This window comes from Glandiceps talaboti, chromosome 4 (genome assembly GCF_964340395.1).
Source record: "Glandiceps talaboti chromosome 4, keGlaTala1.1, whole genome shotgun sequence".
NCBI lineage: Eukaryota > Metazoa > Hemichordata > Enteropneusta > Spengelidae > Glandiceps > Glandiceps talaboti.
The window spans coordinates 16,749,815-16,867,438 of NC_135552.1; the positions used below are offsets into that span (position 1 = coordinate 16,749,815).

The 117,624-nt window shown below is 35.6% G+C and overlaps 2 protein-coding genes across 2 annotated transcripts; both read right to left on the reverse strand.

Moving 5' to 3' along the window:
• Positions 1–28,799: 28,799 nt before the first annotated feature.
• On the reverse strand, positions 28,800–40,180 carry LOC144434243 (E3 ubiquitin-protein ligase rfwd3.L-like). The gene is made up of 13 exons (XM_078122696.1): positions 40,169–40,180; positions 35,209–35,877; positions 34,704–34,829; positions 34,336–34,421; positions 33,555–33,839; positions 32,945–33,038; positions 32,185–32,286; positions 31,152–31,312; positions 30,321–30,524; positions 29,993–30,087; positions 29,542–29,633; positions 29,200–29,388; positions 28,800–28,946 (listed from the first exon to the last, which is right to left on the reverse strand). The coding sequence occupies exons 1-13, from the start codon at positions 40,178–40,180 to the stop codon at positions 28,800–28,802; spliced, it is 2,262 nt and encodes a 753-aa protein (XP_077978822.1).
• A 12,890-nt stretch (positions 40,181–53,070) lies between these two features.
• Positions 53,071–114,429, reverse strand: LOC144434568 (catenin delta-2-like). The gene is made up of 25 exons (XM_078123037.1): positions 114,320–114,429; positions 110,942–111,039; positions 83,951–84,141; positions 81,305–81,417; positions 80,648–80,761; positions 79,560–79,624; positions 78,687–78,734; positions 76,098–76,253; positions 75,206–75,312; positions 72,795–73,284; positions 70,137–70,277; positions 69,088–69,207; positions 68,167–68,169; positions 66,534–66,669; positions 65,472–65,709; positions 65,116–65,270; positions 63,953–64,070; positions 60,626–60,813; positions 59,636–59,816; positions 59,080–59,230; positions 58,509–58,741; positions 57,740–58,022; positions 57,449–57,454; positions 56,887–57,044; positions 53,071–55,503 (listed from the first exon to the last, which is right to left on the reverse strand). Exons 3-25 carry the CDS (start codon positions 84,068–84,070, stop codon positions 55,345–55,347), a joined length of 3,483 nt encoding a protein of 1,160 aa, XP_077979163.1. The 5' UTR covers positions 84,071–84,141; positions 110,942–111,039; positions 114,320–114,429; the 3' UTR covers positions 53,071–55,344.
• Between the last annotated feature and the right edge of the window lie 3,195 nt (positions 114,430–117,624).

Consider the following 117,624-nt stretch of genomic DNA (forward strand, 5'->3'; position numbering starts at 1 on the left):
ATTTAAGTGAGTGTGTAATTATTGAATGACGAAAATAAAATGAATAGTCACAACAAAACATAACATTCTGATGATTGCTAAAATTTCGTCCTGTTGACAATGCACCGTTAGGTTAATTTGCAACATTGTTCTAATGTTATATTTTTAATGTTGTGTTTTTGACGAATCTATATAGGGTATATCTAACTCCAAAACATCTTACATTTCCTTGATAGTACTAGTGCGGAAGAATCGTGGCAGCTACACATAGTCAAGAGTTGTCTACCTCCCGATATGATGAAGTCGGGGTTTGAAATGTTATTCCCCTCCGACCAGGGTACGAGTAGTGATTCCTCACATTTTTCATGTTTATACCACATAGTAAGTATACCAACCTATCTAAAGTGGCCATAGCTTTCCTTTTATAGCAACCTGTGCTGTCTCCAGTCTATAAACTATATATTGGGGATGCCAGAACTGCATAAAGCATATATATGAATGCTGTAAAACCAACAACCACCTTTAAAATTGAATAACAGTTAAAATTCAAACAATAGTAGTCAAACAAGGGGCATTGAAAATTCTTTCTGAGTAGAAAAATTATTGATTCTCTTCAATAAAATGCAGGGACTGGCGCTCCTTCAAGAATCGACACCAGCGACATGCATCACTGAGCGATAACCGTTTCCATTCCGAATTAATAAACCTGACAAAGTTGAAATCAATTTCACACATGAACACCAGTGCAACCGAAACTTTTAAACACATTTGAAAATTGTACTCATATAATTCCCCCCATTCTCTTCTCAGATAACTGAAACTTGTGCAAAAGGTGGTCGTCTCGTATGTGTGGAACTATCAAGACCAAGCCCTGTACCGACAGTACAAGGAGGGGGTCGAGGTTGTATAAATATTTACGGTTTCGTTCAGTTTAGTTAAAGCAACTTCTTCTTTTTTAAAAAAAAAACAAACTCTCACTTGCGAAAAACTAGTCGAAGATTTATTTCGTCGTCGACGGTTGTACAATGATATTCTGTGCAACTATTATTATTATTATTGACTTCTTGATGCAAGCTCATTTGTGTAGGTTATTTTGTCAGCATAGAACTTAACCTATTGAAGCACTACACACATTTGATAATTAGTGAAAACAAAAACTGAAGCTTTCGTTCATACCTATGGACTTCTTCACTATTACTTCCATTCCCCATTAACCCCAAGACATGGTCTACCCAAGGCACTATATTCCAGTACTCTCTAATAGTAATATCGTACATTAAGCTTACTATAGCTATGATCTCATCATCTTGGTAATATTTCGGTATTCCATCAAAAGTCACCTAAGTTTTTCCTCAGGTCAAAGTCAACCATAAAGCAACTCTCTTGATTTTAACATTCAGTAATGGTAATGGACTTATTCTTTAACATGGCAAAACATGAAAACCCGAGTAGTTACTCCTACCAGGCCATCCACGTACCAATCGACGTGATATATACACTCGGTATGACGCCAGAAAATACAACGGTTCAGCTAGATATAGATTGGCATGCTCAGCTACAGGAACACTTATCAAAGGGATGGAAACTGGTTGATATCTTCTTTGATGGTGGATCAAGTACAGAAAGTAAGGTTTTATTAACATTACAATATACCAATCAAACGTCAAGTCAAGTCAAGTCAAGTCAAGTCAAACAAGTAATGAAAAGTAACGTAAAAGTTCAGTAGCACTAACAGCAGAAATAAGCTTGTCTGCCAGCTCTTTCTTTAGTTTAGACGAGTTTAGACAGTCAAAGTCAGTTTAATTCAGTTCTTATCAACTTAGTGCAGTTTAGATTAATTCGTTCAGTAGTACCAGGTAGTAGTTTGTTTAATTTAGTCAACAATCTAACTTGAAGTTAATCTGTGAATTGTGCACATTAAGTCCATCATTTACTCACTCCATATTTTTATCTGGTTATTTCTAGAGGCTTTTCCAGAGCCTAGGGGTTTCATATCATCATCTGGTAGTCTCAACTCAGTGTGGTTCTTTGAAAAGGACAGTTCTAAATTAGAGGACAATACACCCCTGTATGAGGGCGCTGTTGTGGAATACTGGCAGAAGATAACTGTTAAAGTACATATAATTATTGAACTACACGTGTGTGTGTATGTGTGCGTGCACGTGTGCATGGATCTGTGTGTACTGTATATGTATGTTATGTATGTATGTATGTATGTATGTATGTATGTATGTATGTGTGTATGTGTGTGTGTGTGTGTGTGTGTGTGTGTGTATGTATGTATGTATGTATGTATGTATGTATGTATGTATGTATGTATGTATGTGTGTGTATGCATGTGTGTGTATGCATGGATGTGTGTGTATGCCTGCATGGATGTATTTGTGTGTGTCTATGTGTATATGTGTGTTTGTGCATCTGACAAAGAATACTAGTCATGTATGTTTTCCTTCACTGTACAGATGACAATGACTGGTACCACCACTCCCCATGGTACGTGGAATGAATGCATCCTCACTATGGGTCAACGGGGTTGGGAATTGGCATCCATTGTAATGACGCCAGAGTCCAAAGAACAAGGCAACACTGTACATGTCAAGGTAGTGCTTCTCTTCCAGCGGAGAATCATAACCCAATCAGCTACAGATACAGAAAATCCAGGAGAGAGCACAGCCAATGAGGAAACACCAGCTGCATAGTGGAAAACCAATAAACTGTTTAGTAATGTAGGCTATATGATAAAATTATTGGTGTAAATACAAGAACTTTAATCCTGTTAAAAGTGTTATACTGTAACTTACTGATAATCTTATTCAAACAACATGTGAGGTCTTAATCCAGAGATCTTGTACCTGTCCATCTTATAATATTGGTCATAGTGGGGCAAAAGAACCATTGAAAGAACGAGAGCGTTTATTGTACGGGGAGATGAACATTTTCTTGTCATCAGGTAAACCCATTATTCAATGCAGATCATAAATTCAAGAGTTTGTATAATTTGTAATTGCAGCTGTGAGGTCCCAGAGCATTGACCTTTTTACTACGTCAGATATGTTCTATCTACTATAACATTATATACTTCTTTGGCCTAAAAAAATTTGCTTGAATCTGGTTACCCAACCTACCTAGTTTTTTACACCGATCCTACATATTTGAGAAAAAAAATAAGAAAATCAAGAAAATTGTGAAGTCTCGCAAGAAATAGTGGACGCGGAAACTGACATCAACTGAAAAAGACAATATAAAACTGTTCTTCTAATCTGTAATGGTGTACATCTGATGAGAAGAAACCAATTACACAACGACCATATAAATAGCATGTGTGACACAAAACTCCGATCCTCAGCCCACAAGTGTACGCGTCTAATCCTTTACTCAGCGTCGAAACAGTTATGGTTCTATTCCGAGCTACGCAATGCCTCAGACCGCCTTGTTTGGTGGTCTGAAACAAGGCCAATGTCATAACAAGACATTTAAAGCTAAAGAAAATAACATACATTCGTATGGTTTTATCACAGCTGAAAACCTAACACAACTTTAGGTATAAGTTCTTAAGATCAGAAAGTGTTGTGTTAATAAAAGGCAGGGAAAATTAGGTCACATAAGGCCTAATAAAAGCAATTGTGTGGTTTCGATTATGCTCAATTTTTAGAATAGGTTGGGTAGGTAGATTTTTTTATTTTATTGTATTATATATTTTTTCATGTGTGAATGTCTAGTTCAGTAGTTATGTTTTCCATTGTTTTCCAAGTGGTCTCTTATTTTTATTTTAGGGTGCGGACTCAAAATCAATGTGATTGTATTTATTGTATAACATTATGCGTTCAGGTACACAAATGTATGTTTATATTTACCCACAGGTGATTCAATACAGTTCATGAAAGTGTACGATATTTACGGATAAGTTATTAGCGCTAACAAAAATATCACATGAATCAAGGAAAACCAGGAGTGTATTTGAGTTGCATAATCGTGATTGTCATTACTAGTCACACGAAATCATGCATGATTGTGATTTTAAATCATGATTTATGATTTTGCAAACCGAACACACTGATAGTGCTGTGGAGGAAGTAAAAGGTAAAAATCAGTTTGTACCACAGGTGTGTTAACTTTACATTTAAACACTTGTTTCCGATTTCAACAATAGGTGGTAAATCACCTAAATGTAGACGTGAGAGACGGTTTGTTTGTTTGTTTGTTTGTTTGTTTGTTTGTTTGTTTGTTGTTATTGTTATTTTTGTGAATACCAAGATCGTACGTCACCTATACAAACAATTTTACACTTACATATATATATTTACTGTCATTCTTATATATATTTATCAGTTAAAAATGATCCAGTGAGTATAAATTTGCATTTGAAACTATTAACACACAAAGTTCATGAATATTCATTCTCGCAGGGAAAAACTTCTTTTAAATGTCCAATCTGATAGATTTCTTTTGTATTACTTAATAATGGTCTTTTTGGAAAACGAATTATTATGTTCAAATAGTTTCATTCTGTGTGTAGAATTCTCAAAAATACTCAATTTCATCAATCGAAAATCAACAGTGCAACAAATTATCAACTTCATTCCCAGATGAAGATGGCTGTTAGTCGTCGAGATATTTAAACACTCTGTTGTATTAAGTGTTTGTTCAGCATACTATTGTGTGCTTTTCTCCAGTGAAACAGAGCAGTTGTCAGATTAGAGGTGTTTATTGGAGAATTCATAGACTTGTAGCATATCACCTCGAGAGTAATATTTGATAGTTTGTCTTTGTACTGTATGTCCTGACATTCAGTCATTCAGTGACCCGCCTTTAACAGGTTCGTTGTCATGTATCTGTAACCATGGTGACCATGCTGCGAGGCATATTCAAGATGTGGTCTGACAAATTCCAAGTATAATATGTCAGTTTCCGCATCCACTGTTTCTGGCAAGACTTCACACAATGTTCGCGATTTTATTATGTTTTTCTCGAATATGAAAAAAAAGTTTTGTGTTGGTAGTGAAAACAAAACTAGGCGGGGTCGGGTAAAAGGAACCAAATATTTTTTTTTCTTTCGTGTAAAGGAACCAAATATTTTTTTTTCTTAATTAAGGACTCATATAAATACCTGAAAGTACAAGCATTGACATCAAGAGTTAATGATTGTCATAACGTTGGGTGACTGAATAGTCTATTTGGGCTGGGATATTTGCAGATCAAAAGGACATTTCAGTTTAGGATGTATATGACTTGCTCAAGTCTCTGGGCTATTTTCATTATTTATTGGACTAAAATATATATATTTTTAACACATGGGGTGTGTTGAACTTCTTTGATGTTAAATAACAACCTGAAAGTGCTTGCAAAACAGTGGTTTAATTGCACATAGCCCTTTGAGAGTAACTGGAATTTTTAAATTAAAGACATTTTCTTTTACAAAATTAGAAATTAATAACACAAATTAATTTAAAATATTTGAAGATCATGAGATATAAAAATCTCCTAAGGACTGGTGCCAGTCAACTGAAGATGTCGTAAATCCCATCTTTGAAAGACACAACTAATATTTATTTTTTTGTTTATGCATTAATGTTTTGTTAGTTGTTTTTAGATACATTGCCCTCTAGAAATAGTAAGTTGAAGTAGCGTCCCGTTACCATGGCTGCGTGTCAACAGTTGTAATCAATAAAGAATGCAAACACAAGAGCTTCGCAAAGTATTCGTTTTGATAGTGAAAACTATATATCCACCGATTGTAATGTATATTTTCAATGTGGCCCTTATTCCTTACCACACTCGGTAACATCAAGCTGGTAAACTGCTATAATATTTAACGGATGGATTATCCCAGTATTCCGCAAGATCCATTTCTCTTCGACTAGGACAATTAACTGGATATTGTATCCAAGTATTTGATAAGTCAGGTATGGGTTGTGGAAGTTCAAGTTCAGGGAAGTCCAACAAAAATTACTCTGCCCTACCTGAAGATGCAGTACCTTACCCAGGTCTTGCTTTGGACGTACGTCTGATTAACGTCCCTGTTAAAATGAAGACTGAAGGTATGTTATCATGGTTATATACACCAATTTAGCTGCTCAATTCCGAGACTGATAAACACACACACACACACACACACACACACACACACACACACACACACATACATACATACATACATACACACACACGCGCATACATACATACATACATACATACATACATACATACATACATACATACATACATACATACATACATACATACATACATACATACAAATAAGTGAAAATCAGAAACTATAGGCAGAATAGCTATGTCTGTGGTCTATCGAGTTTTATTATATCGACTTAAACTAATTAGATTAGTCTCGCAGATTGTCTGATAACTACAATGTTGTCTTTGAACTATCGATTTAAGGAATTCTTTATAAATGTTGACATGCCACTGCCAATAATCTTTATTTATGGAATATTGCTATATTTATGGAGTATTGCTATCACATTTATAGTACATTAAAATGAACGAACTTTCTAGACGAATACTGAACTATAAATGTCAGCATGTATTGGCTATCCGAATGTAATCATCATCACATTTATGTGATTTTACTATTTTTTGGTCGACAGCTTCATTGTTTTGTACCTCCGCAACCACTGATATCGATGCGTATTATCCAGTTATTGTGGCTCAGTATGCTGAAGACTTCACCTTGTCACAGTTTGCCCCCATACCAGGAGCTTTCCAGAGGAGTAGTAAGTCCTCCACGAGAAGTACCTTGAAATGCCAGGCTATTCTGTCGAAACAGACCAGGTAAGTTGGATTTTATAACGCCCAACAAGGTTACACATCTGTTTACAAACATATTTACATCAGATATGAAAAATGTGTATATGTCGAGTCTTTAAATTACCAAGGAAATGACAAGCACTCAAGTCTGTAGTTTGAGTTTATTAAGAAAGAGATGATCTGCCTGACAGTTTGTAACGTTTTCCATCAAATCTCGGTGAACGTTTACTTCGAATTCCATTGTACCGCAAAAATAGACCATCTGTTAATCGTAAGGACTCGTCCACAATTATGTAGACCTATACAACAGGTCCTCATTTTTACTAAAATGTTGTTAACTTCATGTTCCTGTCCTTTGTAGAAATGTCTATCATTCAAATGAGTTTACACAACACACAATCAACAGCACACAGAAAGTGAAGTTTTGAATGTGTAATTTTGACGAAAATAAAATGAATACTCACAGCAAACATTAACATTCTGACGACTGCTTAAATTTCGTCCTGTTTACAAAGCATCGTTAGTTTAATTTGCAACATTGTTCAAATGTTATATCCGGGGTTATATCACATGTTGTGTTTGCCCAAACTTTTGACGAATCTATGGAGCGTATATCTAACTCTAAAATCATCTTACATTTCCTTGACAGTGCGGAAGAATCGTGGCAGCTACACATAGTCAAGAGTTATCGTGCTCCCAATATGATGAAGCCAGGGTTTAAAATGTTATTCCCCTCCAACCAGGGTACTAGTAGTGATTCCTCACATTTATACCAAACAGTAAGTATACCAATCTATCTAAAGTGACAATAGCTTTCGGTTTATAGCAACCTGTGCTGTCTCCAGTCTAATGCAACTATATATTGGGGAGACCCGAATTGTATTAAGCATATGAATACTGTAATATCAACAACCACCTTAAAAATTGAATAACAGTTAAAACCCAAACAATAGCGAATCGAGACCAGAAGCATGCACCAGCGATGGTTTCCATCCCGAATTACTAAAACATGTCTACGTACATATAGTTGAAATCTATTACACATATGGGTACCAGTTCTACCGAAACTGAGAAACACATTTGAAAATTTTATTCATAACATTCTCCAATCCTCTTCTCAGATAGCTGAAACTTGTGCAGAAGGTGGACGTCTCGTATGTATAGAATTATCAAGACCAAGCACTGCACAGACAGTACAAGGAATGGGTCTAGGTAGGGAGCACATCTCAGCAATGTTAACACGGTTCTATAAATATCTACTGTTCCATTCAGTTTAGTTAGTGCAAACTTCTTGAAAAAACTCTCACTTGCGAACAAACTAGTCGAAGATTTAAGCCGTCGTTTACGGCTGGTATTAAAGATGTTATGTACAACTATTATTATTTACGTCTTGATGCAAGCTTATTTGTGTGGGTTATTTTATCAGCATAGAACTTATCCTAATAAAGCACTATACACATTTGATAATTAATGAAAACAAAAACTGAAGTTTTCGTTCATACATGTGGACCTCTTCACTATTTCTTCCATCCCACATTCCCACCGTCATCCTGGAGCACATGCTATCTCCCGCACACGACATTCCTCAGACTATGATATCTAGGTATATTCTAATCTTCTGCATACAAGACCTTGGACTACACTTCGAGATGTTGAGGAACACAACCGAAAGAATACAGAACATCTCTGGTCGCCGAATAACCTGAGGACTACTTATTGAATAATCTCTCCACAGAGAGAGTCCAAAATGGTCTACCCAAGGCACCATATTCTAGCACTTATCCTTACTGTATAGTTATGATCTCACCAAATTTGTAATACAAGTAATTCGATATTCCATCAAAAGTCACGTAAGTAGACCAAGTTTTTCCTCAGGTCAAAGTCAGTCATAAAGCAACTCTCTTGATTTTAACATTTCAGTAATGGGAATGGACTTATTCTTTAACATGGCAAAACATCCAAACCCGACTACTTACTCCTACCAGGCCATCCACGTACCAATCAACTTTAAAATGCAGGCTGGTATGACGTCAGCAAGTACAAAGATTGACTTTAATTGGTATGCTAAGCTACAGGAATACTTATCACAAGGATGGAAACTGGTCGATATCTTTCTTGATGGATCAAGTATAGAAAGTAAGGTTTTATCAGCATTAGAATATACCAATTAAACGTCACGTCAAGTCAAGTATGTAATGTAAAATTTCGATAGAAGTAAAGTAAAGTAAAGTAAAGGTGATGTAAATTTAAGTAAATCTTAAGAAAAGTAAACGTAACGTAAACGTACAGAAGTAAAATAAAGTAAATTAGATTAAGTCAAAGCTAGTGTTGGTGGTGTACTTTCTTTAGTTCATAGTATTTTTTCCGGTCTAGTCTAGTGATCTTTGACCAAATATCCTCTGATTGTAATAAATGTAATGTCATCACCAGACATTTTCCCATGAACCCTTGCAGGAAATCCCTAATATTCTCACACACATGTCAAATGCAGGAGGTCTTCTTTCCATTGAAGATTTCAAAGTTGAATATTGTACTAACAGCAGAAATAAGCCTGTCTGCCAGGTCTTTATGTAGGTTAGACTAAGTTTAGTCAGTCAAAGTCAGTTTAATTCAGTTCATGACAATTTAGTGTAGCTTATTTTAAAGTTGAATTGGCTTTATTTTGTTTTTTAGTTCGTTCAGTAGTACCTGGTAGTAGTTTTCTTCGATTTAGCCAATAATCTAAATTGAAGTTAAACTGTGAATTGCGCACGTTAAATTCATTATTTACTCACTCCAAATTTGTATCTGGTACATTATTTTCAGAGTGTTTCATGTCATCATCTGGTAGTCTCAACTCAGTGTGGTTCTTTGAAAAGGATGATTCTAAATTAGAGGACAATACACCCCTGTATGAGGGCGCTGTTGTTGAATACTGGCAGAAGATAACTGTTAATATAGTAAGTATAATTGTTGAACTACATGTGTTTGTTTGTTTGTTTGTCTGTTTGTTTGTTTGTTTGTTTGTTTGTGTGTGTGTGTGTGTGTGTGTGTGTGTGTGTGTGTGTGTGTGTGTGTGTGTGTGTGTGTGTGTGCATCTGATAAGGAATACTACTCATGTATGTTTTCCTTCACTGTACAGATGACAATGACTGGTACAACCACTCCCCGTGGTACGTGGAATGAATGCATCCTCACCATGGGGCAACGAGGTTGGGAGTTGGCATCCATTGTAATGACGCCAGAATCCGAAGAACAAGGCAGAACTGTACATTTGAAGGTAGTGCTTCTTTTCCAGCGGAAAATCATGGCCCAATCAGCTGCAGGTACAGAAAATCCAGTAGAGAGCACAGCCAATGAGGAAACACCAGCTGAATAATGGAAAACCAATAAACTGTTTAGTAATGTAGGCTATATGATAAAATTATTAGAAGTGTAAATACAAGAACTGTAATCCTGTTAAAAAGTGTTATACAGTATTGTAACTTATACTGATAATCTTATTCAACAACATGTGGGGTCTTAATCCAGATACCGTGTACCTATCCATCTTATAAAATTGGTCATAGTGGGGCAAAAGAACCATTGAAAGAACGAGATCGTTTATTGTACGGTACACCCCTGAACATTTTGTTGTCATCAGGTAAACCCGTTATTTGCAGATCATAAATTCAAAAGTTTGTATAGAACATTTACATGTAATTGCAGCAGTGAGGTCCCAGAGCCTTGACCTTGTTACTACGTCAGATATATTCTATCTACTATAACATTATATACTTCTTTGACCTAAAGAGATTAGTTCCGGTTACTCGACCCCACCAAGTTTTTCACTGCCGACCCTAAACTTGTTTACGTATTCGAAAGAAAAAAAGACAATCACGAAAATTGTGAAGTCTGTAAGGAAATAGTGGATGCGGAAACTGACATCAACTTAAAAAGTCAATATCAAATTGTTCTTCCAATCTGTAATGTGTACATCTGATGGGAAGAAACCAATAACACAGAGACCATATGGAAAACAACAGAAAAGTTAACATAACTACCTGAACTAGACACTCCCACATGAAGAAACCTATTTTAAAAAATGAAATAAAAATCCACCTACCTCTATGGCAAGCCGTTCAGGCCAAAAGTATTATTCTTATTCTGGCTGTAGTATTTTGCATTTTTCGCAGTTACAAATTTTAAAACTAATTTTAATTGTTTATGTGTAGCTTTTCGATGGAATGCACACTTTTATTCCATGTTAACATTATTAAATTCTCTGACAAGTTTTCATTTATTTGAAATTATTGTTCATTTACTTGGTATATATATACTATATACTATATATATGTATATATATATGTATATATATATGTATGTATATATATATATATATATATATATATATATATATATATATATATATATATATAGTTCTATACAAACTTTTGAATTTATGATCTGCAAATAACGGGTTTACCCAAAACTATTACGCTCTGCCACTGCGGTATAGAGCACTGTCTTAGCAGATTGATACTCACCGAGTTATATATATATATATATATATATATATATATATATATATATATATATATATATATATATATATAGTATATATATATTGAATTTAATTATATATCATCCTTTAAATACCCAAAATTTCAATCCTTACTTGGACGTAAATAGACAATACAAATACTGTCTCTGCTTATAAGTCAACAAGAGGCGTATCGACGTTTTCATTCTACAGACTCTCAACTTCAATGGACGCACCCCAGTATAAAACTTGGCAAAATGAAACAAAAGTTACTAGTAACATATACGACGTGGTAAGCTGTAAAAGCGTATTATTTGAGAAATAAATGTATACTTCAAATGTCGCATGTTGTTATGCATGTTTTATTCATTTAGAGGATGAGCAAGGGAGTTCACCAATACAATTTACGGTAAAGTGTTCAATTACAAATTACGAAGGTAAATTCAATTTTTGTTAACATTATGTAAGGGACAGGACCAGGGGGCGGGGGGTGTTGAGGAGGGTCACACATTTTCAGGCCTGTGGTTGGGGGAGGGTCAAGATTTTTTGAGCCAGTATAAATGGGGAGGGTCACAGTTATTTGGACTGGTAGTCTGTTTAGCAACATATTTTTTTTAAATGTTTGTGAAGAGAAAATACTTAACTGATGTTAATGATTAGCTATACAAAGTCTCTTTTTCCATGAAAACTTTTTTATTGAATCTACTGTCATGAACACAACTATATTTCATGTACAGTGTACATCTTTAATGTAACTACCACCATTTCTACCATCACTAACATCATCAACACCGCACCACCACCACCACCACCACCACCACTACTCCTGTCACATTTATTGTTCTGTTCGTCATCATCGTTTTGATTGTCAATCTTGTTGTCATCATCATCATCATCGTCGTCGTCGTCGTCATCATCATCGTCATCATCATCATCATCATCATCATCATCATCATCATCATCATCATCATCATCATCATCATCATCATCACTTTTGTCATCGTTGTCCCCATCATCATCATTATAAGTGTTACTGAAATGATCAAGTATTTTGATTTGATGTTTCTATTACTCCGTTTATACTTGTAGCAGGATCTTATCCATAAAGAGGGCTCTCTTGGTGGTTGGACTGAGGTATCCGGTAAAGCTACCGATAGGGGTCGCTTTTCTTGTGATTTATAAATGTCAAAAAGTATTTATAAAATGGCGCTCTCTACAACAAACCAAGAAAAGCGTGAAAAGTAAAAGCTGCTGGTACTCGGGTACCCAGTAACGATCGCTGGCCCGGCGAAGCTCGTAGATCTGTAACATACATTGTTGACTTCACAGGCCATTAATCAAGAAAGTTGCAGTTCAATTTTTATGAAACTTCGAATACAGACTTAAAAATACCAAGTGAATCTATGTATGAAAACAATTTAGCGTGGCGGAATCAAAATTCGTCAAATTAGGTCAAACATTTTAGAACTAAATCTGTGAAAATTTCGTCGAGCGTTGCATGTAAATGTATTTGGCGTACACCAGGAACTGTGACCTAGACACATTCAGAACAGCATACTCTATGTTATAAGTGAATGTCTCATTAATTCGATGTAAAACTATGAAAATGGTCCATTATTGAGTCTAAATTTTGTCATTTTTCAAAAAGTACCCCTTTTTTACGATTCCACGGACCTAGATGGCCGACGAGAAACACCCCCTTTCCGTGAAATTTCTAACAGGCATGCGTACCCGCTTCGTCTGGGACTGCCATCACAGGGGTGAAGGTAAAGCAGACAAAGAATTTATCTCTTTGTAGAGGAAGTTGACATGAAAATATACCGTATATCTTTGGAATGATATCAAATGAGGTGACGTAAATACATTAATCTTTAAATGGCCCATTGTTTGATACAACAGGAGTGTCACTAGCCTGAGATACAACCAGGGGATTGGTATTTTCTGTTGGCAAGTGTCCAAATGATATGTTCTCTATACCATTATGTGCGATACTAGTCCAGTATGTAGATAACGATAGATAAATGGATACATCAATTCATTTGTAGAGGCTTGTAAATAGGACAGTGTTGTATTACATGTGTACACACTATTTAATCACGTGACACAAATTTTGTCCTGATGTCACCTGGCAACATCGTTGCCAAAAACTTCAATCCTTACTACTTCATTTTAATCATCTCGTACCAGTGTAGGTGCAGTACGTCGTCGTCCATCTGAAATATTCGTCTGAGTTGGCAAAAGAATAAATCCCTCATTCTTGAAGGTAAGTTACGTTAAGCTCCTTACATGCAGACAAAATATCACTACAATCACAAAGAACTATATATGGACATGTATTTGGAACTATAGGAACAATCAAAACTTTACATGGTAGCAAGAATACAATTGAGTTTGGCGAAGGTAATTGGATACAGTTTAGTATCTCCCATTTAGGGCTTGCGCAAGTCTCTGGACTCTTTTATTATTTATTTAAATTTGACTAAAATATTTTTTAACACATGGGTGTTCTTTTATGTGAAATAATTACCTGAGAGTGGTTGCGAAATAGTGGTGTGATTGCGCATGGCCCTTTGGAGACGGTACTTACGATTTGAGTTACAGTGAAAATTTGCTTTATGTCTTCTCTTCTTGGAGATTATCACACCAGACAAACAGTCCGTCATGCACAAAGTAGTATCACATATCTTTTATACTAGTGTGTATACGAGTGATTGTTTGTCTGGCGTGATAATCTCCAAGAAGATAACACATAAAGCAAATTTTCGCGGTAACTGGTCCATGCTAACCATGAGATTAGGGTTGTTTTGATTTAAATGAGAGGAGAAGGATGGACAATTAGTCAGTAAAGATTGAATCATAGCGACAAAAGTAGCCAGGGAAAGGAGAAAAAAGGTTTTATATCACCACAAAAATAAATTAGTCAATTGATCAATATCACACACAAAATAAGTTTTATTTTACCACAAAAATAATCATTCAATAATTCAATCATTCTACCAAATAATCAATCACAATCAATCAATAAATTTATCGATCGATCAATTGATCGATTAATCTATCACATGCTCGCTGCTCCCCGTGTGTTACCATGGCTGCATGTCAACAGTAGTAATCAACAGAGCATGCAAAAAGAAAAAGAGGTTCGCAAAGTATGTTTGCTTTTCGCTCTTAAAGTGAAAACTATATTTTAATGCATATATACCTGGTGATTCAATGTTATTACAACATGGTCTTTACTCCTTGACCATACTCGGTAACATCAGGTTGGTAAACTACTATATTTACTGATAGATTGTCCCTAGATCCATTTCTCGTAGACTAGGATAGTCAATTGGACATTCTATCCAAGTATTTGATAAAACAGGTATGGGTTGTGGAGGTTCAAGTGTCGAACTAATACATACTCAGTCTCAGGCTCCAGTGACGCCCAGCAAAAATTACTCTGCCCTACCCGAAGATGCAGTACCTTACCCAGGACCTGCGTTGGACGTACGTCTGATTGAAATCCCTGTTACAATGAAGACTGAAGGTATAATATACATCCAATTTAGCTCAATTCCGAGAGTGATACTGAAAAACAGGCATACACGTGCGCGCACGCACACACAGTACACACATATTACATACTACTAACACATTGTACACACACACACACACACACACACACGCACGCACGCACACACACACACACACACACACACATACATACATACATACATACATACATACATACATACATACATACATACATACATACATACATACATACATACATACATACATACATACAGACATACAGACAGACAGACAGACAGACAGGCAGACAGACAGATATGTGATAAGAAGATTAAATCACAAATCATAAATATACAATAATGACAATAGCGAGACGTGTTATAACAATATTCAATAATTTGTCGTGAAAGTTTCGAGATATCGATGCTAATTCATGAAACCTCGCGGGAGGTGAAAACTACACTAAAGTGAGTAGTATATTCATAAATCTTTTCTGAAAATTACGATGTAACTGTACTATCCGAAGAGGGTTTCACAAAATAAAAAACAGCGAAGCGTAGAAACTATAGGCAGAATAGCTACATGTATGTCTGTGGTCTATCGACTTTATTATATCGACTTACACAAATTAGATTAGTGTCGCCGATTGTCTGATAACTACTATGTGGTCTTTGAGCTATCGATTTTGGGAATTCTTTATAAATGTTGACATGTCACTGCCAATAATCTTTATTTATAGAATAAATACTGTATTGCTATCACATTTATAATACATTAAAATGAACGAACTTTCTAGACGAATACTGAGCTATAAATGTGAGCCTGTATTGGCTATCGGAATGTAATCATCATCACATTTATGTGATTTCACTATATTTTTGGTTGACAGTTTCATTGTTTGGTTTATCTGGTACCTCTACAACCACTGATGTCGATGCGTATTATCCCGTTATTGCGGCTCCCTATGCTGAAGGCTTCACCTTGTTACAGATTGCCCCCATTCCAGGATCTTTTAAGAGAAGTGGTATGTTCTCCTTGGGGGGTACCTTGAAATATCAGGCTATTCTGTCGAAGCAAAACAGGTTAGTTGGAAATAAAGAAATCTTGGTGGCCGTCGCACATCTATTTACAAGCATACACCATAGATTAGTAAATATGTACATGTGGAGTCTATAAAATTACCAAGGAAACGACAAACACTCTCAAGTCTGTGATTTTAGTTTTTCACAAACAGAGAGACAACAGCCTGATGACAGTTTAACGTTTTGCGTTATATATCCATTTGTTTCTTCCATCGCATAGCAAAATGACCACCTGTTAATCGTAACGACATGCGCACGATTGTTTAGGTCTATACAGATACTAAATTGTATGTTTTACTAAGTTCATTTTAGTTTCATTTGTAGAAATGTCTGTTATTCAAAGGAGTTTACGCAACACACAATCAACAGCACACAGAAAGTGAAGTTTTGAATGTGTAATGTGTAATTTTCAGTAACGAAAATAAAATGAATAGTCACAGCAATCCTTAACAGTCTGACGATTACTTAAATTTCGTCCTGTTTACAGAGCATCGTTAGTTTAATTTGCAACATTGTTCAAATGTTATATCACATGTTGTGTTTGCCCAAACTTTTGACGATTCTATGGAGCGTATATTCAACTCTGAAATCATCTTACATTTCCTTGACAGTGCGGAAGAATCGTGGCAGCTACACATAGTCAAGAGCTATATTGCTCAAAATATGATGAACTCGGGATTTAAGATGTTATTCCCCTATAACCAGAGTACCAGTAGTGATTCCTCACATTTACACCAAACAGTAAGTATACCAACCTATAAAATGACCATCATATTAATAGCTTTTATAGCAACCTGAGCTGCCTCCAGCAATTAATAAACTATGTATTGGGGACACCGGAATTGCAAGAAACATATAAATATATAGTTACTGTAATATCAACAACAACCTTAACAATTGAACAACAGTTAAAATTCAAACAATAGTAGTCAGTCAGCATTGAAAATTCTGAGTACAAAATTATCGATCTCTTATTCAATAAAGTGCAAGGATTGTCGTTGGTGGCGCTCCACTTCGAGAATCAACTCTGGCGACGTTCACCTGCGATAACCGTTTCATAGGGACCGGTCAGTTTCTTCGGCCGGGGGGGGGGCGGTGGATTTGTAGGGGGATCACCCTGTTTTTGAAATTGGCAGTGGGGGGGGGGGGGTTCATTCTGTTTTCAAAATTGTGGAGGGGGGGGGGGTCATTGTGTTTTGGATAGTGATGGAAGAAAAAAAATCATTTTTCTACAATGGCATATAGCCTTGTCTGAAATGTGGTACATGTAAATATTTGTTCTTATCCCTGTTTCTTACATGAATTCTTTAATTTTACTTATTAGTTCAAACATAACTATACATATACATATACATATACATATACATGTATTACCTAGCTACCACACTAGTTACAGAACATGTCGTGTAAATGCTTGGCTGTTTCACAATCAGTGCTTCACTTATATTGCACTTTGGGGCAAAAGTGAACTTGAAGGTTTCGTAATAGTAATCTTCATAGATAGTTTATAAAAGAAGTTAATCTAAAATGTTCCCTACTCGTCACAATGAACTTGTCAGAAGGGATTAGTACACTTTCAAGTTTGGATGTTACATGTTATTGACACTACAAATCACCACATCTCATCAGATTCCAGTTTCTATTATACACTAGGTATGGCCACCTAAAGTTCTCTAACATACCGGTGACTTTACTATACATGCAATATTAATGTCCCTATGCCAATGTTACGGGTCCATTTTTATGTGACATGGGAAACTCATTTAAAACTTACATTTACGTTAGCTGTTCGAAGCTGATGGATTGAAACATTACCTCAAAGGCTATGAATAACCTAAACATTGCCTTAATAGAAGCAAACCAGATTTAAACTGAATGCCTTCCGTAAGGAATTTCATGATTTATGCAAGAAATTTAGCTCTATATCTGTGATTCGTCAAGTCCCAATGAAAGTTAGTTGTCAAAAATGTTGTTGAAATGCCCGCCACGCCTCCTATTCTCAGCACAGGAAAGCTTGCCATCCCCGACTTCACTCGGCTTTCGTGATCCCCTACATACCCGGGATGTGGCATGTGTGTGTTGAACTTCCTTCTGTCCCACCACGAGTTTACAGTGTGAAGCTACCATCATATTCATATTCATCTTCACTTTCAAAAGTTGACCTCTACGATCAATGTGAATATGATGATAGCTTATACACATTCGTCATCAGATTCGAAGTACTTCCGAATGGGTACGAACATGCGTTCGGCAAATCACATATTATCCTTCATTGCATTGGCAGGTTGAAATCATGTGATTGTAATTACTTTTCACTTGATTTGCCTGGATTTGCATGCTCTCTTGTTATTTTTGCCAGAGTATCCAATTTGCACCATGAATTATTGTTGTCATGGACCATTATTTTTCACAATCGATTGCGTTGACCGATCCCGATCAAGGGAACTACACACATTGTGATAATTGTGGTCTTGACAACACTATTTTGTGTAAATTTCACCAGTGTAAGTGTTAAGTAGGGTTTCAAAGATAGCAGCACTGCGGGAAATCAAAACACACCCAGCCAGGCTGTATTTTATTACATTACTCATACAGGTTTTTTGTACACCCAAATATTGATATTTCATTTTCAAAGATATGGGAAAGGCATACTAAACATTCAAATTAGTTTTTTATATGACAACAATAATTCATGGTGCAAATTGGATACTCTGGCAAAAATAAGAAGAAAGCATGCAAATCCACGCTAATCAAGTGAAAAGTAACTACAATCACATGATTTCAACCTGTCAATGAAGGATTTGTGATTTGCCGAACGCTTGTTCGTACCCATTCGGAAGACTTCGAATCTGATGATGAACGTGTGAAGCTATCATCATATTCACATTGAGCTAGAGGTCAACTTTTGAAAGTGAAGATGAATATGAATATGATGGTAGCTTCACACTCGTCCATTCGGAAGACTTAACGTGTGAAGCTATCATCATATTCACATTGAGAGTAGAGGTCAACTTTGAAAGTGAATATGAATATGAATATGATCGTTTTACACATTCCTTCTCAAGATTTTGTTGAGTGGCGCGCCCTCACTGTACACTAATTATATAGAGGTCAATGTATAGGTCACCATTATTGATACATTGTCGCGAAATTGTCTTCGTAGGCTAGGCGAGCCTTGGTTTATTTACCATATTTTGACCACACACATTTGGGTATGAATTATAGATTAGTACACTTGATAAATATGTGAGAGTGTATTTATATCAGCTGAGATACAGAGCTAGATAAATGATTATGTACAAGCCTTGCAACAAACAGCGTTAGTTTGTTATCGAGAGAATTCGGAAAAGAACACGGTAAAAAGGAGACGGTTCGAGGTCAATATTAATACTTCCTAAACTTCTAATCGAAAATCTACAATTTCTCTTTATTCATCTGCGCATCAGTGTGTGAAATTTGAAAATGATAAGTCCATATTTGACGAAATTGAAACGATGATAAATATTTCACCTGTTTGTGAACTCTGTGCTCATTATAAACCTATTTTAAAGCCAAGAAAAAAAAATAGTTTTCTGGTGAGTGTGAATCACTTAAATACCCTGCCTCGCTCTTCTTTTTTCTCATGTTTGTGCAGCCAATGCAGAGTACATGCAGATCCAAGGGAAACACAAAATCAGGTTGGCATGAAACCCCTGAAAACAGAGTCTTTCTCAGTAGTGTAGAGCACGCTTAATATAACGTTCATAAGATAACGCTACCTGAATCTGAATCTGACGCCAACTTTATACTCGTTTGATCTATTAATTACTCAAATTGGTCATTAATATTCATCGGATTATTAGCAAAACCTAATCGGTTCTTGCCATTACCCTACGGAACATGTCTATGAAATTTCGTTTGAATTGATGTAGCCGTTTTTTTCGGAAATGGTGATACAGACACACACACACACAGACACACAGACACACACACACACACACACACACACACAGACACACACACACACACACACACACACAGACAGACACACATACTTCATCAGTATATTATAACCTTCCTTACGGAAGGTAAAAACTGCAGATCTGCCAGGGGGAAAACCCCAAGGACTCCGTCACCCCCAGAGGTCACTCATGCATTCAACCAACAATCAGATGCACCAACAACCTTTTTACTGTCATAATGGTATTAAACTTTTCTTAAATATTTTCACCCAATTCTAATTAGAGATGATATTGTCTTTTAAAGATGTGAAATGTTTGCTAAGGTGGTCTAAAATTGCCTTAAACTCCAAATCTCCCCTACCAATGATACTACCATTAGATGTGCTAACCTTATTACGACGTGTATATATAATGATGCCATTTAACTTTTTAAGAACATATTTCAACCCTATGTAAGTCATAAAGAATAGTTTCTGATACTTGATGGTGCTGTCTTGTAAAGCATGGATTGGGTTATTGCTTGAAAGGGTCTGAATAGCCTAAATATTGGCTTTAAGAGTAAAAATCCTTCAGGGCTTCTAGAGGGAGACCCCCCTGGACTTCCCACATGAGGTGGACATATCCCAGTCTCAAGCTCTTCCCCTCTTACTGTCAAGATGCTATCAAAGTATATTTCAAAAGTATTTCAACCCAATGTAGTTGCTTTTTACATGTTGGTGCTGTCTTGTAAAGCTTGGAAATTATTGTCTGAAAGGGCCTGAATAGTACTTTTCAGAGTAAAAAACTTCCAGGGATTCTAGGTGGAGACCCCCTAGGACCCCCATAAGAGATATAACGTATTCCCTGTTCAAGCTTTCCCATATCTTTCACTGTCAAGATGCTATTAAACTGGAATATATTTACCCTGTGTAGTCAATAATTATAATTAGGATAGTGCTAACCTGGGATCTTATAAAGTAGATGCAAGACAGTCAAGCAGTCCACACTGAGTCACGATCAAAAAATACCTGTCATGTGAATATTATATATATGGGGGGGGGGGGGGGGGAATCATCATGTTTTAGAATTAAGTGATAGGGGTCAGTCTGTTTTTGGTTTTACAGATAGGGGGGTCAGTGACTTTTTGTCGGCCCGATTTAAGAATCCCCCCCCCCCCGGGCTGGAGAAACTAATCTGTCCCTAAAACTTGACAAAATTGAAATCTTCAATGAATATATAAATGACTACTCTCATTGACCAGGAAATCAATATCACGCATGGAAAATGGTGTAACCGAAACTTTTAGATGCATTTGAAAATATTCATACAATTCTTCAATCCTCTTCTTAGATAACTGAAACTTGTGCACAGGGTGGTCGTCTCTTGTGTATTACACCATCAATGTCATCCAAAGGAGAGAAAGGAAAGGGTGGAGGTAAGAAGCACATCTCAGCAATATTAAACACGGTTTTATAAATATCTACTGTTCCATTCAGTTTAGTTAGTGCAAACTTCTTGAAAACAACACTCACTTGTGAAAAACTAGTCGAGGACGGTTATACAAAGATCTTCTATGCAACTATTACTTGTTAAACACCACTCCACCCATTCCCACCATCAACCCGGAGCCCTTGCTGTCTCCCGGATATGAAATTCGTTAGATTATGATATCTAGGTGTATCCTATTCTTCTGCATGCAAGACCTTTAGCTGTAGTCCGAGATATTGCCGAACACGACCGAAGGACTACAGAGTAGTAGTATCTTTGGTCGCCGAGTAACCTGAGAGCAACTAGACGAAGTTTATCATGTGTTCCTCCCTGTATTGAATAATTAGCACAATATCTCCCACAGTCCAAAAAAAGTCTACTAGGGCCCTAAACTCCAATTCTTATCCTACCTGTATAACCCCATCATCTTTGTAATATTTCGGTATACCATCAAAATGTAAGCTTAAACACAGTGAAACTAAAATAAAGTCTTTAAAGATCAAGTTTTTTATTTTAACATTTTAGTCATGGGAATGGATTTATTCTTTAACATGGCAAAACATCCAAACCCGACTATTTACACCTACAAAGCCATCCACGTACCAGTCAACTTTAAAATGCAGGTTGGTATAATGATGTCATCAAGTTCAAAGGTTGAGCTAGACTGGCATGCTAAGCTACAGGAATACTTATCACAGGGATGGAAACTGGTTGATATCTTCTTTGATGGTGGATCAAGTACAGAAAGTAAGGTTTTATTAACATTAGAATATACCAATTAAACCTCACGTCAAGTCAAGTCAAACAATGCAAGTCATGAACAGTAAAGTAGTAGTAAAGTAAAGTAACGTAATGAAAAGTAAAGTAAAGTAAAATACTGAAAAGTAGAGTAAAGTAAAGTAAAGTAGTAGTGAAGTGAAGTCACAAAGTAAAGGTGACTTAAAGTAATGTAAAAGTAAAGTAAAGTTGGAGTAAAATAAAAGTGCAGTAATAAGGTGAAAGTGAAATAAATGTAAAGTGAAATAAAGTACACGTAAAAGTAAAGTGTAAATTGTGAAGTGTAAAGTAAAACTTAAGTAAAGTGAAGTAAGGTACAGTAAAAGTAAAGTCAATTAGCTTAGATAAAAGATAGCTTGGTAGACTAAGAGTATGGGAAGCCGTTCAGGCCAAAAGTATTTTTTTATTTTAGCTATAGTATGAACATGGAATAAAAGTACATAAACGGTTAAAATTAGTTTGTAAGTACGAAAAATATAAAATACTATAGCTAAAATAAAAAAATATTTTTGGCCTGAACGGCTTCCCATACTGAACGGCTTCCCATAACCATGTACTCTTCGGAAGACTTCATATTTTGTATCTGGTTATTTCCAGCGGGTTTCATGTCAGCATCTAGCAGTCTCAACTCAGTGTGGTTCTTTGAAAAGGATGATTCTAAATTAGAGGACAATACACCCCTGTATGAGGGCGCTGTTGTGGAATACTGGGACAAGATGACTGTAAGTACTTAGAAGTATGTATGTATGTATGTATGTATGTATGTATGTATGTATGTGTGTGTGTGTGTGTGTGTGTGTGTGTGTGTGTGTGTGTGTGTATGTATGTATGTATGTATGTATGTATGTATGTATGTATGTATGTATGTATGTATGTATGAGTGTGTGTATTTAACAAAAATACTAATCATGTATATTGACAGGTGATAACGATTGGTACCACTCCACATGATACATGGAATGAAAGCATCATCACTATGGGACAACGAGGTTGGGAGTTGGCATCCATTGTAATGACGCCAGAAACCAAATTACAAGGCACCACTGTACATATGAAGGTAGTGCTTCTCTTCCAACGGAGAATCATTGCCCAATCAGCTGCAGGTACTGAAAAGCCAGTAGAGAGCACAGCCAATGAGGAAACACCAGCTGAATAGTGGAAAACCAATAAACTGTTTAGTAATCTAGGCTATATTATAAAATTATTAGAAGTGTAAATACAAGAACTTATTATACAGTGACAGAAGTAATATTTTCTTGTCATCTGATAAACCCATTATTTGCAGATCATATATTCAAGAGTTTGTATAGAACATTCACATATAATTGCAGAGTTAGGTTGCAGGGCCTTGACTTTCTTACTTGGTGAGATATATTCTATCTACTATAACATTATATACTTCTTTGGCCTAAAAAAAATTGCTTGAATCTGGTTACCCAACCCACCTAGTTTTTCACACCGATCCTCAACTTTTTTTTTTACATATTTGAGAAAAAAAATAAGAAAATGGAGAAAATTGTGAAGTCTCACAAGAAATAGTGGATGCAGAAACTGACATCAACTTAAAAAGACAATATAAAACTGTTTTTCCAATCTGTAATGTGTACATCTGATGGGAAGAAACCAATAACACAGAGACCATATGAAAAACAACAGAAAACATAACTACCTGAACTAGACATTCACACATGAAAAATATAATATATATATAAAAATAAAAAAAAATTCTACCTACCCCACCTATTCTAAAATTGAGCGTAGTCGGAACTCCACAATTTTGTTTTGTTAGACCTTATATCTTAAATTTTTTAACATCTAATTTGAAGATTTGAACACCACTATTTTTTATAATTTGTTGATGTTGATTTTGCTTAATACATACAATGAATTTTTCTCATATGTAATTGAAACCATCTAACCTGAAACACTGCATCCTCTGGCTAGACAAAAATCCTACTAACGTAGTCATATATTGTTTGGTATGATACCATTACTTTCACAGATTGTTACACTGTGAATGGCAACCAGCTGCTTAGTGGTAAGATCAATAATTCAATGTAGGACAAAGAACTAAATTATTTTACGGGGTGGGGGTGGGGTTTGAGCCATTGTTGTTCTCATCCTTCAAATCAACTTCACTTTTAATGGAATCTGTTTTGAAATACAAATAGTTCTCAAAAATGTCATCAAATTGAGAAATGGATGAATTTTCACCATAATATATGCAGGGCACTATTAAAATACAACAAAGTGTCAACAAAAGAACTATTTTTTCCTCACTACATACTGGGTTTGTATTCATAGCACTACATACTACTACATACTGGGCTTGTATTCATAGCACTACATACTACTACACAGATTTGAAACTGATTTGCTGTCCGAAACAATTGTCAATTTTGGCCAATTTAGTTAGAAGGGGTGTGGGGTTGGGGGTCTGAGACCCAAGTACAAGAATTTAGCTTTTTATCCTACATTAAACTATTGATCTCACCCCTTGGTAAGATTTTTATTGACCCAAACGATAAAATGTAGCAACGTCAGAAGATTTTGATTAGCCAGATAATGCTATTTCAGGTGAAATGGTATTCCTTCATGTTGTACATAACTTGGCAGAGCAAATTCATTGTATATACCATTTCTATTGTAACATATCATACTGGTCAAGATTTCACATATCCAGTTTTGTAGAATAACTCTCAGGAAATCTTGACAAGTTAAAGTGACAAGCTTTTTTATACTCAAGTGAAAATATTTGGCTAAACTATTCTAGTATAACCTTTATGTGGATGCTTGCCTTCTATGATGTCACAATTTGTGTTCTGGTATTGTTATACAAAAATGTAGTTGATTTTATAATAGTTGATTTCATGGTAGGATTTTTTAACACATTTTTGATCTGTATGAATAATGTCATTGGATCATTTATGAGTTATATCTTAATACCAGGTTTGAGTTCAGTCAATTACAAGTAGTGGTTAAGTATGCTTCAGTGGCTACAATAATGTGATTACCATTTATATATGCAGTAAAAGATATGTCTATAGACGTGTAAACTTAGCTTGTGCCCCTTTTAAGTATCTTTCAAAAGTATGTAACATTGAGTTTAATAATATGTACTGAGCCAATCTAACATGGAGTTATGTACAGAGCCAATGTAACATGGAGTTATGTACTGTGCCAATATCACAACATATCGCAATAAACAACAATCAATATACAACATGAAACTGAGTCATAAGTGTATGTTGATATTATAGCCGATAATGAAGACAGATGCCATGTAAGTAATTGGCCCAAAACTGACCAAGTACGGGCAGAGTTACGAGCTTGCAAGTCTCAAGTACGAGCTAGCGTTGATTTGTAACGCAGCAGCTCGGCATTGACTACGTCATTATTCACCAAGGAAAGACCGTATTTGTGGGTGATCACAATTTCACACTAAAATGTCCACAGTGTCATCAGAGCTTGTTTTAGTAAGGGCAAGCTTAAATATCTCACATTTAATATTTATTCGTCTTTTCATGCATCGATGAACGGCGTAGGAGGTTTAGTGTGTGTGGATGTCGTGTCCGATGTAGTCTTGCTGCTAGACATTCGGGCTTTCTTTTGATGCTATAAGTATAAGCGAACAAAGTTCGCATGTGAGGGCCTGCCCGAACAGTCTAGCGAATGTCATTTTCAGACCGGACATTCCATTGAGATTACGATAAGCGGTGGGTTGGGCCATATATGCATATGTATACTTTAATATATTCAATCTCTGCATGGAGATGTTGACAAACACATTTATGTCATTACTATGTCTTATCAGTTTATGGTAATTGTGTTTGATGAGTGTGTAGACGTTGTCATTCACACATTTTAGTTAACGCATTGGTGGTTATTTTTACAAGCCCCTCCTTAAGATGAATATGCATGAAAATTTAGCTATTGTCCTCTGTTTGTGCTTGTCGCTAATACGGTTCTCTGATTGGCAGTTATTTATATCCTGATGACATTCGCTAGACCTCGGATGTTCCATCCTCGATAGCGTTGTTCGGCTGTGTGTCGTATTTTATCGGAAGAACATCCGAGGGCTAGCTGATAGACTATGTCCGATGTAGCTAACGCGAGTTGTGCGGAGTTCAATCTGTAAACCGTAAAATCGCACAATACAATTTTTTTCACATCATGATAAGAGAATGTCATTATTATTACATTTAATTTACAACAACCAAATATTCGCCACGTACTCGCGGAATACGACAAGCGTGAGTCCTCTGCGTACTCATCGAAAATTAGGCCAACTGCAAGAGTATGACGTCACCCGTATATGGAAATTACGAGTTCAGACGTCACTCGTACTTGAGACTTACGAGCTCGTAACTCTGCCCGTACTTGGTCAGTTTTGGGCGAATCACATACCTCCAGATGCAGGCTCTAAACCTGCAAACTCTTAACTTTTCTGTTATTGCAGACGATTTATAGCTATTTTTATATTTATAAACAATACTCAGTAAACAGGTATTGACAAAAATATATACATCTTTTATTACTATGCTTTCTAAAATGTTACATTTGAAATAAAATGTTGAACTGCTGATATCATGTTTTTAAGAGATAATGGACATGTTTTGTTTGATTAATATTCACTTCACATGTAGATTTCGGCATAACAGTCAAGTTGTGAGTCTATTTGGAATTTGTCAAGATTTGATAGATATGGTTCAGGGATGTCCTTAGTTGATGGTTGTACCACTGCAGGTGATGAGGTCAGTGTTGCTGAACAAATTTGTGATCAAACAAAGGAATGTACTTTTTTTTACATTACATCAAATTATCGCTTTTGTGATAAAGGTTAAAGGTCAGGTGACACATCATAAAATGACTGAACATATAAATGTGGTCCACAGTAATTAGCAATAGGACCCACATATCAGGCACAACTGACCAATTTTGGAAGGAAGAGAATTTGAATTTGTTAGAAAACATCTTTAAAAAAAACCCACACACACACACTTAGCATTATACACTGAACATAAATTGTAACAGGAAGTTCTTTTTTTATGGACTAGCCTGACCAGACAAATGAACTGATATAGCCTCTGATTAATACCTTTGAAATAATACAGAAAAGAAAATTTTTCTAAAGGAAAGCAAATGTGATGTAGTTATAAATGTATGGTACACTGGTCTAATGATAAAATGTACAACAACTCATATTATAAATCATAGTCAATTTGTTATCGCAGTGACCAACTGTACAGATGAAAGGTATAGTAGTAGTAGTAGTAGTAGTAGTAGTAGTAGTAGTAGTAATAGTAGTAGAGAATACACAAATGTTGTTTGCATTTTCAACATCGCTGTTGTGCTGAAAATGTCAAGAAAATCAGGAAAATGTGGGCGAACAGATGTTGAGGGGTGACAACAAATTCATGTACAATATCCCAGACATTTTGAAATATTTTCATTGTAAACTGATTTACTCAAATCCTGTTCTACGACATGTGTCTGTATTGAAATAGAAAACATATATTCAAAACTCTCAGCCAATAAAATACTTTAAGTTTGGTTGCTATGATAGCTTTCAAAGATGGACACTGTGGTTTAAGCTAGTTTTCAATTCTTTAATGCAATGACAATTTTCATGTTGGTTTACTTTAGCACCAGTTACAAAAAACATCAAACCTAGGTAAGAATCTGAACTTCTGTTAGCATAGATAAATGGTATGGTCATTTCAGTACATTGACGAAGTTTTCTTTGGTATCAGTTGTAAAAGTGTAACACATGGCAGTATTTCATATATTTGTAGCACAAGTACAAACCATCTGGAATGTACAGTAACTTATTTTTTTGTAAACAAAACAGGTATATATACTTTCCCACTCTTGGGAACATGGTCAGCAGTGGCTTTAGGAAGCTCAGTTATTTACAAAAAGATGTCATGGCGCAAAGATGGATTTATACCATAAAACCCTATCTGTATGTTTAGAAATAATAATTTGGTACTGCAGAGCTGATAGAGTCAGTTCACAATCTAACAATAACCACAAAATTACAAACCAAGCCAACTTTTCTTAGTGTTGTCTTGGGATTCAGGTGAGGGAATCTGTCAAAATGTGAATGTTTAACAATGGTGTCACAGCTAACAAACATGGACTTCCAACATAAGTAGCTATTTTCTTGCTTCATAACCAACATCAACTATATCACTTGACAGTATCTCATCAGTTGGCAGTATCATTACTATCATCATATATCAGGATAGTTCTAATCACTCTATAAATAAAGACACATACAATTCTCATTGTGCAAGTTCAGGTATACATGTCTACATTAGGAAGACTAGTTGAAATTCAAGAAAATATCACATGACATTTACATTTTGTAAAATATATGTACAGGTCTTAGACTGGATGTCTGTAACACTGAACCAGCAGTGTGTATAGATTTGATATTCTCTTGATTCACCCTGCTATTTACACATGTTATGTTCATTGTCAAGTCTCCAGCATCTGATGAACTTGATTCACTCTGTCATGTACACTGTCACAGGTCAAGTTTGTCATCAGTCAGTCACCATCAACATCTGTCAATCTTGATTCACCCTGCTATGTACACAGGTTAAGTTCATTGTCAAGTCTCCAGCATCTGATGAACTTGATTCACTCTGTCATGTACACTGTCACAGGTCAAGTTTGTCATCAGTCAGTCTCCAGCAACGTCTGGTGAACTTGATTGACTCTGCCATGTACACAGGTAAAGTTCATTATCTGTTAGGATCACCATCAACAGCTGTGAATCTTGACTATCTTCTCTGTCATAATAGCTAGCCTGTGTTGGTTATTAAGAGTAAATGGACATACATCTAGAACCGGTGCATTAGCTGACAGCTTCTGTTGTAGGTTACCAGTACTGCCATCCCAAATATGGGCCTGGGTAAACAACAGAATGAAAAAGATTTACCATTGCAACAATGCGGCCTGAAAATTTGACTGAAACCTTACATTTACCATATAGCCCATTTGCATTTAATGTAACTGACAATTTCCCCGACAATTTCATGGTTTCGTACGAATTGCTAACCCAGGTTTATTATAATTTCAACAGAAATCTTGATCACCTATCACAGGTTCTAAGAGCGTCATATCATTCAAGCCTAGAGTACACAAACACAGATTAACTTACTGAAAGACTGGCTTCATCTCCAGCACATGCCAATATTTTACTGTGATCAGCTGGACTTGGAAAGAGTTTAGATCTGGTAAGTAGTTTCATACTTGAGCCACCATAGAATGACTGTACTTCATTACATGTACATGTTGATGTACTACCATTACCAAGACCAGGTAGTTGGGTGTACTGTAACTCGTACATCTGAAATGAGAAATTCCAACAAATTTATATAAAATGACAAGCCTGTATACATGGCTAATAAAAGTACACCTATACATCAATGGTTAATTTGTCTTATGTTAACAACACACCCACATAGACTGAAGTAGTTATAGTTTAGATAACATCACTCACCACGTGTCTTGCTGTAGGGTGGTTTCTGTTAGGTCTGAATGAAGCCAGGCAGTGTCTTGTACTCGGTTCAAATGATAGACAAGTACAGTTACCTGTAAAGAAGATAATGAAAATATCATTGTAATGAATGCTTATCAACAAACCATTCAGTTAGAGGTATATGTAGTATGTATAATTCGGATGTATATGTACATACCTTCAAATGACAGTATACATTACATAGTCTGTATTCGGCTGTATATGTACATACCTTCAAATGACAGTATACATTACACAGTCTCTATTTCATTGTATATGTACATACCTTCAAATAGCAGTATACATGGTCTGTATTTCACTTTATATGTACATACCTTCAAATAGCAGTATACATGGTCTGTATTTCACTTTATATGTACATACCTTCAAATAGCAGTATGCATGGTCTGTATTTCCCTGTATATGTACATACCTTCAAATGGCAGTATATGTGGTGTATAGTCAGCCGCATTTCTTTTCTCCCAAAACTGAGCTCCTTCCAATGTCCCTGTTAGTAAACCACTGCACCTGAATCAGAACAAGAGATGCATGATACTGCGGTATGTCATTAGTCATTATTCATAGTCAATAAAGACATAATCTTATTTAGGTTTTATATATCCTTCATTGTAATTATTGTATGCATCATTTGGATAAAGCATTGCTATTACAATGCAAACCAATTATGGTGAAAATATGGCGAAATAATTTCCCGATTGGCATATAAAATGTATAAAACTAGAAATATCTGTGTTACCTACCTAAATGTTGAGTTGATATTACTTTCTACATACTGTAAAGACACTATAGGACATCTAGACCCATCTCTGTTAAACTGAGTGACCTCAGTATTGGTATTCCTAGTATCATACATTACTACACTACCATTCTGTAGACCTGCATAGATGTAGTTTGTGTCGTCTAAGTTCCATGCACAACTCCATACAGGAACTTGACAAGTGTAGCTGAAATAGATATATGTAATTCCAAGAAATGAAATAAAGTGAACAAAATGTGTGTGCTTGTGTGCATGCAGACATGCATATGTGTGTATGTATGTATGTATGTATGTATGTATGTATGTATGTATGTATGTATGTATGTATGTATGTATGTATGTATGTATGTATGCATGCATGCATGCATGCATGCATGCATGTATGCATGGCATGCATACATGTGTGTGTGTGTGTGTGTGTGTGTGTGCATTCGTTTATGCATAATCCTGTGGACAAATATGTATGAGGTGTACTGGATGAATTGTACAGGATATAATTACCACCCTAATGTTCTGGAAACTGGTGAAGGTTTGAACATGAATTTCCAAATTTTTAACACCAACATTATGTTATTGTTATCATGATCATTACTGCAATGGCCACAACCCTTTCACAAAAACTAATATTTCATCTGGATAATGGTTAATAGTTTGGAAAGTATTTCATAGCAATTGTTTGTCCAGTATTTTTTGAGGCGTTGTTTTCTTCAAACTGTAAGGACTGTGATTTAAATTAACAAGAACTATAATAACCCACTACTACTTTATAAATGCAAATACTGCTATAAACGTTCTATTTAGGAAAGCAACTTACGTTTGTACCACAGTGTTGCTGAGTACACTGGTAATTTTCACAGTTTTATCAATGGACGTAGTCAGCAGTAGTCCATCATTGCGATTATTAAAACAGCAATCTCTCAACATTTTGTTGTGAATTGTAACATACTGACTACTCTTCATGTCAAACATACTAATCTGAAAGACATAACAAACATGTAATATCATACTTTGTATGTACACAAGTACTATAGTACATACTCAGACTGACTCTTCATGTGTTACGGTTCCTGCAAAATTGTACAAAAACTATTTTATAACAATAATGGTTGCCACCTTTTAACAAAATTTGACCAGATTATAAAATAAAGAGATATGTATTGGCTGAAACAGTATCCAGTCTGTGTGCCCAGTTTAAACAAATTGGCAAAGGTACTGCAGAAATATGGGTGTTGATAGAATCCATTATTTTTTAGAGCTTACCCAGAGTAGAATGCTGGTACACATAACAATCAGATATAATGACTTAAAGTGTTGTAGTCTCGGTTACCCAGACTCTCACTGTTTGGGGCTCTTCTATGAGACCACCCAGACGAGAATCTGGGGAAACCATGTTCCAACTACCCTGCGATAGAAGTCACACAGTACATTTCTTCCGAGCATAAAAAATGGACTTAGATGGCCTATTTGTTGTAATTGATATATATATATCAGTCACTTGTGAAGTGCTAATCTGTAGCAAAGGCACCCAAATCGTTCAGGCTGCAATGTTGGATATGAAGTACTCCCCATGATGCACTGCTCCAGAGGCTACTTCCTGCATGGGATAGTTGGAATTTCATTTCCCCAGACTCTCGTTTGGGATGGTCTCATAGGCAGCGCCCCCAGTGGCGAGAAGTTGGATAACAGAGACTAAAAGTGTTGGACATAAAAATCAAAATACAGGAACTCTTGATATTAAAGGTGAACAAAATGGCCACATCCATGTCTAACATTTGAGTGGTCACTTTCAATGATAAAATCATACATATTTTTAACACATTGACTATTTTGAGAGAAGTTCATCTCACCTTTTTGACACCGTGGCCAGGAAAGAGTTGGTTAGGTGACGGCATTGAAACTACTAATACTTGACGGGATGGATCAAATGCCATAACACGACAACCACCGTTCTAAAAAATCAAAACACACAAACCACGTCATCATTTAGTCTTGTCAGAGATGTTTACATCTTCATTTGATGCAGAGTTGTCCAGTGTAATACATTTATACTTTTGTACATTCTGTCAATCATCTGGTCAGTTGTTGTTCAGTAAGTTTTGCCGATATAAATTGTGTAATTAGTCACAGAGAAGGAAGTAATTTCATCCTTCTCTGTGAGTATATTCAGTAGTGGTTATTTCATTCAAACATTCCATAGAGATAACAGAATATAATGGCGAGATTTTCTAGTCAAAAGTTGGAAAGCCCAGCTGATCTTCAACTATACCTGGTTAAAAGGGCAATGCTATGTAGGAAATTGTCGTTATCAATGAGGTCAAAGGTCAACTGCTAGAGCACAGGATATGTATATGAACATGAAGATCTGTGTAAACATGTTTTTACTATTTTTTGTCAACAATTATACATAATTATATCATAGATGTAGGATGACTAAAGCAATATTTTTTGTTTTGCTTCACATTTTCCTTGCTATCGGTAGTGGGAAAACACAGCGATAACATAACAAGGGAACTATTGTGTAAACTGCATGCCTATAATTTCTCTTTGCCAACTACATTAAAAACCCATCTCCATTGCAGTTCCCATCTACTTAATACTGGTACTTACTGGACATATTGGAATAGTTTTTTCCAATTTGTATTGTCCCATACTGGAAGGCTGACTCCCTGAAATTGAACCATGGGCTGATGATGGCCCTGGTCTGCAAAGAAAGGTCAAAAGTAAAAACTTAATTATGAAAGTAATTCAAGATACAAAATTTCACACACTCAATGTTACCATGACTACTTCTGAATTTAACTTCAATTATTCATACTGCCTACATAATTAAAGATGATACAGTTACAAATGATGCTTTCCAATAAAAGTGGAAACCTTCTGGTGGCTTCACACCAGTCCTAATAATGAGTTGAAGTCGTCCACATTTGGGTGCAAGAATTGTGAACATACAAAGAAGGTGTTATCGTTATTAAACAGTAGTAAAAGTGAATGTCATGCATATGTAAACAAAGCTACACCGTGCATTGCGAATTTAAGTCTATAAGTGTTCTCAATCATCCAGGTATGAAGTTAATAACGAAGTAATTACAATCTATCCTACTGGAGTTAGTGTTCAAAACAACAGCAAGTCCAGTAGGATAGGATAGATTGTTTGTTATTGTGACTTTAAAGTTGAAAAGATTTGCACATCAATTCACTATCAAAATACACCACCTACCTAGCTTGCATAACCGGATATTTATCCTGTACTCTGACCTGTGCTTTCAATCTACTGCATTCTTCCAATGCTAGTTGACATTGCATCCTTAACTGTGCTGCTTCCAGTTCAACTTTCCTTCTTAATTCCTTTTCTTTTTCAAGTTCTTTGAGAGCTCTGTCTCTCTCAGTGGTATCTAGGGCTCTGACAGCCTTGGCATAGATCACTCTGATCTCCGACTTCTTGGCTTTAGCATTGCACTGTGGACACTTCCCACCATGGCCCTTCAGCCACTTCTCTATACAACTAATAGAAATTGAAAATGGAATTTGTTAGATCTTTGACTCTATATACAGCAAACTTGTGTTTACTTCTAAAGACAGGTGTCTGGACGAGTGATCAGATGTGCAATTAATATAACAATACTCAGAGAAGGGTTCTGCTTGGTGTTCATTCTAATAACAGAAAGACATTTAGCAAACTCTATTCACGGTGCTGTGTGAAAAAGTTCCAAAAGAGAATGAATGCACAATACAGTTTGATTTAAGATATTTAACAATGATTTGTGATATGGAAATAATGAAAGAGAAAGTTTTCCTGTGTTGAAGTGTGAATATTTGCAACATGTATCAAGTTTCCAAGTGTGTATGACAAGTGAAAATGCTAGGTATCTCCTAAAATGCTTTATCAAATTTGAGTGCAAACGTCACACTGCAATATATTCCCTGTATTAATTTGTTAAATACATTATACATTGGATAACAGCAACTCAACCTACTGCTTACATTTATGGAAAACTTACCTTTGACCAAAAAGATGACCACACTTGAGAGAAGCTAGTCTGTGAGCTCCTGAATTTGTCCACGAATCAAAGCATATTGAGCAACACTATAGATAAACAATACCAGACAAAATCAAAACAGTACAGGGGGGTGGGGTGGGGGGGTGTGTTCATAGGTTAACATGTAAATAGAATAGACTGCTTGCTTGACAAAAATCTGAATGGTTATTGTTTGTTGCTATGACATTGTATGACTTGTATGCATGACCAGTACATTACCTAATCTGTAAGGTACACCGTGATGGGTCGCCCTCAAACATCGGCCAACCCCTAAGTAAAACTGTACATAATATATGATTATCCTATTTGTAGAATCACATCAACCTTACCTCACTTTCATCATCTTTTTCTGGAGAAAAGATGGCCTTCTTTGGTGTTTGGAAGTTATTTGGTGATTGAATGGATGTGTTGATCAGACTAACATTAGCATGAACATTTCCAACAGCTTGCCCAGTCTGAGAAAAGAATTTGAAAAGAAGTGACACTGTTACAGGGCACAGAAATAATCCATGATTTCATTTTGGCACTGCAGCTGAAAACAATTCAGGGTTGGTATCGATGAAATGTCCCCCAAAACTATGCATTTTTTCTTGCAGTAATACTGTCTAGTGGTCAATTTACGTGACATATAAATTAAGTTGTCTTTGTAAAACTCTAATACTACAGTGCCCTTATGTTACAATGGTTCAGGTGAAAACACACTTCACTGCAGAATATGTCTATAGCATAAATAACACATCAGTCACACAAAAGAAATATGACTTTCACTTTACAAGCATACACATACTTTTCATAAAAATAAACCTACTGGTGTCACCACGGTATTAAACTTACCGATGAAGTGTCTTGTTGGCTATTTCTAGGTTGAATATTTCCTGTATTGTCTGCAATACTTTGTTCAACTCTTGACATGTGCCCTCTACTTTCATCAACACCTTGTTGCTGTGCTGTGCTTGGTTGCAATTGGTCAACTGGGTCGTCATGTGATCTAGTTCTATTCAGTGGTTGGCTATTCCTTTCTGGCAACAAAGATTGACTGTGGCTTCCACTCTGTGATTGGCTAGCACTAGTGGAAGCTGCTAAAGTGGAAGGTACAGTCTCCTGTTCTGATTGATTAACTTGTACAGTCTGCTGCACTGATTGGTCAATTTGAATCTCTTGATTTCCTGCAAAAGTCCGATGAGGAACCTGATGTGAAGTATTGCTATCGTCATCTTCATCGTCACCAAAAAGTGACTCCCCTGAATCAATTATTGTCTCGTCACTGTCTTCATCAGGCTGTTGAATTATAACCACATTTGGATAAAACCCTTGAGCTGTCAACCTTTCTGATTGGCCAGCAGCCTGATTCCTTACTCTTGATTGGCTACCTTCATTTTCAGACTCGCTTTCAGTGTCTGCTTCATCTTCCTCTGGATCATACGTGACAACAGTATCATCATTATCATGTATGTCAGGACTGGATTGATTTCTATCACCAGTATCTACTTCCATTAACTCCTCCTCAATTGGATATCTTGACATTGTACAGAAAGAGTCAAACTCAACCACTTTGAAATCATGTCTGAATAAACAAAATAATGAAGAAACTAAATCTTAGTTAGTTATATAATGTTTTCATGCATAGTATTTCGGTGTATCACTGGCTATGATGAGTTCATAGTCCACTTTCTTCCTGACATACATGTATATGTATATGGAATTCGTTTTACCTCCATAGTCAAAACAACCATGGGCTGATGAAAGGCTTTTTTTATAATCGAGATTTCATTATCGTTACCGAAACAAGAGTGTGTGCTGAATGATTGAAAGCAAGTCATATTAGAAGAGAAGTCTCGTCCATCAATGCAATGGACGAATTGTTATGAAACTCGGTTGAAAACCGAAACCGAAAATCCATTGATCGACACACATATACCCGAAACCTTCGTTTCATTTTAACATTAATGCGCTATTTACTTATTATCGTGTTGCATTTAACTTGCCTTATTTAGACACTCTTTGCCAATGCAGCAAAATCAACACGAACAATATCGCCCAGTCTTCGAAAAGGCCGCCATGTTTCACAACCAAGGGTAAAGGGTCACAATGACCTAACTTACATGAAAATATTTAGCTTTTTGAATTTATGCATTGATTCTTCCTAATTTTATTGAAAAATATAAAATATAAGTTGAAAGAAAGGTAAATCAAATGTAGTTCCAAAAGATTATGGGATAACAATGTAAAACAATGATCAAATATGATCTTATGTATATACTTTGCCCAGGAACGAGGACATACATTATCAAAATGGCTGCCAACCAGGGAACTTGGTACCAGGAATCGGCACAGGTAAATATTTACAATTTTTTGTCGTAAGCGGCAACACTGAGTCGAAATTGTTCCTCGATTAAGATACTGTATATTCAAAAATACCGATTTCGTTTTCCGTTTGTGACGTTTCCTCTCCGTCTTCACGTTCTGTAAATTTTGATGTCGTTGTCGCTGTTGACGTGGCCGACACTGTGTGCAGTGCCACTGCACTGTCAGAAAACTTTTGTGTGTAACATTTCTAGACCGCTGATCAATTGCCAGTCCCTCTATCGCGAACAATATATCCAATGGGACTTTGGAAGTAAATTAAAACAGAAGATAGCATTTAAGTTACTGGGGGAATAGCTGAATATTGATATTTGATTACCATAATATTTATAATATGATGGATAAATACTATAATCCGTAATCGATGAGTTTGTGCTTGTATTTTTGTAAATACACCATCAATAAATTCATAACATAACATAACATAACATAAGAATATCTATATCCTAAACCACTGCCACTATTAAACTAACTACCTCAAGAAGCTCACTGTGCACCCCGACATACAAGCCTGACATGCCATCAAACCTGCACTGAATGCTATTAGTCTATTACATGTAATACAATGGCTCCTTAGACTTGGTATTTTGTTTGTACACATACCAGAAAGAATCCTTGTCTGTGGTTTCTATTGCTCCACACATAAACCTAGACTATGTATTTGACAACCAGTATTGGTGCTTGTACATCAACGATACAAAATATATAACACTACATTATGTGAATATTGCAGTACATATTTCAAAAGTTATCCTAATGTAAGCATTTATTTCATTTACTGTAATTTAATTCATTGAATGAATGAACTTTTGTTAGTTATAATTTTGATTTATACATCTTACATGAGGTCTTCAATTTTCCTTATTTCTATAGTGAAAATTTTTCAGGGAAACCATGTTAGTCCATAAGGAAAGGTCCAAAACAAAGTGAAATATTTGAAGTACAATTCAAGGTATCTCTTGTGAGGAATGAATTTTGCTTTTTGAATTTATGTGACACATGTAATTCCTGACAGCTCTAATATTTGTATACAAACTACAGAGTGTGAAAATATTAGTATACCTTTAACGTGTGTGCATTATATAAGTTCTTTTTCTGTGTGTATTTTTATTAGCAGCAGGAGAAAGAATCGGCTGTGATTGAGTTAGGTACAATCGATGATGATGACTCAAGTACTGCTGACAGTGATGGCTTTAGTACTAGGAAGAAAGCCCTAGACAGCGAAACAGATGAAGAAATGGGAGAGAGCACTGGTCAATTCATAGGAACAACTGCAGCAAATTTGGTGTGTACATTATAAATTTAGCCAGGTTCTACATGTTCACTGCCAGAACTTTTCACTTTAAATCATGTTTTCATTTTTTAAAGAAAGTTTATTAACTAAAGCCAACAACAGATGTACATCCAATTACAGTCATCCAACATGTTTTATATTGAGGCTAATTGTATATGTATTCTATGTAAGACATAGATACTGGTATCAGTTGTTTGGTATCAGTTGTTTGTAACTGTGTTTAATTTATGGTACGTTATAGATGTGGCAAGCAGGCAAGCAGCAAGCACAAAAAGCATTTAATATTTATGGAAATATAGATATTCTTAGACCATACTTTGACGTGGAACCAAAAGAAGTTGTAAATAGGTAAGGTTATCCTCATCACTATCTCAGAACAAACAATGTTGGTGAATTTTTAGAATTTTTAGTTATGTTCAGTGTTCACTTTCATCATTCATTTGCATTCAGGGTTGCAAATAAACTAATACTCAATTCATTTCAAAAAATTTACTCAGAGATACAATTGTATAATTCGTTGATATTTTCCTGTTTTTTGCATGTATTTTATTCTAATATCTTGCAGTTATTGAAATAATTTGTAACCTTTTACAAGTATGATGTCGACAGGAGATTCAGAGCTAGGGATTAGGATTTTGTGTTACCCCGAGTTTTGTTTTCATAAATCTGTAGTTGAAGTTGTGTCACTACATGACAATCAGGGACCTATGCTCTGCAACTTGGATAGAATAGTATGCTAGGGACCCATTTCTTGTCAACTTTATTTCACAGTAAAACATTACCAGACTAAGTATATAAATGTATGTATTACAGTAACCAGGACCTTTTGAATTGTTAGCCATGAACTAAGGCTATAGACTGTAAGATGCATTATGTTGTGCAGCCCTATCAGGCTTCTAACCCATGTACATGTAAGAGTGGTAGTAGATAGTGTGGCATGAATGTTGTATTTTACAGACTACCAATATGGCTAGTACATGTACTTTGTTTAAACATTAGATTCATTGGCTTGTACAAGTTGTAGATCCTCTACTCTGAGATACACCTTGGACAGGTAGTATTAAAGTTTACCAACTTTAATAGTATACCCATGTTATTGTTGGTTACAGATTAATTCATGCATTTATCCCACAAAAAGTCACAACAAAACCACAGGTTAGTACAAAATGTATGTGTATTTTATAGTATCTTTGAAAGGTAATCACTTTCTGACACTAACAAGGTAATAATAATAATAATATAATAATAATAAACTTTATTGTAACCTTATCTATATTTCCAGATATCAGTACAATACAATAAAGTAAAAAGAAAAATACTTTTATTGACCGCACACAAATAAAGAGTAATTTCACATTGTGAAAATCAACACGGCATATTGCTTATACAGATAGTGATGAGCCTCTGAGGCCAGATGTAATCAGAGGGCCTGAAAAGTAGTAAATGTATTTGTCTAATGTATATCACGAGGCAGCTGGTATATTTTTGTTCAAATGATATTCTCAAATTTTGAATCCATGTTGAATAAATTTGCTTATTTCAACTAATGTATTTTTGTCTTTTACTTTAAGAATCTTTATGAGATTCTCATTATTCGTGCTTGTACCAGAATATGCTTGTTATTTCCCAATATTTATCTTAATTCAGCCAAAGAAAATACAAGTGACGTAAGGGGGACTTTGTCACTACAAATTGCTAGACAAGTGGTGACAAAACCCTTAGGTTACAAGTGTTTTCTGGCTGAATAAAGAACTATTTTTTTTATTGAACTTGGCTTCTGTATGGTATAATAATCATTATTCTTCTGTTCAATATGTTTTTCATTGACTTATAAGAACTACATAAATAGGATGGGGGCTAGAGGTACTTGGTGAACAGTAACAGTAAAACCAAGTCCAAAATTTAAAAAAAAAAAAGTAGTATGTATGAGTCTATAGGGACACACAGGAAATTTGCTTGAGTTGAAAGATATTGCATTTATTTTCAGATATGTTGAAGGTGTATATAAAGATAGCTAATTGTCAATATATGCAACTCTTATAAAGTTTACAAAATGAATGATTGTAATGTGAAATTAATTTCTCTTTGACAGAAAGTAGCTGGGGAGCTATATGGACCTCTTATGGTTGTGTTTACATTAGTTGCCATTATACTTATGGGTATGAAGTCATCGGGGCATACAGTGGTAAGTTTGGGAAATCCTTTATGTTTATATTACGATGACCTTTTTTTTATGTTTCTCATTATTTTTTCATGGCAACTATGATTCGGTCGGTCAGTCAATTTAGAAAAAAAAAGTAACAAAACCAAAAATCATCTTCTTCATGTTTATCTGCCCCTCCTTTTCCTCCTCTCTACTTTCTTTTTTATTAGATTCCTGGTAACAAGCCCTTTCCCAGCATCTCTACACAATTGGCATGTTCTCATGAGAACATGCCAATAAGCTCACAATTATAAAGGCTGAAAGAAAATCTTATATCAGTATATGTGTATTTGGTAATTGCGTTTCACACATTGCTCAGTGTAATATATGCTATATACAGCAAGTATATGAAACCATTTCTCAGTATTAGAAAAATGTAGTAATGTCACATCGGCATGTTAATGTCACATCGACATGTTATGAAAATGTTATGATGAAAACTCATCTGTGCAAGCTTTCAGTCTAAGTTCACGAATTTAACTTCGTATTGCACCGAAATTTTCAATTAGCTCACCAAAGCTTTCACCAGGAGCTAATTGAAAATTTTGGTGCAATACGAAGTTAAAGTCACAAACATTGTCATGAAGATTATTTTCTTAATTTGATGTTACAGCTATGTACATGTATATGTATAAATGTAAATGACTTTGCTATTCAGTTAACCAAGTCACAGTCACTAAATGTTCTAATATGTATTTAATATTTCTTGTGACAGAGAGAAGGTACATTGATGGGCACAGCATTTGGTATTTGTTTTGGATATTGGATTCTTGGTTCGGCTCTAATCTATACTATTGTCTATGTGTGTAATACACATATCACAATGTTACAAGTGTTATCACTTACAGTAAGTAATCACAAGTCATGCTAATTATACAATCAACAAAGTATTTGTGTTGATCAGGACTATCAATATAACAGTATTTACAAGAACAGCTGGAATGTACAGTAACATATTTTATTAGCCTCTGAAGGTGGAGGCTATTGGGATGGGCTTTGTCCATCCGTCTATCCATCTGTCCATAATACATTATTTCTCAGGTATGCAATATCTTTCAAATCTAGCACAAAGGTGACATATCACATGAGACATATGCACTTCAATGTCTTTGTTGGTATATGCAAATTTGACCGTATGACAGCCATGTTTGCAGTTACAAGTCATTATTTAATGCATAACTCAACAACTGTAATTCATAGAGACTCCATTCAAGCGTCTACCCCCATATTATCAGATGCAAGCAATGTTTTGAGGCCTTGACCTTTGAACTTGCCCTTGACCTTCAGGGCCAATTATCAAAATGAAATGTAAGACCAACACAAAGTTGGTTATAATGATGTGAAGAAGTACCCTGTCTAATGTTGCGTTAAGTAAAGTACATCACATATATCTTACCATACTCTTTTTTAGAATTACATAATGTTGAAATGTTTTGATCTCTATTTTCATTACAGGGGTATGGGTTAACAAGTCACTGTATTGTATTGCTATTAACCACAGTCCTCCATAGTACAGAATCTCATCTCTTGTTTTATTTCCTGTGGCTAAGTGTTGGTGGTATGGCGGCACTCAAAATGGTACGTTGCCATGGTTTCATCCTTCTGTTATAAGGCAAAGGATACCTAGTGAATTCACTATGTTGAATTACAAACTTGGATATTGAATGAGATAATATGCATTGGTTTCATTTCACTCATCAGTATAGAGCTGGTATTGATCAGAACTTAGTGGGAGTGATGTACATGTATAGGCCTTTCTGTTCCTAAATTCTACTGTTATTGTAATAGCATAACAATACAAGCAGTCGAGAATATGTTTGGCAGAAGTTATCTATCGAGGACTGCATGTCACTTCAGCCTTAGGTCTGATTGATGCCAGCTCTGTATCTATAAAGTTAAGTGAATAAAAATGATACATTTTATATTCTGTAACATCCAAATTTTGATTAAAAAATAGTGAATTCACACAAGGTATCCTTTCCCTGGTAAATTAACCGTATACCAAAATACACCCTTATACTGATTAGGACTGACTTTCAAGATGTAACAAAGGTATTAAATTAGATTGTCTATCTGCTTTTGATTCAGACAACAGATTTATTTTTGAAAGTTATTCGTGATTATTATCGAGATATCAGTCAATTTGGTGTACTCATCAAAGTATAGAATAATACTAAAATCTGATCAGCCAAATTTCATAGTTCAAATTTCAATTTTCATGGAATCTTCAGTTTTTGAAAAAAAAAAACAAGTTGTATTTCATTCCTATTCATTGTTCATTATTTCATTGCTTTGAGTAAGTGTAAATCACTATCTAAAAAAATATCTTTGAATTTTGAATTTTGTTTTGATCACTAACCACAATACATTGTGTTTTCAGGTGACAATCTATGTATCCAGGACACATGGTAAAAGTCAAAAGTTAGTCATAGCTGGAGTTATCGTGGCGCTTCATTTACTGTTCCTTTTGTACCTACACTTTTCTTATCATAAGATAGCTGAAAGTGAGTAGAAAATTTTGAACTTTTTCCAAATAACATGATTTTGCTTATTTTTACCCATTTGCATAATATGTAATTTATGTATACCCTGAATATGATGTAAAACAAGTCATAACTGAGCATTGGCTGTAGTGAAAAAAAGAAGACATTTTCAGACAGTTGCATGAATAATTAAGGGTATAAGCTTGTATTACAGAGTTTCAGTTTTGTGACTCAAGTGGGTCTCATGTGACCCACTACTGCTACTGATTGTATTTATACACATTTCAAAAATGCCACCCTCTCTGACTTTGTGATACTGATGACATGCAGGAAAGAAAACCAAGAACTTTGCACAAACCTACCTAAAGCATTAAGTTGGTTCTTGCTACCAGAAATGATAGTTTGTCAGGTATTTTACAAGTAAATTCACATGTTTTGGCATAACTAGCGATTTCTCACAACACATTTATTTATTGTAATCTTCCATCCTGTCAACCACACGTTTTGTTTGATTTGACCCCTCTTAATAATTTCAAAATTGTATCAGAAATAGTGCCTTCTGTGATGGGCTGGCTGGAGAAAGACTCTCGGAGTTGAAATCTATTTAGATGTCTTATCCTGTGTTGCTACATTATGTCTCATTTATACTGCATTGCTAGAGGGTGCCATTTATTGGAAATGTTCAGTCAATCCAGTGTATTATTGGTATTGATAATAAGATGGGTGCTCTATTCTCATGCTGTGTCTTAAACGTGAGGGTGCTGGTAGAATGTAAGGGGCACCCATAAAGATTGGAGCTCATGTGGATTTTAACACTAGTAATGGTAAAATCCACATTCAGAATCTGAATTGAATTGAATCCATGAAGTGTTAACTCGTATAGACAGTGAGAGAATACAGCACCAACCTTCTTGTCAGTACCAGTCCTTTACTGCATGTTTTGATGAAAGCAGAACTTTATGGTCAATATCTGCATGAATTTGCATGCTTATCCTATATAGAAACCAGGTGGATGATCTAGTGTATAGTGTATAGTGTGATGACATTACACTAAGTCGTCATGATTTTATATCTGTGTGTGTGTGTGTGTGTGTGTGTGTGTGTGTGTTGTGTGTGTGTATGTATATGTGTGTGTCCATGCCTGTTAGTCTGTGTCTGTGTTTGTCTAGTATATAGTATTAGTAGTATAGTCATATTGACTTCCTAGTTCCTACATCATTATTTTTACACTGATAACTAAAATAAATAGTACAATTACTAACCCTTCATTTCTGTCCACCTAAACTACTAATAGTCCATTCATTCTACACCTTTGTCTCTTTCCCTTGTAACTACTTTAGTATTATGTGTGTAGAAGTACCAACTGTGTGTTTTATTTTCATAACTTTACTTACATACAACCCAAACCATAGGGTCTATGTCCCAACATACTCTTGTTTTTTGTTTACTAATCATATGTAATATGTGTATATTGCAACTATTGTTGTATAAGGAGGAATACTTACAATAAGTAACACTGAAGTAAAGCACTTTCTCTGTGTGCTACATTCAATTATAGAATTCATATCAAGTGTACAAGTATATTGTTTCAAAATTGGTTTATGTACAAGCCTGGCATGTAATGTGGTCAATTAGCCAATGAAACTGTATACTTTTACACTTGATGTGAACGCTATAGTATAAACGATTGTGGTACATACAGAAAACTTTGATGTTATGGGTTGTTAAAACGCAGTGCTGAAAACACTGTTGTTTTGTACCCATATAAACAAGATGCACTTTGTATGTTGATAATAAAGGGGAAGTAAAATGTGGCCAGAACTATTATAAATAAATTTATGTTTATTTATTTATTTGTAACATATTTTGTATTATAACAGTGGAAACTTTATAATAAATGTAGGTACAGGATAAAGAAATCAACGTATACACCTTGACACACAACCATTTTAATGATATGTATAAGTTGTCATACAAAGAAACAGATTTGTATGTTTCTTTCAAAGAAATATTTTAGAGTCCAAAAGAAATTAAATAGGTAACCTTACATAATAAACTTTAAAAGTAGTCATTTTAGAATCCAATATGACCACCGATTATTGTTACATTGGACTTGATGGGAAAATAAAAGATTCACAAATTTCCTTGAAACAAAACAGTGAACCCCAGAGGACCAGGAACAAGATTTGATATGGCAAGGTTTCGGGGAAAATTGAAGAACTTTGATTTTCCAGGAAATTTATCCCTGAGGTGCATTCTAAATTGAAATGGTTAATAATTTGATAGGTGATCCAGCACAGTCTTCATGAAACTTGATGAGTTGAGTTTTGTGCAGACCAGCCATCTCTTGCTTTTTTTTGCTTTTGTTGTTGTTGGTATTTGTGTATTCTTTGTTAGTCGTGTACATATGATTGTACACATACATGTAGTATCAGAGTATTTGTGGTCATCATACTGTATGTAATGTAGTACTGCTGATAAGTTACATCACAGATCTGTTTTTGATGTAAGGATACCGATCACTATTAGTCAGTGACAAAGTCAGAAAGCGTGTTATGTTGTTTCTGTTGGCCATGATGGGTCAGTAAAGAAGAAAATCTTAGAAATAATATGTGCAGACAGAAACACAAGTTTGAAGTGTTCCATGCTTGTATTGTAGATGTTATGGTACATAGACCCCACTCTATTATACAAGTGGATCCGCCACAAATTCCTGATAGGTTGGAACGAGATACACGCGTCCAGGAAAAGGTGCAAAATGCAGCCCAGGAAGTCTTAGAGGAAGCCGTGAAAAGTGTAAATAAAGCTGCACAACGTATGTCACTCAGATTTACATCATGAAATTCCATTTAGACATAACTGTTTCATTTCATGAAACTAATAATTACCACTGGTCATGATTCTATTATCTAAAAATTATTTCACTGTTTCAAAGTAAACTGTAAATATCATATTTAACATACCTAACAATTTATGTTTCAATACATTAGTAGAGTCTGCAGTTATAATTACGTGTAGTATATTTCTTCTTCTTTTTAAAGTTTTGTGGACAATATATTAACCTTCCTGACAATCGATTTTTAACATTGGGTGTGAAATAATGTAGGCAATGACTGAACCAGGGTTCTCCCTTGACCATTGTAATAATATTAGATCATACCCATCTGTGATTGGTCTTAAAACAGAAAGAAAGATTTAGTTTAAATCTTTTGTATGCTAATTTAACATACATGTACTTCAACCAGTATTTTATAAGGGGAGAACCCAAAATAAACTATTTTGTAAATCCTTGAATCTTGAAAGACCCCTGACTGCATTCCCTTAAATCCCTTCCTAGATGTTGGTGAAGCAGTCCAGGAAAAACTGAAAGAAAATGCTGATAATAATGGGAATGTGGTTGAACAAATAAAGGATACAGCGGAAAAGATTCAAGAAGTAGCCAATGATGCTATAGGAAATGACCCTGACCTTGACCCTGTCGTTGTAAATCCCCCAGTTGATATAGCTAACCAATAGTCCCAATAATGGTAAATTTTACTTTCTAGTTTTATGCTGTCCTTCTTGTTTTGTTTTCCTTTCCCTTGAACTTTTCTCTGGCTCAACACTAGTGAAAATCCTCTCACACAAACTGACACAGAACTCTTGCATATTGATATAAGTTTTACTGCTAGTGTATATGCCAAGGTGTAGTCATCGAAGACTAGCTTGTAGAACACAAGGGTGTCGACTTCCACTCCAACAGCAAACTCTGATCTTAGTCTGCAATCTAACCAAAATGCAAATACTTGTACTGATTCTCAGAGTAGCATTTCTAGTGTTTGAATGATTACCATATATACTGTAACTCTTACCAGCTTCAAGAACTATTCACAAATATTTGAATATGTACTAAGTGAACAACACAGCTACCTTGGGCATGAACATTTGAAAGATTATTTTTAACTACAATGCAGGGACGTGGTCAAAATTATCACCTCTTTGTTATTACATTGCAAGGAAAATCTATATTATAGAGATTGCATAATAATTATCAATATCATTGAAGTGAGGTTTGAGGATGATTTGCCAAGGTCTAATATTCATTCTTTATTATACATTTTGGCAAAACAAGTTGAGTATATGAATTGTTATCAAACGTTTTTGTACCAATATTGTAAGAGTTCTGTGTCACACTTTGCAGCATAATATTCAGTTAGAAGTATCTATTTTATAGATTCAATCAGTCAATTGATTGATTGATTGATTGATTGATTGATTGATTGATTAAATTGACAGAATGATTGACAGTTTATACATTTCCTGTATGCTTTGTGTTGAATTATCAGTTTGCATGGGGCGATAAAGGTAATATTACCCAGTGTGTAAATGTGGGAGATAATGATGATATTACATGGTGTGCAATGTGGGATATAATCTGGTTACATGGTGTATGAATGTAGGGGATATAATGTTAATATCACATGGTGTATTAACATGGGATACAACATTAATATGATTACATGGTGTACGAATGTGGAATATAACATTAATATTGCACGGTGTATGAATGTAGGGTATTATAATGATATTCCATTGTGAAGTATAATGACATTATTCTATAGTATTGAATGCTAAACGTGGTAAGAATAATACCAGCTTATAAAGTTGAATGTATGTACATATATGACATGGCACAAATGATAGACAGTTTGCTGGTTGCACCTTGTAAAACAGTATGGTGGTTGGGATATATGAAACAATTAGTTTCTAGTTTGTCACTCTTTTTGCCATGAACATATTTTGTTGCATTTTTGTCATCGTGTATTGTACACATCTGTACTGTTATTTTGATAGAGGTAAATCCAACAATAAGTCATATTATTCATGTTGTTGTTTTGGTAAATTACATATCAAACAGAAGAAAATAAGCTATGCAGAATCAACAGTCAGAACGGGTATAATTGTTGCTTGAGACTCGCTCTCTCACAGTGAAGACCAACTACTTGTGCTTGGTATAGTCCACTCTAAGTGTACAGTCATGATGGGATGCATGTTTTGTTTTGTATGTCAAAATTATTGAAGGAAATGTCTTTCGAGTTCTCCTTGCTTATAAAGTCATCCTCTGCAAGAGACAGGTACATGTATCACAATGTACATAAATACAGTGAAAGAGATGCACACATGCGACAGTTGTATTATTACAATGTATATATATCACCCCTACATGAGACAGACACATGCAGTAATTGTATTACAATGTATATAAATCTACTGCAAGAGAGTCACTTGCAACAATTGTATTACATAACCCTTGGCAAGAGACAGTCACATGCAACAATTGTATTACAATGGCGGTATATATCACCCTCTGCAAGAGACAGACACATGCAACAATTGTATTACAATGTATATAAATCACACTCTGCAAGAGACAGACACATGCAACAATTGTATTACAATGTATATAAATCACTCTCTGCAAGAGACAGACACATACAACAATTGTATTACAATGTATATAAGTCTACTGCAGGAGAGTCTCTTGCAACAATTGTATTACAATGTATATAAATCACCCTCTACAAGAGACAGACACATACAACAATTACAATGTATATAAATCACTCTCTGCAAGAGATAGACACATGCAACAATTGTATTACAATGCATATATATAACCCTCTGCAAGCGACAGACACATGTAACAATTGTTTCAAAATGTATGAAAATCATCTTGTGCAAGAGATGGAGCAATTATATCCACTCTGACTGTCAATTCTGAACAGCTTAGTTTCTACTGTTGAATATGCTTTTTCTACCCATGCATGAACCATGTTTTGTACATGTAACCATAAGAATACAGTGATTGCAATCTTCTGATGACTTAGAGTCTGAAAATATATTTATTGGGAAATTTTTCCTAATATTGATGTTGCAACATCTCTACAATTCTTTCTTTCTTCATAGTCATATTATCAATGAGGTGATGGGTAACATCTGATAAATTAATCATTGTTTTCATTTCTTACATTATATTTGTTTGTTTCACATTTAATACTTGGTTAACATCTCCCATCTGTATCAATATAATGATGAACGATTTGTAAGTTCATCAAATGATAATGTTTACATTGATGTTTACTATGCTATAGTATTTCACAGTAAGGTTTGTGTGCATCTAACAACATTTATTGTAGTTGTTGCAGTGTGAAATTAGTTTTCTAATAATTATAATACTAATGCTGCTACTTTTCAAAGATAACAACATTAGCAATGACCCAATGTGCAAATTTATGTGTCAACTTCGATATGAACATAATCAATTGGAAAAAAAGGAATGAAATGTTCTGCAATAAATGAGTACAAAATAACTATAACGTCCAACCTAGTTTCACATTATAGTATGTTTCACCGAGAATTTCAAAACACTATAAACAGCTATATTGACTATCCATCCAGTCATGCAGGGATTTTTTGTTCTTGCCATTCACCTACCCACACCTGGCATTTCCCTACAGGTCAGTTACTTGAAGCTTCTGCCAGAAATGAGGTGCAAATTCTTATTGGGTTGTCAATTTTTCCCACTGTGAGATGCCGTTAATAGTGTCAGCATGTGATTAGAACCAACTGGGAGGGTTGAGCTATATGATGTATAGGTAATAACCATATTTAGTTGTCAATGCGGGAAATCATAATCTAATTTTAGGTTTCAATAAACAGCCACTAGCAAAATGCCAGGCGTGGTAGGAGAAATGCGAGAGCAGAAACCCCCACACACCTGGATTCTAGGCTATACTTACTACCAAATACTGTTGTGGCAATGGCTCATACTAAAGTTCAAATATCTACATTTATACTTTAGAACCATTTATTGCAGAAGATATAAAAAAAAAAGATGTGAAAAATAAGTTTTGAAAATTATGTAACCTTTTGTTTCAAGGCTTTGTGTGGTATTTTATAAATAGCGGATGTATGCTGTCAACTTCCTCTAGATTTACAGTGAATTGTGTAAGTAATAATTCTGATGTGTCGTTTGTCTTTTCTGTCCGCCAGCAATTGGTTAATCCATGGATAAAGGCTGATGTGAAGTGTATATATAGTATATGCATACTATGTAGCAACTACCATGCATGAAGTCGAATACTATCAAACAGACTGTACTGTCCAAATGTTGGCTTCATCTGTATTACCACTGATATCAGAGCTGTACAGTGACACTGCTTAACTATACTGATCTCTTGGAACAGTTTGGTACATGAGTTTTAGGGATGCTTCCTAAATACTGAATATTGCTGTACTTTGATTGCAAATGTCAACTACACAAACTTGAAGTTTTTTGAGTTACATTTGGCTCCTCTTTTCACTTGATATTATAGGTACAATATTTTTCTTATTTATAAAGTTGTACAAATAAGTGTAAATATATGATAGATAAAAACTACACTGTGTTGAATTTTTAATTACAAATGATAATGAATGAAGGGGGAGGTGGTAAATCAGAATGGTTGATTAAAAGTAACTAGCGCCCTCTAGAGTTTGAAATGTTAGCTCAACATTTTGCAAGAATATTTTTACATACATGTATTTATAGCATGGATAAGCAAATGTCATTATATGAGAGATATAAACCAACACAGCTAATCTAACTGTCATGATGGCAAGTGTTCTAATTAATTATTGCCTTTATGAGATTGCCAAGCCTCACATTCAAGTGCTATAGCTGTCCCCACAAAACAGAGATAAGTGTCGTCATATGCCACCAGCTGATCTATACTTTTAGAAAAACAAATCAGGTGATTCATAAGGGAGATGAATTGTAATATTTGAACTAGATTTATGACTTACTGATCATGATGAATGAATTGTAAGGGTTAACAGGATTTTCAAGTTTATTTCAGAATTTAATATCTGTTTATTTCATGCACCAGATCAAGTGTAGATATTGTTGTAATGCAAGTACAAACGTTTTGTTTTAACAGATGCATGGAAGTATACTTTTCATGTACGCTTCAAATATAGGTTGGGGTTGTAAATGAAATCTTGTAATAAAACATGCCATTATATAACTTTGATTTTGTCTGTGTTTGTTATTTCGTTATCGTAACATTGCCTTTGTTTGTTTACCAGATTTTGTCTCCCACATGACATTACATACAAATAGAATACTAAAAGACATAGACACGACTGACATGTTTTGGTGATATGATAATACAAATATTGCAATGACAAAAACAGACTAGGGACAATAACTGTTTTGAAACACATTAACTGTATTAAAGACATGTCATGTTATTCTGCCCTCACTCACCTGAGAAGGGTTGACCGATGTGTGAGGGCGCCCCGTCATGGCATACCTTACAAACTGACAGACTAGAGTTTGCTAAAATGTTGTATTAGAACAGGACAAGAAGATCAGGAGGTGCAGTTATGTAGTTAAGAACTACTCGTGTATTAATGTGCTTCCATGATGTATACTGCCATCTACAGGCGACCTTACATTCATATTCATGTTTCATTGAAAACTTTCCCATCGCAGATATATATTTATCCTAAATTATCAAAAATCCCCTCTACATTTTATTTTTCTGCATTAAAAACTTCTAAACTATGATTTACTTGGGCCATGGACATGTGTTGCTATCGACAATACAAAGAAACTGACATTTTTCACTGTTACATGATCAGTCGTTTTCACACTGCAAACAGCCCCAACTAGCTACCAATCTGAAATATTGGCTTGGTATGTAATCCCAGCCCAGGTCTGTATGGTACGCTGTGATGGGGCGCCCTCACACATCAGTCACTCTAATCATGGAAAGTTTGAAATTTTTATTTTTTTTATTCATGTCGTGTTGAAACAGAAAATTACAGGTATCAGAAGCACAGACAAGTAAGAAATGGATCAGCAACAGGTATTGTTCTGTGGTGTTACATGTAACAGGGGGATTATAAGCTCTGTCATCGTCTCGGGGAGGCTGCAAGGATATCTTTTGTTCAAACATATGCCGAAAGCTATCGAATGACCCTTGACTTGCTCTTTGCTTTCCATAGCAATACCCCCTTGTCCATGGCTAGAAGGAAGCAGCCAGTACTGCTGAAGCCTGATGTATTGGCTGAACAGCAACACGACGTATCTGCAGTCTAAGCTCCATTATGTATACACAGTATATTGTTATAAAAATATATGACTTGCAAGGGCGCCATCTATTTTTTCTAGAAGCATTTTACACTACCCCAACTTTTTTAAACTACAAGTCATTGGTAATGACATAGTCCCCGCTATAATTGGGTTTTAAGGAATTATCACTACTCTGATCACGCAACAACATTTGTGAACCTAAAACAAACAGACTTAGATATGTTTGTTGGACATGGAATATGCCTCCAACAATAAAGGATTGGTTGGGTATGGGGGATCATATCATGATGAAAATGGAGTCTGAGTTATGGCTTTGGACATGGAAAATTCACAAACAAAATGGCTGCCAGGCAGCCATATTGGATCGTATCACGACGAAAATGGATATGCACATGTATGTCATAGAAGACTGTCCTAATACCAACTTTAAATGAGATCTGTTCAAGCATGTCTGAGTTATGGCTTTGGACATGAGAATTCACAAACAAAATGGCTGGCAGGCAGCCATATTGGATCGTATCACGACGAAAATGGATATGCACATGTATGTCATAGAACACTGTCCTAATACCAACTTTGAATGAGATCTGTTTAAGCATGTCTGAGTTATGGCTTTGGACATGGAAAATTCACAAACAAAATGGCTGGCAGGCAGCCATATTGGATCGTATCACGACGAAAATGGATATACACATGTATGTCATAGAACACTGTCTTAATACCAACTTTGAATGAGATCTGTTCAAGCATGTCTGAGTTATGGCTTTGGACATGAAAATTCACAAACAAAATGGCTACCAGGCAGCCATATTGGATCGTATCATAAAACAAATTGACGTGCATATGTATGCCATAGTATGTTGCCCCTGAACCAAGTTTGAAAAAAATCGGTCCAGGCATCTCCAAGAAACAGCTGCGGACGGACGGACGGACGGACGGACAGACGGAACCCAATCCATAAGTCCCCGTTCCGGGGACTAAAAAACGTCATCTGCCAGTCAGTCCCAGCTTGTGTCCTCTCGTTCCCATCTGCCTCCCTTCTATGTCTCCCTGTCTGTATAGCATCTCTCCTGTGTCTCCTGTCTCCCAGTGTGTGTGTGTGTGTGTCTCTCTCTCTCTCTCTCCAAACTCATGGTGGCGCTATAATTTTCTAAGTTCAGGACACTCTTAGAAATGTATCACTTCAAAAACTACAGCAAAAACATACCGCAGTCACTTCATTTTAGCTAATCTTACAAAGCATTTTTATTCAAAACACACAAAATCTGACTGTTTTCATAGTTACATGATGTAGAAATAGTAACCCCTTCTGTTGTTGATACCAAGAAAAAACAAACATGATATTCAGCAAAGAAAATAGTTACAATACAGAGGATACAATAAAATGTATGCTGTTTGGGAAAAAAAAAACAATATCTGAAAAAAATGACACAGTTTTAATTTCAAATGACAATATCTGAACTATAACAACAAGAATATAATAATAATAATAATAATAAACTCAGAACATCGAACATTACTGGGAAAAAAAATTTCAATGCAAAAATAAAAGTTTCAAAGTACTATGGTTATCTAAGAATTTTCATAACTAACTTGTTATTGGTTTTCATTTATGTGTTTAGATGGACAATAGCTCAGTTATTGTTAAAATCTCAAGACTTGGTCTTTTCGGCTACCTGTGAAACACTGTCAAAAAAACCTAGTAAAAACTTACAAACCTGTGGTGAACACCCTTAAAAATACAATTCATTACAATAATACCTTGAAGCACTGGTTTATTTATAATTAATATTTGCTGTGCAAAGCATTTGCTCATAGCTGTGCAGTACTTTTTTTTAGCTGAATAATATTTTTTTCATTACTTTACATTTTTTTTTAACCAAGAGCAAAAAAAGTTCCAAGTTCATCTATTGCTTGATGATGCCTGTTCATGCACCAAAGATTCTATACAACTCATTCTGCATCAGATCAGAACTTTAAAATATACCATCGGATCCACTCTACATTTTTTTTTCTCAATAATCTCCAACCCCCACCCCCGTACCATCTTAGTATCTGTACCCTCCCCCCTTTGGAATGGAACAGCAGTCCTCCAAATTTATACAGGTTTGTTTGTGTTTTTGGTGAAACTGTGATGTGCCCATGATTCACGTACACACAGCATGCATACACGATAATTTGGTTCAGCTATGTTTAAGCACGACTCATGGCACCATTCAGTGATCAAGGCATCACCAAATTTTCAAAGTTATTTAGAAAATTCAGATCCTCTCTCTGTGCAACAACAATAAGATTGCTGTACATGTACTAGGATATTAATACCAGTACAGACAAATCTATCAGGATCACTTACACAAACAACTTTCTTTTAGATCTCGTAAGTCCTCCTTGCGATCAGTTTGGTCATGCCTTGATCATGCCAGCAGACTTGACATTGCGACGTAACAGCCTCCAAGCGAGGCTGAGGCAGTGCTTTGGTGGTCGATCACAGACTATGCATACCAAGATAAAGTCAACTTACAGCTAAATCGTTGACGTCTATCCCCTAAATGACTACAATAATACTAACATACAACAGAAACCCAACATGCACTGAAACACAACTTTTGAAATGATATGTCCTGCTTAGCATTTTTATCAATTATTTCATCAATTCATCTTTTCTCTTATTTTGTAAATAAACGTACTGTCTTCCTACACAACAAAATTACAGATTCAAATGCTCATGAAAAAGCTAAAAACTTACCAAGGCACAATTGTATAACCTTTATTCCATTCTTTTCAGTATTTTTTTTTGTATAACTTTGCAGCATGGGTCTGATGAACTTCTTCGGGTATGTTTTGACAAATGAAATGCCAACATTTATATTGTACTCCAGTGAAACAGACAGCCACTTTTAACCGAGGTGTTCAAAGAAACAAGGCAGTTTCTGCCCGATGAAAAGGATCAAAAATGTCAAACTAACTCTCTGCACCACAGACAGCAGAAATCTGAAAATGTGTGCAATTGGAAGTGAAGGTATTTGACACACTTTCCATCAGTCTTTAGGTACTAAACACTTCCAGAATATATCTGATTTGGCTAATACATGTTTTGGTCGACTGAACTTTGAACATCATGTCAAAAACTGCCTTTATGGTGGCTTTAAAGATAGGTATGGAAACAGTATAGCTATATTCATCAAAGTGGTTACGCTGAAAAACTACAGCTAGTAGTAACTAGACAAGTGAATTATTGCAAAATTTGGTCTTGGAAATTTACAAAAGTTTGGAGTAGTTTTGTTAAAATGTTCATATCTTCCTTCTCAGATCACTGAGTATGCTTTTTCTACTATAGATGTAAGCACAGCTTGCTGCCAACTCCCTGGATCCCGTTATCTCATTAGCCTTTACAAACTTGACATACTGTACAGTGCACATTTGACAAGTAAGTTTGTAGGAGTTCAACTGATACAAATAGAATTACAAATCCTCAGTTCATTGGAAGAGAGTTTCATTTAGTGTCATATTAAACCCATGAATCTGCTCCTTGCTGTCCACCATTATCTAAAGGTACTGTGCTTGTTTCATGAGGGTCTTCGTAGTCACGTCTCCTTCTGGTACTCTTCTTGTCACGATCTACTTGGGCGTACACAGGTTCACGTGGATCAACTTGTTGCTGTGGCTCCTGTCATGTAACACAGAATAAGGAATGTAAGTTGTAAGAAAGTTTTGACATCAACTGTGATATTATCATCAACCTAAGGAGTTGGCATCAGAGATAGCTAAGGAATAGAAAAACTGTTAGACTCCCTAGCCTATCTTAACGTTGTATGAGTGACTTCGAAGTGTCCCAAATGTGTAGATTTCTCAAGAAACCCAGTTTAAGTATGTAACTACTGATAGCTGGAAATTCCATCAACATTTTCTCTCTCAAATATTAAGTGTAAAGACAATTCATAGTTTTCATTTGTTTAGTAAACTGATAGTAATATTCAACCACGGTGATCCATGTCACTAGCATGCTAAAAGTTACACAATTTGTGTATGAAGTGTATTGACATTCAACCTTTCGATATCTTGATCAAAGCCATACTTAATTAATCACCTATGTCTTACAGGTACAAGGACATCAAAACAAATGAAATGTCGAGGTGCAAAGATTAAACACACAACATATTGTGTTGTAGGAGAGCATTGAAGGAGTCAGACTCAAGTCCTTCAATCAGTATCTTTGTATAGTGCTATCCCATATGATGTAAGCTGTCTCCTTTTGTTAATTGTACCACCAAACTTGTGTCTAATGGGCTGTACTCCCAATTAACATAGTGACTAATTACAGGGAATTATCATTATCACATGCAAATTGTATTTTTGATACAATCATGTCAATTAGCCTGGTCATTGAACACACACACACACACTTGTGATAGGATCTATTTACCTTCTGTTCTAGGGATCATTAAATTGACTGTCTAGGGGGGAAGAAGCATGTACTAACTTGCAGAATAGTCTAACTTAATACAGTGACTCACTAAATGTGAAGAGTTTATCACATGCAAATAGTAGTTGTTTAGTTATCATGACAATTAGTTACATCATACCACAGGGGTTTGAAAAAGGTCATTTGTGTGTGTGGGGGGGGGGGGGTTACTCCTGTGAATAGGTACACAATACATGCTGCCCAAATGGGTCACTTTTGCACGAAAAATCCTCAGACGTGGATCAATTTTTCATCTGAAAATTCGCAAATCATTGGTCTATAGCTTTGGCAACAACCTCATACATTAGATAACTCCCCATAACATCAGAAAAAGGTGACTAACTGGAAGATTGTCCTACAAAAATCCCTAACAATGGGCCTTGTTATTGCCTTCTAAGTTATACATGGGTTGATGTTTTCAGCATACACTTGTCTAAAAAATTTCAAAGTACCCCCCCCCCCCCCCCCTGTCATTGATAGCTTATATCAACATGAGATCTATAGTTTTAGTTTGTGTCTGTGTTAACCACTGAGAGCTCATCTGCCCTTGTCATATCATGTCACTTATTGTCATATTATGTCACTTACTCTGGTCATACTATGCATACTTCCAGACTGTGGTTGCCCTCTGTTATAACTAGCTTGACTATCCAGTGTAGAATAGTTGGGATTAGGTGGATGACTCATGTCAGTCATAGGAATTTCTTCTTGGTATGAACCCTGTGCTCTGTCGTCATAGCGATCACCTGTACAAAGACAATGATGTTACTATTCATTCATTTGAATTAGAGATTGATAAATTACGAGTAACGGCCTTGTTCAACACAGGCATAGTGCATTCATTTAAGTTACAAACAAAGGAAATTTTTTTTTCAATCAATGCACTTAGTCTTACAGTGTAATATTGAAATTCAATTTACAGCTTTTCCATAACATTGTCAAATGTACAGACTAGATGAATACTGATAAAGAAATCTGTAATTTCCTCAGTCTATTTTGAGATACATAGTGTAGACAAGATATTAATATTAATATCCAAGCTGTTCTGTTTTCTAGAACACACAGACACCGTGTTTTGCAATGGATTTGGTTCCAGGATACAGGTTTAACAGCTGGTCTCTGCTTACTACCCTTCTTTCAATATAGCTACTATCCGCTGTCTTTTCCTGCCTTGGTTAATGTATTTTACTGAGTTTTGTATTTTTTATACTACTATGTTATTCCATTGCTTTGTCCATCTACTGTGGAGGTGTGTTGATTTCAATATATATTGCAATTCAGTTATTGGTAGAACAGTATCATTGACTTAATTGCTATACCATATTTAAAAGAAAGATTGATAGATAGATAGATAGGTAGACAGACAGACAGACAGACAGACAGACAGACAGACAGATAGATAGATAGATATATAGATAAATAGATGGTATAGTTGTTTTACCTCCACCGTATCTGTCATCATATGTTGGTGCCTGTTGACCCAAATAGACTGGTCCTTGGTTCTGTGACTTTGGTGGCAGTGTTGAGTCATCATATTCTAAACCATGTCCAGGTGAAGTGGTAGGCTGTCTACCGGTGTATGGTCCCATACTTGGAGTGGCTGATACTGGGTTTGGTGTTGGACGGGTTGATGTCCTAGCACTGGGTGTAAAATGACCAGGATTCCAACCATCTTTCTTATACAGTACTCTTAAGTCTTTAAAGGCCCACAATGTTACAAGAACCTGGTCAAATTTAAAAAAAAAAAAAAGAATGTTACTATTAGCAAACTTTTCATTCACAAAAGTTACTGATCAATAACAGCTGAAAACAGGCGACTAAGTAAATTATTAATGCTACATATTTGGAATTACTACTAAATAATCATACTAATACATCCAAATTCAAGGCACAAGTAATGACTTACTCTTTGATTTGATTGGCTGCTTTGCTACAAACGAGCTACACATCTTGAACTTGATTGGTTGTTTCACATCTCGAACCTGATTGGTGTTTCACATCTCGAACCTGATTGGTTGTTTGCTACAAAGCACCTATCTAAGCCCAACCAAATTGGCTGCTTGGCTACAAATGAACTACATATCTCTAACCTGATTGGTTTACTACAATAACCAATCTATGGCCAATGTAACTGACTGCTTTGCTACAAAAGAACTACATATCTCTAACCTGATTGGTTGTTTGCTACCAAATACCAATCTATGACTTACCTGATTGGCTGCTTTGACTATTCTTGGTTCATACTTGTCCCTAACCTTGGACATAGTTACAAGTTTTTCAATGCCACTGGCGTCCCGTAATGACTTGGCATTTTCCATATTCTTGAGTATAACTTCATGTAGACAGTTCAATATTGCCACCGTAGTCGTGGGAGTAAACTTGACAGCTTGTTCACCCGGTCCACCAGGAAGACAAAATACCAAATCGCGCATCGCATATTTACCTGTAAGTGGGAGCGAAAAAAACTTAATGTTGGAATGTGTTCTGTCAAACAAGCATATACTGGCGTGTATTTGATTCATATTATCATTATCATTCTCATTTTGCCCAGTGAATACATTGTTGCAAGAATGAATGTTCATGGACTCTGGGTTCATACTTAGTAATGAATTTCTACTCACAGTCACAAAACTTCTTGGAAGAAAGTCCCAAAGTTTCATTGATGTCTCGTCAGCATCGTCAGGGGTGTACACTACAAGGGGCTACTGTCACTAAATATATTGATGGTTGTCTGATTGAAAAAATGCTATTTCTGTTACAGCTAGAGCAGCTTCAACTCACCTATGAGTTCTTTATTTCTTGGATCTAATGAAAGGTTCCGAAGTGCCTTGGACACTGCACATACTACTCTGTCACTATCCATCCTTAGTAATTCCACTAATACTGGTAATCCTTTATCTTTCCGTACATTAGCACGGATATATACAGCCCACTGTGGAAACAGGAAACAACACACAGATATGTTATTGGTGACTAATAACATACAATGTGATAGCAGATTGAGTTTCAAACATTTCGGAATAAAAAATTCTTTCATTGTATTAGTATTACACATATATAATTCAACAGTACATGTCAAACATACAATGACACATTCATGGTAGTTTTAAACATGGAATCCCAAATAACAGCTGCCAATGTTTTGTTTTTTGTAATTAAATGTTTTGTTAGGAAGTCTTATTTCTTATATAAGTATTTTAGCATGTGTTAATATATCTTAGATTAGTGCCTGCATTGGATTCCTATAAGCTATACTTGATCTAGCACTCAATGCCAGTAATTAACAACGACATTTAACATCACACACCAGTAATAGAATTGTGCCTTATATACGTACCCTCCAGTCTGCAGCTGTCAGATTTTGAATAGTACCTGCTGCAGATTCTAAGGTGTCTGGATTGGAACACTCCGATAATAATGATAAGTAGGGTCGGCATACATCGGGTTGCCATAGCAATTCCATGCCCATTGCTGGCTCTGTCCTCTGAGGGGGATTGTTAGCGTCCACTTGAATTTTGCTGATTAGTAAAAAAAAGTTGTGAAAAAACCATTAGGCATAAAGTACAAATGTATAGCATTTTTTTTTAAATATCCAAAATATCAAAATATGTGTACCTGTATTCTGGGCATGATTGTCTTATCAAAGTAATAAAACAAACCAGAAGTCTGCAACCATTAAACATTTTTTTAGGGAAAAAAACAAATTAATTAAATTGATCCACATTTGTACTTCAATACAACCATCTAATTGTACAATTAAAAATAACAATTGCTGATTTCTTTAAACTTAGATATTGAACAACAATTATTTGTAGCTTTAGTTTATACTTACAACATGTGTATGTTGATAATTCAATTTCGGCAAGTATTAATTTTTAAAATAATAATCATAATGTTGGTTTTTATATAGTGCTTTCCCATTCTGTGCTCAAAGTACTTTACAATTATTACCCCTGGCTCAAATCTATATCGGCACAACGGCCCTTTATACTTCCTCAACTCCCTGGGGAGCATACAATCCATTGCAGCCTGTATAAGCGCATAGGATTAAAGCATTCACAATGCAACCTCTATCCTACCAAGTCCCCAATTACACAGCTGGGTCGACTGAGGCACAATCATGGTTCAAATCTTGCCCCAAAAAAAGGCAGCAATGGGGGCGCGAACCTCCAACTTGCAGATTCAAAGGTGGCCACTCTAACCATTCACCCATCATGACTCCACTACTTTATCATAACATAGTACTCTAGCAAGACTTTCTAAAATAAGCTGAAAGCTAGGTTTCCACAGTGGTAAGGTAAGATGAGATCTAACTACTTGTACATACCTTTGCTGTTGGTCCTTCTTCTGTTTACTACCACCACCTCCAAAACAAGAGGTATTCTGTTGTTTCTTGTTCTTGTTCTGTTGTTTAGGTTGATTAGCTATTCCTTGCATCTCATTATCTGGGTGACGTACCTCAGCTGGCATCCGGTATGAAAGGTTCCTCAATATACACATACAGTTCTCAACCGCCTGTAGAAAGATAATACATAATCAGTCAAAGTGGGAACTTAATGTTTTTATTAAAGAGGACTGTAGTATTAAACAAGGGGGGTGGGGGTCCGAACAATACTTGAATTTCTTAGTTTTCAACAATTCTCCCTCGGAAGCTCTAGTCCACAACTTCAAACTTTAGTTACAGAATATAACTGATGTGAAAACTACTTAGCAGGGAAAAAAACGACTAATATATTACGTTTCTTTTGTTATCTTCTTCTCCTTTCTTTTTTTGTTGGGGGGAGGGGGGGGGGGGAATTGAGTACATTACATAATCATAAAACCAGTGTTTTCTTTTGAAGGGGCAAGTAGGTAAAATCTATTCAAACCAAAGTGTTTGCCTTCCAATATTATGGTACATGGTAAGGAAGGTTTTACAGTTCTGTCAACAGAGCCACAAACCTGAGTAATAACAAAGTGATTTAACTTCTTTATGACATGCCCAGATACTTGTTATGTCAGTGAGGTGGAATGTGAAATAAATCCTAACATTCTAAATGAGACTTCTGATGATCACAAGTGACAAATGTATAAATACTTAATGAAGATATGGAATAAATAATTCATTTCAAACATCTGAAGTTAATAATTGACCACTTCAAACCAAGACATGCACTAGCAATCAGACACAATCAGACGTGGCCTGTATGTGATTTTTTGAATTTAAATTTTACAATTTATATCAATGATACAGTGTGAAAACTTGCAAATTTTGCTTTTGTATTCACAATTGCTCACATTACTTTTTTTTAAAGAGTCACTATAACTTGCTGAAGATGAAGATTCACGTAAATCCCTTCAGATGCTCACAAACATGTCAAGGAATGCAGGAGCATGTACACAAACTTAGACTAATAACAACTAAGTTGCTACAAATTACTAAACATACAGTGTCTATGTCTTTTAATTTAATGGCCTGTCACACTCACTTACTATGCATACAGCATCCCCTATAGCTAACAGGCACACTATAAATCAGTTACTACCCTATCATTACTCACTATTACACACTTCTACCATTTCATTTCTTCATTCAACTTCACTTTCCTGGGTGGCAAACAATGTCATTCATCTATGTTTCTCACATCATGCTATCACCACACAATCAACACCTCTTACTACACACAGCATTCCATGTCTCTCATATTTCATGTACAAGACAAGTGCAACTGTCGAACTGACACCCGTCCCATGTTAACCCTAGAAATAGTACATACACAGTAGGTACTGATATCCTTCACTCTAATCATTCTGATAACTTACTAAATAACTCTCTAAATAATTTACTATCTGATGACAAAGCTGACACAGATTTAAGTATTACTACTGACAGTGGGTGTCAAATTCTTGAATATATCAGTCCTCACTGTTTCCAAACAGCAGATATATTTCTCTTGCCAATTTCTGTCTCCCTGCTCTATTTATACCACACCACACCACACCACACCACACCACACCACACCACACCACATCACACTCCAAGTAAAGCACAGTTTTCAAATAAAACAGTCACTTTAACAATTTAATGTTAGCACACATTGATATTTGGGACATCAGCACAACAGTGTACCAAAATAAGTGTGTGATGCATATTTAGGAAAGGTTAGGGAGTCTAATCCTATCTCTACCCATAACCTAATTCCCTAGCTTAATGACAATGGTATGATTGATCCACTGCACGAGCTAGCCCTATATTTGATTGAACTCAAATTGCTGTATCTGTTTCTTATCTTCACATTTCTGATGCTACATTACTGACACTGAAAAGTCCTGGTCAAATGACACCACACACTGTGATTGTAGAGAAGTGTATTATGACTATCACCAGTGTTCATTGTATATTTTACATTCTTACTTATGTTCAATAAACAATTCAAGTTTATTTGGAAATAGTTTGCCACCTTCACCATAAGAGGACCACGAGATTTCTCATGCTATTGCATTTGTATGTATTTGGTCTAACAACTATAGCATAGATAAGTGTGGAAGAAATAGTCTTGTAGATGTAGTCATATGTATGAAGTGCTAGTCCGAAGGACTGTATGTTGTATGCTGATATACACACCCATGACATGACAGTGTTATGTTCTCACAGCACTGTGTTTGTACACATACTTATCAACAGTTACAAACTGTACTGTATGTTTGTACACACAGCTATCATTATGTTACAAATCACATTGTAATACATCTCAGCAGTACTCTCCCAGAAAATCTGACACCTGTCAATCAAAGCCAGTAGATGTGACCCTGGCCCCCTCCTTTATCATAAGGTCAACGACCTTGTAGTCTTCAAGTTACATAATGTTGATAAAACTAGAAATGCTTAAGAAACTCTACCCTACATCCTTACAGAGTTGTCAATATTTAGATCTTCTCGGCCTCAATAGAGAAGGACAAATGAAACATTCATGATTCATTTTCCCTGCATTAAAAACACATGGCCCATTCAACCGATGACTAAAGCGAGGGACTCCACAAAGAAATAGTAATCTAGCCTAAACCATGAAAGTATTGGGGTTGAAATTTGTCTTCAACGTGGGTCATATTTTCTAGCAAAGATACCCCAAACACAAATATAAAATTAACTCTATTGAAGGTGCATATCACATAACAGCATCATGATGATAAGTAATTCTGGGTCCAGACCCAAAATTATTTGTCATCATATTTTAAGCCACTGAATATGCATTCTGTACAGCTACTTAACATATTGAGAGCTCAATACAATTCAGGATGTACACAATATCAAAACTGTCTCAAAATTCTATTGTTGCAGCTATAACTAGTACTCAGGGTTCATGCACTGAAAACTTGAAATTAAATTAAATTCCAGGACTTTCCCCATCAGTTTTCCAGGAGTATTCAGATCAATTTGGGTCATTTTCCAGGAGAGTTGACCAGTGAAATACATGTTATTTGTCAACACACCTGCTTTTTCATACATATTTCAAACCCATCTAATTGATACTTTACAACAGTAAACGCAATTGCTCAATTGATATTGGTTGATTTTCCAGGAGTTTCTGAGAGTCAATTGCATTTGTTCGGGAATTTCCAGGAATGTACATGAACCCCGACTACTGTACATGTATTACTGTGATAATGCACTGACCTTATTATCCATATCATTTTTACCAATAGCTGATCGGATGACAAACATCAATGCATCAACAAGGCCTTCACATTCTCTCATCTTAGTACGTGCCTCTGGACCAGATGAACTGACATTCCTACAGAGGACAAAACAAAGTGATACTGTTAGTGTGTATAAAAACAGTAGGACATTGCTATGTTCATAGTCTTCTCAGTTCTACACAGTGTGTAGGTATTCCATGGTATTTCTGATATTGGCTATGGAAAGAACACAAACAGTGCTGCATTCATGATCTTCCCAATTCTGCTATGTGTAGATATTGATTATTCAATGGTATTTTTGATATTGGCTATGGAAAAGACATAAACAGTAGTATTGTTATTATGAATACTTCAGACTGCAGGATATTACTAAGTTTATACTCTCAGAATTCTGCCGTGTGTAGGTATTGAATTATATTATTAAAACTGGCAATGGAACAGTGATATTGTTCATATGTATGTTTAGAGAAGATAGTGTGTTGGTGTGTTCATTATCTTCAGAATTCTACTTAGCATGTAATGTAAGGTATTGAATTGTATTGGGTATTGGAAAAGAACAGACCTCATGTAGCAATAACACTGGACTAACTTATTTTCAATATGTGCCATAGGTCCCTACCCCAACCTATTCTGAGCGTACTCAGAACCAAACAATTTTGTTGTTGTTAGGCCTTATATGTATATATTACTATATATGTTTTCCTATCTATTGTTGTGGTCCAGACAGAAGTTTAAAGTTATTTTTTATCTACTTTTCATTGTCGACGTATTTACTTAAATAATTCCTTTTCCTCACTTGATATGTCAATTTTCTTTTCTTTTCGACTTCTAGCAAATAAACATGTATCTATGTCTACATGCATACATGTGTGATACAACAATGATACAACTACAACAACATACAATATAAGGAGCATGAATTGAAAATGTTTTCAAGTAGGCTAACCAAAATGTTTTCCTTTAAAAATATAAAAGGACATCATGCTATCACAATACAATGTATGAGATGTGTACAGACAACTATCAAAAATTAATTAATAATGTAAACGTCTGACCTGATAAATTATACTGCGTGTTTAGTAGTTACAGCACCTCAAGAACTCTATTTTATTTCAATACTACAACAAGATGACAACTTACCGAAGACATCCTGTTGTATTACGGAACACAGTAGAAAGAGGTACATCTCTGGGTTTTGTGTCTTCATCCACGTTTCTATCCCAGCCTGATTCCGGGATGACGACAACGTTGGTCATCACTGCCAATCCGTCATCTATGATAGGTTTCTTTAAAGACTAACAAATGCAAAACAGAAATAGTATTTCAATCTTTATTCTGAATACTCAGATTGATTTTTTTTTAAACAAGGTATGTAAATCTATGAAAACTTTTACCACATTTCACCCTTCTATTACCAGGGGCTCTAAAACCTTATCAATAAAACACTGTCAGAAACACAGAGTCGATACCAACAACTAATGGTTTTAGCAACTTACCTCTGACGATGACAGGTTCCAGAGTACTCCAGTGACAAGCTCCCTGATATCTACATCAGGAGTACTCCTAAGTAGTCTAATCAAGGCAGGAATACCACCTGAATTCTTTATAGCTACTTTGTTCTCTTCGTTCTGTTTTCCATAGGAAATATTCCGCAGTGCACCACATGCGCTGCGATGAATTTCAGGAATAGGGTGTCCAAGAAGGTTCACTAAAGGAGAAACACCATCTAGACCCCTGCAATGGAAAAATCATACAGCATGTAAAGATGAATTGCTGAATAAATCTAGTAGAGGAGCCTGCATACAGGCAATATACTAACTGTATACTGTACCAAATATGTGCCATTCCTTCTTCATACACCCTTCATGACAAATATTTATTTTCTAATACCTACTTGCATATTAAAACTTTATTTGTGCTTTTTTTCATCTTTGCATGTAACAAAAATTCATCTTGTAGCTTTCTCAGCAATTTATATTTTACTTAATATATGATGCCCAGAGCTCGAAAGAAGGTTCTTAAGAAGTCCATCTGCTTTAAAACTTTTAAAACTTGGACTTGGCAAAGAGTAAACATAGTATTTAATGCTATTGTTCTCAGTCATTTTTCTGTAGCACAAGCAAGCACTTTTATTATTTTTTTTAATTGGCTGTATACCTTCATTTTCACATTTGTGATTTGAGCCTCTACGCGTGTCTTGTCTTTTATTACATTTGATATTTGCCTGGTGCCAAGACAAATTTCCCTTTCCATGTTTTATGGACAAGAAAGTATATCTAATTTAATAGTATAGGTAATATGCAAGTGTTTTATGAGTACAACTCAATGCAATTCTGAAATTTGATTATCCCAATAAGGGCCGTCATGACTGCTGAGTATGTGTTTCCACCTATTTCTCCCTATTTATTGAAATACTGTCTATATGGACAACCAACTTGAAGACAGAAGTAGAATCTTTGTCCTTTTAATACATATTTCTTACGCATATTTCTCTCCTTTTTACGTCAGTATCCTTGGCAATCCAATTTGTCAAACTATGGCATTCTGGTAACTCTCACCTTGTTTTGTTTTTGATATTGTCGTCCTTAAAAGTCAGATGTTGTAGATAGGCTGCTGCGTTAGCCACAATGGCATTATTAGGATGACTTAGATAATCAATCACTTCCTGTAAATCAGGAGCTCGCCACCTCAGATCTGTCAAAATGAGACAAGTCAAGTAAGTTTTAACATAGATAGCACCATAGCAGGCTAACTTCTGCTGTACAACATATACTGCAAACCTAGATATTTTTGCTACTACAAAATTTGGCGATTTTTACAGTTTTCAGCTAGTTCTCAAAGATTAATTTTTATTAAATTACCAGACTGGTACATGTGTTCATGTTCAAAAAGACATTTTAGTCACTACTTTGATATTTTCACGTTTTTCATTTTCCAGTGAATGAAATAAGTGAAAATAAATGTTCAGTGAAATTTTCAGGTTTACAGTATACTGTAAACCAAGATACTTTTGCTATGAGAAAATGTTGCTATTTTTTAAAATGTTCCCACAGACTACTATTTTTTTTTTTTGCATAGTCTTGAGTATGGTACACTGTTACACTTATAATATACTGAAAACAATTTAACAAACACATATTCATAATTACTGATGAAAATTTCTACTCAAGAGTCAAAAAATTTATAGAAAGTGAATCACAAATTTTTGCCGACATCTCATCAGCATCATCAGGGGTATACTACAATGGGCTTTTGTCATGTGTCTCAGAAGAGACAGACACTGACAAGATGTACCTTAGGGATTTGCTTCCAAGAAATGTTTCGACTCTGTAAGTAGCAATTTTCATTAGTAACTATGAACCAAGAGTTTATGAACATTCATTATCAAATATTTTCATGTGTTTTGTTCGTAGCAAAATAAGTGATGATTTGTCTTTCGTAAAAGAGAACCACCTAGGTTTGCAGTATTAAGCACAGCATAAACTGTTCAGGTAAAACTTACTGTAACTTGTTATACAGTGTTTGAAACAAGTAGTATAATAACACAATGCAAAGCAATGATATGTGTCGTGATATGAACACAGTAATAAACTGATCAGATATAGTATTTATACCAGTGAATGATATGATCATAAATCACTCATAACAAAACTACATCTATAATATAATAATCATAATGTTAGTTTTTATATGGCCCTTTCCTACTCTGTGCTTAAAGTACTTTACAATTATTACCCATGGCATTGATCTATAGCGGGACAGTGGCCCTTTATAGTTCCTCAATTCCCTGGGGAGCATACAATCCATTGCAGTCTTTATAAGCACATGGGATTCTAGCATTCACATTACAACCTCTATCCTAACAGGTCCCCCATTATACAGCTGACTTGACAAGGAGACAAAATCATGGTTCAAATCTTGCCCATGGACTTTAGCCATTCAGAAACAAACAACAACGGCAAGATACAACTGCAGATTCAAAGCCAGCCACTCTTACACTACTTGACCATCATGACTCCACAGTGGAGCCGTAAGGATTATATTGAATTATTCCTTTGTCCTGTGCCAACTTTATCAATAGTTCTGCCAGACAACTGTTGATTTAATATAGTCTGATCTCCTATTAAAAATCCAAATCAAATAAAAACCAAATATTTATCAAATGTATGAGCTAGCAACGAGAGATACCACCCCCTGCCTCCCACGTAATAGACTTTGAAGCTACCAGCAACTATCATAGATATAATAAAATCTGTTATCTCTCGTTGCTAACTCAAACATGTGATAAATGGTGATCTTATTCTCAGATTACAATTTTATTCGATAAACTTAACAGCATACATGTACTTTGGTGTAGGATTATAAGTGTGAAAAACAGTTGTCTGGCAGAGTTATAGAAAAAGTTGGCCCAGAACATAGGAATAATCCAATATGACCTCACTGCTAACACGACAATAATGTGAGAACCTGGGATTGAAACGTTGGCCTTTAATAAGCTGTATAATCTTGCAATTGCCCCCACCCCCAACCCACTAAGAGTTTATAACATTGTCAATTATAACACACTGTGGTCCAATCTGGTCACTAGTTGAAAAGAGAATTTGGTTGCTGCACTCCTGTATTCATTTAGGTTACTATCTAATATCTATGCAAATGAGTGATAAATGGTCATATTACATCCCAAAATATCATATACTCATATTAAATCATGATGTGAGGTGATAACCTATTCATCACATGCCAAAATGGAGGATAAAGGGTGATAACAAGTTTATCACATCTTTGTGTCTATAATTATATTACATAACAGTAATCGAATCACGGGATAGACATATGAATGATAAAAAATTCAATGATTTATTATATACAGTGTATAGAAATGTAGGGGGGTTTTATGACAAAAACATGCTACATGGAGAATGGGGTTTGAAATCTAAACATAAATGATGTTAGTCAGCCATCAAAATACATGCAAAATAGCAGCAGAAGTCAATAGATTAGTTTTTGAATTTTTAGTAGAAGTATCTCAGCAGAAGGTTACAAGAAGGAGCTTCATTCAACTGAGACTTTTATCATTTCTATAGCCAGCAAGGCAATGTTTTATGGAAGTACCTCTGCTTCTGTCCAAAGTAGATGGAACCGAACCCCTGGAAGAACGACTTCCAGGTGGTCCATCAAAATCAGAGCCTGGTGCTACTGGGGCTCTCTGTCTTGGCTCACTTCTCATTGGTTCTACAATAATTACCACACGACAGACAGACATACACAGGGAATAGCAGAAAGAAGAAGTAAAAGAGTTGATGTCAGTAGGATTAATGGGAAACACAGACAAGTCAAAGGTAGTACTCTGCCAAAAGGTTGGACCTGGACAGTACCATTACCAGTTTATGAAAGGGGTAGTTGACCACAAATTGAGGGACGCAATGGTAATCATTGTTGGCAACCCCTGTTATATAAAGGTTCAGTCCAGCTTTGGGGCAGAGACAGACAGACAGACAGACAGACAGACAGACAGACAGACAGACAGACAGACAGACAGACAGATATACAGAGGAAGGATTTTACAACACAAGAACACCATAGCATATGTCTTCTTATTTTGCTATACTTATGTAACTTATAGCAGGTTCCATACACTCAAACTTCAAGTCACTTGAATTTAAAAGGCATGCTCTGTGTCACTCGCCAATGGTTTTATGGCAAGCTTAAGCTTCAAGTCACTTTCAAGTAGTTTCATGGCAAACATCTTGATATCTATCTCACAAGCAGACTGTAATTTTACAATTCACGCTCGACTGTTTACTGGTCTGATGACATGAATTCTTATTTTACAGCTGATCAGTTCATGAATTTAACTTTTTCCAGTAATTTTCAGGAATATTTCAAATTTTCAGGAATTCTCTGACTTCTGGAAAATCAACGACTTTCGGGACTTTTTTTTAAAACTATGTATAAAAACTGTAATATCCCACGTTTCTTTATGCAGATAATGTGATTATACACTAAGTTATGTGTTGCCCAACATCTTTACTCTGAGAACATAACTCATCAAATCACATCACATCAGATCAAATCAAATCAAATCACAGAAAAGCCAAAGTGTTTCCTCCACTGTCTACCAATAAATTCTTACACTTGCTGTATATCTCACATTTCCGTACCTGTTGGATCATGGGGTGATGGTGGTCTTCGTATTGGGTCCTGACTACCTGGTGTTTCCATATCTGCTAGTGGTGCTCTCTGCATGGGGGTAGATGGATGGTACATCTGTTGGTAGGGATCACTTCTTTCTGACGGTGTTCCTAAAAATAACACAAATTCACTATGAATATTACAAAAGAAATTATGAATATATAATCCCACATTTCACTTTTTCGTATTTGCATCTTTGTTTACCCGTTACCAGCTTACTATTACAATATTGTCCAAGTGATTATGAACATCTATTGGCAGGCTTCTACATTGGCTGATTTTCATGAGTTTTACACACTATACACCACCTCTTATATATTCTTAACACTTGCATTTGGTTTATTTTTACATTGATGGAAATGTAATGTGCACGAAAACAAACTTACAGATAGCGAAATAGTCCATAAGATACGCCATGCTGTTCAACCCTATCAAGCTTCTCAAAACAGTGAGTGCTGGCTGATAGGGTGACACACCACGTTGAATCTTACAAACTAGTAAAGCTACGATATAATTATTTCAGAATATTTAGTCTAAAAGATGGTATTTGAAATTAAGTTTGGTAACAACAGATACAGAGCAAAGAGGAATAGACATAGCTCTCTGTGAACAGACTTGAGATACCAAAATGCAATAAATGCATGCATGCACATAACTATAGTGAAGCCGCAGTGTCATTATCATCATGTCGCCATAACTGTAAAACAAGCATGCCTATATACTACAGTCAATTTCCCAATACCGTAGTTTTTCTGTTTGATACAACCACGCAGAAACTAATAAGAAACTGGACATGCTCCACTTTAAGATAGCAATATTGAATGAGTGCAGTTTCTTGCTACATTTTGTCTAGGTGAAATGTACTACACATGCCACCATACAGACATCAAATGAACACCACAAAGGACATTTTATGTGCCCTTCATTGGGTGTTTGTGATGATACTAAGAGAAACATTGGTGCTCGAATGTCTGCATGGTGTTGCAATACATTTAAATGGTTAATTCCAGTTAGACAACATGTAGCAAAATATGCAATCTTGCTAATGAAGTGTGGCATATGAAGTTTCTTGTTGGTTTCTGTGTGGAGGTTGTACCAAACAGAACAGCTGACTGGTGTTGTTAGATTCACTGAATATTAGTGATTAGAACATTACATACGTGTCTTGTGTGCATAATCTAGCATCAAACTTTCCGCAAGCTTTCCATGTGGCCTTTACAAATCTCATTAGCTTATCAGTGGCTCAACACTAGCACATAGCTGGATTACTTTCTAGTACACTTTCACTCACACACACACACACACACATATACACACTGCAATGCGCTGTGCATATAATGAACTATGATTGCAATACTACACACACATACACTGCAATGCACTGTGCATGTGATGAGCTACGACTGCAATACTACACACACATACACTGCAATGCACTGTGCATTTGATGAGCTACGACTGCAACACTACAAACACATACAGCAGTAACACAAATTAGAACTGACTGGCAGCCACCAACTTCACAAATATTAATAAGGAGTTAACTGTTGCCAACAATCTTAGTAGTAGTCACAGGGGAGTTAACAGGACTACCCTCAGGTGCACTGTGGATGGATTTATCTAGGGATTACAAACAACAATCATTATTGCAATCATTACAATTAGTATAAACTAAACACCGTCAAATCTGTATTCAAACATGCACATACCTTCAATTATCAGTATAAACATGTTCATCAATCTATATATTTTTAGTTAAAAAAGATACTTGTCATTCACAAGTTTGAATTCATTACGCATGTCAGTTTTACTACTTCCCTGTCAGACATTACACATTAAACATAGTAATTTAGAAACTTAACAGAACATCAAATGTCATTAAAAAATAATTATACATTCAAATCACTTGTCTGGGTCATTTGATACACTCAATGCTGTCTGGAATACTTAGAGTGAATGAATGGGTAGAATATTTTATGAATAGCCCTCACCCAATCTAGAGTGATTGGCTATATTTACTCACATAGTCCGAATACGTCAGTTTTGTGAACCAGGACTATTGTTACCATGCAACATAGAGGGCGATCTCATGTGATGTAGTTGATCTTGCATGGTACATGTGCAATGTTGGGTGATTCAAGTTTACAGAAAATCTTATCACATGTACAGTATCTACTATGTACATGTAAGTCTGGATGCCAACATGGTCTCTAACTAAACATGTGAGTGGAGATGTAAATCGTAACAATACCATATAGGAACTAGACAATGTACGTGTTACCATTGACAAATATTATCAATTTGGCTGCTACCTTAAATTTATGACTGATAACAAAATTCAAAAGAATTGTTTAATGAAATGATATAGCTATGACCATATAACACTTATACATCTCAGTGACAATTCACTTTTAAATTTGAGCTGCATATTATTACAGTCACTCTTCAATGATTGTAATTCCTAGGACAGACAAGGCATGGTTTTAATATGCCTGTAGTCTTAGAACGATGAGTACATGTTTGAATACAGATTTAACCGGTACATCACATGACAATTTATCCCAACCATATTTAGATACCAGTGTTTTAGACATATTGACGGGACTCAAAAGGTATTCCAAACTTACTGTATTGACTATCATCATCAGGGTGTCCATAATCATCATGTGGTTGGGAACCATACCTATCTGTACTAGGCATTGTGCCATACCTATCACTACCTGGGGGAGATGGGTCCCTATATCGATCATCGGGATAACCATAGTTATCATGGGGAACAGAAGCTGGTGGCTGATCATGTGGTGGACTTAAATAGTCACTACCGTGTGGGGAGCGTGGTGGGGGAGCTCCGTAGCCATAACCTGCAGAACGTGGTGGCTCGTCTCCGTATCTGCCATCATCTACTGGAGGTGGGTTGCGATAGTCCGGCTCGTCATCGTAGTTCCTCATGTTGTCTTGTGGGTGGTAGTTACTTGGTTGGGGAGGACGTGTCGGTGTGTTTGGTGTGTATGGTTGTGATGCTGGAGAGATGGGATAGTTGTCTGTGCTTCTAGGCAGCGATCCTACTGATCCCGGATGATAAGGCCTCGTGTGAATTGGTTTTTGTGCTGGAGTTAACTACAATAAAACATACAAACACATCATTAGTATGTAAACCTATCCAATGGGCTGCACATACAAAATATTTTATCTAATGACTTCAGCAAAACCTGTATTTCATAGTACCTGATATTATCTCCATTCTTTGGATTAGATTCAAATGCATAAATTGTTCATTAGAAGATTACTGTATTTCAAAAGTTCACAATACTTTGAGGAAGGACTTGTTTGGTTTTGTTTTTTTTAAATTTTAAATTTAAATTTTTTTTTTTTTTTGAACATCCTGAACTAGCTTCATATGCTGAATAATTCACTGCCACTTCAACAACACTGCAAACATTGGATTAGTTTTGGTTTCACACACATGTATTGTGTTAATGAGAGGACATTACACTATTAAACCAACATGGCATTACACTAAATCTCATAAGTTTCAGTTTTTACAATTACACTGTTACATAATGATACTCAAACATGTGTTATACTTGTACTATTTCACACATGTTCACTTCTGGTAAATAAATGCAAACTGCAAATAATTCAACTTTCTTCTCCTTTTTCAAGTATTTGTTGTTACAGTACGACTGAAATTGTAACACAACTATAGGAAGTTGTCAATAACATCACTGCCAGAATATGAACACATAAAACATGAAAATTTATTGCTAGACAATGTAAATTACACATACATACATGTATACATATACTGAAGAGCATTTTAAAAGTAATTGTATACACTTTTCAGCGCAGTCAGGGACACATTTCAATATTTGATTGGGTTTATGCAGTAATACAATAACATGTTATTTTAGTCATTCAAACACAGGTTATTTATCAGGCATTTGTCACCATTTTTGTTTTTGTGTTGTTGTTTTTTTTATACTGGTACATTTGTATCACATAACATGTTGCTTTTATACTGTGGTGTTGCATATCAAAGGTGTGGTTTTTCAGTATCATGTGTCCTTTTGTTAATGGTTTGCCTGTCTGGAAGAAATACTATATTAGCAGTGTGTTTCCCCAAAGTTTTAATTCTCTGGGAATGGAGATAAACTTTTCAACATGTATAATTTTGGAAATGGTCGCCTGTGAAATGCTTTAGAAATCAGGGTAGTATGTCGCAATTTACTGCTCTTTCACATTCACTGTGATTCAAAATAACAAAACTGTGTCACTGAATGAACTAGAAGGGTTATACACATTTTAGGTTCAATGATGTGTTGATCTACACTGCTAGTGTTGTGTATATATGCACAGTAGAAAGGTGCTCGGGATCTAATTTTGTCTTTCTACCCTTGACTTGCATCACTGTTGACAAATAACTATACAGAAATATATAATGATTGACGTCATTACATGTAAATGACAAAGTAACACCTTAATATGAAAATTCATGAATGAAATCAGATCAACAAGCAGAGGGTATCATGTATATTGTAGACATAGCTACTGGCTGACACATCTCAACACATCACTGCACCTTGAAAATCTACATTAAAATGACTATGATTATAGACTATCTATGATATGACACCACCCTGGAAATGATGGCTATGTATCCAGGAAAATGACAACCCACTTGGAAATAATGGCCTTGTCATATGACTACGGCATGCACTACGGTGATGGCCACCTTTATCATGTGATTGGTTTGAGTTATCTGTTTATCTTTACACTATACTATACTATACTATAATGGTTAAATGGGAAAGCATTAGCCCACTGCAAAGCACTGCACTGCAAAAAGTTGTTAAGCTTTATGCGAGAGGGAAAGACTTGACAGCTGCAAAGATGCACACATGAAAGCCATGAAAAAGTTACGCAGGACAAAAAAAGAAGCATGTCATGCAAGAACCTGGTGAGTGGTAGAAGGAGTACTTGGTGGTAAGATATGGTATATCATGGCTTGGCTATCACTGCTCTCATAAAATGTGCCAACCTGTGGATCATCAGACCGAGCTGAGCCACTATACGTAGATGGGGCTCTGTCACCGTCGTCGGCAAAGTCAAACGTTGCAGCGTATGTCGGAGTAAAGGGTCCAGAATCTGACTCCTCAGCAGCGAAACATTACGTATTCATCAGGGGGGCAATAAAATAACATGCAAACAAAACAGAATCTAATTAACATCAACATGCAAAATAAAGAAATTATAAACGTTTAATATTAATATCACTACTTGAGTTATTGTACTTCACTACTAATACAACACAACTAGGGTGATTTGAGGGTTTGCACATGCGCACGCTTATAACAATGTCTTGAACAAACGTGTCTTTGTCTGTCCTTACATTTCAATATTCATGAATCTATATATGTATTTATATACCAGCTTAATTAAAAACTACATATTCCACTTATAACAGACCCAATCATGCGATGCACAATCCTCCACTTTATGCATATGCTGTGCTCAACAATATAGTATTGTGTTCCATTGTTTTGATGTTTTGCTTAGGAAACTTTTTTTTTCTTATTTTTCTTTCGTGTAACCAATATCTTACAGACACTATCACTATATCTAAACCTGTATAAAACTGACAGATTCTCATTTCCAGCAGTTCTGAGTAGACTCAGAGAGGAACTGTACAGCAAGTTACATTTTTGCACTTTTAAAAAGATAGAGGGGGTTGAGCTGAAAATATGAAAAAGTCAGACAAGCGGCTGCAAATATCATGAGACAAGCTAAGACATGTGCACTGTCTTTATCTCCAAATATTTTCATTAGTCCATTGGGATTGACAAAACTTAACACACAATGGCTGAATTGTCAGGGTAAAGATAAGAAACCCATAGCAGACATATCTACCACTTCCCCGTTCATGAAGTGACATGTGCAAGTTCTTACCTGTGGTTTTGGTGCTACTGGGGGAGGATTGGAACGATTACTATGTAATGATAAATGCGATGAATTTGGTGAATGGGTATGGTTTGATGTGGGTCCGTTGACTGCTGGTGACGCTGGGTATCTTCCACCGTGACCGGGGTCTGTAATATTAAAAGATGAATTTCATGACCACTTCATAGACATAACAATTCAGTGACTGCCATGAGATTCTACCACCAATTCTCTCTAATTATATGTTGTTATAACATCAGCAGACACAGATTCCGTGGTGTTATTTTTTTTTGGAATAATATTTGCGTGAATATATATTACACTGAGGTAAGACTTCCAACCAGGACAGTGCTGGGTCTGTGTTAGTAGTCTGCACAGGAATGTAGGAGTATACATATCAATTCATGGAAGACAAAGAAGGGGACTAATCTGGGTCTATGGGTGTAGATTACAGTGTGGAATGTATTCATATTGTCTCTGTACCAGTACGAGTTCAAATGAGTTCATCCCTAACACAGTATCACTAAGTCTTGTAATTCGGTACAGCTATGTCTGTGGTATGCAGTTTGTAAACTTGAATACACTGTAACATGTAACAATACACAAGTATACTTTGTAGCACTTTTATTTGTAACAATATGACTATGTAACTAACACAGAAACTATTTGCTCTACTTTTTGATTTGGGTGCCAATACTTAATTTTAATTTTAGGTCCTTTTCAGTATTATGCTCTGAATTTCAGAGAGTCTTCTAGTAGTACCATTGGCCAAAGTTACTACTTTACCTACAAGAAACAGCCAAACTCTATGTATGTATCAACTCTAGAAGTTCTTGGTCATAGACTGTAGCATACATCTATGAACTCTGCTCAGTACATTCTCCATAATGACTACCTACGACCATTTTTGTTCAACGAAAACAAAAGTCTTATGCTTCAGAAAAATTGTTACTATAAAACGTGTAAGTACTTTATATTACAAGTTGAGTACAGGCTTATACTTTATCAATATTGTTTTCCAAAGAAAAAGAAATCATTCCAAAACATACACACCAACGTGATTCTATGAATGCGTAAACAATATTACAGGCTATTTTTTCTTGTATCAAGAAATCACGAAATCAAATTTCTATAGCACCGATTTCCAGAGCAATGTACTGTTCAGTAGAGTTGAATGGCCAAACATACCATAGGCTTTGGTGAACAAATAAGTCTTTAGTTTTGTTTTGAAACAATCCAGGCTGGAGGATTGGCGAATGTCAAGTGGCAAAGAGTTCCATAGTTTGGGGGCGACATACGAGAAAGAACGTCCAGCATAGGTGACTTGTCTATTATTTGTTGTTGCAAGATATCAACAAACTAGTTTGATATTAACTCGGGTAAAATACGCCTTGTAAGTCTGCTGTTGAATATGTAGAATAATCGGCTAGACAAAACTTAACTCATAGCACAAACATGACAAACATTATCAGACTTAAAAGATTTTAATAACAAAATACAATCACAAGAACAGCCACCTACATGTAAGACAAAACATACTTAGAAGTAGGAAAGAGACACATGAACACGGTTAGTTAGACATGACAATTTAACATTAATACTGATATGTGTGAACTTGACTGGTATTAATTTTATCTGTGTGTTGACATAACATGTTAGGAACACAATCTGTAGAAAGATATAGGTAGATTAGTTCAACATACAGTGTATGGGATACTGTTATTTACTAGACTACAGGATACATGGATGTTGTGTTGTCCAGATCAGGCTTCTCTTTAAATAGGTTTGATGTGAGTGGTAGCTGATAGTGTGGCACGAACATTATATCAGACTACATTATTACATTACATCATAAATGTCAGCATTACAAATAAATGATGGTAAAAAACATTCCACATATAGTCTGTAAGATATGATGTGTTATGCCATCTTATCAGATACGGTGATAAAGAGAAGCCATATTAGGACTGAACCATACACTGTATCTTATAGTCTAACTTACAGTAAGGAGTCATGATGACAAATTACATGTTACCAAATCGTCATGATGTAAGTACTTGAATATGTAGTAACGAATAAAGCATATGACAGGTCAATCATTTTTACCTATTACTGTCCCATGGTTTCATTTGTAATGTCAATGTCTATTTTCTTAATTCAAGGTTCAGTCATACTATAGAGAAAAGAAAGTGAAACAAATAATTTCACTGCGTTTCATGTAAATATTTCATATGTACTGGCAAAATGGTATCAAATCAAGATAAACAAACATGACTTACGGCATTTCCTGCTTTCGTTGTACAAATTTTGTTTGATGTGACAAATCTACTAGATTTCGTGTTCTTTCAAGCACTTGTACATCATGAATATTTGAAAATTTACAAGTCACAATTAGATGACATACATCATTACGTCTTGATTAAATAATGCATGACATGACATGACATGACACGACATGACACAACAATACACGACACGACACGACACGACACGACACGACACGACACGACACGACATAGAAATAGTTGACTACCAGCCATCAGGATGGGTTTTTTTATAGTTAAGACAATGGTCTGGCTCACCTGCATAATAGGGGTTACCGTAAGGATCCTGGTACATTCTGTATTGTTCTATAATAGTGTAATAACAATGGTAGAATGGACATGGAGATTCAGTAAAACAGATTCGGTTATGACAATTATGGTACAACAGATCAGAACACAGGTACATGCACATTGGAAAGAAACTAACACCACACTTGCAACCCTAAAATGAACTAAGAATACCGAAGAGGAGTGGGGGACTCAATACAGACACAATCAATGAGCATGTTGGTGGTAAGATCATATGAAGTAGATAACTTGCATGTATGACACAAGTTTTCTATGATAGACCAAGTGTGTCCTCTAACTTAGCCAATTTGATGCACCACTGACGTACACAATTTCTACTGACACACCAAAATTTGGTGTGCCCCTATTTCTTACTGTGTGGTGACTCACAAGAAATGTCGGTTTTTATCATTTTAACTCACAACAACAAAATTTGGCTATCATTAGAGGGCACACTGACCCATCTCTGGATGTTAAGGTTTCTCCTCTATGGTTTGCCTTTCCACAGACTACAACACCTGATAAAAGTTTTAGAGCTACATTTGTTTTGTTTTCCTGTAGTAGTAGATGTGCCAAAGAATCATTTCAAAATTTAGACAACAAACAATTTTCAACTGGTAAGATTTTAGAAAGATTTGATTTGTCCAGTAGTTGTGCAAACCCATTAATATTCTGATCTTCAGTCAACAACCCAGTGCTCAGAAAGTGCTTTCAAACTCATGATATCAGGGAAGATGCACTGTGGGAAGACAAGGCATAGGAAGAGAACACTGAACCCAGAAGGGCACCTCACAACTACACTACATGCATGCATGCAGTCTTTTTCCTTAGCTGTTTACTCACCGTTTTGATAAGCTTGTAAAGGATCTTCACTTGTTTCCATTAACCCTCTCTCTTGAAGTACTTTACTGCAATGTAATCAAACAGAGGAATTTGACAGTCAGATGTATGTACTCAGTACCAGTTAGAAACCTCACCAAAATATAACATTTACTATGAAAAATAAATTAAATTGTTTGATAGATTTTTACTCTTGCCTGTAAGTTACATATTAGTATGACGTCTACATAGAGCCAGACATAGTTCCTTCACTCCTCAAGTCTTCATGAGACTCGATGTTCTACAATTATCTCAACGACGAGAAGTGAAGGGACTCCAGAGAATTTATATTTAAGGATGTGTACAGCTAACTGCAGAAATCTATTCAGAAAGACTCCTTGTAATAACCACCATGTTTCAGTAATACGTCAAATGTGCAAGCGGCACATTTTTTCATCGGATTCACATCAGCCATAATTCAGACAATTCAGGGGAAATGATGGCTCTCCATTTGGTGTGGTCTATTTTTTTCAAAAATCCTCAGATTTTTATTAACATGTATCACTACTAAAGCCACACAGATTTGATTGAACCATCTTTTGTTCTGGTCCAATTTTTTCTGTAACTCTGCCAGACAACTGTTTTTCACATCTTTAATCATAATCCACATGAGGCCTTTCAAACACCTGACAATATTTGATCAGTAAAAAGTAGAATCCAGTTATAACTGCCCCCATTTTTTATTTTGTTTAAAAAAAATGTACTACTAGCTTGTCACACTTCATGAGCCTTGATTACTTCCATTTGTTAGAAGTGGTGTTAAGCTGGACATGGACACTGCTAATTTGGTTTCTCAATGCACACTAACTAAGCACAAGTTCATGTTAATTTGTCAGTGGAAGTAATACAGAGACCATTTCATAATAGATTTTTGCAGGCAGCCGTAGCTGGTATACTACTGGGTGGTTACTGGTGTCTAGTAAAGAAAACAGAAGATCTCTTGGAGAGAGAGATGATTGTTTTTAACCATGAGTTTGAAATCAGAAGCTGAAAAAGAAAGAGAGAGATACTGAGTTGAAAATCTGAAGCATAAGGAACAACGGTGGACTTACAGGCAAGAGTCTACCAGCTGAGATCCACTCATTTTGCTGTCTGTATCACTCTCATCAGCTAAGTGACTCTCATTCTGGGCAGAGTGACGCCATTGAAAAGACTCATCTGTTGAACTGCAGTTGTGTCAAGGTGCAACATACCAAAAAAGAAATACATAAATAGGGGGAAATCGAGGGGGAAAAAAGAAACACAAAGCACCAGTCAGCACCTAGTAAATATCTACTGTCAGCCAAAAATAATAACACTCACTGGCTTGCAAAATAGGATACCATATATGACAAAAAAAAAAATTCACCATTTTGCCAACAGCATGCATAGTATGACTTTGGTCAACACAATACTACAAAGTATTTGTGGAGAAACTAGATAGTACGTAATAACTTCATGCTTGGTCAAGGGTTGTGGTATTTCTTTCAAACTTCTACATCAACAAAATCTTCATAAAGAAGCCAGATCAATAACGGTGACAAAAATAACAAATAATTTTGATAAAACTGGATTTCAGCAAATTGAACAAAACTTTACATGATATACGGAACACGGTTTAGATGACACTGAATGACAGTAAGATACAAAACAATTAACAGGTAGTTGATAGACACATATTGAGGGTCAAATCAGACAAGAACACTTGGGACAACCACCACTGTCCTTACCTAATACTGCTCATACTAGCCGTCTCTGACCCTAATCTGACCTTCTCCAGCTGGTTGGCGACACTCTGCCGCTCTGCCTCTAACTCACGTGTTAGCTTCTCAAATTGTGCCTCCTGAAGTTGAAAACTATCTTGTCAAGTACACAGAAACATACACTGATATCTACGACCCAATGAGCAAAATTGACCCTACAAGGGGAATGCCACAGGTGACAAGATTTTCCAGGAATCTCATAGCCTGAATATTACTTCAAATACACCTATAGCTTTAACAGGGGGTTTCCTCAGGGTGGCAAGAATTTCTTGGTATTTCACAACCTGAACAGCACTTCAAATGTAACACTCTATGGTTTCTTGAATTACTGGAGTCATTTTTAGCCCTGTAAGAGTCAATTTTACTACAGGTATTTTCTGTTCACCTACGTAACTACAGAGTGTATCACATACACACATCAGACAGATTTGCCTGACTTGGTTAAACTGCAAAATGAGTGGATTCAATCTACAGCTTGAATTAACTACATACATAAACACAGCAGATCAAAAAGTTGGTAAGTATTGCTGCAGCCATGTGAAATACAAATCAGTCAACATTAGCACATTAGAGGGTCAATGATGGGTCAGCAAGGTCTGTGTTAAAAAAAACTCCATGCTTTGGTAGTAAGTACAAGGTTACACTCACTGAAGTTAAAATGTGAATATTAGTATTATGCACAAAACACTCTCCTAAATCAAAACAGTCTCTTTCTTGGTCCCATGATGTACAACAGCTTAAAGCAAACTTAAATGAAAAGATCAGCGCAAATTCAAATGATAAATAAATGTGTTTTGAAACTTATTTGCTGTCTTTTCAAGTCTCCTATTCAGACTACACTCACATTTCTGGTCGTATAATTTTATAATTACATGTAACACTTCCCTAATGTTCACAAACTATTGAACTGCAATTGTAAATCATCAAAAAAGGCAAGACATACACAGGAGTAATTAGCGATCTCAGTTTGTTAATATTTCACAAACCAATTGAACAATGATCACAAACTACTGAACTGCACTTGTAAATCATCACAAGGCAAGATACATATAGGAGTAATTGGCTATCTCGTTTTCTAATATTTCACAAACAAATTGAACAATGGTGACAATGGGGACCAATTTGTATTGGCAAGCCAGTCTGAATCCCTGGTTAGCTATGTAACACATCATACATAAGTACCATGTGTTGTATATCATGGAAACAGGAAAGAGTCTGCATTGACTATCTGATATAATGAATTATCCTTCCAAGACCTGAGGGATTAACAAATTCAAGTGTTTATCCTCTCATGGGAGAACACTGTACCTGCTATATATACCTATAAGATAAGGCTAATTTACGAAGTCATATATTCACTTGATAACCTTGTTACTCATTTAGTGCAAAATCTATGCATACAGAAATATCATCTCATCCGTACACAAATAAATGAAATATCATCTCATCCGTACACAAAAAATGGCTACCAGTAATCTTTGATCCCTTTCACATTAACAATACTTTTTGGCACCCGGCTCCCATATATATATTCTTTATATTATATATATTTTGTAGTCAAGTACTCTCACCCATAGCCCATAGATTTAAATCTACATGTCTCTTTCAAAAGAAATAAGATTTACGGAAAGCTAATTGCACAGAAAATAGAATCAAGAGTTTACGATTTAAAGGATAAATTGAAATGTGTGTCTGATATTTGGATTGTAATTTCAATAAAATAGTTATGAGAACGTTTTTAAGGTTTTTCTTGAGGACAAGACTGATGCCAGTCAAACAGTCACATATCAGTGCACGTAGAGAGTCAACTTCATTTGTATGTGAACATAAATTTTGTACTGCAATGCATGCGGTATGCTGTCTGCTAACAGGAGACAAAGGGCAAGAAATTGTGTCACAGCATGTTTGCATACAGCCGGTAACAAGAATGACATGTTTGTGAGGGTAGCAAGTCAGACAATAATGTGCAGAAGAACGAGACAGGCAGACAGACAGGCAGGCAGACAGACAGACAGACAGACAGACAGACAGACAGACAGACAGACAGACAGACACAGATGGACAGATAGACAGGCAGAAAAGAAAGAGATAAGGACAGCAAAATACTGACCACATCATATGGTTGTCTCCTGTGTGTGCTATAGGCAAGGAGAGGTCGCGTTGTTTCAGTTGTGTAGTAACGTTGTGTTTCAGAACTCATAGCTATTGTGAAAGCAAAGACACTAAAAATGAATGCCTGCCACAGAGAAATCATACTTGCACATTGCTTCAAGAAAAGCAGGGAAAAGAAGTTCGCAGGGAACAATGCACAACTTTACATTGTTGCATGCCTTGGGAATGTAATAGTAGCATTTTGCCATGAAAGAGTGTTATTCCAGATGCACTGTTACCATAGTAACCAGGATCCCTCGGTGATATTAGCTAAAATCTACCACATCACATCATAAATTCAGTCCTGGCACCATGGCAACATTACCTCTGAAAGAATGTCCTTTTGTTACATACTCTGTAGACATGTGGACATGCAAAAGAATCAAAATGTTGCAGACTGAATGAACTGTAGACAGAAAACTTTAACAAAAAATATGAGAAAAAAAAAACCATCTAAATTACCTGTTCTTTGACAGATTGTAAAATACTTGCGGCACTTTCAGGTTCTGAATTGATGTCGTGACTAGCTTGCCTGAAGGCGTACATTAATGTGCTATCTTGGCCATTATGTCCTTCTGGCATTCTATTGATGTACTTTTATTGGTGGCCTGCACCCCCCTACTATAACACAGAGTATTTCAGAACACAACTATCTGCAAAGAACAAATACAAAACAACAAATCATTCAGTTAGCTATAGTCCAACAGAAGTTTAGAAAGTGTCACAAAATCTGTTCACTGAATTATAAAACACATAATAACAGTTATATGCAAGAATGAATGTTCCATGGAATCTGAGTTCATACTTAGTAATGAACTTTCTACTCACAGATGTCAAAATATTTCTTGGAAGTGAATCCAAGAGATAGTTTGACTGTGCCTTTGTTGTCAAATTTAACAGTACACTGGACTGACCAATACTTGTAGGTTTAGATGCCAGGGACTGTACAAGACAACATACAGAATGCCCATAGGACTGACCATAGACCCTCCACCAAGTTGGTGGAGGGTCTATGGAGTGATTGTATAAATGTGCATGTTCATAAACTAAAGGTTCAGCATCTAAACTAGTATTGAGAAGCATACATGTATAAGTAATATATGATGCAACAGTGATATGATTTGAAATATAAAGAGATATCTGTGGTATTTTTCTTCTTGATTTCCACAATACAAATATCAATGAAAAGGTAGATCAATATATCCATGATCCTAACAATTCATGGGAAAGTACCAATAGACACACCTAGTTCACCTTTCCACCTTATCTCACCACCTTTCCCTTTGTCAATAATACCCTTGATGGCTTTTTTGGTAGTGCTTTACAATGAATGGGACAGTCGCCAATACCACCCAACACCCCTACGGGCAATGTTACAAACAACAACAACATACATTTTCAAGGTTGCAATCATGTACATCTGAAGTTTACCAAATTCTTTCACATCTAAAAAAAAGACCTCAAATAACCTACAACCCATAACACCAAAGTAAAGCATTTTCTGTATGTACCACAATCGTTTATAGCATCCATATCAAGTACAAATGTAAAATATCACTTCCACAATACTCTATTTGTTCTTATAAAGTTTGCTCAGATGTTTTAGTAACTCTCTTTCTTTGTCTCATGTGTTTTTGTTTATTTTTACTGAAATTAAGTTTTTACTAAAATTTTGTATTACAAATTCAAGCAGTGATGGGGAGGGGGGGCAGTGATGGGGAGGGGGGGGGCAGTGATGGGGAGGGGGCAGTGATGGGGAGGGGGGTTGAAACTGTTATTATCACGTTTTTCAAAAGTTTCATCAATAAATGATTCCATGATAACTCTTATCTTATCAGACATCAATATTGGCAGAAACCAACACAGAACTGATGTCATATGTTAAGATGCATATATTAGTAATGCACGAGTCAATGTCAAACCCCCCCCCCCCCCCCCACCTTGGGGCATAGTGGGGGATTTGGAAATTAGTCTTAAAAAATTTGTCAAATGCCCCATCCCCTGGGGCAAGACATTCTGGAAAATCCCCACCTAAACTCCCAACATTTCCCCCATCCCAATGGTGGGGCATTCAAAAATTCCAGCGACAAGGACAAACGATGGATGTAAGTGCACATGCGTAGTTATTGCGCTTGTACGTCTGTGAAAATGACTAGGGAGGTCAATATGAAGCAATTGCCCCACCTCCTCGGGCATTGTTTCATGGCAAACACGATCTAATCCCCCACATTTGTCCCGTATTGCCCGAGGTGGGGGTCCCTCAGGCATTACATTGACTCGCGCATAATTGCCATACTATTAGTAGGAAGCATCTCAATATTTTTAGATAAAATACACATTTTCACAGTGGGAGCTGTCTGGTTAACAAATTAATATATTGTACATGTACTAATAATTTTAATAATGTATTCACTGACATCTTAGAGAACTCACAGCTCAAGATGTAATCACCCATCACTTCTCGCAAAGCTCCTGATCAAAGCAATTGTTTCAAACGTATGTACCTGTATCAATTTCTATAATACATGAGAAACACTAATTTTCATGACAGAAATATTTTCCCGTACTATAAATAAACACTTGGGTATGTACTACACATTCAAACACACGTTTAAGTGCTATTTTAACATCATAGTACACATGTATGTCTAGACAACCACTAATAATTCTAGCCTAATAGTCTTTCAAATTTACATGTATTAACACAGTGAACTCTAACACACACACACAGAAAGACATTACAAATTATGCATGCCATGGAAAGGTAACACTCTGAGACCGTACATGTACACGACAACAGCTGATACAAATAACCTACTGGTAGATATGACATCTAATGTAATTAAACAAATATGATATCATATCACAAATTATCATATCAGCCAAGTCACCGAAAATAACACGACTGGATGTTTTGACTCGGTCTCTCGTCACGCTCATGACAATAGAATTGTTTAAGTTACACTAAATTTCTACAGAATTGATGATAGTATAGTGTAAAAGCAATAACTGAACGCAAGGAATGGATGTAAATTGAATTAATCAGTCACACTTAATAAGTTAGTGAATTAATCAAATGATGAAAACTGTAATAATGTCACATTTTGACAAATACATTGCATGCTCTTCGATTTGCATTGAAAAAAAATGCCTGATTTCTTAGAATGATTCACTAGATATGAGAAAGCAAAAGGGATTTTGTACTTGTAATAGATATATGCCACATATCACTCTATACATAACTCCCATGCAGAACAGTTTTATTTATATTAATTTCATAATTTGTAACATGATATGAATACATTTAATATTACCAATAATCAATTTACGAAGTTGGCTCACTATAATTGTTTGCTTTATAAAAATTACAGCTAATAACTTATACTAATAGTCACGATTTAGCTTGGGTGAAACATGTAGTCATATTCAATTAGGAATCAAAATTGTGATATGTGCATGTTCAGACAAAATACTAGTACTTGCATATTTAGTCTGTGTAAAGGGCGGAGTTTATTTGTCATAATACCATAAATGATCTCAATACCATGGAAAAAAATTGAGAGTAAACACTTAGATATGATATTGACCTGTTGAATGACCTCGTACGACCTTTATTTTAACCTTGAAATTTGACAACACTTGCCACTGTTCTAACCACTACCTTTGCTGTGAAGAATATACAATTATGACATTATATTTATACGAGTGTGAATACATGAAACTAACTTAAGTAAACAATACCTTGATAACTATGAGGTATGGTATTCATATGCCAATACATTAGTAACTGTTTTCTACAACACTCTGGCCTTGTCATTCACCATGCATAGACTCCATTGACAGGAAGTCAAGAATAGTTTGTTTACTTTGTAAGCATACCAGAAGATTTCAACACAAAGAAAAAGTCTGGCCCCACATAATCATAGAAACTAGACTAGTGTCTATGGCATAGTACAACACTTGACAGACACCACAGCTCTGCTAATTCAAAAATACACTAATGCAAACCACACGAAGCATACTATAACCTGTACACATATTTATTGTTTCGTGTGTCTCCTAACAAAGGCAGCCATGCTCTCTGTCTGTGCTTATTTTGGTTCCTTTTGACCAGCTTATTGATTAATTAGAAGTAAACAGTGATTACATCATTAGACTTCGTCGGATTGATTTTCTAGAAATGTATACTCACATAATACTATGGTTCACGGCTTACACTGACGTTGAAGGCATCAGCTGTCTATCTTTACTGTGTCAAAGTGTCAATGACATGATCACAACACAGTACAGCATTCCAATGTAATGATTCATTCGCATTCAAAATGGCAGCCAGTCGCTAGACCTGACTATTACTGATAACAGGTAACACAGCCTTTTTCCACCTCATTGTTTACATTGGTCGTAATATTATCTATTGATTTCTGATTAAGATCAAACTGAACATAAACAGTTTTAGAACTAAGTAAACAAATATATAATATATATACATATATATTTTACATTGAGTACACAGCTTTTAATTGCTGTGAAAGTTTTAAGTGGTAATATTTATCCCATCAAGATTAATTCTGAGATACTACTACTACTACTACAAAAGGAAGAATCCATTTTTATGCAGGTTAGCCTGACTGTTTGTGTGAGGTACGGGGTGATCCCTCCTACAGGAAATATATAGTGTAAGAGTCAACAAAGTTTGACATAGCCAGGTGTTTACACCATACCAGAAGTTACACATTCTTTATACTTTTTTTTTTAAGTTTCCTGTTATTGGCAAGCCAGTGCATGGAGGTATGTGTTTTTGAGTATACCTTTTGTAGACTTCATTCCTTTCACCTCACCTTACAGATTGGGAGAATCAAACTAACCTGGCTAGCAGCTTGACTATGACTTACTGAGGGCATAGAAACCATAGACCCTACATGAAGGGTGTAGGGTCTATGTAGAAACATGATTTGAGAATACAGTATACTATTTATTATGCTGTGAAGTTTGTATGGTTAGTTTGATTCTCCCAAGGTGAGGTAAAAAGAATGAAAGTGACCTTTGCTCACCTTCACAGTAAGCAGAATAGCCCGAGGGGTCTGGCAGCAAGACTAAGTCAGACAAAGACATGACAAAATTAGCCTTCTTTAGTGACTTCCTGTTACCTGCTAACTAGTCTACTCTCTATACAGAATTGTTACGATTTACACCTCCACTCACGTTTAGAAACCACACTGGCATCCAGACTACCTGCCAACATACCTCCACAAGACATACCACATTGACAAGACTTAACCCTAGTGGGTCTACTTAACATTGCAATAGTTATGACCTATGGAAAATGGTATGACATTACTATAATGCTATGTAGATATGAACAGACCAATTTATCATTTCATATCTGATAGCCAGACTTGTTTATTAAACTGCATTCCTGTCACTGATTGTGAAAAACAAATTTTCCAAAAGTGTGGACATTTATTTGTCATCCTGTTTATTTTCTATGAATGGAAATGAAAGTTGACAAAGGTTAACTGAAATAACTGTCTCATAGTTGTCATAAATATCATTAACTAGTATCAACTCTTGTTTGACTATTACCTGTTCAGACACACCCACCTGAATTTCACAATTTTCAAAACTTCTGAGTCACCATTATCGTGGCATTTTCTCAGGAAATGACATAATTTCTAGGTTATGCTACAAATTGTTATACTCGGTTTTAATGATATTTTGTGTGATTTTGTATGAGATTGGTATTTTTTTTTTTTTTTTGCTTTCATTATACACCTATACTCTGGAAATATAAAGATGCTTTTAACGCTACAAGGTCAAAGGTCAAACTATTTCAAACACATGAGGTAACACTTGTGTACAAATATTTTTATTACATTTAATGAATATTTATGAAAACTTAGAATTCTATCATTATTTCTGTGTGTCTATAGATGTTGTTTAGTATGTAACATTTCAAAGTGCAATGTTTCATGATAACAAGAATATTGGTATTTCTCCTCATTTTTTGAGTTATTGTTATGACTGACCTTATGCTAACCTATTAGTTTCTCAATTAGCATATTTCAAAGTCTGGATGAAATGAAAACAGTCAGCAACCATCTGTTCTGTAGACATACTATGTTTTTCTTTGGGCTATTTTCTTTTCTCTAGAGGAGATTCCCCGATTGGAATCAAAATGTCAAAGTCGACAAGTAGATTGGTGAGCCGGTACAACATGGAAAAAACTTGATCCAATTGACAAACCACTCTGAGAAACAAGTCTATAGAAAAACACTGAAATGTTTCGATCCAGTGAACTGATGAGAGATTGAAACCTTTCAACAAACCCAAAGTGGAAGTGATAAAACCACTAACCTTCAAGTTACACTGCTCAACACACAAAGACAAGACAAAGCAATGTAAGAGGGCTTGACCAACACAAATCAATGATGTAACAGATATGTCAGGTATGCTTCAATGGAATTCCAACCCAATGAAACAAAAAGAGGATTGAGTACAGCTCTTTACACTGGCAATGTTATCTCTCTAATCCAATCACTATAAATGGTACCAGTTTTCTACTCAGTCCAAAGACGTCAAATGACAGATACCCTGCTCTCTAACCCCCGTACCAAATGATGCGTTATCTTCTCACTTATGGCTTCCCACACTTTATTAGCTTTTAAACTGCCAAAATTTTGTATACCTGATGACGACACCAGGAAGGCTGGACAATGAGTAGGTGGTATTGACAATACCTGAACTGGCCAGGAGTGGCTTTACCCAGGTTAATAAATAATCTATGGTATCCTGTCAACCATTCAGTGTACTAGTAACTCATACTGCCAATTATACTTTCAATGTATATATACAACATTGCAGGATGATTATGATGGTGGTTAAAAATAGTATTAATGCCCTTCAATATTCCCATTGCAGACCTTGAGAACTGGGACATGCATAAAAGCTAGGCTTTCACACATTAACATACAAGAACTCGCTCTGTAATCCAACATATAGGTCTTGAATGGGTAAGGTCACTTAAATGACACAGTGTTATTTTTAGACATCAAAAATTTGTGGAAAAAACTGCATCACCTCCATACCATCACCAATGCTAGTAGTAGTGTTCACCATTTGCATATGGTGGTTCTGTAACAATATCAACCTTTGTTCGTCTATAAATACAACCATGAAATGACACATATATGCATGCATGTATAAGTGATAATTCTTTCAGATCATTTTGCTGGGGTGGGCTGACTCACCTTTGCCCTGGTGTCATCATCCATATCCACAGCAGAATACAAGTGGGTGACAACAAACAAATTCTTAAATGGCAACCACACCTTCTTTGATTGTTCCTGGAGTATGTTGGCTGGTCATCTAACCATAAAGTAACTATTAAACAAAGACTACCTGACCCAAGAAATGACTACACATATGTCATATATAAACCTAGCCTAGTTCCTATATGGTATCATTACAATTCACACCTCCACTTAGTTAGAAACCACGTTGACATCCAGACTAATATAAACCATACATCTAATAAACTTTACACTTGAAGTCTTCATTATTTGCTCTCTGAATAAAAATGATGGTATATGATAGATGTAATTTGATAAAACGTTCAACAACTGAAATCAGCTTGACCTTCTCTGATGACCCAACAACATATCGTATCAATAATGTCACAGCTGCCAATATATTTTGTAAATATTAGTTACCTGTGAATTTTTTTTTTTGAATTATAAAAAATTCTATTTACTCTTGTCTGACATTAAGCGTATGCATGGCAGATATTCTGAGATCATTTTAATTCCGTATGTGAATCTAAACCTGAGATATAGTAGTAATATCATCTCTGTGCATCTGTACTGAATACAAAATAGCCACACAACAATGTGTATGCAAATTCTACAATTCCCAGGTGTAAAACAAGAACCAAGGATTACAAAATTAGGAAATCTTTCACACATGAGTGAAAAATCTATTAAAAAAATATAATAAAATATATTACACCCACCACAACCCATCTGGCACAAACTGACTGGTTAATTTTCCCTACATGTAGTTATTGTTTGATTTGAGCTGACTGCTGGCAGAACAGCTGTATACTTCTGAACAATTTACAGAGTACAAATATGAGGAAGATGCATGTCAAAAAGAACACACATATCACACATACTACCATACATCATTACTGTATTAACTACATAATGAATTATCAAGTAATGACTGATTACATTAGCTTCTCACATTTGTGGAATAAATGAAATACTCTATAGTATTACTAGTATGCTATGACAGAACCCAATAACGCACGAGTGCAAGTGTGGCGTAATCGGGGTATTTGCATGCATGCATGCGTGCAGTGCTCTCTGTAACAGTACTTTAGCGAGCACAGTGACTTAAAGTGCAGCAGAAAACACTGCAAGCACTAGTGGGGTAGTGCAAATACCCCTGTGTACCCACACTGGCACTCACACAGCATGGGGTTGCTATTATTACATGTTTATCAAAAACAACAAATTTCGGTAAAAATGACACCAAACGATCACGAGGTTTCGTATAGAACGAAAGACCATGTCCTCATTTGCATGCAGGTATGCAAAATGTTTTCGGTATTGCAGAGCAGTGCAAATACCCCTAGTATGTGCACATAATCTCTAGTACATAATGTAATAATAATAAGTTCTACATATGAGTTAATGGGAGCATAATGTATGGTTTTATTACAAGTTATTGACTTTTCTTCATTGCTATTCCATATTTCAGCTATAACTACATTTTCCCACCTGTTTTTAAAACTACTTGCAAATCTTACTTATGGGTTTATAGAAGCAAAATGGTGTTATTACAAGGACTGAAGTATCTTCACTTATTAAATATGAATTTCCCCACCTGTTTTTCAACTACACATATTTTTAATATTTCAACACTGACGTGCACCATTCAAAATCTATGACATATATCATCTTCCAGTACACACTTCAATATGACATATATCCATTTTCCAGTAAACACTTCAAACACTACATGTGACCAGCTGGGCAGGCATGACACACTATACCTGGTACAACACTGCCATATCACTCCTTCTATAAAGCCAAATCTGCCTGATATGTATATTCTATATGTGTTGCACGATATTGATAACATAACAAAGGCTATTAATTTTTAATACGCTCATAATGTATTTCATGGGAAAAAAATCTAAAGAACAGAAATTGTAATGACTCAAAACTCTACAATCTTATAAATAGTAAACTAAACATTATGACAACGAATTTATTTTTAAATTTATACTATGTCTGTTTATATACTGTCCACTTCAGACTGGAACTACTTTTATTCAAACATTTATTTTTGTAAACTGCTAATATTGATTTTTGCTTTCATACAGGAAACCACATTTTATGTCTAGTTTCAAAATAAAGTTGTGAACAAATCCGACTGAGGTATTCATTTTAATTTCTTCATACAATTTAGAAATCAATTTATACTACACAACTGTGTGAACAATATTATCTTTAATAACTGATGTGACTCTACAATGATTTTTCAGAAAGACATTCAAATAAAATGGTGGTTGACTATGTAAATATTGGACTAATATTTAAGCAAACTGATCTACATAAAGCCTCAGGCATTATGAGGAATCTTTTCTTTATTATACTTATACCCTGAAAGATTGTCAGAAAAAGAGAGCACTGTGTTTGTGTTTCTCTTTCCAAGACTGTCAGATGTGTCATGTTGTTCAGCTCTATCGGGCTTCTACACCAGTGAATGATAGTGGATAATGTGACATGAATGTCAGCCCTCACAGACCATCTCTTTGCCACATTGTAAATCAGATGCTGTAGCCAGAAATAGTCACAAGATGGAGATACACACACACTATAACTGTAACTATGGTGATGGGCGGCTAGGAAATGGTGCAATTTTGGTCTCATTCTTCACAGCGCTTTGCATACCTGCATATCCTCAATTGTCACCATATTGTTAATCTTACATACATCATACATGCTATTTATCATGTATGCATGACATATTGTAATCAGGTGGGGGACAAAGCCTTCACTAGCTTTCTCAAGCCTCATTTAAGACTTTAACATAACCAACACTTGCTATCAAATCTGTGCTATCCATCAAACCCAGAATGACCTACATTTTTATAACAAACCATACATTTTTTAACTTCAAAAAAAAATGTTTAAGAACAATGGCCACCCATTGAAGGTAATACATATCTGGTTTACACTGAGGAGACTAACCTATCCCTAACCCTACATTTTTTGTACCTCTTTAGTCTGAATACAACTGTGTCTTCTCTATACACTCAGGCCACTGTTCTTCATTTTTGTCAATTGTTTTGTAGGTGAACATGAAGATTAAGTGAGGCTATCAGTACACAAAGTCAACACAGAGACAACAATATACAGCCATAGTTTCAACAATATCCAGTATCTATAATCAGATATACATTTGTACATGTGTACCAATTCCACTAACCAAATACTATTATCATTAATAGTGAGACAGGCACTCACATTCCAAGATGAATATTTTCTCAAACTTCTATTTTATTTCGGTCGGGCAATAATTAGTTCACTGCAAAATTGGCTTTAAGTTCATAAAAGGCAACATTTTAAGGTCTGGGAACCCTGTAGCAGAAAGAGATAACTTTGTAAAATTTATAATTAAAAAATATTTCATATCTTGTAGTTTGTACAACAATTTTAGTGGTGAACAACAGCATTCTCTACTGGACGAATTACAAGCATAGAGGCTCATTTGCATAAGTATTTAATTTTATGCACATCAATAATATGTAATTTTACGTAATGATTTGCATAATAATCATCATATTGATTTTGTAATATGCACATGTCTTCAACATAGAAACATACTCTGACATGGGGTCGGGGGGGGGGGGGGGGAGACGAACACTGACAACTCAAAAAACCCAGAGGCACGCTCATAAATTTTGCCTAATTATGATTCCGTACACATCATATTATGGCACCTAACGGTCAAAACACTTTAAAAATACAATTAATTAGACTGATAATAGTCACATCTACATATGGTCACGTAATAAATGTCTAACTTGATGTGATAATGTAATACCTGGGTTGATAAGACGACTAATTTTGTATTCTGAATGACTCCACAGTATTCAGACTATGACATCTGTGATACATGGCAAATGAACTTTGATACCTTTCAAATTAAATGAACTGTGCAATTAATTAAGTTGAATTATAACAACTGTAAATGGATACCACATCTATTAGAAAATTAATAATCTGAATATGTACTCCATCACAAGAAAGTCCATGACTGGGTAATAGAACAGTAATATCATTTATTTTCTTCAATTTTATGAACAATAATTACTATTCACCGAGTCACTCCAAGATAAAATTGGTTTTCCAAATTTCTACTTTTTACTTTATCAATTATAATATAAAGTAAAGAATTACAAAATAATATATATAAAACAGATGCAGAATAAATGGAGAGTTCTTATTCTCATCATTCTATTTAAATTATTGAATATGCGTACCTGTATCATTATAAAAGGCTTCACAATGCCTGCAAAATAAACACATTCTAGTACAAGGCTTTTTTTGGTCTTAATTACATAAACTTCAAACTTATTTGTGGACATGAATTAAAAGGGTATTTAAGAATCCCATTCAGGTTCTGATTAACATGGCAATGTGCAGCAATAATAATTATGTAAATTAACTATTATGTAAATTCACCCATCTCCATTACTTTCATTATTATGAGATATAATTTAGCTCTCTGCATGGATATCATATAAGAAGTTTACTTGTACCAGCTATGAACCAGACAGACTGGTTATAATTATAGGATAAAACAAACTATCTTCTCTCAAAAGTTTTCCTAGGGACTCTTGCTGAGCACTGTAGAAAAGCAAGAGTCCCTAGGAAAACTTTCGAGAGAAGTTAGTTTGGCTATTATGATTTTATCCTATGACCAGTCTGTCTGGTTCATAGCTGGTCCCAAGTAAACTTCTGATCTAATATCCATGCAGAGAGCTAAATGTAAATCATATCTCTCATAATAATGAAATCTCACATTCATAAATTCTATCCTCATAATGTCAATCATTACAGCCAGGTGGAATAACAACCAACAATAACATTTTTGAAATATCCCCACAAACAAACAAAAAGTAAAACAGATTAAATGCAATTAGCCAGCTTAGTTGTCTAATTTTCTAGAAGTAGACGAAACAGAGCTTGATTGTGTTAGATTGCCTGTGATAGCTGTGTGCATACCAGAGCCACTGCAAACCCTGTACATTTGTATTCGTGGTATGACAACACAAGCCACCCTTCAGTTTGAATAATAATAGATCAGTCATAACTCTGTACACATAACACTATATCAATATTTGATGTTAGTTACCTTCCCAGTCAGTTTCTGTACCCTCTATGTGTTTGTACATTGCTATGTACTGTACATAGGCAGGTCTGATCAATGAAACTGGACCAGTGTAATGCCTCCATTCTCATAATTCATACTCTGGTAAATAATTACCACACCTCTAGATAAAATGGAAGTAAATATCTGGTTTCTATTAAACAAACTAGAAAGGTTTCGATCCTAATTTTAATCCTACATTTGTGTAACAACTCTACCTTTTCTCATCTAACGATACTGGGGGTCATAATTCTTAAATACACATAATATCATACAATACAATACAAAGGCAATTTCAAACTTGACATACACCAATAGATAGCTGAGCCTTCATATTTGTTAAAAATATAAACACCAGTATAAAAAGCACAAATCCAAAGTGAAGATGAAGTGCCAATGCTGTCTCTCAGCTAGCATAAGCAAGGAAATGTACATTGAAGCCTCTGATTTTCTCCACACTTTCATTCCTCCCTCCAATTTCACAATGTGTACAAGTATGTAGAGGCCTTCAAATTGAATTGTACATATATATCATAATACAACCTTATATAAACAGCGACTGTTTTTGAAGACAGTGTGCTCTACTGTGATGTCTTACAAACATACTATTACCAATGACTAGCGCCATAATTTGAAAGGTTTGAATTAAACGCTTTCATTCATAAGGTCACTAACTGTACTTTTTTTTTCTACGCAGTCAACACACTAATTTGTTGAGTCTACACCTTCAACAAATAGAAATCACATTACCAAGTAAACAGCTGCCAGCTGAATAGCATATGTCAAGCCATGAAACCTTTATTCTAGCTCTGTCTTGTACAAAAATACCTTGAATCACCATCATCATGGTTTTTTACACAGCTAACTTCAAATACATTGTTAAGAAATCTCAGCTTTGTGTGTGCCCCACTATGGTTTTTTAGCTGTAGGCCCATTCTGTGCTATTTCTCTCTGACAAACCAGAGATTTCTAGATCACTCACAAATATGGGTAGGTTGGATAGGTGGGGTTGATAGCATTGTCACAAAAAGTGCTTCTTCAAGGATATTGGCATTTGGGTTTTTATCATTTTATCATTTTTCTTTATTTCTATTATATTCATAAACAATATTTGTATGTTTATTTGTAATTTTTAAATAATCAATACATTCTATCAGAGAGATGTACTTTAAATTTACATGAAATCACAAAACTGAAAATATAGTACAATCTCTCGTATGTAAATGTATAATTATGTATGTATTTTCATTGATCACTTCTTCAAATTGAAAAATATTGAGTATTGTTCCTGTTTGCCACTAAATAATTCTGGAACAGATTTGTGTCAGCTTAGTTATACCCGTGCGTCTATCAAAACTGAAACTCAGTGAAAGCTTGAAGTTCCAGCAGAGAAGAGGGACACAGGTGTTTATCAATGAGAAGTGTCTTTTGATATGCAACCCGCATGGGAAGAAGCAATTTAGTTTCAATTAACAATTCCATTTGATTGAAAACCACATTTCTAAATACCGTTAACCTGCACTGTAAGGTTATTTGTATGCTATGGAGGTCATAAAATAATGCCTTAGCAGAGCTTTGCAGTGAAACACCACAAAATTGAGTTCCAAATCTACACATCTGTGCCTGATACATTACCTGCAACAAACTAAAGCTTCTATGTACAGGCATCTATCGATGTACATGCATCGACTTTTAATGAACTCAAAAAGTGAAATATCAAGAGAATTACTACACTTGATGCCTGATCTGAAGCTTATAAATCTGTCCATAAAATCTACGCATGTGTAGCAGGCAAGAGTCTTTCTTGATCAATCACTTAGCAATGCATGACTGGTTGAATTATTTAGCACAGAAAAATGGCATGCAACAGAGAGACAAGATAAATGGAGTGAATACTCGACGGAATCACAAATTGCTGTGTTTAATACTATCTTTTAATCCTATGACTTCTTGATACAGTGACTGAATAATATCAAAACTTCAAAGGTATGGTAGAATCTATCAGAGCTATTCTAGGTATGTTTCAGTACTCCCTCCCACTGAGTCATAACCATATGTTATTCGCTTCGGGGTAGTACACCAGAAGAAAGAACAGCTTTTGCAAGGTAAACTGAGATTTTAACAAGGAGATACATATTTCATATATCTTTATACATCACTCATTTTTCAGACTCATCCCACAAACGGTGAATAAATTTGTTTGTAATTGGTACAAGCTAATTATGTTTACATATACATTAATTGGCCAATCAATTAATTTATGAGAACATTATGAGTCATTAGGACATTAAACAGAATGCATTTGATAACTAGTAATGCTTTTAGGAAAAGATACTTTCATTACATGTATTTGTATTATTATAATAAAATGCAATTTTATTGTAATGTAAAATGCGACTTAGAAATAGCTCATAAATGATTATTTTCAAAGGTAAACAAAGATTTCAAAAGAACATATAATGCTATGAAAACTATATTGTTGTGTTAATTTCCCCCATTGTTGTCAAGACTTCCCAGCGTGGGAAAAACCCTATCAGGAGTAGATTACTGTTTTGTTGCTATAAAAGTTAAGTGTACACATGTATATTCAAGTCCCATGAACAAGTGTACTACATCGCATGTAGAATTCCATATTTATGTCATCACCAGTAAAATACATCAACAAAACTTTACAAATAACACCACAAATCCAAGGTGTGTAAAAAATGAAACAAACCTCTATGAAATAACTCTAGTTGATGACAGATGGTGGTATTAAACCCACAAGTAAACATCCAGTCAGTCAGACAGAACTTTGTTTTTACTTCTTTCTATAAAATGATTGCACATTCCAGTGAACACCTTTATCGTGCTCAAAACCCATATCCTATGTCAAACATACCACAGACATTTGTCTGGTTCAGGACTGCCACTCAGAGGTTGAAACAACACGGAAATCTAAGTCAACTATGAAATTTTTTCTGTTTTTACCTATCCTCATTAGCATACATATAGGAAATAACACAGAGGGCAAGATGTCAGAGGGCAAGATGTGGCTATTCACACCTCTGGCTCTTTTTGTGAAGAAACAATTCCTATGAAAGGAAGAGTCAGACAAGTTTGTTTCCATAATAATTGGTCATATCAACACGTTTAACTCATTGTTCCACTTCTACTTTCTATTCCTGCATCACATGTATTATCTTTTCTGTAGCAGGAAATGCGATATAACCATCCACCAACTCTATGGTATATAACCTTATACCGACAGACACATATGACTTCATTTATGCACTAACAACAGTAGCATGTCTGGATCAGTAACACTAATACTAATTCAAACATTGATAAATTAAATGTTGTCATGTATGTTGTGAATAAGACTGTCGACAGTTGTTCGTGCCTTTTTTGCTACGTTTCATCTAAAACAAAGTCGTCGCCTCGCTCCGTAGCACTGAATACTAATGCATACTGCAGTGATAGGAACAATGAGTGCCAAAGGCACAAATCTTCGTACTGTTATCGTATGAGGGCATGGCAAGGAGTGACAGCCACTCATGAATATAATATATATATATGTATGTATGTATGTACGTACGTACGTACGTACGTATGTATGTATGTATGTATGTACATTGTATGTATGTATGTATGTATGTATGTATGTATGTATGTATGTATGTATGTATGTATGTATGTATGTATGTATGTATCCATTTTTAACCCCCCCCCCCTCCCGAAAAACAACTGTTAAGATTGGGTATACAATAAGAATTACGTTTAATACTAGAAATCGATATCAAAATTAGGTATACAATCAGACTTGGATATATAATAACACCAGAATTGGGTATACAATCAGAATTGGGTATATAATCAGAATTGGATATATAATCAGAATTGGGTATATAATGTATCAGAATTTGGTATATAGTGATATCAGAATTTGTAATCAGAACTGGGTATATATTAGATATCAGAATTGGGTATATAATCAGAATTGGGTATATAATCAGAATTGAGTATTGTATATAATCAGAATTGGGTATATAATGTATCAGAATTTGGTATATAGTGATATCAGAATTGGTAATCAGAATTGGGTATATATTAGATATCAGAATTGGGTATATAATCAGAATTGAGTATTGTATATAATCAGAATTGGGTATATAATGTATCAGAATTTGGTATATAGTGATATCAGAATTGGTAATCAGAATTGGGTATATATTAGATATCAGAATTGGGTATATAATCAGAATTTAATAAATATGTAATCAGTATACAAAGCCTATCACAGAACTAGGTGTATTTTTACAAGAACTGGGATCAATCACAATAATTGTACATATACATACTATATACTATACATGTATATCAGAATCAGCTGTCTGGTTTCATACTTTAATGGGTCTTCACTTTTCAAATTCTAATGAGTATTTTATGTGGATGCTCTAGTACTGCGGCATGTAAAAATGCTTCATTGCTTTTTGGTCCCCATTCTGTTTACAGCTACTTTCAATGAAAGTACATTCCATAGTCTACCTATTCAAGCACTCGGGCTATCAGCTGACCTTTACTGTGACCTCTGACCTCGTCAGATGGCACGACAAGCATAATTGATCCTAAGCTATTCAATAGACTCACAAATTCTCAATCATTTTTTTTTTTGTAAAAATCATGAAACGAAGGAAAAACCGTTTCTGAAACAATACACTCAACATTTGCTTAAATCTTGTGATCAACCAGGAATCTTGTGCAAGAAAACAGAAAGACAGAATTTCAAATCTTGACTTAGTTTTATGAAAGACCAACACACCCTTACCAAACATTGGACATCTGTCTCACAAAATAGTTATGTTCACATGAACAATTACCTCTAAAACTTATGTTGCATTTTCTGGCATGAGAATTACAAAGGCTTTCTTGTAATTCTAAATAAGTTAGGGTCCAAGTAATTTTTTGATAATCTATTAGTTTTATGAAAGAAGAAACCAAGTCACCAAGTGGGGTGACACGCTGTGTTCAATTACCCTAAATAATGAGTAAATGAGATGGAGACCACGATATAATGAATGGTAATGTCTGATCTAAAATTAGCAATTACACTTGGTCAACCACAAAGACTTCATTTCACGTTCTTCAAATATTCCTTATCATTTTATTTTTTAGCACATGGTGTCTGTATTCACAAAATTAAACATACATCATGTAGACAGCTTGTGCAACTGTACATGTACACGTTACCTTCAAGCACTTTCTATATTAAATACCGGTTCAGAACAGACTAAAATTTACAGTAATACAGTAGGCTGGCTACTCTACTGGAGTGTGCCGTCTTTAATGTCCACTTTATTACTCAGGGCACTTGGTGTCTAGCTCTTAAAATGTGGGTATATATTACATAGTGGATATCATTGTGGTTTATACATTTTCCACTTGTGATATTTTTATTTTCTGATCTGGTGTTGATAACTTTTAAAATATTAATCCTTATATGTCCATCTTTTATACTCTTCTCACTAAGGCCAAAAAAAGAGAGAATGTTTCTGTTCAGTGCACACATCACTTAAATACCCTCGCGTCAGTCTCTTTTGTTCCTTGTTTTACCAACCCATGCAGTCTGCAGATCTGGGGGAAACACAAAAATAACCTTCCCTGTACTTCAATGAAGACAACAGCAGGGCCAACCGTGAACAAGCAAGTGACATCTGCCCACATACACACTTGCTCTAAAGTACTAAAGAAAAAGAAGAGTAACTGCCATAAATAGTAGATTTAGTGACATGTTTATTGAGAATGAAAAAAAAAATTGCATTGTCACACCACTTTAGACAGAATGTGCTAACCAGAAACAATTCTTTTTGGGGGGGGCCTAACTCAAAAATTGTGGTTTTTCATACCTCCCTGGCAAACCGTTGGTAAGATATGGTAAGAATGACAACAATATCATAATCCATAAAACTAGACATCAAATATACATATATTATAAATTCTTATCAACACTTCAGTAGAGCTACACCTAAGATTACACTGTGGAGAATCCGTGACTAGAATTGACAAGTTAGTGTATTTGTCTGTTGTGGTCTAGGGTTAAGTGCTGTTTGTCATATGCTAGCTCCATAGAACCTCGACAATGGCGATTTGATGGCACACGCATTTGTTTTACTTGTGACTGATTTCTAACAAATTCAGTTTAATTGCATACAGCAAGCGTGACCTCTACTCCATGAGGTCAACCTCAACAATCATAAACTCCAGCAGTGTATTCAGGATACCCTTGGTAGTTTCAGGAGAGCATCCATTTCTCATCAACAAAACAGCTTTCGCCTATAAAACATGTACATATTTGGTACTGCACTTTCTCCCGAGTCTGTTTCTAATTACGGAGGGGATTGGACAGAGATATAATCATTGCATCAGTAATGGGAACAAATTCTAGACACCGGGTTAGGTGGTTCAAATTCCCACTGTAAATGCCTAAATACTTTGTGATCTCTCTAGAGGATTTTCAGTCTGACAACTACATGTACATTAATTATCATACACTTTACAAAGTACTACATTTGTATAATAATCATTGTCAGCAACGATCAACAAATTTTCTTTTAAATGTCATTCCAAGATTGGCCTGGATCTGTAAGTATTTCTGCATGAATAGACTTAATACTGTAAACTCACACAGGAAATCTAGTCAGTTTGGTATTCCTTTGTGGCTGTTCTAGTAGACAGGTGATTAATATTTTGTAATTGTACATTTTCCCTACACAGACCCTAGCTAAGTGATACTTGTCAAATACATCTATATCCATCATGCTACTTGGACTGATTATCCTCATTTGACTGACCCAGTTATCAGTCAAGACAGGACTGGTGTATACTAAAACTTTTCAGTTTTCCCAGGAGGGGTAAACATATATCTCATCATGTAATGAGGTCACATACACTACTGGACTAGTATTGAGAATGAGGTGACTTGGACACTTTGGGTAACATAACATTAACAAGTTTACAACATCTCTGCATGATGTGAATCTATACTCAGTACATTGTAGACACTGAGGAGTATGCTATCTCACAGTTTGATACAAACATGAGAGTACTATAATAAACCAATCAATTCCCCATCTAACACTAAAACACATTGCAGGGAATGTGTTCCTGACATCAACTGTTGTTCAAGAGTGATGTGTCGCTCAGAGGCAGAAGCCTTCAAGTTTGAAGTCTGGAAGATTCCACTGCTTCATATGAGAAGGATTGAGGGGGGGGGGGGGGGGGGGGGTTACACAAGCAACAGCAATAATATTGTTATCTGATCAACAAATATCACAACACTATTAAAAGTACATTAGATAAAATTATTTTTGCTTCATGTCTGTTTTAGGAAAAGAATATTGAATATTGAAAAGCCTCTTCAAAATTTCCCATCTAAGTAAAAGCACCTGTGTCACCCAAAAAATCAGAAGTTCCTAATCTGACATTTTACATGAACCTTGACCTCCCAACCACATGCATAGAGAGAAGCACTTGACTAATGCCAGCACAAATAGCACTAATAGTACAACTTTAAGAGAAACAAAACATCCATTTTCCATTTCATGGCCATTTGGTTTTCACTGGGCAAGGATGGCCGATGGGTTCACCATTCTTGTATTGATAAAGGTTCTTTACAAAGTGGAATTTCAACTATTTTTGGTCAATTCACAAAACAACACACTACTTCATGTCAAACCAGATTCCAGTCTTTTCCTCAATATATGATTTCATGATTTGAATCTACACCTACATGTACATGTATGAACCGCAAACATCTGAAAGGTCTTTGTATTCTAAGATTAGACCATACACTGTTCTTGATGATTACAACAATTGTCTTTCTTGAAAGTATAAATCATTTCGCAAATGTACACATACTGTACATTGTATACATATATACATATTACAAGGCTAGTTTATAGATCAAGATGTGTATTACTATTAAGCCATGTTCTCAAAATCACATCTTACATATCTCAGTATATCTGCATTGTATGAGCAATCTTTTATTATAAATGGACTACATTGTATACACATACTTCAGGCAATTTGGTGCATGAGATGATAAAACACCACAAAGGAAATCTTGCTCTACATAAAATTCTTGATATTCACATTAACACACACATCTGTATGTCATATCAAGGTCTTTGTTCACATTTACACATATAGATCAGGAAGAAAGTTCTTTAAAAAAAACACTTCACTGCCTGTTTCTCATGGAAGGGTTAATGTTCACAGTGAACAGCTGTCCCCATTCAAGAACTAATGGCGCCTATCTTATCTATCAGTGAAACTTTCCTGTTAAAGTCTCTCAGAACAATTTTTTTTATGGTTACAGGATGGAGATTTGTTTGACAAACTTAAGCTGACACCACATAATAGCACTGTCTTCATCATGCTGTCAATGGTGCTGATCATCTCCATTGGTTTGTTCAAGCCTCTTCTATTATAGTACAATTACACCACTGCCAGCCTGATGGTTTGAACTTTGAACTTTGAACTTTACTAAGTATACCTGTAGGTCAGGTACGACTTGACATTATCAAATCCAAAGTACTATTTGAAATATTTACCTTTGTAGTCAATGATCCTTATAAATGACGATTTACATTCCCAGCATACATGTACATCTACCAATTTACATTTTTTCCCAAAACGTTGACCAGTATTTCCTCAATAGAATTCCAATCCAATGATTAGATGTTAATCTGTTCACAATATTCCTTTTTAAATTATGATAGATGTCATCAATTGACAATTGGGAAGTACTGACTCTTCTTTACTGTGAAGGCATGTCCCACGTGAGTATCTTTGATTTGATTAAAGAGTACACGGAGCTCAACCTCAGCCTCACAGGTATTTTTGGCCTGCTCAACAAGGGGTGAGCACCTATAGATTAAACAGCCGTGTTATTGTCCAACCAGTGGACTTCTCCTTTCAGCAGTTTCATGTCACTAGCACACCTATGACTGGAGCATAAAGACTCCATAGTGCAGACACTGGTATGCAGTAAAAACCACAAAGTCTGTAGTAGTATCACCCATTGTCACCAACTGCCCTTCAGAGCCAGGCATGGCCTTGCATTCCATACAGTTTGGTACAACAGTGAACAATGGACTGAAATGTGTCTGTCATCAGCAATGCCATGTTTTGTAATACACAAATGTGTAAAACTTGACGATAAGTCATTTTATGAAGGCCTACTTCCAAAAATCCAAACTTATGGTCTTTTTAATATTATGTAAGTCATTCCATCGATATAGTTTGATGATGTCCCAGATGATGGCACTTCCCTCAGACGACTTGAATCAATATCCACCGAACACATATTTTCATCACCAGTCACAGTATAATAGTACCATTGTTTTGGTTGCAATCAAGTGCCATGGGGAGATATTAAAATTGAACCAGACATGCCACCCTTTTCAAAATAAAGATTAGATGGTATCCACTATAATATACTCTATTGTTTAAAATCTGTTGTTTTATGTCACATATCCAATCATGTAACACTGGCACAAATTCCTTTACCCAATAAATGTTTCTGGCCAACATGATCATAAAGTTAACTAAACAAACGCTCATGTCAGTAAGTTTGTGAGACCTATATATGTGTGTCACTCTCATCCATACAAACTATACTATCCTCAATAATGTAACACAACCATAATATTTATCAACTTTCACTAAATCATGCTCTGTATGCTGATGAAAAGTGATGCCAAAAAGGTCACAGAGCAACATGAACTCTGCACAGTCAGAATACATGTGAGCTCACACCTGACCACACTTTCTCCAGTCATGTGTACATTCCAACACGTGGGCCAGAAAGCTGATCTGGGGGACGCTTTACTCCTAAGCTGTTTGGTTAAGGAAATGCCTGTGTTCTTAGCTTTGAAAATATTGCAAGGGTCAAATGCCATCTCAAATACCATTATGATGGCATTACGCCATACTATTTCCAACATTTGCAGGAATCCGAATAGTACACACAAAACACTACCCATTCAAGATATCTATACTAACTCTACAGTTCATACCAACATCCCCCCCCCCCACACACACACACACAATAAAATCTCTAAACAGAATAATGCACCTTTGTTGGCGCTAGCTTGCTATGTATGCACACTACAAAAGTTTTTGCTTCATAAATACACCTATCCCTTATTCCCTGCTTCTCTGTTTATTGTAAACTACAATGAAGTAACATCTGTGCCTGTGACCATGAACATTTTAAGACATGCACTCAACATATTTTTTTTTTTCAATTTTGGATTTTGACTCCAACATGTGAAAGCTATAAGGTCATTATTTGTAAATAGGTCAGTGTGGTCTATTATTTACATAACTTTTTAAAACTTTTACAGCAGATATGAAACTGTTGACATTTTGCATGTTGACCACATTTCATGCTTTCTGGGGTTAGATTATATACAATGTATGTTTAGAAATAGTCACTGGAATTGTTCAAGCCTACAGCTACATACACTAAACTTTGTCACCATGGTAACTTGGGTGTGGTACATGTTTTGGCAATGTATATGTACCTTCACATCATACCAAGGGAAAATATACGATTTCTTTTTATCGAACGGCAGTAAATCAGTTTTCAAAGGAAGCGTCGAACTTGTCAGTAAACACCCCATCCTTACAACTGTCATAATTAAGTAAACTACTCTAGTAGTATACGCTCACTATCAACTAGAGAATTCAAACAGCTTGAAAGTTACAATAACACTTTATCTAATATCAATACCAGCTGTACCATACCTACATATATTATGCATAATGTATTACTCATATTTGATTCATTTGATTTTCAAATGGTTGACACTTTGTGTACATAACTTGTTGTTGACTAATACAACTAGTACAGTAGTTAGTAGCAGTGTTTCTTTGTATACAAACTAGTCTGTACAATCTCCCTAATTCACAGCAAGTGACCACTGACCTGCCAAGACCCCAACTGTCTCAGATTTCTCCTTCTCTAGACTATTAAAACTAATGACAGGATCTAATCCATCATCACTCCCAAGGATATTGGCTAAGTGTGCATGTTCACTTGTACAATATTACAGAGGAAGGAACAAACAGGTAACAATGGACATAAAGCAAAATATGACTTGTACAATATTATCCCCAATATTTTTCTTCATTCAGCCAAGGAAATATGAATGAAATATGAATTGTCGTCGCTAGACTCATAGTGACAACCCTTGGTCACAAGTATTTTCCGGCTAAAAGGAGGAAAATATTGGAGAATAATATAATTATACGATCGCAATAATATGAAAAAATATCAGGGAAAGTAATGACAATTTTGAGCATTTTGACTCATATTTTGAACACAATGATGTAGACACACGTTGTCATGACACAAATGTAGACATGTGTTGTTGTGACATAGAATGACCAGAGCACATATTCCATATTTTTGTTGAACCTGGTTCATGCATGGTATAATATCAAATACGCATAAATGTGTAGGAATCAAAAAAAATACAAACAGTAAAAAGAGTGACCACTTTTTGTGTTTGTGAAAAAGTTCTTGAGAACAGAACAGGATACAATCCATCATAAATCTCAGGATATTAGCCACACAGTGCTTGATTAGCGGAAGAAACAAATGGATAACACTCTATGTACAGCAATGGATATATATATATATATTCATGAGCAATAACCATACAAATTACTTTGTAGCTGGTATTTCACAAAGAAACAGTATTCCTTTGTATTAACCCAGAGACTTGCTATCTGGCTTAACTGTCGAGATGACAATGTCAGTTGCCAGAACTCTGTCAAGCCAGATAGTCATAGTCTAGTGCTGTCCTTCATCAAATCTTTCAGATCTCTCTTTTGGGATTAGAGACCAGGTTGGCATCCAGACTAAATAGCTAAGTCTCCTTGCTAACAATATAAATGATGTACTGTACATAGAAAAAGGGGTCTACAAGTTAAAGGTTGGATGCAAACAGTTACCAAGGCAACACAAAATGGTTAAGGAGTAATCAAATTATTGAGCCACCTATCACCACTTCAAAGTGGGGTCAATGTTATTTTAACATAAATTTGAAGTTTTATGATGGAAAAGATAATACCCTAAGTTATAGGATGTTAATGTTTCTTTTTTCCTTCCACAACAATAATAGGAAATGCTACTTCACAAGTTACAAAACGACTGCAGAAAAACACCCCATTTGACATTGAGTATCTCAACAACAAATCTTAAACTGAGATGTCACATTCCCCTATGACTTGCAAGTACTTACTAGAAAGAATTCACATGATCACCATTGACGTTAATTCGCAAAGTTCTTACCTTGGATAATGGAAATGTATGTGTACCCCAAAATTGACAAATCTGTCTAATAAGTTAGAAATACCAGAGTGACTCACAAAAGCTGCTCCACACCCATATGTTCACAGGATAGGTATGACAACAACCACTCATCACTTACACATTTGATGAGATCACTTTCACAACCTGCTTATTTTTACCGAATCTGCCAATTAACCAAATGGAGTGCAAAGGAAAAACACTTCTAACATCAGTTAAAACTTTAAGTAATTTTCAGTGTTTTTTTTAAAGGTAATGACAGTCTTTGGCGGAGGTATGTCTCATAACACCGTACAAAGAACCTGGGATTAGTTTTTCAATTTCCCCTTTCACGTAATGCTAGCATCAGCCTTTCTTCTTGTCAAACACTAACTATTAGTCCATAAAAAAAAAACATTTCTGTATATTAAATAATGCCTTCTCCTTCACAAATCACAGCACACACACCACACACACACACACACACACACACAATATGAATAATTATATCACTACGCTCAAATAGCTAAATACAAGTTTCAGAAAAAGCTGAAGGATGTTGTATTTGGCACATACAGGATATACTTATAGGCAACAGTTTGACTTCACAAGAGAAAGACAGACCTTGACGGCTTCCATTAAACAAATGTCTAATACCACTTTAAACAAGTTGATGAGCTAGATTCCACCATTCCCTGATCAATCAACACAGATCAAAGCCAAGGTCATTTCAATAAATGAACTCACTCACTCTCCACTTAAATCAATTGTTGAGCAATTAGTTTTTATGCCCGACTGGATAGCACTTCAACTACTCATACACTGTTACAAGACTTAACCTACATGTAACCCTACAGACCATCAAACAGGCTCTTGACACACTCCAATGGGATTCAACCAGACATACTCTAAAACCTAACATTGGGAGGTCTTTCCCATTTCACAAGACAGGCAGCAAGTAATTCTTTCCGGACATCAGGAACAATTTCCTGTCAGCCTGTCCTGCTACTGGTGCACACTTCCGTTTTCAAACAAACTTAACCCACAACAAATGTTCTATCTTAAACAGTCTTGCTGTGATAGGCAATCCTACACACACACTAGTGAACTTAATCAAAGCCAGACTTTGGTCAAAATATATCATTACAAAACTCATTAGTTATCCTTGACTTAATTTGTGAATTCTAGTATCTGCTTTTGTACTCCTTTGAATATTGTTTTCTTTCCTATCTTAGTATATTGCATTTGTAACATTTCCAATCACAATACCACACATAGAATTTTCAATCACATTTATACACCTTTTCAGCTCTTACAAAAGACTGTCCAAGTAAGTTGAAACATCAGGAATTTTTACTAAATGCTACTATTAAATAACCCAGACTTGCATCTCTTATACTTTTAACTCAAAGCAATATCATAATCGATTTACATTTCATCAGTACATGTATCATTCACAAATATTTACACTGGTCAAAATGTTAGCACAGACTCTAAAATTGACGATGAGAACCCATTATTTGTACTTGAAGTTGAAGAAATTCCATCAATTTCTATCCAAATGCATACATACTTCAACTGGTCTTACATATTGTTCTGAGGAGCCATGGCTGATCAGTTATATCATACATTACACCCTGTTACTGTAATCACAATATTCACTAGTATTGGTATGAAACAGCTGCCAAACTATGCTGCATATAAAATAGTCTAAATGGTCTGTGATCTATGAAGACCTTTCCAATTCATGTAACCATCAGGTTACACAAATGTGGAATTCACTCCATTATGCTTGGAAGGCATGCAAAGACTGGCATACGAAGAGGCATTGTGAACTTTCCTTTCTTTGATATAATGAGGCTGTCTGATGACAAGCTTTGGAATTATGGCTCATAACAATCTGCAAAGACCCATTCTGTGCTGCCAGGCCTCTTTTTATTGTTAGTACATGAGACAGACATTCATATTACCTGCACCTTAGTACATCACGACTGTGCTACAAAGCTAAAATTTGGTACCTGGAACGTATGTACATGTATATCTCTGCCAACATCTCTGATTACACAATGCTTATCAAATATACATGTAGGTGTTGTTATAACTGAAAATACTGAAATTCTATTTCTTGATGAAAACACCTTTGGTGGTGAGTAAGTAGGTGGGTAAACTTGAGTTGCAAATAAAAAGACTTGAAAAGTACTTGAACTAATAGTACTATAAACTGAGTTATTAACTCAGTAGGAATATAAACTGAGTTATTAACTCGATAGTACTACAAACGGTGTTATTAACTCGTCTCGGTAGTAGTTACTAAAACTTGTCTCGGTAGTACTATCAACTGAGTAACTAACTTGGTAGTACTATAAACTGAGTTACTAACTCGTCTCAGTAGTATTATCAACTGAGTTACTAACTCAGAGAACTATAAACGGAGTTACTAACTTGGTAGTACTATAAATAGTGTTAACTTACTGTAGTACTATAACTTGAGTTATTAACTCACTAGTATTCAACAGCATATCTCATCAAAATGTGAATCATACAGACTATCACTATTCTATTCACTATGTAATTACTTACTATATACATGTCATGCATATGTAGGACATGCACTGTAGTATGAACAGCAATATAGTATATTAAACTAATAAGTAATACTACCTTACCTTCAAGTAAAATGACCAAGATTCACCAATATTTGGATCAAGATGTCGAAAGTACACCGATGGAATAGAACTATACTTCTTCTGTCACTAACAGAACCCTGCAACCACACAGAACAAAATAATTCCTTTAGCTTTATGTAATTACAGTGTAGTGAATAATTACGCAGACTGAGATGATAACAAACAAACAACATTTACAAATTATTATCGGCCTGAAAGATCCCGGTGTTCCTCCGGCTTAGTATAATATGTCGGTAAAAATGAATCATTTTTATTCTGTGACGTAAGTGAAACATACAGTACTATGATTTACTACAGTATGACACATTCCCTTATAATGGGACACACTGTCTAACTTCAAAAAGAGATGAAAAGGTACATGAAATATGAACACATCTTACACATGTGCCACTTTACCACTGAGACACTTCATACGCCTAGCATAGATACCAAAATCTGCAAAAGCAGGGAGACATATCCCCTTATCTTTATGCCATTTATCATTTACGTTTTTCATTTTCCATCGATCTTGAACACTGATAATGTCACCATATTTCTTTTCCATAGCATGTTACTGATTTATGTATTAATACAAACCGACTCTCAGTTGAATGTTTGTTACATCGTACAGTTCAGTTACTAATCATAACTGAACTCATACATTTTAGTAAAATTAATTCAATAATGGTAAATTAGGAATCTGTAACCACAGCCATGCCCACAAAACTGTGGAGTCAAATTATCAGTGTCTCACAACACTGGGTATGAAATATTCATTAGTTCATTAGCAGTGAAGATCTAGCTTTAATTACCATCTGATAGGTCATGCATGACTGGTTGTTTTCATCTTTCAATAACTTCCACAAATGTTCTCAATCTGAACTATAAATCTCTTGATTACCACTTCATTTGTACAAGTAAACATTTGACACACACCTCCCTGCATACATAAATATCCTGTTTTATGACCTAACTGGTTTGTTTTGGCTGGGTTTTACTAGCCTTTTTGATAAATAAATTGCCTATCATTTCTGTCAATTATTTTTACAAACTAAAGGGAAAGGTCATCCATGACACTTTGTTTTTTGAGTCGGCAACTTCGTGGCCTGACTACTATTGATAATGCAAGATATTCCTATGTTTATTCTTGGCATACTTGGCCTCTACAAGTGTTTGTTCACTAAACCACAATATTCAATAATTCAAGATTTCACAAACAAGATCAATAGAAATGCAAATTGTTTTCCCCACACACAATGACATGCTACATTTGACATAACATAGGCTAATATATACAATTGTATTAATTCAGACTATAAAAAAAAAATCCATGCACGAAAATTTGGCAAAACTGTACAGAAATGTCACTGGGTTTGGATTCTATGGATAAATATGTGTAACAGTCGTTGGCATTATTTACCTGAACAATTCATACTGCAACCCTTACGAAGTTAAAGTTAAAATAATACTTTCAAAAATTTTGTTAGCAAAGACTTCAGTTAGGTGACCTGACTACATGATTGGGTCAAACTATAGGGAGTTGTGGTTCAGAAAGGAATAGGGTTAAACCCCCTAACATAGTTGTGATCTACATAATTGATCATATGTTATAGCTGCTCTAGAGGACACTTTCAAGTACAAATATCAGGTTTACAACACACCTATGTCAAAGAACTAAAAAAAAAAACACTGCACGAATGACACCTTTGGACACACCTCAGCAAAGCATCTTAGTGAATGGGTTGCACGGTCTGAGTGAACTTTGTTTAGGGATTCATGAATGGAACTCTTCATGCATGTAAAATGACTGACACAAAGATTGTTGATCAGGTCACAAGGTTATAAAGTTTTCCAACTGTCAGTTTTGCCTTTAAACCACGTCTCTCATTTTTGAGTGTTTATTTTCAAATCTAATGGCAATTTCTAGGTTCTACAGAACACCAGACTAAAACTGTGATAATTTGCTCTGTTCTCTATGTCAACGTAATCACATTTATCCCCCCCCCCCCCCCAATGCTTCTAGGTAAATAAACTCTCCTCTCAGTATTGTACAAATTTAATGGTATTTAGTATACCCATCACAGATGCATCATGCAGGAATAACCACACCAACAGGTCAACTATCACCTACAAAAAAAATTGGATTTCAAGTGGAAGACCAAAAGGAGCTATGCGTTGCAGTTCCTTTCACCAGTGCCTTTTTTTTAAAAAGTTTGTAAGTTCACGAGGTTGAAAGGCAATTGTTGTCTATTTTTCTGTCTCCTGTCTTGAAGGAAAACCAAATTAGTCATATTACAAATGTACTATTATTACGTTGCAGATAGCACTCAGTCTACTCAGGTGTTCTTTTCAGTATTTTAAGATACTTGTAATCAAAGAATTCTCCGTTTACTCATGAAGGTATAAACATAGTGTCTTTCACATATGACATACAATTTCGTTACATAAGTTTGGGAATGTATAAACTTTGTCATACTCCTAAACTGCAAGCTGATATTTTATAAAGTTTGCGGTCCCACAGACAGGTCCATCATTAATTTGTTACCGATCCAAGTCCAATCGGTTGTTATCGAACTAATATACCTAGCGCAACAAGTATATCCGAGTTGTAAAAGTTATACAATAAACATTAAAAATTCACGTCATTAGCAAGTCTTTGTCCCTCAGCTTGACGCGTTATTTCTCATATGCTGGTAGACGTAGGTAGACAGGCCCACACAAACGAACAGAACCTGTCGGCGAATAAAAAGGAGTGGCGCATGCATGGCCTTCAATCATACCAAAAAAAATGGCGTCGACAACATCGAACTTTGTGACCTCGACGAAAATGGTAGTAATTGAGTCGGTGTTAATAACACAAACATACACAGGCCAGGACTTGCTTCGTTATACGGTGAACGACAACATATACAGCTTTGACTGTTGTAACAAAGGGTACCTGTATTTTTGAAGTTAAAAAGGTACGGTTTCTGTGAGCGTTGGTAGCCGAAGCATTTTGGACGGTATTACTCGAGTCTGAGTGGACAGTCAAATCTGCAACCACACATGATTAAATGTAACCCAGTGCAAGTATATTTTCGTCAAGATCTGGATTTACAACATTTAATGTTAATATTGAAAGTAGCATAATGACGTATCCGTGAGAAACACTGCACAAAATCGACGCCAATAGACACTGTGTACACAAACTATAGCTATGCAAATTTTCGCCGATTCAAAATTTCAATGGTCCATGGTCCTGTTGTCCAGCACTGCACCGTCCTCTTGATGTCAGAATTCTGCCTCGATCACACCAAACAGTGATTATTGTTTTACCAACTAGATCTTTGAATCAATAAGTACAGTTAATTGACGATGTCAATTGAGAAATTAACTTACCGGCCGGTACAGAAGCAGCTAAATAACCCACGATGATGTAGAAACTATGACCGTTCTCGTAGTAAGGACGCACGCCATTAGACGAACACGCAGCTGTCAATCAATATCCACCACACCCAGGCTGTTCCGAATATGCGCATTACTCCCGCGGTTACCATTCGCATTGCTCATTCGCATTTACATACAACTCTGTCCACATTCTGTTCGCAGAAATTACTAAGTACAAACCATGCAAAAGAAAGAAAAAAACTAGCCAAGCACCACGGTTGTTTCATGACAGGGGAAATCTTTACGAGTGTATGGAAACATGCAGACAAGTTTAATCAGTAAACTCTACGAATGAACAGTAAACTTTCGATTAATTTCATAATTTTTGTGTTACATGGATTTTTTTTAACCTATTTCCCGGGGGTATTTATTATACGAAATCTAAAACAGGAAAATGTGCTTAAACTGCGAATATGTTAAAAGAAAGAGGAACGGTAAGAATGAAATAAAATCGGAAAATCTCATCAATGATGATAGACTCAGCAAAATCTTGGATTATCCCGTTTTTCATCATGGAACTCTTCCCCGTACTTGTTTTAAGTCATCAGTTTCCACACTTTGCAAGGTTTATATCCACCTATCAGTATTAGTGCTAATTTATACATATTCCCTCTTGCTATCATTCCATATTTCAAGTTTCAAGCCCAGCTCCCAATATCTTAACCAACCACCTTCACCCAACCAGTAATATATTTGTCAATATAATCGTAAATTTGCAATTTTGATTCTAGATATGCATGCCAAGCAACACTGGACTGCAATAACAAGTGCATGACTTACAAATCTGACATACTTTATCTACCTGTATATATCACCATGATATCACAGACTCCAGGAGGTGTCACCGGTGAGGGCGCTTTGTGTACATGACCAAGATGGGATAACATGATGTAGATGATGTGCACCTATTTGGCCTCTTACGTATGCTTTAATCTTATATATTGCGAATTCTGGTTTTACTATCAGTTTAACTGAATTAGGAAGCCTTCAGTAATTACAGCAGGCTGGGGGAATAGGTGGGTTCTCGGCGAGGGCCGTTTTTTGGGTTTTGTTTTTTTTTAAAGAAAATGGAACAAGGGAAGGGTCACATTTTACTTTGGGTCATTAAATTGTCTAACTTTGCATTTTTGGGAATCTGGCATCCCACTACTGCCATATCGGTTAGGGATAAGGCTATAGGGTTTAAGGCTTAAAGGTTAATTTTAGGGTTAGGTACTGTAATATCAGACCGTGCCAATCAAATCGCTGCTGACAACCATGTAGTGAATTTATTATCAGATGTGATGTGAGGAGAGAAGTCATAGTAGTGGGTCTCACCAGGAGTAAAACGGGAACAGTGGTTGGGTAAGATATTAGGGATGGTATTGTGGAAATTTTGACCTCGGCCCCGACACTATCCAGTGTGTTCATTTAATGTTAGGGAGTTAATGTTCTTATCTGGCCTTCAACTCTGCCAATGAGATTCTTTCCGTCCTATAAATCTTCAAGTGTTCGGAGTTTGTTCTTTTTTGTTAATATGTAAGGAGGGTGTATTTTTATTTTTCAGATTTAGCGCTTACTTGTAGTCTTTCAAAGGCCTTCGTGTTCACCCGACTATGTTTCGCAATCATTCACCGACAGGTTTAACATCATTTGACAATTCACATACAGGATCGAACACAGTTGTGTTTTGAAACAGTCGTCTTATTCAACTGCTAAACAGAATGAAAAAGATCCGGTTGACACAGCTTTTGAATGCGTCTTATACGTCACATGAAAGTCGGTACAAAACTAGGTACAGGCCAGGTACAGGCACTACCGCTGTCCCTATTCATAACGTGTAGTTGTAACGAGTCAAATCCATTGATGCTGAATCACCAGTACACTCTCAACGTATAGAAACTGACCTATAAAAGTCACAATTTTTCCAATGATGAAGCAGGCACATGCATCTAACTCCAATAATATGTCTTTTATATATTCCATGGGACCTCAGACCACAACCTATCCTATGGGGTCGGCAACTGAGGGAACAGGTTAGCTCCCAGACCACGTACCACTATATAATGGTCTGAGGTTAGCTCGACCCACAGGCACTTGTTTCCCGAGATATGTATCAGTGTTTCTATCAGAATACAATACCAGATTTAAACTGATTGCCTTCCGTAAGGGTAGTCTTGCAATTTCACGATTTATGCAAGAAATTTAGCTCTATATCTGTGATTTTTCAAGTTCCAGTAATAGTTGTCAAAATTGTTGTTCAAATGCCCGCAGCCTATTCTCAGCACAGGAAAGCTTGCCATCCTCGACTTCATTCGGCTTTCGTGATCCCCTACATACCCGGGATATGTACACCCGTTTCCACGGCAAATAATAAACGAAATTCAAACCCTCATAACATTGCTATTAGGCATCAGAACAGTAAACACTTCATGGTAAGCATCGTAACAATTTAACAACTTTAATACAGTGAAGTGATACAGTATTATTGCCCTACTTCGTCCCTGGGTAAAGTGTATATATCACCCTTTAGTTATACCAAGGGCTTTCACCAAGGGACTGGCCGCCGCTGGTTTCGCTAAATATATGTCTTTGAATTCGCTCGAACGTGTTTCACCGAAATGGAGTGTTCCATTAATTTTAAAAACTTAAGTTTGTTTGTTATTCAACCATTTTCACCCTTTCCAAAGCGAAATCAGACTTCTCGTTAAAGAATTTACAATATCGACACCATGCATACTCTGTAAACACTGCCATCTATTAGGTACTTGCTGTCTTCACTGGTATGTATATTCACCCAGTCAAATTGTTCAAGCCATCGTACCAATTTTACATCTTTAGATTTTCAAAACAGTGACGATTGAACTTTTCAAGCCACCACATTTGAAACGTCGCATGTTAATTGTTTTCTTTCGAGTTGTTCATCATTTCCACCACTCGTACCTGGCTTACTAGCTCGAGGAAAGACATTAGTTATGTGTCGTTTACTCATACTAGAACCGGTGGTTCGCCGCAGTGTAGGGTAGGTACTCGGTCAAACTGTCATGATTTGAGGAGAGACACACACAGACTTTTTACCCCTAATATATATCCTTCCTTACGGAAAGAAATATGACTCTCCCGAAAACCAATCGGTAAAAAGTGACCCCACCCCACCCCCTTGTAAGTATTGAAGGCTCCCTACACTCAAAATAAACATGTAGCGTTATATTTTGTATGTATACAAAAACATGTAGAAACTAAATTATTGAAGTTAAGCTCCAAAAGTAACAAAGTTG

Bases quoted from the DNA above. Each gene is read 5' to 3' on its own strand.
- LOC144434568 (XM_078123037.1), bottom strand. From the start codon at position 84,070: ATGCCAGAAGGACATAATGGCCAAGATAGCACATTAATGTACGCCTTC. The intron at 81,418-83,950 runs GTAATTTAGATG...TTTCAACTTCAG, and splicing joins TACAATCTGTCAAAGAACAG to GAGGCACAATTTGAGAAGCT. The intron at 65,710-66,533 runs GTGAGAGTTACC...TTTCCATTGCAG, and splicing joins AATATCAAAAACAAAACAAG to GGGTCTAGATGGTGTTTCTC.
- LOC144434243 (XM_078122696.1), bottom strand. The intron at 34,422-34,703 runs GTAAGGTTGATG...GTTTATCTATAG, and splicing joins AAAAAGATGATGAAAGTGAG to TGTTGCTCAATATGCTTTGA. The intron at 32,287-32,944 runs GTAAGTACCAGT...TTGATTTTTTAG, and splicing joins AAACTATTCCAATATGTCCA to AACGGTGGTTGTCGTGTTAT.